This window comes from Notolepis coatsorum (assembly GCF_963971535.1).
Source record: "Notolepis coatsorum genome assembly, chromosome: 16".
Lineage (NCBI taxonomy): Eukaryota > Metazoa > Chordata > Actinopteri > Aulopiformes > Paralepididae > Notolepis > Notolepis coatsorum.
Genome location: NC_140180.1, coordinates 106,733,274 through 106,841,763, shown reverse-complemented (window position 1 = coordinate 106,841,763; position 108,490 = coordinate 106,733,274). Strand labels below are relative to the sequence as shown.

General features: G+C 44.1%; 3 protein-coding genes across 3 annotated transcripts; 2 read left to right on the top strand and 1 right to left on the bottom strand.

The window, feature by feature from the left end:
* Positions 1–17,678: 17,678 nt before the first annotated feature.
* Positions 17,679–19,355, top strand: LOC311243280 (tripartite motif-containing protein 16-like; the record flags this gene model as incomplete). The annotated part of the gene is made up of 1 exon (XM_084332441.1): positions 17,679–19,355. One exon carries the CDS (start codon positions 17,679–17,681, stop codon positions 19,353–19,355), a length of 1,677 nt encoding a protein of 558 aa, XP_084188567.1.
* A 15,737-nt stretch (positions 19,356–35,092) lies between these two features.
* bend4 (BEN domain containing 4) lies at positions 35,093–86,188 on the bottom strand (the record flags this gene model as incomplete). The annotated part of the gene is made up of 7 exons (XM_084331735.1): positions 35,093–35,325; positions 45,154–45,394; positions 50,690–50,716; positions 64,894–64,985; positions 68,479–68,715; positions 68,872–69,192; positions 85,624–86,188. The coding sequence occupies 7 exons, from the start codon at positions 86,186–86,188 to the stop codon at positions 35,093–35,095; spliced, it is 1,716 nt and encodes a 571-aa protein (XP_084187861.1).
* A 9,630-nt stretch (positions 86,189–95,818) lies between these two features.
* Positions 95,819–105,191, top strand: shisa3 (shisa family member 3). The gene is made up of 2 exons (XM_084331883.1): positions 95,819–96,654; positions 102,754–105,191. Exons 1-2 carry the CDS (start codon positions 96,384–96,386, stop codon positions 103,353–103,355), a joined length of 873 nt encoding a protein of 290 aa, XP_084188009.1. The 5' UTR covers positions 95,819–96,383; the 3' UTR covers positions 103,356–105,191.
* Positions 105,192–108,490: the final 3,299 nt, after the last annotated feature.

Here is a 108,490-nt window from a genome sequence, read left to right as displayed (position 1 = left end):
AATAGGCTGTCTATTGCCATTCTCTTTGACAAACTCTAACCTTAACCAGCTCCTTAACAACGCCTAAACTTAACCGTTCTAACCTTAACCAACTCCGAAACAATGCCTAACCTTAACCTTAACCTTAACCATGCCTAACCTTAACCATAGAAATTATATTGCCATTCTCTTTGACAAACTCTAACCTTAACCAGCTCCTTAACAGCGCCTAAACTTAACCGTTCTAACCTTAACCAACTCCGAAACAATGCCTAACCTTAACCTTAACCTTAACCATGCCTAACCTTGGTGGCGGAGCTGAGCGATCATGGAGTAGACGTGTTTTCACATGAGCTCCCTTCTACCGTGCTGAATATACGTTTCTCCCCATTAGTCTTTATTTTATTTTTATTTGTTTTTTATCTGTTTGCTAGGTCGTCGTGTTTAGTATACATTCATCAACTTTTTTCGACTTTCTACGATGGCGGGGGTGGAAACCAGAGCCATGAAAGAGTTAGGCACGACACCGACACCGCCGAGCATGGCCGTACCGTCTCCCGCTGTCGGGGAGTTAAGCGAAGCTGTGCTCTTGGTCATGACCAAGCTACACGCAGACTCTGAGACACGCATCGCTGAAGCACAGAAGAAAGTACACGCAGAATCTGAGGCACGCATCGCTGAAGCACAGAAGCAAGTGCTGGCGGATTTCTGTATCAGCCTCCGTCGTGAGATATCAGAAGAAATACGGCTGGCGGTAGTCCCGCTGACAGACAAGATGGAGACGATTCACGCTGCCTCATCGGCTAATGCTAACGAACTAGCCATGCTAACGACGGAGGTATCATCACAATGTGAGAAGATGGCGGGTCTTGAATCCGCCCTGCTGGCTAGGCAGGCTGAAGTCAACAAACTACAGTCGGCGATGGAGGAGATGCAGTCCCGGGATAGACGCCACAACGTCAGGATTGTTGGAGTACCGGAGACCAGCGGTGAAGGCCGTCTCTCTGAGACCATGCCCGAACTGCTGCAGAAGATACTAGGGACGGACGTCCTCCCCTCGCCTCCTATCTGTGAGTCGGCTTACAGAGCGGGCAGGTTTTCTCCCGGCGTGAACAAAGAACCGAGGCCCATCATAGTCAAGCTGAACAGACTCCAACAGAGAGAAATCATCATGCGGTCGGCTCGTACCAGAAGGGGTACTCTGAGGTTTGGCGATCACAAAGTGGCCATTTTCGAGGACTTTACACCGGAGGTTCAAGCTCAGAGAGCCGAGTACAAGGTGGTCCTGACTAAGCTATGGAGACTAGGCCTGAGGCCCACGTTATTCGCTCCCGCGAAACTATCTGTGTTGGAGAAGGTCGGTGGTCAGCGTTTGTTTTGGTCGTTGGCTAAAGCGAAGGAATATCTCGCGAAGACACCCGAGTCTGTTGCTTGATATCTATGGAGGGTGAGTGACTTGGCGGTTTGGGCCTATATACATTGATTAGGTCGACTATTCACAAACACTTGCTGTCATGCCCAGACATGCTAACTGTCCTCTGCCCATCCAACTAGCGGGGCTTCCCAATGACTTCTGTTACTTGCTAAAGCTGACCTCATGGTCGTACTTGTGTATCGCCTCTTTGGAAGCTAACGAGCTAGCTGAACAATGTACATAGTAGGCTAACGTGCGATCCGGATTCGTCACTAGCTTACGCGCTAGCCTCGGGCTAGCCAGCGGGCTTCGACTATGGTCTGCGCTGAGACATTCGTTAATGGTTACGTATTTTGGTTGCTGTTGCTGTTCAAAGGGACATTGGTTTGCACAGTTCAAGAGTGACCGAGTCCCTAACTAACTTCTGGTATGCTTTTTATTTTTATATCCAGGTTGTTTTGAGCTTTGGTGATCCAAAGTAGATGCCAAGGTCGGTTGAATATGCATAAACAATATTTGATAACAGGTTGGGTCGGGTATGGCTTGCACTTAATGGCTATATGGTTATATGGCTTGCACTCTAGCCATTACCCCCTCTTCCTTTCTTTTTTCTTTCCTACTGTCGCTGTTTTTATGTCATCTATATGCGCGATTTAAATGTGATCCGGTTCTACCTTGGACTAACTACTGACAAGCCTTAATTTTGTTTTGAATTTTCCGTGAGGCACTTATGCTATAACGTTGATACATTAACACTTTGACTGCCGGAAAACGCTTTACAGCGTCATTCCCGGCCATGCTCAAGTTGCCGGAGGACGCTTTACAGCGTCCTTATATCAATATTTCAAAAATCTGCGATCGGATTCATATTTCCCCTCCGCTGGCCTGAGATCCACCAGGAGGACCCACTGAGCTATCTGGCGGTTCAGGAGCGCCATCTGGTGGCCGATCGGCGCAATCGCAAAAACAGTAAGTGCTATGGAGGTTGTGCTGGTCGGCCATATTACTTCCGGGCACTCTGTTTGGCTACCGGGACTCGATCTCGACACAATACATAGCGATCGATTGCCAATAACTCGATAAACAACATGATTTGGACATATATACTATTATACAAGCTGGAAATGGACCCGATATTTCTACATACCATAATAGGTAAATGACTGTTCCACGCTCATCGCCCAACGGCGCGAGGAGGATACGGTAAGATTCAGCGTTATTTTTGATCATATTCCATATAAACTGTTATGATGAACATATCACCCACACTAGATGAATGATATAACGCTGCCCACGGAATTATAAACGATCCCCCGCCCATCCGGTCATCATCAGATCATACGTAGATCATTCTAGAAGTACGTCCAATTGAAATTTTTTATATCGCCCCGATTGCCATCAAACTGTATTTCATCATCAATATAATGCATTTGGGGCTATATATCACGTTCTGGAGAAAGCTGCAGAAAGAGATGAAAACATACTTATACATTAGACCATACTTTACTATGAATATGTGAATGAAAAAGTTTAACGTTGCTACACAATGAACAATACATATAGGACTTTGAATGGGCCCTAATAATGGCAATGTAGCAATAGAATTTAAAAAGTTATAGCCCTGCAAAGAAGGGGAATTTCTCCATAGACAAATAGCGCTGGCAATCCACAGTCATTTTCCTGATTTCTGGCCGGCACCCATAGTGTTAATATGCAGACTCCAGGGTAGATGGTTACAGGTTGATGCTGAGTAATTATATAATAATTAGTGTCGCTGTTTTAAGGGCAATTGAATGAGCAATTAACCTGTGACCCGAACCTGCCTTGGACTATCGGCTGGGATGCTTTAATTTAATTTTGTATTGAATTTTCCTATATGTTTTAATGGCATTTGAATGAGCAATTTAAATGTGATTCGATCCTACCTTGGACTAACTGCTCCGACCGATATCTTTATTGAAACAATGTATGATGACAGGTGGTGTCAGGTGTTGCCTATTACCATCCCCGGATTGATTAATGAATGATTGTGTTTAATTCTAATCTTACATAGGTTGGGTCATTTCAGCCGTTGTGCCTGATCAGAGGGACGGCTAAAGGGGTGCACTTTGACCATAACCTTTTTTTTCCCTTCCTCCTTTTTTTTGTCATTGTTTAATTGACACTGTTCACACAATTTTGCACAATTAACCTGTGACCCGAACCTGCCTTAGACTATCGGCTGGGATGCTTTAATTTAATTTTGTATTGAATTTTCCTATACCTTTTTGGGCTATAACAATGTGATGTTGAAGCGCAGATTCCGAAATAGAGGGCTGCAGGTTGATGCGGAGTTATTATTTAATAATGGCTGTTTTTACCATTATGGTTTTCTCATGTTGGGGCCAGGGCTCAGGTGGTTTTCGACCGATATCTTTATTGAATTTTATTTTATTATTATTTGTGTTTATTGGACTAATGGGGGTTTACTCAGGGGTTTATCTAGAGGGGGGTGGGAGTGGGAAGCGTCTTATTGATCCATGTCTCTAGTGGGAAGTGATAGGAAGATGACCATCCTCAGTGGGTGGGGCATAGGGTGGGGATTGGAGAGTGGGTATAGAGGAACTTATAGTAGGACGGGTGGGTTAGGGTTTAGAGTAGAAGGAGGGGGGGTTGTAGCTGGGGTGGTATTTTTATGTGTTCTATGTACTGTTGTCTTATATATGTGTAAGTGTTCCTCCTCTGAACTCCTGGGATTGACCGTCCGGGCCCGCCGGGATCGGCACCTCTGTACTCAGCCTGGCTGCACGGGTATGTTCTCTACGCACTTATACAAGCTCGACCATGGCTAAATTGAATATTTTAATTTGGAACGCAGGAGGGCTTAACGCCCCACACAAGCGTGCCAGTGTCCTTTGGCTATTGAAGAGGAGAAATATTGACCTTGCTCTCCTTAGTGAGACGCATTTAATGGTAGGTGACGTGTCAAGACTGGCAAATCGGCAATATCACGTTATCTCCGCATCCTCAGCCGATGATAAGACGAAAGGAGTAGTCATAGTTACAAGACGTAACCTTGATATCAAAATCTTGGATGTATGGTCGGACACGGAGGGAAGGATTACTATAGCAAAAGTTGAATTCTTGCATAGGAAGATGGCTATAATAGCATTGTATGCTCCTAACACATTTGATTCAGCGTTCTATAATACAATCACGAAGAATATGTTGGAACTTAATGGATACGCTCTCATTGTGGGTGGCGATTTTAATGCGTGCTGGGATGCGGAGATGGATAGGTCTGGGCCCTCTGAAACGAGCGACCAGAAACGGGCCTCTAAGGCCCTCAGGATGTGGGCCAAAGACACGGGGCTCTCAGACCTCTGGCGCTTATGCAACCCCACCCTCAGAGATTACTCTCACCTGTCAGCCAGACACAAAAGCTTCTCTCGAATTGACTATGCATTCGCGTCCCCTAATATGTTTGATAGTTTCGATGTCTCATTGGTTCCCTTGGCTCTCTCAGACCACAAGGGGATTTTCCTTACGGCAACCTTTGGCAGGCTCTCCGCAAGAGCTCCCAGATGGCGTTTTAATTCGACCTTGCTAAAGAACGATGACTTCTGTTCTGAGTTCAGGAGTAAACTAGCTGAATTTTTGCAGATCAACGTTGGCACAGTAGAAGACCCTAGGGTCCTGTGGAACGCATTGAAAGGATTCATCAGGGGTCATGTCACACTATTTGCCTCCAATTTGCGAAAATCCCGGTCAAAAAAGCTAGAAGGACTGGAATCATTATATGCGGACCTATACGCATCCTTGCAAACTGACTATAATGAACGACTAAACACACAACGTAAGATAGTCAAAAAAGAAATAAACTCCATACTTAAACAACAGTCTGAGTTTTTGATACACAGGACAAGACAAAATTACTATTTTCACGGCTCCAGACCTAGCCATCTATTGGCAATGAAAATACGATCAAATGATCATTTCTCAGATATCCCCTCGATTAGGACGAGCCAGGGTGCAGTCACTACTGATTCGAAAAAGATCAATGACACTTTTAAAGAGTTTTACTCACAGTTATATAGCTCAGAGGGTAATCTGGATGACTCTAGATTTGAATCGTTCATTGGCGGGCTTGAGATACCCCACATTTCTGAGGAAGAGGCCAAGGAACTGGGGAGACCGATTACTCTCGTAGAATTGAGGGAGACTATTGTTGAAATGCAGAGGGGTAAGGCGCCAGGCTGGGATGGTATTCCACCCGAAGTGTATTTAGCTTTCTGGGACCAACTGGGTCCATTGATGCTCGATATGATCAATTACGCTATCGAACAAGGGGAGTTCTCAAGAGATGTCAATATGGCGTTGATTTCTTTACTTCTCAAAAAGGACAAAGATCCCAATGATTGTGGTAGCTATAGACCCTTGAGTCTTCTCGGGGCCGATTTAAAGGTGTTTGCCAAGGTGCTGGCCCGTCGCCTGCAGAGATTTATGTCTGTATTGGTACACTGCGATCAAACTGGTTTTATCCCGGGGCGTCTGGCTGCAGATAATCTTAGGAGGCTGTTGCATGTAATCGATAACAGTAAAGACAATACAACTCCATCCACAGTTCTGTCTTTGGATGCCATGAAGGCGTTTGACAGACTTGAGTGGTCATATCTGTGGAAGGTACTTGAGGTCATGGGTCTTGGAAAGAGTTTTATTCATATGATTAAAGTCCTGTATGCCTCGCCGTCTGCGATGATACTGACAGGCAAAAACTGTTCCACACTCTTTCCAGTCTCCAGATCTTCTAGACAGGGTTGCCCTCTGAGCCCGGGACTGTTCGCGCTTTCCCTCGAACCTTTGGCCCAATTTATTAGGCAATCGGAGGACATCGTCCCCATAATGGTCAACAATACTCCACACAAAATTGCTCTCTATGCGGATGACCTGCTGATTTTCATGGACGACCCCTCCCGGTCGGCCACAAAATTATTGAGGATAATCGACGACTTTGGTAAATTGTCAGGTTTTAAGATTAACTGGAACAAATCAGCCTGCCTACCTCTTAATGAACTGGCCAAGGCGGTACGACTACCAGCTGATATCCCCATAGTAGAACATTTCAAATACCTGGGCATAGAGATATTCCCCACGCTGAACCAAACTACTAAGTACAACTTCACGGGTACTTATGATAAAATACGCCAGGATCTAGACAGGTGGTCGTCCCTTCCTAACTCCTTACAAGCCCGGGCTTCCATAATCAAAATGAACATCCTGCCTAGGATAAATTTTATTAGCTCAATGCTCCCCCTGCCCCCTCCAATAGACCACTGGCGCAAGGTACAATCGATGGTATCTAAGTTTGTCTGGAATAACAAACGCCCGAGAATCAAAAGGGCTACTACTCAACGTAGGAAACAAGATGGGGGCCTCGCAATCCCTGATTTTAAACTGTATTTCTGGTCCTTTTCACTGAGACCTTTGATGTGCTGGCTAGACCCTGTAGAGGCTGTATCGTGGCGCTCCTTAGAAGCGGCGGCGGTGTCTCCGCTAAGATTACAGGATGTAGTGTACTCCACTGTCTCTATTGCGAAATGCCGGCTGAGGTATGGACCGATCATAACTCACGTGATCCAAACGTGGCGTAATGTACAGAGGTCGTGTGGGGTTAAATGCCCTTGGCACCTGGACTCTCCAATTTTTAATAACCAGCAATTACTTGTTGGACACAAGCCGGTTAATATTCCTCAATGGCAAAGGAGGGGAGTGCATACTCTGGAGGATATTTATGATAAGAACGGCCTCCGTGCGTTTCAGGACTTAAGAGAATTTTATGATCTACCCGGCGAGTCCTTCTTTCTTTACCTTCAACTAAGGTCAGCACTGAGGGCGCATGGCGTACCGTGGGCTCAAGCCTTGCACCCACACCCCTTCCTCAGGCTCATAGTGGACAGGACGACATCCAGAGGGTTTGTCTCCGACTTTTATACGCTCTTAATTCAATCCACGTATAAAAATGTATCATTGGATACAATCTGGCGTGTGGATATACCGGAGTTGGACCCCGAGTTTGACTGGGATGATGTTTGGGCAAATGTGGCATTATCTTCCCGCAACCCCAATCACCAGCAAATTAATTTTAATTATATTCATAGGACCTATCTTACACCTAGGAAGCTATTTGCTATGGGACTGATAACCGACTCTCGGTGCACTTTGTGCTCTCAAAAGGCCACTGGCACTTATATGCATATGTATTGGGATTGCCCACCAGTGGCCCGCTTCTGGAGGTCAATAACGGACAAACTTTCAGATCTGTGTGGCTTAACTATCCCATTCACAGCTGTTACGCTACTCCTGAACGATATAACGACACTACCCGCGTCCGTACAACTGAAAAGGGTTGTCCTAGCGGGCGTCACAGCAGCGAAGAAGCTAATAGCAATGAGATGGAAGGAGCCTGAGAAGCTTACAATGATTAACTGGTCCCTAACTCTATTGGATGTGATTTATCTTGAGATATCCACGGCCCGGGTGATCGGGGTAGGGCAGGCTGGAATTGACCTGTGGTTCGCAGCAGCTGAGAAGGTAAAGACCGCAGTGTGCGGCTGAGCGGGGTTGGGGCGCTTGATCGGGGGGGTCCGGCGGTCTCTGGGGAGGGGGAGGAGGAAATGTCTTGTCTGTCTTGGTTTTTGTCTTGTCCTTCTTAACTTTGACTGGGGGGATTTTAGGGGGGGTTGGTATTTAGCTATTCTGCGCTATATGTCAACTCACATGCCATCTCCCCAAGAGACTAATATTGACAGACTGATTGACCTGTCAACCAACTTGGAGGAAGAATTTCTTTCTTCTTACACTTTACCTTCTGCAAGTTTGGCAGTCTTGAACATGTGTAAGGGACCTAGGCTATCTACAGTAAATCTGCGGCAACACTCCCATAAACAATCTTTTAAGTCACTCCACTTTGTAAAGGTGGGGAAAGGTTGCCATGTTTTGAAGACCCTTTTTGTTATTGAAGTAGCCATCTATATTTGATAGGTTGGACGCTGTTTCTTTTTCTTTTTGTCTTTATAATTTATTATTCTGTATTATTATTGTTTGTTATTCTCCTGTGAAAGTTATGTTTTTTGTTACTGTGGTTATTGTGTTGTCCTGTTTCATGTAATTAATAATAAAAAAAATTTGATCAAAAAAAAAAAACCATGCCTAACCTTAACCGGCGAAAGAATACACGTTAAAAAAAAATCACGTTAAAAAATATTTTCGATGGGATTCGAACTCGCCAGCAAACAAGCCATAGGATCCACAGCCATGTGTCCTTGCCAATTGAGCTATTGCTAGATACTGAATAAGGGGCGGTGACTTATATATATTGAGCTCCGCTCGTGTCGAACCAAGTGCGCATGTGCGGGCACCTCGCGCGAGCACGCCGGCGCACGCACGCACCTGAGCGAGCACGCCGCCGCCGGTGCACGCACGGTAGCATTTGTCTGAAAAGAAGGGCGCTTTACCGCACTAGCGTGCGGTGACGAATGCGGAAGCATTTTTGCACTGCTTGCTTGGCATTAACGTACAGGCGTCCCCTCCGGTACATGAGGAGGCAGCCTGTCTCATCTTTTCGCCGCAGCAGCTCGAGCTCTCAGTGGCGAGGAGTAACGCGTGGGAGGCTCACGCTGCCCCCGTCACTTCCTGCTTCCATCGCACCGGCATCACCAAACCGACCTGTAGGAGTCGCTGTCCACAACGTCAAATCTCCACCCACCGGCTTTCCCACCCTCTAACACTTGCCAATTGTGTTAGTATGAACGACCGGCCAGCCGGTAGCAACGCCGAGAGCTGGGCTCGAACCCAGCGTCTCCTGCGTTAGAGGCGAGCGCCTTGCCCACTGCGCCAATCAGCCGCCCGCTAAAAACACACTTGAGTAAAAGTCAAAAAGTTTCTACTTTTAAATGTCCTTAAGTACTAAAAAGTTTAAACTTTTTTTTATTCCGGGCCAATGAAATGTTCCGTTTCGTCCTCTTCATCACTCGTACTATCGTTTGTGGCCATCTTCTGTAGCTTGTCACTCTGACTGTCTATTCTTCTGATAGCAGGTGTTTAATCAAAGAGCCCTGCTTTCTAGTCTTGCACAAGGACCAATCAGCATGGGTATGGGTGGGTTCATTTTCCATTGATGGGGATTTGATTGGTTGTTGTGGCTACAGGATTAATAACGTTGGCATTAGTTTGGCCAGAGAAACAAATATACTAATTAAAATGGTTGGACCTGCAAGATTTGTACTTTATACTTTGTAGGTCTGCATTTTAAATCACATTTTAAATGTAAGGAGTAAAACGTTTATTTTTTTCTCTGAAATTTAATTGAGTAAAAGTACAAGTATACAAACCTAATAATACTCTAGTAGAGTAAAAATCCCCCAAAACAGTACTTAAGTATTGTAACAAAGTACAATTACTCAAGTACTTTACACCCCTGATAGCTACTGTATACAAGTTCAAGTTTGTTTTTATTTGTCAGAACAAAATACAGTATACTTTATAATGAAATGCTTGTTTCCCTGAGAGTGTGCTACATACAGTAAAGAGAGTAAGAAAAAAATTAAGTAAAAAGTAGGTAAAGTCAATATACATAATATACAATACAGAGTCAAATGAGTAACAGTGAGGTAGAGTGCAGAGGTACAAAACTTGGGGTAAGGTGCAAATGAGGTATGAATGTGGTGCAAATCTCTTTAATAATAGATAAATATAAAGTGTCTAAAGTGAGTGTTTGTTTAAAGTGAGTGTGTACATGTGGATGTGTGTGTAGATGATGGATTGTTACATAGTGTCATTGTCATTGTGCATCTTGATGGCCTGGGGATAGAAGCTATACTGATGGTAATGACCGACTTTGATTCTAATGAGGACTCTTGACTAATGAGGGTTTGCCGCGATGGCACGACCGAAGTCAGTCGCCGCCTGGTTAGCTCTGCAGAGATTGTGTGACCAGGTTCAGCTCCAACTACTGTACATAGTGAAGTTTGCGGACGACACGTGGTGGTGGTGCCTGATCTCCAACGACGACGACAAGGTTGACATCCTGGCCCTCTGGTGCCGGGATAACAGCCTACTCATGAACATGAAAAAACTGACACAGCAGGGGACACACACGCCACTGTGGATAAATGGGACTATCGTGGACAGACAGGGTGAGCAGTTTCAAGTACCTGGGTGTCCACATCACAGAGGACAGTTCTTCCGGGACTTTTACTTTTAAAACAACATTGTTCAATATTACACTTATAGATTTCCGTATATTTTATATTAGAATATATATACATAACATACACAGTACATTTCACAGAGTAAATTTTACTCAAACTGAGTAAAATGTACTCATTTTGAGTAAAATGTACTCAGTTTGAGTAAAATTTACTGTGCGAAATTTACTGTGTAGGAAATGTAAATCCCGGACCGTATTTTATTATTAGGCTTATTTTTATTCTTATTCGTGACTAATTGTTTTGTCTACCTAAATGTTTACTGTGAGCGATTTGTAGTGCCACATTTCCCTCGGGATGATTAAAGTATTTCTATTCTATTCTACCTGACATGGACATCACACACAGCCACTCTGATCAAAAAAAAACGCAACGCAGCGCCTCTACCACCTGAGACAACTCGGGAAATTCAGAGTATCAGGGAAGATACTCCAGTCCTTCTACTCTGGGGCTGTGGAGAGCATCCTGACTGGGAACATCACTGCCTGGTTGGGCAACTGCACTGCCCAGGACAGGAAGGCTCTACAGCGAGTGGTGCGCTCAGCTCATGTTCATCCTCTGCATATAATCAGTGGTGGAAGAAGTACGCTGTTCCTTTTCTTAAGTAAAAGTAGAAATACTCAAGATAAATGAGTACTCTGGTAAAAGTAAAAGTCCTCCATTCAAATTCTACTTAAGTAAAAGTAAAGAAGTATTTGCTATTGAATGTACTTGAGTATCTAAAGTAAAAGTACACATTCTACATGACGTTTGTGTATCCATTGACCTCTATAGGTTGTGTTAAAGTGGTGTGTGGTCCAGACCAGGCTGCAGAAACAAATTAGTGGGGGGGCATAAAATTTTCTCGGGTGGGCACAACACAGGCGCTGTGGCTTGCTTGGCGCTGCCCACGGTGCTGAACTAAACAGCAGAGAGGCATTTGAAAAATCTAATTTCTCTCTATCTTAAGAACTTTCACTTATACAAAAACAGACTGAACGGATATATATAACAGACCTGCTGGGGCAGCGGACTGAGAGCAGGGGACACAAACAGGCTGGATAAGCTGGTCAAGAAGGCCAGTAGCGTGGTTGGGATGGAGCTGGACTCTAGCGAGGGTGGCGGAGAGGAGGAACCTTGCTAAGCTCCAGGCCATCAGGGAAAACCCCTCCCACCCACTATACACAGACTTGGCTGACAGGAGGAGCATGTTATAGGCTCACACTACCTAAATGCAGAACTGAACGGCACAGGAAGTCCTTCATTCCGACAGCCATCAGACTATACAATGCATCACTGTGCCTCACTGCATCACTGAGCACAGAGTGACAATTACCATCTTCCTGGACTCTTACTTTTTAAACAGCACTGTGCATTATTACACCTACTGTAGACTTCAGTATATTTTTACTCTATTTATTTACTGTATCTTTTATTCTATTTTTAATCTATTTCATTTTATTCTATTCTTAGGCCATTTGTTTTGTTATTCTTATTTGTAACTTGTTCTGTCTAAATGTTTAATGTTGAGTGATTTGCAGTGTCAAATTTCCCTCAGGATAATACATTTCTATTCTATTCTATATCTTTGAAAAGTCTCCATTTATTCAACACTTCTGAATTCACTGACAAACTGAACTGAACTGACAAAAATAAGGTGCATAAAAAAGCAAACAAAATTCCTCCACAGGCTACTCACCATCATAAGTAGAGAGGCAAGCGGTGTTTGGGGACAGAGTGAAATCTTCTTAAAACACTGCCCCTCCACTCATTCCTGAACTTTTTTGTTAAGTCCTTCTCAAATGCCAACTGAATTAAATTGGCCTTAGTTGCGTCGATGAAGCATACTAAGGCGATGTTCTGTAAAGACGTTCTTGAGGGTAGAAAACAAATTATCACAGAGTGCCGTGCTAGCTTCAGTAGTGTTGTTGTTGACATCAGTGCCCACTAGGGCTGTCCCCGACTAAGGATTTGGATAGTTGACTTTGATTGAAAAAAAAGAAACATAATTTCTTTTTTTTACCAGGGTGGGCACAGCTGACTCAGTGGGCGGGCCCGGCCCCCTAATGCCCGCCCATGGCGCCGGGACTGGACATACATGAGATACAGATAGACAGTACTGCTACATCTATACATTTATGACATACCAGATTTGCAAATACAGTACTGTTTGTGATACAAAAAGAGTCAAGAAAAGCGTAAAAACTGTACATTGGAGGAGGTTGGGTGGGGTTGTGTGGGGGGGGTTGGGTATATTGGGATATTGACAACCATACTGGGTAATTTACATTGGAGGGGGTTGGGGGGGCGGACACACTGTACAAACAAGCAAAACTGTACATTGGGGGGGGGGGGGAGACACTGTACAAACAAGCAAAACTGTACATTGGAATATTGACAACCATACTAGGTAAATTACTGTACATTGGAGGGGGTTGGGTTAGGACATTTACAGGGGACACCTATTACCTTGGATGCCATTTTGTCACAGGAAAGATTTGCCTCTAGGATGGAACCTAGGTACAGTATGTAATTTCATCTTTCCTTGTGACAATATTGTCACCCACTGTAACTGAGAAGCTGTCGGTCTTGCTGAGTTTGTTATTTGATCCGAAGAGAATGGACTCTGTTTGTGTAATGATAGTTTGTTATCAGCGAGCCAGGTGCAGATTTTGCCGAGTTCCGAGCTGAGGGTTTTTTCAACCTGTAACTTGTTCTTGTCAGAGACCAGCAGTGCTGAGTCGTCCGCGAACAAGAACAAGTTGCAGTCACAAGCTGACGACATGTCATTTGCATACATTTGGAACAGTAGCGGTCCTTGGTCCTTGGGGAGAAAACAGAAAAATCTGAGAAAGAGATACAAAAAATAATAATAATAATAATAGAACATTCTAGAACATTTGTGATGTCACAGTATGATGTCATAATAAAACATTCTAGAACATTTGTGATGTCACAGTATGCTGTCATAATCAAACATTCTAGATCATTTGTGTTCTATATATATTCAACAATTCTCTCAGAGGAGACGATGTTTGTATTGTGATTGTATGACAAGAGGAGCAGAGAAGAAGGAGACAGAGATGATAGAAATGTGTTTTGAAGATGAGAAGAAGAAGAGGAGTGTAAACTTTCTCAAGTGTGGGCGAAGCAAGAATTGTGGAGGGCAGTAATACGCCACGATGCGTCTACACTGCCGGAAATTCAAATAAGAAGAAGAAGAAGAAGATCTCATTGTGCATATTTGAACAGTACTGAACAGATAGACTAAACAACATAGATTGAAGCCTGCATTTCTCAACCAAGGTGCCTTGCCTACCGTTTTGCTGTGGAAAGGTGAGTGTCCACAACGGCTAGCTAGCTGTTCTACTTGAATACTGAATGTTAATATTGAATCAGACAATATTGAATACTGAATGTTAATATCAGACCATATTGAATACTGAATGTTAATATCAGACCATATTGAATACTGAATGTTAATTCAGGTTGACAGTTGACATCATTTGACAGTTGACAGGGGGCTGGAAAGTTGATCTATAGGGGACATGCATTATAAATGCCTTTTTTCTGTGTTTCACAAATTCAGCCTGAGATGTTCAGAGTCACTCCGGCCCGCGCGCACACACGCACACACACTATTGTCACCTGGGTATCTGTAGTAGAGCGCTGTGTAGGCTACATCATCTGGATGGACTGTTTCTGTGCGAGCAAGCATGCATACTATGGAATTTAATCCTGCCGGCGCCACTGCCGGCCCACACACCGGCCCACACACCAGCCCACATACTGGGCCACATACCGGCCCACATTAGTGGCCCACACACCGACTCACACACTGGCCCACACACCGGCCCAATAGAGACCGTATTAGATCCCCAATTATCGTATCATGGGGTATCATTGGAAAGCCACACTCATTGGCTACAACCCTGTGCAAAGATTCTCGAGATTGCCAAATGATTGACGGAGCTAGTGCCCCGGGAGTCAGGGGGTGGTAATGTGTACTTTTGCGTACTTTGGGGCACGCCTCACATATCGGCATGTAACTCGAGAACCGCTGAACGGATTTTGTCACCTGAAAGGGCAATCGACAGGCAACAAATAGGGATTTAATTCTACCTATATATTGTATTCAAAGAAATGCACACCCGAGCCACTAGAGGTCGGCAAAGAATCGTCCACATGAGGGCCCTTGGATGTTAACACTTTGAGAGCCCCTCACGAGATTTCTCGGAATTATTATTATTTTTTTTTTTTAGCAATCTGAAATCATATTGCATCACGCGAGCCTACCCTAGCCTACCCAAGGGCCGCCGGCGATCAGATGTGAAAAAAGCGCCCCCTATCGTCTCCCAGATGGTAAATCACCCTTTTGGAATGGACTCAATGAAAATGGATGGGGGAAAAAAAATTCCAGTCCACATTTCACTTCTCACCCAGGTTAATGTTTAAAAAAATGAATTTGTAGCCAAGAGTAAAGACCTAACCCTATCAAAAACAGTAGTCAAAGTGTATATTTAGATTTTTACCGATGTTTTATACGATTTATCGGAAATACGAATTTATCGAAAAATGCTAATTATCGTAAAAGACGCAAGGAAATTAGTAAATCCAGATTCAACCCTGCCATTGGAAAGAGGAGCATTTTCCCTATCCATAGATGTATGATTTGGCCATAATAAGGTCAAGGTCAAGTTCAAGGTCAAATATGAATTTATAATTAAAATCGATTATCATTAATTACTGTATCTACAAATCCTTCTGTTTAATCATCTTCCCTTTATTCATTTGCTTAGATTTTTTTGTACACGATCTCAATAAGGTGGTGAATGAGCTCAGTGAGCATTTTCTCATACCCGATTTAATTTTCTCGTCAAAGATGCAAAAATCATAAATCATAATTTATATTCTCCTTTTCTTCATTACAATTTACTCAGCCTAGTAACAGACACAATATTTCTGACACTGGAAATACATACCCCCAGGTCCCTAGATGTTCCTAGATACCAAGAACATGCAAATTGACCTTGTAGAAGTAAAGCAATCGTCCATATACTTAGGCATGTACCTTTAGGCGAAATATACAGCTTAACGGGTTAATTAAAGAGAAACACAGACTGTAGGCTAGTGTCTGAGCTCAGTTCACTATAGTTGATCATATTAACTAGTCAAAGCTGTACAGAGATTTAACACAGATGGACATAGATAACCTTTCCGTCACATTGTACCTATTTACTAATCTAAATTTGGTAACATCAAGTTATTCAACTATTATTTACTGTAACTATTAACAACTGTAATCTTTTTTTTTAATAATCTTTAAAAAAAAATTGTTATTTTTTTTTTTATGTATGTGGGGACGAGTAGGGGTGGATATTGGATGTATACTATGGATGTATAAATGTAATCATGGGTTTCATATGTTTTCATTACATTATCATTTCATATATATATATAACTTTGCTCATGAAATGAGAATTACTGCAGATGTACTTTGACACTAATGCCCAGCAATGAAGTCAGGGTCTTTCACCAGCCTTCAAACAAATCAGTCAATCAAATCAGTGAAAGATGAGAGAGAGCAAGAGAGGAGAAAGAGGGAGTGTGAGAGAAAGAGAAAGCAAGAGAGGAGAGAATGAGAGTAATGAGAGAGAAAGTGTGTGTGTGTGTGTGTGTGTGTGTGTGTGTGTGTGTGTGTGTGTGTGTGTGTGTGTGTGTGTGTGTGTGTGTGTGTGTGTGTGTGTGTGTGTGTGTGTGTGTGTGTGTGTGTGTGTGTGTGTGTGTGTGTGTGTGTGTGTGTGTGTGTGTGTGTGTGTGTGTGTGTGTGTGTGTGTGTGTGTGTGTGTGTGTGTGTGTGTGTGTGTCTCTGTCAACATTGAAGAAATGTAGAGTACCATATGCTGTTAAAGTGGATCCTAATTTCACATTTTGTATTTGTCTTATTTTATTATATTTTGTATGTATTTATTTACTTTTGTACTGTCTTTTTTATTTTTCTGGGTGGGGCGGGAGGGAGGGATATTCAGTAAGGAAAAAACAAAGGACACATGACATCTGTATGCAAGATATGAATGTAAATGTAATCTTTGAATAAAAAACTTTGTTTATAAAAAAAAAAATATGAAAACAAAAGAATTTATATTCTCCTTTGGTTCATTACAATTTACTCAAGCCTAGTAACAGACACAATATTTCTGACACTGGGAATTAGTGATCGACCGATGTGAAAATTGTGGCCGATACCGATAACAATATTGCTGTTCTGGCCGATACCGATATTTACCGATGTCGATATCTCTGCATAGAAAACACTTTTTTATGATAATCAAATAAAGAGCTATATTCAAAACAAAAAAACATTGAAGAAATGTGTGTGAGAGAGAGAGAGAAATAAAGTGTTTTATTCAGTATGTTTACCATTTTCTCTATGTCTCTCTTTGTGCTTATGGGTTTTAGTGGGGTTTCCTTGACAAAGTAAGCTAATTAGAGGTAGTTGATGATGATAGAAAGTCCTGAACTAAGTAAAAAAAAACATCTTCTATCTATGAATCACAGTAAACTAGACACTGTCTCCTCCCACCCAGAGGCATTATTTTTTTTCGTAGCCGCAGTTTGCGGAGACGCTCTGATTGGCCACTGACGTTTCTGGTCATGTGACATGTGCGCCCAATCGTGTGACGCCTGTTTCTTTCACCGGTTAAGCTTAGGCACTCTTTCGAAGTTGGTTAAGGTTAGAGTTTGTCTTAGAGCAGGGCGATAGAACACCAGCCCTGATTCCAAACTCTAACCTTAACCAACTTTGAAAGAGTCGCCTAAGCTTAACCAGTGATAAACTAGGCGTTAGGTAGTTTGCAGGCTGTTAGAGGCGGAAATGGGCAAAGACACAGCTCGTCACGCGATTGGGAAACGTCATTGGCCAATCAGAGAGCGTCTCCGCAAACTGCGGCTACGAAAAAAAAATAACGCCACCCAGAGCCATGCTCCCACCAAACACACGATAAGAGTTTACTCTTCCTGAGAAAACAAAACTAAGAGTGTCTTTGTCTTTGTAGAATAAAATGGCGCAGCAAGGAGTTGATCTGTCCCGGGACCAGTTCTGCTGTTCTCTCTGTCTGGATCTACTGAAGGATCCGGTAACTATTCCCTGTGGACACAGCTACTGTATGGGCTGTATTACAGACTGCTGGGATCACGATGATCAGAAGGGGATCTACACATGTCCCCAGTGCAGGGAGACTTTTAATCCGAGGCCTGTTCTGAAGAAAAACTATATAATGGCTGAAATGATAGAACAACTAATGAATACAGGACTCCAAGCTGCTCCTCCTGATAACTGTTATGCTGGACCTGGAGATGTGGCCTGTGATGTCTGCACTGGGAGAAAGCAGAAAGCCCTCAAGTCCTGCCTGGTATGTCTGGCTTCTTACTGTGAAACTCACCTCCAGCCTCACTATCAATCTGATACCTTTAAGAAACACAAGCTGGTCAAAGCCTCCACACGGCTTCAGGAGAACATCTGCTCTCGTCATGACAAGATTCTGGATGTTTTCTGTCGTACTGATCAGCAGTGCATCTGTTATTTGTGTTCCATGGATGAACATAAAGGCCATGATACAGTCTCAGCTGCAGCAGAAAGGACGGAGAGACAGAAAGAGCTTGGCATGAGTCCGCAGAAAATCCACCAGAGAGTCCAGAGAGAGAAGCAACTCAAAGAGACCCAACAGGCTGTTGATTCTCTCAATCGCTCTGCTGATAAAGCAGTGGAGGATGGTGAGAGAATCTTTACTGAGCTGATACGCTCCTTGGAGACGAGGCGCTCTGAGCTGAAGAAGGTCATCAGAGCCCAACAGAGGACCACAGTGACTCAGGCTGAAGAAGTGCAGAAGAGACTGGAGCAGGAGATAGCGGACCTGAGGAGGAGAGACACTGAGCTGGAGCAGCTCTCACACACAGAGGACCACATCCACTTTCTACAGAGTTACCCCTCCCTCTCCCGTCCCAGTGAGTCTACAGACTCACCCAGCATCAGTGTCCTTCCTCTCCTGTGCTTTGCAGATGTGACCGAGGTCGTGTCTGAGCTGAGAGACAAACTAGAGGACGTTCTGAAAGAGCAGTGGCCCAGAATCTCAACAACAGTGAATACTGTTAATCTTTTACTGCCACCACCAGAGCCCAAGACCAGAGCTGACTTCTTACAATATTCCTCTCAGATCACACTGGACCCAAACACAACAAACACACGTCTGTCTTTGTCTAAGGGGAACAGAAAAGCAACACGGATGCATCAAGCGCAGTCATATCCTAATCACCCAGAAAGATTTATTGGAGATTATCAGGTTCTGGGTAGAGAAGGTCTGACTGGACGCTGTTACTGGGAGGTGGAGTGGAGTGGTGGAGGGGTTTCTGTAGCAGCCTCCTACAAAGACATTAGTAGAACAGGCATTAAGGAGAACTGTGGATTTGGATGCAATTCCAAATCCTGGGCTTTAAGTGATTACGTCACAAAATACACATTCAGACACAATAACAAGAGCATAACAGTACCAGGCCCCCGGTCCTCCAGAATAGGAGTGTACCTGGATCACAGGGCAGGTACTCTGTCCTTCTACAGTGTCTCTGACACAATGACCCTCCTGCACAGAGTCAACACCACATTCACTCAGCCTCTCTATCCTGGACTTCGGATATATGACTTCTATCCATCCCCTGCGGCTGAGTTTTGTGAGCTGAAGTAGAGATCAGTGACATTCACAGCTCCTCTACCCAGGGTTTGGGGTTTAAATTGATCTTGAAGATGCTGAGTTGTGAGAGATGAGGTAATTAGGACTCACATTCACTCAGTCACTCTATCATTGTTCTGAGGGACACATACATACATACACACACACACACACACACACACACACACTCTATCATTGTTCTGAGGGACACACACATACACTATGTTTTTCTTTGTTTCTAGTTTCTTGCCTACCGGGGTAAAGTTTGTTTGATTAGATCTTTGCATATTCACATATTTGATTCCTATCTTCAATACCTCTGTCCCTTTGCATGCAGGGGAGTCAAAATCTTTATTTTCATACTCCGGGTAGGCTGGACAACAATATGCAACCATTGTGTATTAGTATTTTATCACCTTTGGTCATTTTGAATTACTGTGGGATTTGGGTCTGTCCCTTCTCTCTCTGTTCCAGGGGGGGTTGGTAACAATGTGGGGGCCGGACCTCCATGGGGAGGTGGATTCAGCCTATAACCTTCTCCCTCACCTCTTTTCTCTGGGCAGCCGGGACACTTCATACAGGACAGTCTTCTATCTTCAAGGCCTTCGGTTGAACCCACAGCCAGGATGTGTGGGGCATGGGTCAGTCGTAAATGCAACTATTTAGTTTTAGAACAGAACAGACCCATCTGCGTTATCAAAAGAGCTCAAGGAGAGAGAGAGAGAGTTGTTCTTCTGGTGGCAGACTTTGAGGGAGACAGACCTAGATAGGAGCTGGTTTAGGAAGAATGACCATTCATTGAATATTGTGCATTTTGTCTTTTGTTCTTTTATATAAATAAACGTGGACATCTAAACCCAGAAGGAGCCGTGTGGATATTTGCTTGAAACTTGCCGTTTCACCGACTGAACCTCAATATAGAACTTTGAACAAAACGCAAAAGAATTTACTTTAACTCACTATTTCCATGTGCTACACGAGAAATTCAGTCGAAATCTAACATTACCATTGAAATTCAATAGTGTTAAAATGAAACGAGTTAGAGTTCATAGAAACATAAGTATACTCTACACTCTACAGTATCAATTATACAAATATGTGTGTATGTACAGCCCACCCTGTTATAAATATACAAATAACTGCTAAGTCTACTCCCGGTACAAATATAACTAACTCTGTTTAAGACCAGGCTGCAGAAACAAATTAGTGGGGGGGCATTGTGAAGGGTAATTTCACATCCCCTCCTCCTCCACCTTCCCTCCTCCACCTCCTCCTCCTCCTTCCCTCCTCCTCCACCTTATCCTCCTCCTCCTTCCCTCCTCATCTCCCACCTCCTCCTTCACCTCCTCCTCCTCCTTCCCTCCTCCCACAGGGTTGATCGTGAAGTCATGTTATCCTTCTCTCAAAAACTGTTAAAACACTATATCCATTCTATTATTCAGAGCAGGCCAGATAACGCTTGCATCCAAGGCCGCAGCGAGCCCATTCCATTTGACTCCCTAAATGACCATATAAAGCCAACCCAATCAGAGACGAGCAAGGCGTCTCTATTCCACTGTGTTAAAACACACTTTGCTTTGTATTCACTTTCACTCTGACAGACCTGTGAATATGCACTCTGACAGACTGAAAGTCCGTCCGTATGGGCGTACTGTATATATTTTCTTTTCCAATAAACCTGTATTGTATTCATTTAACGTGAGTCTCTTTCTGCTCCTGTTTTATTATTTCAGAATATCTAATTCGCAGTGTGACACTGTTTTAGGCTGCTGGATGTCCGTGGAGAACCTGGTGGTTTGCACTCTGATTTAAGGCCAATCTCTTGTCTCTGTATTTCATTTAACCATCCCTAGAGACGTCAAAATCCACCACATTCTTGGTGTCTGAAGCGGGGATGCCAACCGATCCTGCCGGTGCAGACAGGCTCTTCATCGCTCTACAACACAGCCACGTCTGGGACAGTGAGGAATTGTCTGTCTGCATCGGCTGGTCGGGACGGCATTCCACGGGCATTACATGCAGCGTCGCGGCGAGTTAGGTAAGCAGGAGTGGGGGGGGGGCGTCTGAATATTGTAATCTATCTGTGTTATTGCTACATACGTGACACTGCGAGAAGCTCAACTTTGATGTGGGCTTTGGTCACTATCTGTGTTAAGATAAGCTACATACGTGACACTGCGAGAAGCTCAACTTTGATGTGGGCTTTGGTCACTATCTGTGTTAAGATAAGCTACATACGTGACACTGCGAGAAGCTCAACTTTGATGTGGGCTTTGGTCACTATCTGTGTTAAGATAAGATAAGCTACATACGTGACACTTCGAGAAGCTCAACTTTGATGTGGGCTTTGGTCACTATCTGTGTTAAGATAAGATAAGCTACATACGTGACACTGCGAGAAGCTCAACTTTGATGTGGGCTTTGGTCACTATCTGTGTTAAGATAAGCTACATACGTGACACTGCGAGAAGCTCAACTTTGATGTGGGCTTTGGTCACTATCTGATTATGTATGTGACAATGCGAGAAGTCAACCCTGGTTAGGCTTTGGTCACTATATGTATGTGACAATGCGAGAAGTCAACCCTGGTTAGGCTTTGGTCACTATCTGTATGTATGTGACAATGCGAGAAGTCAACCCTGGTTAGGCTTTGGTCACTATGTATGTGACACTGCGAGAAGTCAACCCTGGTTAGGCTTTGGTCACTATCTGTGTTATTGATTATGTATGTGACAATGCGATAAGTTCAAGGCTTTGGTCACTATCTGTGTTTATCTCTATCATGCTTTTCCAATGTTATACCTGCTCTGCCACTGCACAGCAGTTAGACATTTTTTTATTTATTTTTTGGCCTCTATTCCAAGCACTTTTGAATATAAGTGCTATTCAAATGTTCTAAATTCCATAGACACTGTCTTATACAGCTTATTGAGGCACTTGTCTTTCCGCCATCACAGCGTTTGTAATACCAGCGTCCTAAAGTTGGATTTGTCATTCCTTTTGATATTTGATTGCATGTTACAACTTGTAACCCCTGGTGGTCACTATTTCCACATGTTTCAACTTGGGCGACAGCTAACTGTAAACAGTTTTTTTTTCTCTTTGTTTCCAGCCAGTACAACTATGAGGGAGTCCCTACCTCCCTGTTGTATATCCAGACATGTAACACACTGACCATGTTTGAAATAGTTGTTGTTGTTTTTTGTTTTTTTATTTCTTTTCCTTTGGCCGGCGCAATCTCATTAACGCGACGCATGACATCCAAGATGCAGTACTAGTCAATGCTGTGGAACTCAGATCTATGGAATGTGAGGGGGAGGATGGTGCGTTTCTCTCAGCGCAGGAGAAAGAAGATAACGAATATGCACCAGGGCCGTACTTCCCACTGCAGGGCCACGCTGTCCCTGGGCAACCACACCACCTAGGGGCCCCATCTCCACCGGCACACCAGCCACCATACCCATATGAACCCGCGGAGGACGACGACAACCTAATCAGGTTCAGTCCCAAGTCCAACAGGAACCGCCTGCTCAACATCTCGCATGATATGGCAACACCACAGCAGGGCCGGTGCTACGGAAGCGGGGCCCGGGGATCAGTGGAGGCCCTGGGAGGGCAACTGGGACAGGAACTCCAGCTAAGCTCCCTGTGCGATAGCCTCGCCCTGCCACGAAGATAAGAACGCACCGCTGCTGGAATCCACAGGAACCCCTACCACGCACCCCAGTCGGCAATACAAGCCCTTTTGCACCTGGTATGCTGCTGTATTCAACTATGGGGAGATGACTGCTACTCTACTCAACGGCATCCAGCCTCCTTGCAACAGATATATATCGTTCTGTGTGTGAAGGAGTGGGAAGACACCTGACTGCTACTGTACTCAACGGCATCCAGCCTCCTTGCAACAGATATATATCGTTCTGTGTGTGAAGGAGTGGGAAGACACCTGACTGCTACTGAGGACGACAACAAGGGAAGCCAGTGTGCATATTAAAAAGTCAAATTTCTGATTTAGATATGGGTACATATTCAGAGTTTGAAAATACTACTTATATTAAGACTGCCATTTTATTTTCTTTGTTCTTTGTTTCCTATTAACTGCTGTCGGCGCTTCGGGTCACTGAGAAGCGCTTTATAAGGCGCCAGCGACCAATCTGTCCCCGGCCTGGGACTCCTCCCCTTTTCAATTTGCACCTGAACTTTTTTCCCCCTCTTCTTTCTTTCTCAAGAGTTATTGTTCTACCTTATTATGTTTTTAAAAAAAAATGTATTGTACCTAAGGATGCAACATTTTGCAATTACCTGCTTGGAATTATCGTCCTACTTAGCCAAGTATGACATTATGATGTATTAATGTTGATTGATTTGATGTTCTGTATGGTGTCTTGAGACTGTGGTTTAGTGATATTGATGGTTGAAATTACCAGGATGTGCCAAAAATGGCACAAAGTGGGGAATGTGAAGGGTAATTTCACATCCCCTCCTCCTCCACCTTCCCTCCTCCTTCCCTCCTCCTCCACCTTATCCTCCTCCTCCTTCCCTCCTCATCTCCCACCTCCTCCTTCACCTCCTCCTCCTCCTTCCCTCCTCCCACAGGGTTGATCGTGAAGTCATGTTATCCTTCTCTCAAAAACTGTTAAAACACTATATCCATTCTATTATTCAGAGCAGGCCAGATAACGCTTGCATCCAAGGCCGCAGCGAGCCCATTCCATTTGACTCCCTAAATGACCATATAAAGCCAACCCAATCAGAGACGAGCAAGGCGTCTCTATTCCACTGTGTTAAAACACATGACACTTTGCTTTGTATTCACTTTCACTCTGACAGACCTGTGAATATGCACTCTGACAGACTGAAAGTCCGTCCGTATGGGCGTACTGTATATATTTTCTTTTCCAATAAACCTGTATTGTATTCATTTAACGTGAGTCTCTTTCTGCTCCTGTTTTATTATTTCAGAATATCTAATTCGCAGTGTGACACTGTTTTAGGCTGCTGGATGTCCGTGGAGAACCTGGTGGTTTGCACTCTGATTTAAGGCCAATCTCTTGTCTCTGTATTTCATTTAACCATCCCTAGAGACGTCAAAATCCACCACAGCATAAAATGTTCTCGGGGGGGCACAATGGTTTTTCAACACAGGTTCCATTTTATACGTTTCAGCTGGGACAACGGCACTGTGGCTTGCTTGGCACTGCCCACAGTGCTGAACTAAACAGCAGAGAGGCAATTGAAAAATCTAATTTCTCTCTATCTTAAGAACTTTCACTTATACAAAAACAGACTGAACGGATATATATAACAGACCTGCTGGGGCAGCGGACTGAGAGCAGGGGACACAAACAGGCTGGATAAGATGGTCAGGAAGGCCAGTAGCGTGGTTGGGGTGGAGCTGGACTCTAGCGAGGGTGGCGGAGAGGAGGAGCCTTGCTAAGCTCCAGGCCATCAGGGAAAACCCCTCCCACCCACTATACACAGACTTGGCTGACAGGAGGAGCATGTTATAGGCTCACACTACCTAAATGCAGCACTGAACGGCTCAGGAAGTCCTTCATTCCGACAGCCATCAGACTATACAATGCATCACTGTGCCTCACTGCATCACTGAGCACAGAGTGACAGTTACCATCTTCCCGGACTCTTACTTTTTAAACAACACTGTGCAATATTACACCTACTGTAGACTTCAGTATATTTTTACTGTATTTATTTACTGTATCTTTTATTCTATTTTTATTCTATTTCATTTTATTCTATTCTTAGGCCATTTGTTTTGTTATTCTTATTCGTGACTTGTTCTGTCTAAATGTTTAATGTTGAGTGATTTGCAGTGTCAAATTTCCATCAGGATAATACATTTCTATTCTATTCTATTCTATATCTTTGAAAAGTCTCCATTTATTCAACACTTCTGAATTCACTGACAAACTGAACTGAACTGACAAAAATAAGGTGCATAAAAAAGCAAACAAAATTCCTCCACAGGCTACTCATTAGTATAGAGGCAAGCGGTGTTTGGGGACAGAGTGAAATCTTCTTAACTCTTTCAGTGCCACTCACGAGATTTCTCAGGGTTTTTTATAGGTGGTTGCGTGCCACTCACAAGATTTCTCGGAATTATTATTATTATTATTTTTTTGCGATCTGAAAAATTATTGCATCACCCGAGCCTACCCGAGTATAGCCGAGCTGCGCCGGTGATCACTGTGGAAAAAAGCGCCCCCTGTCGTCTCCCAGATGACATAAGTGATTTTGGAATGGACTCAATGAAAATGAATGGGGAAAAAAATCCGGTACTCCACATTTTCCAGTTCACTGATCCAGCCGGGGTTACCACAGTTCATTCTGGAGCCTCAGATCCCCGCGGATCATGGAGATCTACAGTGTCGCGTTGGATCCATACACGTATCGATTTTTTCGAATGGTGATCAGGAATTGGAATATACCAGTTGGATACCATCTGATGTCAGGTAAGGACTCTATGTTATCAGTGGTAGGATAATCGGAGTAAGTTTGATGAAGTTATAGGCTGTTTTGTGAAATGTCTTCTTTCGGTTTCACTGTAAAAGTCTGTGAGGAAATCAACGGAGCGATTATCAGTGCGCGGCCGTAATGTGCTTGCGTGCACGTATAATATTGATCATCTAGCGTTTATTTGAAAACGATTCATAAAAAGGCCGATGAATATCAACGTTGTGGAATATTCCACTAAAAGACGATTTTCATAGAATGCTCCAGAATGAGCTGTTTTTTATATCAAAACCGGGGCTTTTCTAACTGCTCTGAAACGGAAACGACGCCATAAAAAAACAATCTGCCTTCACAGCACTGACTGGAAAATAGTCTTTGATAATGCGATGGGCAGATTAGACACATAGCCATAATTTAAAACATAGATTAGGCGATATTAACGTTAACATTGGCGCCGATGGTGGCATTCAAGCGGTAAAACGGAAAACCAGGCGTGGCACTGAAAGAGTTAAAACACTGCCCCTCCACTCATTCCTGAACTTTTTTGTTAAGTCCTTCTCAAATGCCAACTGAATTAAATTGGCCTTAGTTGCGTCGATGAAGCACTCTTGCAGGTCTTGGGATATTTCATATGTTTTGGCTAATTTTGATTTAAATTGTATAATTCCCATTTTAAAATGTTTTACCATGGTATGTTTGGTATCTTTTTTTTCAGCACAGCCTCACATATATGACCTGACAGTTAGTTTTCATATTGTATAATACTGTATATACTGTATACTGCATAATGTACAACACAAAACACAAAATCAGATTGAGAAAATGTGTTATTTTTAGTATGAACCAATGCAAACATATCAAATCAAGGATATAAAACAGTGGAAATGCACCCTCAGGTAGCATATTTACATAAACAAAAGAGAACAGATCAGAATTCAATTTACAAAGCATTATTTTCTCCATACACAGGTAATAAACACAGACGTAAAAAAGTTAAAAAAAAATTTACAGTAAAAAAGTAAAAAATAACTAAATAATTAAATTGTGGGATATTCAATATACATATATACAGTACACATGACTAGAGTGCAGTCATATAGAGTGCAGGATGCCTGAGGCGTATCCAAAAAAAATATTGCACCTGTCAAACTGTAACGCCTTTTGACAGGTGTTACCTGTGTATACGTGGCATGGGGGTCTAGCTGCGGTCCTGGGGGTCTGCACGGCATGAACCGGAGGGGCTGAGGGGCTGGATCAGGATCACTGTCGGTCTTCCAGGGCGTCTGATCTCCTGCCTGATCTCCTGCCTGGGCTGGACGTCTTGGCCTGGCCTGGGCTGGACGTCTTGGCCTGGCCTGGGTTGTCCTGCGTCGGACTGGAGCAGGCTGCTCATCATGTCTGCACATAAATGGCACACACATTGTACATATAAAACACTGCTCATACAACACACACACACTGTATATACACTCAATATTCCATTCTGTATATATTGCGTACAAAGTCTGCAAACCTAGTAATAAGGGTTAGGGTTGGCTTGGGCACGCCCTGCCCCCCTAGATGTCCCAGGCAAATCATTGCTGTAGACAATGACATGTAAAAATACATTATTTTCAACTTTTATGAACAGAGTAATAACTAAAACAAAAGCACTAATAATAATAATAATAATAATAATAATAATAATAATAATAATAATAATAATAATAATAATAATAATAATAATAATAATAATAATAATAATAATAATAATAATAATAATAATAATAATAATAATAATAATAATAATAATAATAATAATAATAATAATAATAATAATAATAATAATAATAATAATAATAATAATAACAATAATAATAAGTCTCTCACCTGTCTTGGTTAGCCCTCCTTCCATGTCTCACTGAACTGGTTGAAGGCAGGGCTTCTGCTCCTTCTGCTCCTTGCTCCTCCTCACTGGATCGTCAACGTTAGCACAGGATAGCTCAAACTATTACTACTAAAACGTCTACTAATACTACTACTACTGCTGCTACTACAACTACTACTACTGCTACTACTACTACTACCACTACTATTACTGCTACTACTACTGCTACTACTGCTACTACTACTGTTATAAAAGTCGAACTACTAACTACTAACTGTCCGACAGAAATTATCTAGTGGACGAATTGTGCAGGCTTCTTCTACACTTCTTTTCTGGCAGTAAACTTCGCCTCCTTCGTCACTTCCTCCCAATCTTTTCCGTTTCATTCTAGCTAAAAAAATGGCCAAGATATTGATAAAAATGTAACGCATGTAAAATTATATCTGGCACATTTTACGCGTGCGTAAAAGTTTATTTAGCATCGAATTGAAATTATCCTGGTTCAGTCATTTATTGGTTTATCAAGACAAAATAAAAAGTAGCGTGTAGTTTCAAGGCCACGTCATAATGCCACGCCGAAAAAAACCCGGAAATGGACTACGTTTTCGGTACAGAGCGTCACAAACTGATGACGTCACTTCATCACGGCGCCGTGAGCCGCGACCGGGAACCGCTAAGGCGATGTTCTGTAAAGACGTTCTTGAGGGTAGAAAACTAATTCTCACAGAGTGCCGTGCTAGCTTCAGTAGTGTTGTTGTTGACATCAGTGCCCACTAGGGCTGTCCCCGACTAAGGATTTGGATAGTCGACTTTGATTGAAAAAAAAAAAACATAATTTCTTTTTTTTTTACCAGGGTGGGCACAGCTGACTCAGTGGGCGGGCCCGGCCCCCTAATGCCCGCCCATGGCGCCGGGTCTGTGGTCCAGTTATGCTGCTCTGATTTAAAGGTTGTGTTAAAGTGGTATGTGTTCCTATAACCTCCTTGGATTCAGCCCGTCTGTTCCTATAACCTTGGATTCAGCCGTCTGTTCCTATAACCTTGGATTCAGCCGTCTGTTCCTATAACCTTGGATTCAGCCGTCTGTTCCTATAACCTTGGATTCAGCCGTCTGTTCCTATAACCTTGGATTCAGCTGTCTGTTCCTATAACCTTGGATTCAGCCGTCTGTTCCTATAACCTTGGATTCAGCCCATCTGTTCCTATAACCTTGGATTCAGCCTGTCTGTTCCTATAACCTTGGATTCAGCCGTCTGTTCCTATAACCTTGGATTCAGCCGTCTGTTCCTATAACCTTGGATTCAGCCGTCTGTTCCTATAACCTTGGATTCAGCTGTCTGTTCCTATAACCTTGGATTCAGCCGTCTGTTCCTATAACCTTGGATTCAGCCGTCTGTTCCTATAACCTTGGATTCAGCCGTCTGTTCCTATAACCTTGGATTCAGCCTGTCTGTTCCTATAACCTTGGATTCAGCCATCTGTTCCTATAACCTTGGATTCAGCTGTCTGTTCCTATAACCTCCAGCAATAGAAGCTTCTCTTTTGGTCACGGGGGACTGAAATTAATTTGATATGAATTTCCCCCCGCTGCTCTTAAATATTTGACATGGTCTCCTGTCAGTCTCAGAACAGAGGGGCTTGTACTGTGTTGAGTCCACGCTCCTACCAGATATCAGGAGTTTACTGACATTTATTTTTCATCTTATAATGCCTGTATAAGCATAGAGTTAACACCCTTAATGGGTCAATTTGCATCAACAAAGGTGTTGATGATGATGTACTGTACTGTATATTGATGGCTGGCCGGGGTGCGTTAGGTTCTTAGGTTATTTGTGTTGGTGGCTGGCCGAGGTGCGTTAGGTTCTTAGGTTATTTGTGTTGGTGGCTGGCCGGGGTGCGTTAGGTTTTTAGGTTATTTGTGTTGGTGGCTGGCCGGGGGGCGTTAGGTTCTTAGGTTATTTGTGTTGGTGGCTGGCCGGGGTGCGTTAGGTTCTTAGGTTATTTGTGTTGGTGGCTGGCCGGGGGGGGGGCGTTAGATTCACAGCCAAATTACCTCCCGTTTTGCCATAGAAACTGCCATCTTTACCTGTGACAAAATCCAAACCTACTTTTTGGTGATGTACCCAAAAAAAACGTAATGTTATTTTATTATGTTATGAAATGTTTTATTACAATAAATTTGTAGTGGCGCTTTATATTTGTGGAACAAATATCAAGGTGCTACAGTGTAGAAGAACATAAAAACTAGTAAGAGAGTAAAAAATTACGTAAAATAAGTAGGACTAAAACTAGTAAAGAAGTAAAAAGAACGTAAAATAAGTAGGACTAAAACTAGTAAAGAAGTAAAAGGAACATCAAATGTGAAGGGCTAAAACTAGTAAAAGAACATAAAATAAGAAGGGCTAAAAAAAAGAGTAAAAATAACGTGAAATGTGAAGGGCTAACACTAGTAAAAGAACATAAAATAAGAAGGGCTAAAACTAGTAAAAGAGTAAAAAGAACGTGAAATGTGAAGGGCTAACACTAGTAAAAGAACATAAAATAAGAAGGGCTAAAACTAGTAAAAGCATAAAAAGAACCTGAAATGTGAAGGGCTAACACTAGTAAAAGAACATAAAATAAGAAGGGCTAAAACTAGTAAAAGAACATAAAATAAAGGGCTAAAACTAGTAAAAGAACATAAAATAAGAAGATAAAATCAACAAAAGATGCGTTTTGAGGCCCTTTATAAAAGCTTCCATTATGTGCCTTTATTTCCTACTGAACTGCCCGTTCTCCTGTCTGTTACGTCTGAAACGATGACATCCACCTGCTTTCAGTGGCTTTTCTATTACTAAGCGTATATACGCTAATGGCTGACGTGGCATTGCAACACACAATAAAGTCATACCTCCAAACCTCCAGTTTGACAGAAAACAAGAATGTTTATTTATTTAAGAGCTATAGAATGTTTCTTTATTTTATTCAGAATAAATAAAAACCCGACGACAGAAACTATTTCATTTTTGTTTTGTAAAAAGCCGCTCGACATTTCACAGTGTTGACAGAGTCACTTTGAGAATAAAGGAGTATGTCATCTGAAGAACCACAGGTAAAACATTCAGAACAGCACGGCACGACAGAACCTCCTCTGTGGCTCTTTCTACTTGGCTTCGTAAGAGAGGAGCAGGACTCCCAGACAGACCGACCTCACTCAGAATATGTACATAAAGTACTAATCGACCACAGGAAAAAAGGTACATAATGTACATTGTTATAGCTATAAGTAATATATGTATGTGTTATATCAAAAATGTAACATGTGTACGTATTACAAATAAGTACATATATTACATATGAACAATTTCAGAAAACGTCTAAGTTCCTTGCTGGGGATCAAACCCTAACCCTAACTTTATGTCTTAACCATAACCGTTAAGCTAACTAACCTTAACTCTTAAAGGATAACTCCACTATTTTGGGAAATTAGCTTATTTAACATCTTCCCTGGAGTTAGACAAGAAGATGCATACCTTTTTTGTCTCTGTGCGTGCATTTTAGCTTTGGGAATAGATGCTCCGTTAGCATAGCTTAGCTTCATCACTGGAAGTGAGGCAGGACAGTAGCCTTACAGTGCCTTACAGTGTATTGCAAGGTCTGACATTGACCAAACTTGATATGCATGACCTTGGTGGGCTCTAGGTCAACTCCTGAAAAGGGGGTCAATGTCAGACCTTGCAATCAAAAGTTAGGGGCGCACTAAAATTATGGCAAGGGTTATTAGCCCCCTAACTTTTGATTGCAAAGTCTGACATTGACCCCCTTTTCAGGAGTTGACCTAGAGCCCACCAAGGTCATGCATATCAAGTTTGGTCAATGTCAGACCTTGCAATACACTGTAAGGCACTGTAAGGCTACTGTCCTGCCTCACTTCCAGTGATGAAGCTAAGCTATGCTAACGGAGCATCTATTCCCAAAGCTAAAATGCACGCACAGAGACAAAAAAGGTATGCATCTTCTTGTCTAACTCCAGGGAAGATGTTAAATAAGCTAATTTCCCAAAATAGTGGAGTTATCCTTTAACTATAATCATAGTTAGTGGTGAGAGCACTCGCCCGCGATTAAATTGTGTGTATTGAGATGTACTGTATTGTACCCATTCTGCAATCTGTTAATAAAGTTTTCAATCAATCAATCAATCTGCAATGATGACTGTTAAACTCCTAGGGTTGCAGCGTTTGTTTTGGACTTTTGCCGATACAATATGTAAATATATTACTTATGGCTATAACATAACATACATTATCTACCTTTTCCCCTGTGGTCGACTAGTACTTTATTTCCGTTTTCTGATGAGACCGCGTTGTTCAAGAACATCCCACACACTTAAAAAAAATAAAAGTAAAAAAAATAAAAGGAAGAATAATAGGAACAATATTGTACTTTATATTACACATTTACACAGTGCCATGTTTTTCTTATTTTTCATCATAACTTAGCAAACATGTAGTCATCTAATAAATCGGATACATTCAAACGTATAAAAAAAAAGTTTCATAAACTTAAGTTATAAGGTGCTACATAAAGAGATACAAAAGTAATGACATATGGTTATTCATTTAACCGATTCTAGAAACGATTTGTTTTAAGAGTTGAAATATTGTCGCTCGTCGTGAGGGAGGACGCAGCTCAGAAGCGGACGGAAACAACCGTAGGTCTTGAACCCTTTCACTACCACACTACAGACGGAACCATCTGTAGTGTGGTAGTGAAATGGTTAACCCTTTGTCGTGTGGCAGTGAAAGGGTTAGCCTTCTGTATTGTCGTAGTGAAAGGGTTAAGGCATTCTAGATACACCATAGGCCTGTTATCATAAGCCAGCAAACATATTAATTTATACCCAGTCAAAAGGTCCCATAGGAATACCTATCTGTCTGTCTGTCTGTCTGTCTGTCTGTCTGTCTGTCTGTCTGTCTGTCTGTCTATTGGTTCCAACATTTTATAGTCTGGGATCAGATCCCACCAGACCCTTCTATCCTGTGTCTCCCTGCTGGCCTGGGGTCAGATCCCACCAGACCCTTCTCTCCTGTGTCTCCCTGCTGGCCTGGGATCAGATCCCACCAGACCCTTCTCTCCTGTGTCTCCCTGCTGGCCTGGGATCAGATCCCACCAGACCCTTCTCTCCTGTGTCTCCCTGCTGGCCTGGGATCAGATCCCACCAGACCCTTCTCTCCTGTGTCTACCTGCTGGCCTGGGATCAGATCCCACCAGACCCTTCTCTCCTGTGTCTCCTCTACTCCGTCTCCCTCTCAGCCTTCTTACTGTCTCAACCTTTAAGCGCACAAAGAAACGGTCTATTCAGGCCTTGTCCAGACTAAAACGATTTTGATCTCTTTCGTTTTCATTTCATTTTCATTTAAAAAAAGGTTTCCGTAAAAACGAAAACGTCTCGAGATAATAAGTGCGTGCCACAAATTGACAAAATAAATGTCTTTCCTGTTTTAGACGTCGCTCTTTTATTTTGACAACCCCCGACCGGAAGTGTTGTCGTTTTGTTTTCGATAACTAAAACGAAATCGGTTTAGTCTGGACATTACTATTTACATCTATCTGATAGTAAAGGGTGAACCTTCTGTAGTGCGGCAGCGAAAGGGTTAAGGACCCCCACATTGGGCCGTGGACCCCCCATTCTATAAGACCTTGTCTCAGGGAGCCCCATCTGAGGAGATTTGTGTTGTTGTTATAATTAAAGGGCCACTTCACCAAAAATGCTCAACATGAGGTCCTATAGGGTCCTTGAAGAAGTTTACTTTCACTATTTCATCCATTAGAAGTTACTGTAGGCCAGTGGGAGAATATGCTGTATATATATATATATATATATATATATATATATATATATATATATATATATATATATATATATATATATATATATAGCTATTGAATCATTGAGGGTTAGAGGTCAGGGTGTTACATGAGAGGGTTAGAGGTCAGGATGTTACATGAGAGGGTTAGAGGTCAGGGTGTTACATGAGGGTTAGAGGTCAGGATGTTACATGAGAGGGGGGTCAGGGTGTTACATGAGAGGGTTAGAGGTCAGGGTGTTACATGAGAGGGTTAGAGGTCAGGGTGTTACATGAGAGGGTTAGAGGTCAGGATGTTACATGAGAGGGTTAGAGGTCAGGGTGTTACATGAGAGGGGGGTCAGGATGTTACATGAGAGGGTTAGAGGTCAGGATGTTACATGAGAGGGTTAGAGGTCAGGGTGTTACATGAGAGGGGGGTCAGGATGTTACATGAGAGGGGGGTCAGGATGTTACATGAGAGGGTTAGAGGTCAGGGTGTTACATGAGAGGGGGGTCAGGATGTTACATGAGAGGGTTAGAGGTCAGGGTGTTACATGAGAGGGGGGTCAGGATGTTACATGAGAGGGTTAGAGGTCAGGATGTTACATGAGAGGGTCAGAGGTCAGGGTGTTACATGAGAGGGGAGGGTCAGAGGTGTTGGGGCAGGGAGAGGGGAGGGTGGGGTTTGGTAGGGGTAGGAAGAACGTCTTATATATATACTGTATATATTAAAAAAGAAAGAAAAAAAAGTTTGATTACCCTTTGACCTCTAGAGACCCCCTAAGTGAGGAGGGCACGGTTGTACTTGAAGGTGAGCATGTTCGGAGCAGGTCATCTAAAGGTCAACGAGGGGAAGATCTGAGGCTAATGTCTCCGAGCGTTGGAAGAATAAATACTGTCTAAATATATTCAGCAGCTAGCTCAGAGTGACTCCAGGTACTGCACTGCCAGTCCCAAGGAGCACGTAGCCTAACCCCCTTGATAACAGTACAGGTACAAACACCCTTTCTTTTACAGCGAAGGGAAATGTGTTTCGTGAAACTATCTGGAATGTTCTATATCAAGCCCAAAGTGGCGGTCTGTGCCGCGTTTGATCATCTTGTGAGAGAAACACAAAACAGTCTTCCCACCTACCGGTGTTGCATAATTCATCTCCCTTATGAAGAGAGAGCTACTGGGTCATGGTGATACCACAGCACCTCACTAGGAGAGCTTCAACTGGGCCATGGTGATACAGCACCTCACTACCGCACCAGACAACAGAACACATTTGCAGATGGAAGACACCCCCCCCTCTCTCTTTTCTCAAGTGTCCTAAAGTGAGTCTTCATTTTTGTAAACCCCAAAAAATCAAACGTGTAAAAATGGCAAGAAAATAAGGCTACAAAACTCTATGAAAAGAGGACTAGTTCAAAGATTTCGTTTTAACAGTTCTGCTGCCTAACTACCTATAGGTCTACCTACCTCCTCTGGAATGTTTCATGTCCCCGCGCAGGGGGACAAGGTTAAAGGTCAGTGTTGTTGTGTCTCCTCCTACTACAGGTCAGCCATATTGTCTTTCCCCCCCTCGCTCCCTCTCTGCGCTCAGTCCGCCTGGCCGTTCGGACAGCCCTTCAGGTACAGTTCGTCCTGGGACAGATGCCCGTCGTAGGCCTCCATGTAGAGGCTGCTGGTGCTGCTGCCGCTGCTGCCCAGGAAGGTGCCCACCGCCCGGCCCTGGCGCGCGTGCCCCACCGCGTCACTGAACACCTTGTTGATCTGCTCCTCCGACGGCATCCACCAGTCCGGGTTGGAAGCACAGTGCATCCGGATAAACTCTGAAGAAAGAAAAAGTTGTTTGCATGGACATTATTATTATTATCATCATCATCATCATCATCATCATCATCATCATCAGTAGTAGTAGTAGTAGTAGTAGTAGTAGTAGTAGTAGTAGTAGTAGTAGTAGTAGTAGTAGTAGTAGTAGTAGTAGTAGTAGTAGTAGTAGTAGTGGTAGTAATAGCAGTAGTAGCAGTAGTAGTATGGCAAGCCGTTTTAACATTTATTCCCGTTTTCTAGCTAGCTGGGTACCTAGCTAGCTCATTCACAAGGACAATTTTGTGAATGTGCTAGTTGGTTAACCAGCTTGATTGATTGATTGAAAACTTTATTAACAGATTGCAGAATGGGTACAGTACAGTACAGCTCAATACATACAATTGTTAAGGGGATGCAGACCAGAGAAAGGCTTTCGTCTTGTTTACATCAGGGTCCCCCATTTTCAATTCATCATAACATATATGACACACACGACATACAGATAGACAGTACTGCTACATCTATACATTTATGACATACCAGATTTGCCTAAATACAGTACTGTTTGTGATCCAAAAAGAGTCCAGAAAAGAGAGTATATACATTTGACGTAGAAACTGTACATTGGAGGAGGTTGGGTGGGTGGAAGGGGGGGTTGGGTAGGGGGTGGGTGGGGGACACTGTACACTGTACATTGGAATATTGACAAAGCCATACTTGGTCATTTACTGTACATTGGAGGGGGTTGGGTTAGGACATTTGCAGGGGCCAGTTTCGAATTGCAGTCTCCCGTAGGTGTTCTTTGAGAGTGTTTTTGAAAGTGAATCCACAAAGGAGGGACTACACATTTTTCTCCAACCCACATTCGATGTACTCAAGGATTGATTACTTCTTTGCTTTTGGTAAAGACTTACACATGATGGGTGGCTGTGAAATAGGCACTATGGACCTTTCAGACCACAGCACTGTTTATTTAAAAATGAATCTAGTACAGGATCAGAGAAATACTCTGTGGAGATTAAATATCCTCGTCCTGAATCATATGAAGGATCAAATTGAGGTGGATATTAGAGAGTACTTGGAACAGAATGACAATGGAGAGGTTTCCCCTCCGATACTTTGGGATGCATGTAAAGCAGTTCTGCGGGGTAAAATAATTGGATACAGTGCTCATTTAAAGAGGTCTTGGCAAAAAAAATTAGACAACTTACAATCAGAATTGAAACAATTGGAACGAAACCATAAAGACACAGTAGACCGGATAATTAGAGAACAAATAATTAAGAAAAATAATGAAATAAATGAGATATATACAGAAGATATTCAAAGAAAGTTGATATTTACAAAACAGAAATACTATGAAGGGGGAGAAAAATCAAGTAAACTGTTGGCGTATAAATTGAGAAAACAACAGGCGGAGAATTCAATTCATAAAATTAAAGACCCTCTGACTAACCTTATGCAACACAAACTAAGTGATATACAAAACTGTTTCGAAACATTTTATAAGAATTTATATTCCCAACCCCAATTTGACAAAACAAAGATGGAGGAGTTCTTTAAGACAATTCATCTTCCTAAAATAACCAGTGAGCAGAGTAATCAGCTCGCAACTGAAATATCGGAGGAAGAAATTAGTTCAGCCATAGCTCATCTCAAATCAAGTAAAGCCCCGGGACCTGACGGATTTCCTTCAGAGTGGTATAGATTAATGAAAGATTCGCTGATCCCAGTGCTGAAATCCACTTTTAATTGGGTCCTTAAGGAGAGTAAGATACCCCCCTCCTGGAGGGAAGTGGTAATCTCACTGATTCCAAAAGAGGGAAAGGATAAATCTGAATGTGGCTCATTTAGGCCGGTAAGTGTTCTCAACCAAGATTATAAGCTCTTTACGCATATACTGGCAAAGCGAATAGAGGGACTTTTACCACAAATCATCAGCCTAGATCAGACAGGTTTTGTTGGCGAAAGACAAACGCAAGACAACATCAGACGGACCTTACATGTAATTAATCATATAAAAGAGCATAATCTAGAGGCAGTGTTGGTGGGGCTGGATGCCGAAAAAGCCATTGACTGTGTGAATTGGTCATTTTTATACAGGGTTTTGGATACATTTGGCTTTCATAGCAGTTTTATTAAAACAATACAGGCTCTTTATGATAAACCAAAGGCAAGACTTAAGATAAATGGGACAGTGTCTAGTTCCTTCGGACTAGAACGCGGGACTAGGCAGGGTTGTCCAATTAGTCCCTTATTGTTCGCAATTTTTATTGAACCCCTGAGTCAGTGGATTATACAGAATACAAATATTAAAGGGATAGATATGAAGGGGGGAGAACAAAAAATGTCCTTATTCGCGGACGATGTATTAGTGTATTTATCAAGCCCAGAACATTCACTTAAACAGTTATTTTTGCTTTTAGAACAATATGGGTCATTCTCAGGGTATAAATTGAATGTAACGAAAACGCAAATTCTTAGTTTTAAATATAGCCCTTCAAGAAATATAAAGACGAAATTTAAATTACAATGGGAAGCAGAATCCATGAGATATCTGGGAGTAAATATACCAAAAGATTTGTCAAAATTGTTCGCCATTAACTTCCTCCCCTTGAATCAAAAGATTAAAGAAGACATAAGGAGATGGGATGCAATACCTCTTCTGAATTTTGGATCGCGAATTGAATCGGTAAAAATGAATATTTTGCCGAGATTACTCTATCTGTTCCAGGCCCTCCCTCTAGACCTACCTGACCAAACATTTCAGGAATGGGACAAACTTATTTCAAGGTACATCTGGCAAGGGCGGAGACCTAGAATTAGATACAAGAGTCAACAACTAGCAAAGAGCAGGGGAGGGGTTGCACTTCCATGCTTGAAGGACTATTATATTGCAGCTCAATTAAGACCAATGACGTGTTGGTGTAATCCAGAATATTTTGCCAGGTGGAAAGAGATCGAGATGGCGGTAACAGAAGAGTATCCAATTCAAGCGGCAATTGGGGATAAGGCTTTGCTGAATGATTTAAGGGAGTTGGGAAATCCATGGATTAGTCTACCACTTAAATTGTGGAGTAAGGTAACAGCCCCAATTTTTTTTAAAGAAGCCATAAAGGTTTTGAGATGGTGTGCGTATGACCCAGAGTTCATACCCAAAAGAATGGACGTACGGTTTAAAGGGTGGGAGACTCTAGGCCTAACAGCATATTGTACCTTTTTACATCAGGGGTCAATGAAGAGCTTTCAAGATCTGAAGTTGCAGCATGGTTTGAAAAAGGAAGATTTTATAGAGCAACTACTGAAGCAAAGTAAACAAACACTTTTTGAAAATATTTTATTAAAAGTCTTCAGAGAGGCTTATGTCTCGAACTCAAACCAAAAAGCCATCTCAAGACTCTATAAGGGATTACAACAGACAAAAGGTAATTCATTGTATGTAAAACAGAAATGGGAAAGGGAGGGAAACCTAAATATAACAGAAGAGGAATGGGAGGATCTATGTGAAATACAATGGAAAACATCAAGTTCACCAGTATGGAGAGAATTTTGTTGGAAATCCCTGATTAGGTTCTTCAGTGCTCCAGCTCAAGGGAGCCACCGTACCAAATCTTCCAACTGCTGGAGACAGTGTGGCCTCTCAGAGGCAGATCATTACCACATATTCTGGTCTTGTCCCTCGCTGATGCCTTTCTGAAGGGAGGTCCATACAATTTTTGGAAAAGTATTCCAGGGGGACATCCCACCCATTTAAGTTGGAAAGTCTATATTTGGGCGCCAGGCCATCAGAAAATGGGGATAGATATATATTTCAGATATTAAGTGCGGCTAGCAGGAAAGCCATTACTAGAAAGTGGTTAAGAACAGAAATTCCTACAGTGGATGATTGGATTGATATTATTTATGATATTTTTAAGATGGAAATAATTACTTTTTCTTTTAGGTTGCAACAGGATACGTTTCGGAAGAAATGGGAAAGATGGATAATGTACATTACACCGTTACGATCTTCATTTGTTTAAAAATGACCATTCGGGATAATTGTTAAGTGAACCTTGTGTAAAGGGAGTCAGGGGTGTCAAACTCATTTTCACATCAGCATTATGGTTGCCCTCAAAGGGCCAAATACCGTATAAATGTTAATGTAATGTAAAATAAATGTAGCTACTAATTTACATATTGTTAAACATGTTGTTTCTGTATTTATTACTTATTCAAGTTATACATATTGCATATGCATTTGCATAGATAAAATATATGTTAGCTTATGTTATTTTAACAAATAATTTTAGTTTATCAGAACCCCATATTACTCCATCAATCAATGATCAAACCATTCAAGTAAATAACAAAGAAGAATATCATCAAATACAAGCTATGACATTAAGTTTGTTCAAAACCTTTTTGTCACAGTCAAGAGGGGCAGAACTAACACCTGTGAGCTGCAAAGAACACGTGGGACAGATGTAGCAGATGTTACAAAAACAAATGGCTGCACACAACCTTGCAGAGGCCATACATCCAACTAATGGAAGATAGTTTAATTAACTTTAATTAACAGATTGCAGAATGGGTACAGTACAGTACAGCTCAATACACACAATTGTTAAGGGGATGCAGACCAGAGAAAGACTTTCGACTTGTTTACATCAGGGTCCCCCATTTTCAATTCGTAATGAAATTGCTATTATGTGTCTGCATGAACACACAACTGTAACTGTACTCAAAAATAACAAAATAAGGGTTGTCTCAGTTCACAACTATATTGGTCAAGTTTTGGGTGGGACTTGTTTGCGTCCCTACAGCTTCTTATTCAATTGAGCGAGATGCTCAGTTATGTCACACAGCCAACTTGCATCTGACAGTTCAGACAATATTTCTTCAACCCTTTGTTACCTATTCCGCCTGGATCTTTTTTGTATTTTGGGCTGTAAAATTGTCAAAGAATGTCTGAGGAGTAAGTGCTTTTGCCTTTTTTCCTTTGTTACTTCATCAACACCTCAGATATTCAACACACATGTATGTGTAAGAATGTGTAATAACTAAGGCTGTCAAAGCTTTATTAACGCATTAACCCACAATTATTTTAACACCGCTATTTTTTAACCCAAGATTAATGTTAAAAAAAAAGATTTTTTTTTTTTTAACCAGAGCTCTTGGGGGGCCACATCAAATGACGTGGCGGGCCGCATTTGGCCCGCGGGCCGTGAGTTTGACACCTATGGAGTAGAGTATCAGGAAGATGCACCCCAACATATTATTTTGTTATTTGTTTGCTTTATGGTAGATGCAGATGTATTGGAGATGTACCATAACATATTATTTTGTTATCTAATATTTTTTGTTATTGTTTTTGTTTGTCTAGAAAAAAAAATAAGTATAGGATGTTATTGACTGTATGGGTCCTCATGTATGTACTGGTACTTCTGCACCGCAACTCTTAAGTTAAGTAAGAATTATTAACAATTGATGCAATTTGTACTGCAGAAGGCGGAGACAAATGAAGGCGAAGTCAAGATATTGTTTGTATGGACCATGGTGAAAATCAATAAAAATATAATTTCAAAAAAAATGAAAGTGGGTAGTGATTAGCTGCATGCTGTTTTACGTAGCATATCCGTGTTCCAGTCCCCAATACGAATTTTTTCTACGCCCTCCACCCCGGCTAAACACCCATCAAGTGTGTCATAGAAGCCACTGTGTTCTGGCGGTCTATAGATTGTGCCTACTAGTACTGATTTCGCCCTTTCAAATAAGATTTCAATCCAAACAGTTTCAATCTCATCATGGTTAAGGTCAGTACGGTTGATGAATTTGGTATCTTTGTGAATATACACAGACGCCACCTCCATACTGGTTTCTATCCCTCCTGACTATTGAATAGTTCTCGATTTCAATCTCTGGATCCTGTACAGATGAGTCTAGTTTTGTTTCTGTGAAACACAATATGTTAGCCTTACCGTTTAAAAACAATTGTCTGATTTCAGCCAGTTTAGGTCTCAGGCTGTTAGTGTTAAGGTGGAATATGTGGAGTCCATTTGTGTTCGTTATTTGGTTTATGTCGTTGAGTTCAAGGTGTTGATTGTCTGTGGTGTCTGGTTGACCGGGTGGCGGTAGGTGGGGAGGGGGGGATGGGGTCCTATGTCCATTGTTGTTAGCCACGTTAGCCCCGTTAGCTTTCTGGGTCCTTTGTCCATTGATGTTAGCCACGTTAGCTCGCCGGCTAGCTCGCCGGCCATCGGGCGATGCCTCGCTGTTTTGGTCCTGCGACGTGCTGGGGGTGCCTCGATTGTGAACCCCGGTTAATTCCTTCTCGCTGTGGCCTCTCGTGGGTTCTTTTGTAGAGGTGGTAGTGGAGGAATGTTGCCGTTGATCGTGTCGCCAGCCACCGCCGCCATCTGTGTAGGTAGCAGTTGTCTTGTTGTGCCAGCGATGCTAGCGGTGCTAGCCGCCGCTTCCTGGGTCAGCAGACCTAACTGTCGTCTCTGGTTCCGTGTCATTACGGGTCCAGGGTTCTGGTGTATGTCACCTGACATGAGCAAATATAATAGAAACATTGATTTCCTATCAAACTTGCCAGTCGGGGGTAATTTCTTGCGTTCCGGATTCGCAGTAAGTACTGTGTGGATAGCCGTGGCTCCGAAGGCTGGATTCTTCCTCTCCATGCCCGTTAACAAATAGAAGTCGCAATGGGACTGCTGTTTTACGTTTTCGCTACCCTCCACTTCTGTCTGGAGTTGTTGTTTGAGTGGTGAATTCAGGTACAAGTCCATAATCCACAGGAGGGAAAGTAGAAAATGCGCAAAATACTTTGTTGTTGTTCTGTTGCGTTGGTTAAGCCGGGAGCTGGGTAAAATGCGACCACCCATGTCGAAGCCGGAAGAGTAGAGAGTAGAGCTAGCTGATGGTGTTTGGGGGCGGAGGGTGTTTGGGGGCGGAGGGTGTTTGGGGGTGGAACAGAGGGTAGTAGTAGTAGCAGTAGCAGTAGCAGTAGCAGTAGTAGTAGTAGTAGTAGTAGTAGTAGTAGTAGTAGTGGTAGTGGTAGTGGTAGTGGTAGTGGTAGTAGTAGTAGTAGTAGTAGTAGTAGTAGTAGTAGTAGTAGTAGTAGTAGTAGTAGTTGTAACAGTAGTAGTAGTAGTAGTAGTAGTAGTAGTAGTAGTAGTAGTAGTAGTAGTAGTAGTAGTAGTAGTAGTAGTAGTAGTAGTAGTAGTAGTAGTAGTAGTAGTAGTAGTAGTAATAATAATAATAATAATAATGGGGGCGACAGTGGCTCGGGAGACAGAGCAGTCGTCTGATAATCCGGAGGTTCCCGGTTTGACTCCCACTCCTCCCGGGCAACATGTCGAAGTGTCCTTGAGCAAGACACTTAACCCCTAATTGGCACCTTGCATGGTCGCCTCCCCCGTCAGTGTGTGAATGTGTGAGTGAATGGGTAAAATGTGAGGAACAAATTGTAAAGCACTTTGGATAAAAGCTGTTATATAAATTCCCCATTTAATAATAATAATACTCTTTATTTCAAAACAATTACAAATGATTATGACAGTCAATAGATGTACAGTAGAAAACCTCTACATGGTTCCCACACTTTTCCAAAGTCAAATTCAAGTACTTTTTAAGCACCCCCAGGATGCATTTCAAAATCCTCAAGCACCCTATGGGTCCGGCAAATTAAATTTTAATACACATACTCAAAATGTGTATATCAATCACGTGTGTATATATATGTGTATGTACATGTCAAAATTATGATTTTAATTCATCATCATATTAAAATCGAACTAGTAATTTTAGTTTTTATTATTGTTGTTGTTGTTGTTTCTGTTATATAATAGATCATTTCTCTGTGGTAAAAGTGTAGATAGGGTCATGGTACAAAACCATTTTAAAGCGGTCCACAGGGGGCACAATAGTACCAGAAAACCACCTTCTTATGTATGAAAATGTACAAAACTTTGGACATAGGTAGATCCAGTCCCATGCTAAACAAAACAAAAACTAAAATATGGGGACAATAGTCCTGATGGTGGCACTATAGCAACATTCAGATTTTCTTTACTGAGGTTGTCCGCCAAAATGAGATGGAACCTTCATACACTGGTACCTATGCTCAATTATGCTCAATATTAACAGGTTCAGCGCCAGAGGTCGCTGTGGGCGTATGGCCGTGTGTGCCAGTGCTTTGTTCAATGGGGATAAATGCCGGTGTTTGCAGTGCTAAAACTATATTAAATATTATAGCTATGGATCTAATAACATAGTCGATTGTCATTGAGTTTCTTCTGGTCAAGATGCAAAAAACAGATAATTTTTTCATCCATACATTTCCGTTTTATACCGTGGTGAATATGAGTATAGTTTTAGAGTGATTCTGTGTAATCCCAGGAAACGCTGCCAAACAGCGTTTTACTGTATTTCATTATAAATCGTGCCATTCCTCGCCTGGATCAATAATCAATTTGAAATCAACGCTAGATTATCGGTATTATGTTTCATCATGCATGCATGAAAGGGTTGGGGGGAGGTTGTTTTTCTATGCTTCGATCGCCACCAACGGAATACGCTACACAGTACATTACAGACACGCGCTCTGATCGCGGGGAAAGAATTATCGGATCAACGCAAGATTGATAAGATAAGAGATATTCCTTTATTGATCCCCTTGGGGAAATTCCAGTGACACACACATACCATATAGTCCTACCTTGTCTATGATGTACTGCAAAAAGAATAATCCAATTATCTGATCGCCATTCCAAATACTGATCACGATCGTATTTCCAACGTAATCCAGCATTGAACATGAACCGGGGGGGGGTGACCCTCGTCAATGCCGGAGTATTTAGACCCCGCCTGCACGCCTCAGCTCGGCCCACACACCAAGCCACATCATTTCAAATGGAGTGCAATAGCAGCCGCAAGGCGTTAGGCGGCGGTATTGTACGTTTGCGAGTTCAGACCCATTCCCAATGATAACATCAGGCTGGATGGATGAATTATGAAGGGAAATATCTATTAAAAGAAATAACGATGAAAACCCGACTTTTCTCGGGTTTGGCGCCCAATGTTCGGTCAGTTAACCCGAAATATGTCGGGTCTGGCGTCCAATGTGTTAAGACCATTCATTGTTTACAAAACAAAAAATTACAAAAAATGTACAAAACAAACTGTACAGATTTTGTCCAACTAATACAAAAATCACGTCATGTTAAACAGCTGACCAGTATCATCTGTATACTATATATATATATATATCCGCGATATCCTAATAAAACAAGCCATTAGAACAATAGAAGCCTACTGTAACAATTCATTACGCACGTATACAGTACGTGTGTGCTTTATGCATCCTCACCAAGCCGTTTCTCCGCTGGCTCTTAGAGCACTAAGCAATGTAAAGAGATAAATAAAACCAACAATAAATAATATCATAGAGAACAAGACGGTATATTGGAATATAAAAAAAGACAGAGAAAAGAATGCGTCCCGTCCGCGTGAATACTTTCGACAACAAATGTTTGTTTCCGCGTTCGAGTTTTGCGCTCTGATTGGCCAGGTCATGTGACATGTGCGCCAATCGTGGGACAGCAAGTTCTGCGCCTATTTACGGGTCTAACAGCCTGCAAACTACCTGGCGTTCTATCGCCATGCTCTAAGACAAACTCTAACCTTAACCAACTTCGAAAGAGCGCCTAAGCTTAACCAGTGTAGAAACTTGCGGTCCCACGATTGGCGCACATGTCACATGACCAGAAACGCGCGGGCCAATCAGAGACGCGGAAACAAACATTTGTTGTCGAAAGTATTCAGGCGTCCCGTCCAGCCACGCCGCGCGCAGCGCCGCATACCTCTGAGGCAGCTGACCTTGACCGGGTTGAGGGGCCTCCTCTCCAGGCCGGGCTCCCCCGAGTGCACCGAGCGCTTCCTCTTGCCCAGGCCACAGGAGTACTTCAGCTCGTCCGTGGTGAAGACGAAGCGGATCAGGTAGCGCAGCAGCCGGCGGCCGTCCTTCTTGGAGGAGTTCACGGCCTCGTCCCACTGCTTGTTGCTGATGAAGAGCGGGTAGTTCCCCAGGAGCTGCTTGCTGCCCTGAGGGGAGGAGGAGGAAGACGAGGGAGGGTGTTGAGGAGACGGAGAGGAACCCGCTGAGCTCAGTTGTATTATGCGTGGACAACATGCCACAGTTATCAATGGATTGATTGATAATTAATGCTAATATTAATGGAAAAGATCCACCGTAATAAATCATTCACATACTGTATGTGATTGATTGATTGGTTGATTGGTTACAAAAAACACATCATGGTAGTTTGAGGGTAATTTCAGTTTTGCAGTTATATATATATATTTACCATGGTATTTCCAAAAGTCATGTACCAATATTTCAGTTAAATAATACCATGGTATGATCTAATTTAACACTTTGACCGCCAGGATGGCCCAAGGCACCGCTTGCATATTTGTAATTTAAATAAAAGCTGTGATGTTTCCAGACCATGACTTTTCCTAAAATGTCTGTATTACAAATAAGTACAGAGTTTTGTTTTTCAGTTTCGTTTTTTTTGCTGCCTACAATATGCAGCCTCTCTCTCTCTCTCTCTCTCTCTCTCTCTGCGTCTCTAAAGTCAAAAGCACACGGCGGGATCAGCTGTCGCTCAACTACAATCGCTTAGCACCCCCACACCACACACAACCGTTCAGGTAATAGTAAGCTATACGTTCACTACCACTGATTGGCCTGAAGATGTCCTCAGAGATCTACGATGACCACTGCTATGACAGCAGCATTAATAACTCATTGACTGTCAATAACGAGTATATTCGTGCCAACTGTTTGTGAGAGAGGTGGCAATATTGATCCAGGAGGTGCGTTTTCACCAGACTACGTTGGGAGTCCGCATTTCTGGTAAATCAGAAAAATACTAAAGCCAAACCGGCGAGGATGTAATGTTACCGGGACATCAGGGGGGGAGACATCCCTTCTCCAACTAACGTTATTTATAAAAATAATTCCTGTTAATTAATAATTAACATAAGTAGCATGGTAATAATACGTAGGTTATTGATCAATGAATGTATTGATAAATTAATTTATATTACAAATGATACACCAGTAGAAGTCATGTTATTTCCTCCTTATCCTTGCTGTGTCGCCTGTTTGTCTAAAAAGAAATAGGATAGAGGGGATATTTAGCCAGGCGACAGAAGTTGCTGCGCGATCGTCGCTCGAAAATCTTCTGCTGTGTGGGTTCTCTCATTCATAACAATGGAAGAGATCAAATTCTGTTGGTCGCATGGCTTAAAAAAAACGGTTGCCGTGTGCATTGGACTTAAGTGTCTCTCTCTATAACACTGTCTCCCTCCTTTTTCTACACTCGTGCATGTGTGTGTATGTGTATGTTTGTGTATGTATGTGTATGTGTGTATGTGTGTGTATGTGTGTGTAATTGTGTATATATGTGTGTGTATGTGTGTGTGTGTGTATGTGTGTGTATGTATGTGTGTGTGTGTGTGTGTGTGTGTGTGTGTGTGTGTGTGTGTGTGTGTGTATGTGTGTAGGTGTGTATGTGTATGTGTGTAGGTGTGTATGTGTGTGTGTGTGTGTGTGTGTGTGTGTGTGTGTGTGTGTATGTGTGTGTGTGTGTGTGTGTGTGCGTGCGTGCGTGCGTGCGCGCGTGCGTGCGTGCGTGCGTGCGTGCGTGCGTGCGTGCGTGCGTGCGTGCGTGTGTGCGTGCGTGCGTGCGTGCGTGCGTGTGTGTGTGTGCGTGCGTGCGTGCGTGTGTGCGTGCGTGCGTGCGTGTGTGTGTGTGTGCGTGCGTGCGTGCGTGCGTGTGTGTGTGCGTGCGTGCGTGCGTGCGTGCGTGTGTGTGTGTGTGCGTGCGTGCGTGTGTGTGTGTGCGAAGCCGCCTAAAACATATAAAACAACAAATAAAACTCTTGACTTGAACATTCTCACAATTCTCACAGACAGCAGCTCCTACTCATCATCAATAGGTTTCTTGTTCTCATGTAACTTGAAATGTTGTTGACAGAACAGGGAATATGCTCGTAATATTCCTGGATATGAAACACTTTTTCTGTGCAGTCGTCAGATGACTGCATGCGCAAATTATTGGATCTCTTCGTGCGAAAATCCTCAGAAATCAACAAATTTAAGAATTGAAAGGCATAAGTCTATCACCATCTATCACAGGCTAACTTCAACCAATCAGATCAACGGAACATATGACGTAGTAGGAGAGCACAGAAGAGGAAGCTAGCTGTGTAGTTAGCATGTCGGTACACATTTCTTGCCATCTTTGTATGGAATACGAATACAAAAGAAAATATTTTATTCAAAGAAGGTAGCAAACGTCACACCTGAACCATGCCTAGGCTGTAGCCACCAGTAGTTCCTCACAGGATGCTGATTGGTCTAGACGGTGGGTGACCAGGTGTCCCCCTTTTGGTTGTACTGTCCCACCATTTGAGACCGCGTCCCACATATTGAGAGGATGTCCCTCTTTTTGAAGCAAAAAAAAATAATCAAACACAAGACATTCCTGTCAAGTGATAAAGTTTGTATATTTAAAACAGATGTTAGGTGGTAACAAGCCGGGTGCCAGTGCCAAGATGAATGTGGAGAGATATAATTCTGTATTTAATTTGTATTTATTTAGATTTAACCTTTATCTATTCGGTGAAGACGAGTTATTATAATAAAAAAAATTACATTATCTATCTGTCCCACTTTGTCCCACTTTGTCCCACCAAAATCTTACTGTTGTCCTGCTTTTGGACTTTTTGTATCTGGTCACCCTATCTAGACCACGCCTGTAGCTGATTGGTCTAAACCACTCCTGTAGCCGCCAGTAGTTCCTCACAGGATGCTGATTGGTCTAAACCACGCCTGTAGCTGATTGGTCTAAACCACGCCTGTAGCTGCCATTAGTTCCTCACAGGAAGCTGATTGGTCTAAACCACGCCTGTAGCTGATTGGTCTGAGTATTTTCATTTGAAGGAACTTTGTACTCAAGATATTGCATAGAAAACATTGCAAAAATGTATGAAGATGATGTACTTTTAGATTTGAAGCCTGCTAACTTCAAGAGGGCATAATCAGAGCAGCATAACTAGACCACGTACCATTTTAACAGAACCTTTAATCAGAGCAGCATAACTGGACCACATACCACTTTAACATAACCTTTAGAGGTAGATCGAGGATTGAACACTCCCTCCTGGAATACACAAACAAAAATGTAGAATGCATACTTTTAACTTTTGATACCTAAGTACATTCAACATCAAATACTTATTTTACTTAAGTAAAATGTTTAATGAAGACCTTTTACCTTTACCAGAGTACTATTCTATCTGGGTATTTCTACTTTTACTTGAGTAAAGGAACTGTGTACTTCTTCCGCCACTGCCAAAGAGTATCACTATCTCATAGATGAGTTGAGTGTGACATTTGCAACTTTGAATGAATGGGTGAGTGAATGACTGTGTTTATATAGTGCCTTTCTAGTCAAAGAACACAAAGCGCTTTACAATTAACTTGTTTCTGTTTTGGAGTCTTAATTTGTTAAGAATATAGGACAGGCATGTATAAGCATTATGCTTCAGCCTGTACCTTTTCAGTCACTGCCAAATCAAAGATCGTTGAATGATTGTGCATATTGTATCCTACCCATATAGCCATGCTGCCTACAGCTCTACATGTAACCATGCTATCTACAGCTCTACATGTAGCCATGCTATCTACAGCTCTACACATGTAGCCATGCTATCTACAGCTCTACACATGTAGCCATGCTATCTATAGCTCTACATGTAGCCATGCTATCTACAGCTCTACATGTAGCCATGCTATCTACAGCTCTACATGTAGCCATGCTATCTACAGCTCTACACATGTAGCCATGCTATCTACAGCTCTACATGTAGCCATGCTATCTACAGCTCTACATGTAGCCATGCTATCTACAGCTCTACACATGTAGCCATGCTATATACAGCTCTACATGTAGCCATGCTATCTACAGCTCTACACATGTAGCCATGCTATCTACAGCTCTACATGTAGCCATGCTATCTACAGCTCTACATGTAGCCATGTTATCTACAGCTCTACATGTAGCCATGCTATCTACAGCTCTACATGTAGCCATGCTATCTACAGCTCTACATGTAGCCATGCTATCTACAGCTCTACATGTAGCCATGTTATCTACAGCTCTACATGTAGCCATGCTATCTACAGCTCTACATGTAGCCATGCTATCTACAGCTCTACATGTAGCCATACTGCCTACAGCTCTACATGTAGCCATGCTGCATACAGCTCTACATGTAGCCATGCTATCTACAGCTCTACATGTAGCCATGCTATCTACAGCTCTACATGTAGCCATGCTGCCTGCAGCTCTACATGTAGCCATGCTATCTACAGCTCTACATGTAGCCATGCTATCTACAGCTCTACATGTAGCCATGCTATCTACAGCTCTACATGTAGCCATGCTATCTACAGCTCTACATGTAGCCATGCTATCTACAGCTCTACATGTAGCCATGCTATCTACAGCTCTACATGTAGCCATGCTGCCTACAGCTCTACATGTAGCCATGCTGCATACAGCTCTACATGTAGCCATGCTGCCTACAGCTCTACATGTAGCCATGCTATCTACAGCTCTACATGTAGCCATGCTATCTACAGCTCTACATGTAGCCATGCTGCCTACAGCTCTACATGTAGCCATGCTATCTACAGCTCTACATGTAGCCATGCTATCTACAGCTCTACATGTAGCCATGCTGCCTACAGCTCTACATGTAGCCATGCTATCTACAGCTCTACATGTAGCCATGCTGCCTACAGCTCTACATGTAGCCATGCTATCTACAGCTCTACATGTAGCCATGCTATCTACAGCTCTACATGTAGCCATGCTATCTACAGCTCTACATGTAGCCATGCTGCCTACAGCTCTACATGTAGCCATGCTATCTACAGCTCTACATGTAGCCATGCTATCTACAGCTCTACATGTAGCCATGCTGCCTACAGCTCTACATGTAGCCATGCTGCATACAGCTCTACATGTAGCCATGCTGCATACAGCTCTACATGTAGCCATGCTATCTACAGCTCTACATGTAGCCATGCTATCTACAGCTCTACATGTAGCCATGCTGCCTTCAGCTCTACACAGACTGCCCTGAATAAGAAGGTTTTTCCTGCTTAGATTTCCGTCTGACTTTAACAGGAGAAGCAGCTGGAAGTATTGAGTGATTTTGAGTGAATAGGGTCTTCTACCTAAAAATACACAGCCAGACTAGTCATATATGGGTCAGGCCATAACGGGCTTAAAATTAAACACTTTGAAAACCACAAACCTCAAAGACCGTTTGCCGCTCTTCTTCCTGCAGGGACAGAAGCATGTTTTAGTTCTGCATGTTTGGATTCTAGGAGATAGCAATATACATTTCAGTACCACTTTACTTAAAGCCTATATATAATAAATGTGATGGATTATAATGTGTTAAAACAGCCGTTAAAACAGGCTTATTAAAACATGTTACCATATTAACTGGTAATGACTGCATTTATTCTGAATTTTCTGCATTTGAGTCTGCCGATCACTCAAAGCGAAACTTTTTCCTCACATTCACCCATTCACTCACACACTCACACAGGTGAAGGCAGCCATGCAAGGCGCCAACCAGCTTGTCAGGAGCAGTTAGGGGTTCAGTCTCTTGCTCAAGGGCACTTCAACATGAAGTCGGGAGGAGCCGGGATCTAACCAGGAACCTTCCGATTACCAGACGTCCGCTCTACCTCCTGAGCCACTGTCCCCCTATCTATCAGCATTATGTGCTAATATGTGTTAATAACAACATTTATAATGAATTATGGTTAATTGAGTACCTCAGACAAATAACCATATACAGACAGTAGAGGTTGAGTACTTTATTATCTAAAGATGGTAAGTTAGAGTGTTGTGTTCATTCATAGTTAAAGACAGTAGAGGTTGAGTACTTTATTATCTAAAGATGGTAAGTTAGAGTGTTGTGTTCATTCATAGTTAAAGACCGTAGAGGTTGAGTACTTTATTATCTAAAGATGGTAAGTTAGAGTGTTGTTTACATTCATAGTTAAAGACAGTAGAGGTTGAGTACTTTATTATCTAAAGATAGTAAGTTAGAGTGTTGTTTACATTCATAGTTAAAGACAGTAGAGGTTGAGTACTTTATTATCTAAAGATGGTAAGTTAGAGTGTTGTGTTCACTCATAGTTAAAGACAGTAGAGGTTGAGTACTTTATTATCTAAAGATGGTAAGTTAGAGTGTTGTGTTCATTCATAGTTAAAGACAGTAGAGGTTGAGTACTTTATTATCTAAAGATGGTAAGTTAGAGTGTTGTGTTCATTCATAGTTAAAGACAGTAGAGGTTGAGTACTTTATTATCTAAAGATGGTTAGTTAGAGTGTTGTGTTCATTCATAGTTAAAGACAGTAGAGGTTGAGTACTTTATTATCTAAAGATGGTAAGTTAGAGTGTTGTGTTAATTCATAGTTAAAGACAGTAGAGGTTGAGTACTTTATTATCTAAAGATGGTAAGTTAGAGTGTTGTGTTCATTCATAGTTAAAAAGACAGTAGAGGTTGAGTACTTTATTATCTAAAGATGGTAAGTTAGAGTTTTGTGTTCATTCATAGTTAAAGACAGTAGAGGTTGAGTACTTTATTATCTAAAGATGGTAAGTTAGAGTGTTGTGTTCATTCATAGTTAAAGACAGTAGAGGTTGAGTACTTTATTATCTAAAGATGGTAAGTTAGAGTGTTGTGTTCATTCATAGTTAAAGACAGTAGAGGTTGAGTACTTTATTATCTAAAGATGGTAAGTTAGAGTGTTGTGTTCATTCATAGTTAAAGACAGTAGAGGTTGAGTACTTTATTATCTAAAGATGGTAAGTTAGAGTGTTGTGTTCATTCATAGTTAAAGACAGTAGAGGTTGAGTACTTTATTATCTAAAGATGGTAAGTTAGAGTGTTGTGTTCATTCATAGTTAAAGACAGTAGAGGTTGAGTACTTTATTATCTAAAGATGGTAAGTTAGAGTGTTGTGTTCATTCATAGTTAAAGACAGTAGAGGTTGAGTACTTTATTATCTAAAGATGGTAAGTTAGAGTGTTGTGTTCATTCATAGTTAAAGACAGTAGAGGTTGAGTACTTTATTATCTAAAGATGGTAAGTTAGAGTGTTGTGTTCATTCATAGTTAAAGACAGTAGAGGTTGAGTACTTTATTATCTAAAGATGGTAAGTTAGAGTGTTGTGTTCATTCATAGTTAAAGACAGTAGAGGTTGAGTACTTTATTATCTAAAGATGGTAAGTTAGAGTGATGTGTTCATTCATAGTTAAAGACAGTAGAGGTTGAGTACTTTATTATCTAAAGATGGTAAGTTAGAGTGTTGTGTTCATTCATAGTTAAAGACAGTAGAGGTTGAGTACTTTATTATCTAAAGATGGTAAGTTAGAGTGTTGTGTTAATTCATAGTTAAAGACAGTAGAGGTTGAGTACTTTATTATCTAAAGATGGTAAGTTAGAGTGTTGTGTTCATTCATAGTTAAAGACAGTAGAGGCTGAGTACTTTAGTATCTAAAGATGGTTAGTTAGAGTGTTGTGTTCATTCATAGTTAAAGACAGTAGAGGTTGAGTACTTTAGTATCTAAAGATGGTAAGTTAGAGTGTTGTGTTCATTCATAGTTAAAGACAGTAGAGGTTGAGTACTTTATTATCTAAAGATGGTAAGTTAGAGTGTTGTGTTCATTCATAGTTAAAGACAGTAGAGGTTGAGTACTTTATTATCTAAAGATGGTAAGTTAGAGTGTTGTGTTCATTCATAGTTAAAGACAGTAGAGGTTGAGTACTTTATTATCTAAAGATGGTAAGTTAGAGTGTTGTGTTCATTCATAGTTAAAGACAGTAGAGGTTGAGTACTTTATTATCTAAAGATGGTAAGTTAGAGTGTTGTGTTCATTCATAGTTAAAGACAGTAGAGGTTGAGTACTTTATTATCTAAAGATGGTAAGTTAGAGTGTTGTGTTCATTCATAGTTAAAGACAGTAGAGGTTGAGTACTTTATTATCTAAAGATGGTAAGTTAGAGTGTTGTGTTCATTCATAGTTAAAGACAGTAGAGGTTGAGTACTTTATTATCTAAAGATGGTAAGTTAGAGTGTTGTGTTCATTCATAGTTAAAGACAGTAGAGGTTGAGTACTTTATTATCTAAAGATGGTGAGTTAGAGTGATGTGTTCATTCATAGTTAAAGACAGTAGAGGTTGAGTACTTTATTATCTAAAGATGGTAAGTTAGAGTGTTGTTTACATTCATAGTTAAGACAGTAGAGGTTGAGTACTTTATTATCTAAAGATGGTAAGTTAGAGTGTTGTGTTCATTCATAGTTAAAGACAGTAGAGGTTGAGTACTTTATTATCTAAAGATGGTAAGTTAGTGTTGTGTTCATTCATACTTAAAGACAGTAGAGGTTGAGTACTTTATTATCTAAAGATGGTAAGTTAGTGTTGTGTTCATTCATAGTTAAAGACAGTAGAGGTTGAGTACTTTATTATCTAAAGATGGTAAGTTAGAGTGTTGTGTTCATTCATAGTTAAAGACAGTAGAGGTTGAGTACTTTATTATCTAAAGATGGTAAGTTAGAGTGTTGTGTTCATTCATAGTTAAAGACAGTAGAGGTTGAGTACTTTAGTATCTAAAGATGGTAAGTTAGAGTGTTGTGTTCATTCATAGTTAAAGACAGTAGAGGTTGAATACTTTATTATCTAAAGATGGTAAGTTAGAGTGATGTGTTCATTCATAGTTAAAGACAGTAGAGGTTGAGTACTTTATTATCTAAAGATGGTAAGTTAGAGTGTTGTGTTCATTCATAGTTAAAGACAGTAGAGGTTGAGTACTTTATTATCTAAAGATGGTAAGTTAGAGTGTTGTGTTAATTCATAGTTAAAGACAGTAGAGGTTGAGTACTTTATTATCTAAAGATGGTAAGTTAGAGTGTTGTGTTCATTCATAGTTAAAGACAGTAGAGGTTGAGTACTTTATTATCTAAAGATGGTAAGTTAGAGTGTTGTGTTCATTCATAGTTAAAGACAGTAGAGGTTGAGTACTTTATTATCTAAAGATGGTAAGTTAGAGTGTTGTGTTCATTCATAGTTAAAGACAGTAGAGGTTGAGTACTTTATTATCTAAAGATGGTAAGTTAGGGTGTTGTGTTCATTCATAGTTAAAGACAGTAGAGGTTGAGTACTTTATTATCTACAGATGGTAAGTTAGAGTGTTGTGTTCATTCATAGTTAAAGACAGTAGAGGTTGAGTACTTTATTATCTAAAGATGGTAAGTTAGAGTGTTGTGTTCATTCATAGTTAAAGACAGTAGAGGTTGAGTACTTTATTATTTAAAGATGATAAGTTAGAGTGTTGTTTACATTCATAGTTAAAGACAGTAGAGGTTGAGTACTTTATTATCTAAAGATGGTAAGTTAGAGTGTTGTGTTCATTCATAGTTAAAGACAGTAGAGGTTGAATACTTTATTATCTAAATATGATAAGTTAGAGTGTTGTTTACATTCATAGTTAAAGACAGTAGAGGTTGAGTACTTTATTATCTAAAGATGGTAAGTTAGAGTGTTGTGTTCATTCATAGTTAAAGACAGTAGAGGTTGAGTACTTTATTATCTAAAGATGGTAAGTTAGAGTGTTGTTTACATTCATAGTTAAAGACAGTAGAGGTTGAGTACTTTAGTATCTAAAGATGGTAAGTTAGAGTGTTGTGTTCATTCATAGTTAAAGACAGTAGAGGTTGAATACTTTATTATCTAAAGATGGTAAGTTAGAGTGATGTGTTCATTCATAGTTAAAGACAGTAGAGGTTGAGTACTTTATTATCTAAAGATGGTAAGTTAGAGTGTTGTGTTCATTCATAGTTAAAGACAGTAGAGGTTGAGTACTTTATTATCTAAAGATGGTAAGTTAGAGTGTTGTGTTCATTCATAGTTAAAGACAGTAGAGGTTGAGTACTTTATTATCTAAAGATGGTAAGTTAGAGTGTTGTGTTCATTCATAGTTAAAGACAGTAGAGGTTGAGTACTTTATTATCTAAAGATAGTAAGTTAGAGTGTTGTTTACATTCATAGTTAAAGACAGTAGAGGTTGAGTACTTTCTGGTGATATATCACATGGGCATTTCAAAAAGATTCAAAGAAATTTCAAAAGAGAGTTATATGGTTCTTCGTCTCAAGGGTTCAATTATGAACATCATTATAATATTTGAAATATACTGTGTGTGCATGTGACTGACTATAGTTTTCTGGAGTTGTCTAGAACAGTGCATTTAAAATATTTACTTGATAATTAAAAAACCTTACAGTCAGACTGCTGTATAATATCACAGTGGAGATTGTCTGCTATACTGATGATCAGCCTCTGCCTGTGGCCTCATTCGCACTACAACCTGTTATGGTTTGACACCGACCCCAAACGCAAACGGCACAGAGAGAGTAGTTTCAGAGTTAGCCAAAATCTAGGGCTTGTTTATTTTACAGAGTAACAGAATGAACTTGGTTGAGAACAGAAACAAACTGGGAAACAAGCATGTGAGGAATGTTGCTGCTCTGCAGCTTCTCCCGGGGGGGTTACGTTTGAGGAATCTGTCCGTGACGTCAGAGCCGCTCTGCAGAATCCTCCCGGCAGTACTCCGAGGTGGTAGCGGAACAGGGAGAGAGAGAGAGCGGGTTAGCTCAGTTGGGAACTGACAGGTGACAGGTGAAGTGACTTGTCCCAAACAGATAATCCAAGTGACAGAATCTTCGGTGTGAAACACACAGTGAGCAATGTCCAAACAATAAATCCAAGTGACAGAATCTTCGGTGTGAGACACACAGTGAGCAATGTCCAAACAAATATGAATCCCAATGAATATCCAAAACAGGCAAAAAGGGTGAGAGACAGTCTGAACGAAAAACAGGATCTCTTCAGTGTTTACACACACGAAAAATGATTGAGTCCAAAGACTGTCTTGCAAAAACTCACCAGAGCGCAGTGCGTGAAGCGAGCAGATCAAACAGGGCGAGCGCTTCGTAACGGGGAACGGGTTGTCCAAACGGAATACTCCTCGAGAGTCCTGGGAGGCAAAGCACAGGGAAAAGCAGGCGACGGAAGGAACGGCAAATGCAGAGAATATATCAGAACGATCCAACAACACTAAATGGGGAAATCAGGGTATATAAAGCAAAAGGGATGCTTAATGACAAGCAGTGACAGCTGCGGGATGAGATTGACAAGCGTGTGGTTGGGGGAGCACCAATCAAACGGCATCTACAGGAAGAAGCGTGTGGAGAGAAGAATGCAATTAATTAACCGAAAATCTTAAAGGAACAGAGCGAGTGGGTGAGCAGCGGGCAAAACCTCACAGTACCCCCCCCTCCACGGGAGCCACCCAGCGACCAGGCCGACCCGGCTCGCCCGGATGGGCACGATGGAAGTCCGTGATCAGGCCGGGATCCACGATGAGCTGTCGGGAGACCCAGCTCCGTTCCTCCGGGCCGTAACCCTCCCAGTCCACCAGGTACTGGAACCCCCGACCCCGCCGTCGAACGCCCATCAACCGGCGGACCTGCCACTGGGGGTGACCGTCCACCATCTCGGGAGGTGGAGGATCAGGAGCTGGAGGCATCAGGGGACTGAGGGAGACAGGCTTAACCCGGGACACGTGGAAAACGGGGTGAATGTGCATGGACGCAGGAAGTTTTAGACGCAGAGCCGCCGGACTGAGTACCTTCAGAACCTCGAAAGGTCCGACGAACCGGGGGTTAAGTTTCTTGGCCGAGGACCGAAGCGGGAGGTCCCTCGCGGAAAGCCACACCCTCTGCCCAGGGTGGTACGTCGGCGCAGGAACCCGGCGCCGGTCAGCCCCACGACAGGCGCGCTCAGATGTCCGGAGCAGCGCGGTCCTGGTGATCTCCCAGACCCGTCGGCAGCGGTCGAGGTGGTCCTGCACGGAGGGAACTGCCACCTCCGTCTCCTGTGCGGGGAAAAGAGGGGGTTGGTAGCCCAGGGACACCTCAAAAGGTGAGAGGCCGGTGGCGGAACTGACCATGGAGTTGATGGAGTACTCGACCCAGGGAAGGAAACGGCTCCAAGAAGCCGGTCTCTCGGCTGCCACACACCGAAGAGCAGACTCCACGCTCTGGTTCATCCTCTCCGTTTGTCCGTTAGTCTGGGGATGATAACCAGAGGAAAGACTGACCGTCGCCCCCAATCCCTTGCAAAAAGCCCGCCATACCTGGGAGGTGAACTGGGGCCCCCGGTCCGAGACGATGTCCTGGGGAAAACCATGAAGGCGGAACACGTGGTGAGTAAGGAGGTCCGCCGTCTCGGCCGCTGAGGGAAGCTTGGAAAGGGCCACGAGGTGAACCCCCTTGCTGAACCGATCCACCACGGTCAGAAGGCAAGTGTTCCCCTGGGAGGAGGGAAGACCTGTGACGAAGTCTAGCGCCACATGTGACCAAGGACGGCTCGGAACGGGAAGTGGCTGTAACAGCCCGGAGGGTGCCTGGTGGGAGGCCTTGCTGCGGGCGCAGACTGCGCAGGCCAATACGAACTCCTTGACGTCGTTCCTCATGGTGGGCCACCAGAATCGATGAGCCAGGAAGGAGAACGTGCGATGAACGCCCGGGTGGCAGGCGAACCGGCTGGTATGGCCCCACTGCAGGACCCGGGACCGGACAGAGTCGGGGACGAAGAGACGATGAATCGGTACGTTGCTTGGAGCGCGATGGAAGCGTAGGGCACGCCTTACCACCCCCTCGATGCCCAAGGTGACGGCTCCTACCACCCTGGCCTCCGGGAGGATGGGAGTCGGGTCCTCAGTGGGTGGAGCCCCCTTGGAGTGTAACCGGGACAGGGAGTCGGCCTTCGTGTTGCGGGAACCAGGACGAAAAGTCAGCGAGAAGTCGAACCGACTGAGGAAGCTGGCCCATCTCGCCTGCCGACCGTTGAGGCGCTTGGAAGCGCGGATGTACGTCAGGTTCTTGTGGTCCGTCCAGATGGTAAATGGCTCCTCGGCCCCCTCAAGCCAATGACGCCACTCCTCCAAAGCAGCCACGACCGCCAGCAGCTCCCGATTGCCGATGTCGTAGTTCCTCTCGGCAGGGAGGAACCGACGCGAGTAGAAGGCGCACGGATGTACCTTCTGGTCCGTTGCCGAACGCTGGGATAAGACAGCCCCCAGTCCAGTATCCGAGGCGTCCACCTCAACGATGAACTGTCTCTTGGGGTCAGGGTGGAGCAAGATCGGGGCGGAAGTGAACCTCTTCTTGAGGGAGCGGAACGCAGCACACGCCGCTGGGGACCAGTCGAACGGCAGGGCGGGAGAGGTCAGTCTGGTAAGTGGTTCCGCCACTTGACTGTAGTTCCGGATGAACCTTCGGTAGAAGTTGGCGAACCCGAGGAAACTCTGTAACTCCTTCCGAGAGGTGGGTTCAGGCCATTCCTCCACTGCTTGGATCTTGCGAGGATCCGCTCGGGTCAAGCCCTTCTCCACGATGAAGCCCAGGTAGTCGACGGAGTCGGAGTGGAAACGGCACTTCTCCGCCTTGACGAAGAGCCGATTGTGGAGGAGGCGCTCCAGCACACGGCGGACATGCTGGATGTGCTCCTCGAGGGTCTTGGAGAAGATGAGGATGTCGTCCAGGTACACCACCACAAACTCCTCCAGCATGTCACGAAGGACGTCGTTCATGAGCGCCTGGAATACCGCCGGGGCGTTGGTGAGGCCGAACGGCATCACCAGGTACTCGTAGTGGCCCCTGGGGGTCTTGAAGGCGGTCTTCCATTCATCGCCCTCACGGATACGGACTAGATGGTAGGCACTCCGGAGGTCCAGCTTGGTAAAGACGGTAGCCTGGGTGAGAGGCTCGAAGGTGGAGTTCATGAGAGGAAGAGGGTACTTGTTCTTGATGGTGATCTCGTTGAGATGGCGATAGTCGATGCAGGGTCGAAGGTCCCCGTCCTTCTTCCCAACAAAGAAGAAACCGGCCGCCACCGGGGAGGAGGAAGGCCGAATGAGTCCTGCTTCCAAGGACTCAGAGATGTATTGATCCATCGCCGCTTTCTCCGGAACGGTCAGACTGTAGAGGCGGCTGCCGGGAAGGGGAGCCCCTTGGCGGAGGTCGATGGCACAGTCGTAAGGACGGTGGGGTGGAAGGGCCTGAGCCCTGGACTTACTGAAAACCTCCATGAGGTCGTGGTACTGGGGGGGTATGGTCGAAAAGTCTGGAGGCGGCTCACCAACGGACCTCCGGGGCGGGGGACAGGACGCCGCCTGTAGACACTGGGCGTGACAGGAGGAGCTCCAGCCCTTGATGGTACCGGAGGACCAGGCGATGTGGGGCTCGTGCAGCGCGAGCCAGGGCCGACCCAGGACTACCGGGACAAGAGGGGATCTGGTGATAAGGAACTGGATTCTCTCAACGTGGTTTCCAGCGATGGTCAGCATGACAGGGCAGGTGCGTTGAGAGATGTCGGCCAGGCGGTGTTGGTCCAATGCGAATATCTCCAAAGGCCTCACTAGGTCCTCAAGTGGAATGTTGGCCCGGGTAGCAAACTCGAAGTCGAGGAAACTCTCGTCTGCCCCCGAGTCAATGAGTGCCTCCACCGTGGCCCGTTGGTCCGCCCAGGCCAGGGTGACGCTCATCAGATGGCCAGGTGGTGCACGGCTCTGGGAATGAGAAAAACGGCTCACCAGGATCTCCCGGGGTCTCGGCGAGCCTGGTCTTTTGGCCGGGTGGGGCAGTTGGCGATTCGGTGTCCCTCCCGACCGCAGTAGAGGCAGAGACCGGACCTGAACCTCGCCTCACGTTCAGCTTGGCTCAGATGAGAGCGTCCCAGCTGCATGGGTTCCTCCTCGGGAACGGAATGGGAGGGGAAGCTACCACCAGTCGTGTTGGGGGCAGGGCGACCAGCAGTAACGTCACGAGTACGGGGGGTCCGGAGTCCCTCAGGAGGTCCCTGTCGGGCTCTCTCACGTCTTCTCTCCTGGAGGCGTCCGTCGATGCGAATGGCGAGGCTGAACAGGTCCTCGAGGGAATCAGGTTCCTCCCGGGTCGCGAGCTGGTCCCTGACTGCGTCACTGAGCCCCCTCACGAAGGTAAGACGAAGTGCTTGGTCGTTCCAACCGCTCTCCACCGCCGCCAGTCTGAACTCCAGCACGTAGTCGGTAACCCCGCCGCTGCCCTGCCGGAAGGTACCCAACCGGGCTCCAGGGTCCAGACCACGGGCTGGATGGTGGAACACCCTGCGGAGCTCAGCCACGAAGTCTGGATAGGAGAAACAGAAGTCTGCCTCCATTGCCCAGGAGGAAGTGACCCACTGGGCTCCCCGGCCTGAGAGCAAGTTAGTCATATAGGCCACTTGGGCTCCTCTTGAAGTGAAACGACTGGGTTGATGACGAAAAACCAACTCACATTGCATGATGAATGTGGCACAATCCTCGGGGTTGCCGTCGAACAGCCGTGGTTCGGAGAGACGGGGTTCCCGAGGTGCGGGATCGGGAAGCGCGGGGCCTGCCAGGGCTGCAGGGGATGCTCCTGCCAATGTTCCTGAAGGAAGTGGGGATACAAGCAAGGCGTTAACGGTGTCGTTCAGCGTGTGTAGATGGAGGAGAATACTTGATTGTTGTCCTGCCAGAGCGGCCAGGGACCCTTGAATAGGCTGGACCTGCTCCCTGAGTTCCTGTACAGCAGCCGCAGCCCTCTCTAGTTGGTGACTGTGATCCTTGGTTAACTCGATCTGGCCAGCTAGTGCTGTTCTGACTCTCTCTGTGTCGGCTGGGGTTGTCATATTGGTTGGATCGTAATGTTATGGTTTGACACCGACCCCAAACGCAAACGGCACAGAGAGAGTAGTTTCAGAGTTAGCCAAAATCTAGGGCTTGTTTATTTTACAGAGTAACAGAATGAACTTGGTTGAGAACAGAAACAAACTGGGAAACAAGCATGTGAGGAATGTTGCTGCTCTGCAGCTTCTCCCGGGGGGGTTACGTTTGAGGAATCTGTCCGTGACGTCAGAGCCGCTCTGCAGAATCCTCCCGGCAGTACTCCGAGGTGGTAGCGGAACAGGGAGAGAGAGAGAGCGGGTTAGCTCAGTGAACAGTTGGGAACTGACAGGTGACAGGTGAAGTGACTTGTCCCAAACAGATAATCCAAGTGACAGAATCTTCGGTGTGAAACACACAGTGAGCAATGTCCAAACAATAAATCCAAGTGACAGAATCTTCGGTGTGAGACACACAGTGAGCAATGTCCAAACAAATATGAATCCCAATGAATATCCAAAACAGGCAAAAAGGGTGAGAGACAGTCTGAACGAAAAACAGGATCTCTTCAGTGTTTACACACACGAAAAATGATTGAGTCCAAAGACTGTCTTGCAAAAACTCACCAGAGCGCTGTGCGTGAAGCGAGCAGATCAAACAGGGCAAGCGCTTCGTAACGGGGAACGGGTTGTCCAAACGGAATACTCCTCGAGAGTCCTGGGAGGCAAAGCACAGGGAAAAGCAGGCGACGGAAGGAACGGCAAATGCAGAGAATATATCAGAACGATCCAACAACACTAAATGGGGAAATCAGGGTATATAAAGCAAAAGGGATGCTTAATGACAAGCAGTGACAGCTGCGGGATGAGATTGACAAGCGTGTGGTTGGGGGAGCACCAATCAAACGGCATCTACAGGAAGAAGCGTGTGGAGAGAAGAATGCAATTAATTAACCGAAAATCTTAAAGGAACAGAGCGAGTGGGTGAGCAGCGGGCAAAACCTCACACAACCAAGCTGGAATATAGTACAACATAGTCCCTCGTGTGTGATATTGCTTAAATGAAAATACAGTATATATGTCTTAAAGCGGAACACCACCCAAATGAAGAATTCGAATATGTTATTTCCAAAGACAGTAGAGGTTGAGTACTTTAGTATCTAAAGATGGTAAGTTAGAGTGTTGTGTTCATTCATAGTTAAAGACAGTAGAGGTTGAGTACTTTATTATCTAAAGATGGTAAGTTAGAGTATTGTGTTAATTCATAGTTAAAGACAGTAGGGGTTGAGTACTTTAGTATCTAAAGATGGTAAGTTAGAGTGTTGTGTTCATTCATAGTTAAAGACAGTAGAGGTTGAGTACTTTATTATCTAAAGATGGTAAGTTAGAGTGTTGTGTTCATTCATAGTTAAAGACAGTAGAGGTTGAGTACTTTATTATCTAAAGATAGTAAGTTAGAGTGTTGTTTACATTCATAGTTAAAGACAGTAGAGGTTGAGTACTTTCTGGTGATATATCACATGGGCATTTCAAAAAGATTCAAAACATTTCAAAAGAGAGTTATATGGTTCTTCGTCTCAAGGGTTCAATTATGAACATCATTATAATATTTGAAATATACTGTGTGTGCATGTGACTGACTAGTTTTCTGGAGTTGTCTAGAACAGTGCATTTAAAATATTTACTTGATAATTAAAAAACCTTACAGTCAGACTGCTGTATAATATCACAATCAATCAATCAAATTTATTTATAAAGCACATTTCACATGACGCGTGTCAACCAAAGTGCTGTACAGAGGGTAAATACACAAGATACATATAGACAACAATCACACTCCGTTTTATGGGAGGGCACACAGGCAAACACATAGAAAAAAAACAGGGCATGAGTCAATGAACGGGAAAGGCTAGTAGGTAGAAGTGGGTTTTGAGCCTCGATTTGAAGGCATCTATCGAGGGGGCGAGCCTAATGGAGGTGGGGATGCTGTTCCACAGTTCAGGGGCTGCGATAGCAAAGGCACAACAGTGGAGATTGTCTGCTATACTGATGATCAGCCTCTGCCTGTGGCCTCATTCGCACTACAACCGAGCTGGAATATAGTACAACATAGTCCCTCGTGTGTGATATTGCTTAAATGAAAATACAGTATATATGTCTTAAAGCGGAACACCACCCAAATGAAGAATTCGAATATGTTATTTCCAAAGGCCTAGGAAGGTTCAACCAATATGTGTGAACTGTGAACATGAGCTACTTTCTCCCAAAGCCAGAAACCAGAGAAGTAAGACTCAAACGTGTGACGTCATCGGGTATAAAGTCTGGAGCTGCTCCAGAGACAATGAATAGGTGACTGATTTTGTGGACCAGCAAAATGTTTGTTTTTGTTTTTATATGCAACTGAGCTTTATTCTATAGTAGTGTTCTCAGTTCTGAAACATAACATGTACCTATGCACTCAGAACATTCTCCTGGGTATCTCTCAGTGTCATCTATAACATCATATACTCAGAACATTCTCCTGGGTGTCTCTCAGTGTCATCTATAACATATACTCAGAACATTCTCCTGGGTGTCTCTCAGTGTCATCTATAACATATACTCAGAACATTCTCCTGGGTGTCTCTCAGTGTCATCTATACCATCATTATACTCAGAACATTCTCCTGGGTCATATTTACCATCTTCCCCCAATTCATTGTCTATGGAGCAGCTTCAGATTGTATACATGATGACATCACAAGTTTGAGTTTTAGTTGTTTGTGTTCACTAATATTTTGGACTGCCTTAGAACATAGGCCTATATGGAACAACATACTGTATATGAATAGGAATAACATATATGAATTCTTAAATTTCAGAAGATGTTTGTTTGAGCATAGCCTATGTTGTCTACCTACAATCTTTTGACGAAATGATGAATTGCAAAGAAGATCCATATTCCACTGCAAGCATGGTTTTACTAGGAAACGACAATACAACACAGCAATACAATACTATAGCCTAGCTTAGCACAAATAAATGGAAGCGGATACGGACCACTAGCCTAGCTTAAAACTCTGGAGAAGATGATAAGTGCATTTCCCATAATGTTGACATGTTCCTTTTACAGGAGAGCATCAATTCATCTAACTCCAACAGAACATACATCAAGTATCACTGATATTTATAATGTATTATTACATGGCGTTTTAACAATCGCCGAAATGCTTGATTGTGATTGGTCAATAGCGCTCGTCAGAGGTCCGTTATTACTCGATAACGTCCCTCTGCCGAGCAATAATGACCGCTGTGCGCAGCTGTTCGCAATCAAGCCCACTGACATCAGTGCAATCAGACACTGCCGGCTGCCGGGGAAGCTGCCGGCGATGACAGGGCGGAGCGACAGAACAGAACTGCGTCTGCATTTGATCTCGTCTTGTCGATGGTGTAAAATGAAGTATATTGTTAGTAAGTTAGCCATGTAATAAGCGGGATAATGTATAGCTATACTCGGTCATTGTCGCAAAATAATTGACCTTCACTACGTTTAAAGAACGGCGAGGCGAGGCGCCTCGGTATTCTAAACTCAGTGTCGGTCAATTATTTTGCGACAATGACCTCGTAGCTATAGATTATCCCTTACATAATATGCAATATATGTTAACTATGATATTGACGACGCATGCGTTGACTGGAGAGATAGCGGCGTGTCCCGACCAGGCTCCTCACCTCTGTGAGCTGCTCTTCAGGGACGGGCTGGACCAGCTGGTTGTGGAACTGGAGGACGGTCTTGAAGAAGTCCAGCACGTTCTGACAAGGAACTGTCACCAAAGATACATGTTAATATACAAGTCAAAGAACAAGAGCCCGTGTTTCTGCTGCCTAGCCATCTGGCTGACCAGTATTTTACCTAATTATCACCCTATGATCATAGTTAATTCATATTTATAATATTAATATTAAACATATCTGCCAAAACCTAAAGGTCCAACCATTACAAAATATCAAACCACAAACATAGATAAACTAAATCTGCTATAGCCTAACATACTTTCTCATCACTATTGGGCAAAACTATAAACAGGCTAAGCAATTGAGAGCCATATTGACGAAACAATAGCAAGTCTACAGCCAAACGAAGCAGAGAAGGATGGTTGGATCCCTCCTGTCAGGCACTTCCAGTGTGAAGTTACTGAGCCCGACGGTCCCAGCATTTCTATAGCGCTAGCTGTTGCTTTAATGAATAAGCGAATGTAAATGGTTCTATTTACAGTAGATCAAATGCTTATACATTATGTAAACATTGTTTTTTAAATGTTACATAAGTATTCAATATTGCTTTACTGTCCTGCTAAATTGACATGCTGTCCTACATTTAGATCATAATGGAATTGGTCACCCTGTGTGTAGCTGGTATAATGGAGTGAGGTCATAGTAGCACCTCTACCTGAGATGTTCTCCAGCCTTCACTCCTCTACCTGAGATGTTCTCCAGCCTTCACTCCTCTACCTGAGATGTTCTCCAGCCTTCACTCCTCTACCTGAGATGTTCTCCAGCCTTCACTCCTCTACCTGAGATGTTCTCCAGCCTTCACTCCTCTACCTGAGATGTTCTCCAGCCTTCACTCCTCTACCTGAGATGTTCTCCAGCCTTCACTCCTCTACCTGAGATGTTCTCCAGCCTTCACTCCTCTACCTGAGATGTTCTCCAGCCTTCACTCCTCTACCTGATATGTTCTCCAGCCTTCACTCCTCTACCTGGGACGTTCTCCAGCCTTCACTCCTCTACCTGAGACGTTCTCCAGCCTTCACTCCTCTACCTGGGACGTTCTCCAGCCTTCACTCCTCTACCTGGTACGTTCTCCAGCCTTCACTCCTCTACCTGAGATGTTCTCCAGCCTTCACTCCTCTACTTGGGACGTTCTCCAGCCTTCACTCCTCTACCTGAGATGTTCTCCAGCCTTCACTCCTCTACCTGGTACGTTCTCCAGCCTTCACTCCTCTACCTGGGACGTTCTCCAGCCTTCACTCCTCTACCTGGGACGTTCTCCAGCCTTCACTCCTCTACCTAAGATGTTCTCCAGCCTTCACTCCTCTACCTGAGATGTTCTCCAGCCTTCACTCCTCTACCTGAGATGTTCTCCAGCCTTCACTCCTCTACCTGATGTTCTCCAGCCTTCACTCCTCTACCTGGTACCTTCTCCAGCCTTCACTCCTCTACCTGGTACCTTCTCCAGCCTTCACTCCTCTACCTGGGATGTTCTCCAGCCTTCACTCCTCTACCTGACGTTCTCCAGCCTTCACTCCTCTACCTGAGATGTTCTCCAGCCTTCACTCCTCTACCTGAGATGTTCTCCAGCCTTCACTCCTCTACCTGAGATGTTCTCCAGCCTTCACTCCTCTACCTGGGACGTTCTCCAGCCTTCACTCCTCTACCTGAGATGTTCTCCAGCCTTCACTCCTCTACCTGAGACGTTCTCCAGCCTTCACTCCTCTACCTGAGATGTTCTCCAGCCTTCACTCCTCTACCTGGGATGTTCTCCAGCCTTCACTCCTCTACCTGAGATGTTCTCCAGCCTTCACTCCTCTACCTGGGATGTTCTCCAGCCTTCACTCCTCTACCTGAGATGTTCTCCAGCCTTCACTCCTCTACCTGAGACGTTCTCCAGCCTTCACTCCTCTACCTGAGATGTTCTCCAGCCTTCACTCCTCTACCTGGGATGTTCTCCAGCCTTCACTCCTCTACCTGAGACGTTCTCCAGCCTTCACTCCTCTACCTGGGACGTTCTCCAGCCTTCACTCCTCTACCTGAGACGTTCTCCAGCCTTCACTCCTCTACCTGGGACGTTCTCCAGCCTTCACTCCTCTACCTGGGACGTTCTCCAGCCTTCACTCCTCTACCTGAGATGTTCTCCAGCCTTCACTCCTCTACCTGGGATGTTCTCCAGCCTTCACTCCTCTACCTGAGACGTTCTCCAGCCTTCACTCCTCTACCTGGGACGTTCTCCAGCCTTCACTCCTCTACCTGAGATGTTCTCCAGCCTTCACTCCTCTACCTGGGACGTTCTCCAGCCTTCACTCCTCTACCTGAGATGTTCTCCAGCCTTCACTCCTCTACCTGGGACGTTCTCCAGCCTTCACTCCTCTACCTGAGACGTTCTCCAGCCTTCACTCCTCTACCTGACGTTCTCCAGCCTTCACTCCTCTACCTGAGATGTTCTCCAGCCTTCACTCCTCTACCTGACGTTCTCCAGCCTTCACTCCTCTACCTGAGATGTTCTCCAGCCTTCACTCCTCTACCTGGGACGTTCTCCAGCCTTCACTCCTCTACCTGACGTTCTTCAGCCTTCACTCCTCTACCTGAGATGTTCTCCAGCCTTCACTCCTCTACCTGAGATGTTCTCCAGCCTTCACTCCTCTACCTGAGACGTTCTGCAGCCTTCACTCCTCTACCTGAGATGTTCTCCAGCCTTCACTCCTCTACCTGAGACGTTCTCCAGCCTTCACTCCTCTACCTGAGACGTTCTCCAGCCTTCACTCCTCTACCTGAGACGTTCTCCAGCCTTCACTCCTCTACCTGGGACGTTCTCCAGCCTTCACTCCTCTACCTGAGACGTTCTCCAGCCTTCACTCCTCTACCTGGGACGTTCTCCAGCCTTCACTCCTCTACCTGGGACGTTCTCCAGCCTTCACTCCTCTACCTGAGATGTTCTCCAGCCTTCACTCCTCTACCTGGGATGTTCTCCAGCCTTCACTCCTCTACCTGGGACGTTCTCCAGCCTTCACTCCTCTACCTGAGATGTTCTCCAGCCTTCACTCCTCTACCTGGGACGTTCTCCAGCCTTCACTCCTCTACCTGACGTTCTCCAGCCTTCACTCCTCTACCTGGGACGTTCTCCAGCCTTCACTCCTCTACCTGACGTTCTCCAGCCTTCACTCCTCTACCTGAGATGTTCTCCAGCCTTCACTCCTCTACCTGGGACGTTCTCCAGCCTTCACTCCTCTACCTGACGTTCTTCAGCCTTCACTCCTCTACCTGAGATGTTCTCCAGCCTTCACTCCTCTACCTGAGATGTTCTCCAGCCTTCACTCCTCTACCTGGGACATTCTCCAGCCTTCACTCCTCTACCTGGGATGTTCTCCAGCCTTCACTCCTCTACCTGAGATGTTCTCCAGCCTTCACTCCTCTACCTGAGACGTTCTCCAGCCTTCACTCCTCTACCTGAGATGTTCTCCAGCCTTCACTCCTCTACCTGAGATGTTCTCCAGCCTTCACTCCTCTACCTGGGATGTTCTCCAGCCTTCACTCCTCTACCTGGGACGTTCTCCAGCTTGTTGCGCAGCTCCTCGTTCTCCTGCTGCAGAGACAGCACCTCCTGCTCCAGCTCCAGGCAGCGCGGGCAGCAGCTCTCCTCCTCCTCGTCCTCCTCCTCTGGCAGCGTGGAGGAGGGGTGGCCGTAAGACTCCGATGGCGTCGGGGAGCTCCAGCCTACCAGGTGAGGAGGAACCCCAGACCCTGGCTCCGCCGGTGGGCATCGCTCCTCCTCCTGTCCTGGGGCCAGGTGGGTCTGCTGCTGCTGCTGCTGCGTTTGTTGCTGTTGTGGTTGTTGTGGTTGTGGTGGTGGTGGTGGTGGTGGTTGTTGTTGTTGTTGTTGTTGTTGCTGCTGCTGTTGTTGTTGCTGTTGTTGTTGTTGTTGTTGTTGTTGCTGCTGCTGCTGCTGCTGGGGTCCGGTCAGAAGGTAGTTCTGGAGGGAGTCTGTGAAGATGCGGAGGAAGGCAGAGGTTTGCTGTTGGTTCCAATGGCTCTGTTGGGCCTCCTCGTCCGGGCCCTCAGTAGTGGTGGAGGAGCTCTCCTCGGGTCGCGGCTTACCCGAGGAGGGGTGGTGGCCCCCCGGAGCCTCTCCCTGCCCCTCCTCCTGCTTGATGCCGGGCGCGAGGGAGGAGGGGCCGTCCAGCAGCCGGCCGTTGTTGAGGAGGCTGAGGACGCGGCTGCACTGCTGGGCGAAGGCATCCAGGATCAGACGGTTCTCTGCGACAGAGAGAGGGAGGACAAGCAGGAGGTCAGGGGCGACGCTAATTCACTGTGTGTCCAGAGACGATGTGGTGGTTAAGCCCCCCCCCCCTGCCTCCAGAATAGGGCTGAACAATATAGAGTTGCTATTGATATGGTGTAGTTCCTTTAATGCTTAGTGTAATGCTAAGCATTAAAGGAACACACCAACGTTATGTGAAATGCACTTCCCGTCTTCTCCAGAGTCAGACAAGAAGATAGATACCCATTTTTTCTTTGTGCATTCAGTAGAAAACTATCCGGCTGCAAGTTAGCCTAGCTTAGCACACATTAATGGAAACGAATAGGGACCACTAGCCTAGCTTAAAACTCTTGGAGAGGGGAGCTAACAACTAAGCTAGCTGGTCTGTTCATTTGTGTTAAGGTAGGTTACCTCGTAGCCGGATAGCTTTCTACTGAACGCACAGAGAGGAAATTGGTATCTATCTTCTTGTCTGACTCTGGAGAAGATCCTTTAACGTTGAGACCGCTAGAGCCTCCAAAAGACCATAATGGTAATTATACGATAATTATACAATAATAAGATGGTCATTGTTTCACATTCTTTCAGACGGTTTTCTACGGTTAAACTTTGGAGTGAAATGTCTCCCCTCCCTCAGTAGGCAAGCAAGGAATGGCTGGAATCTACAGATTCCTCAAGGTCTCTAGTTTTCTACTGTCTTTACTGTAGCCTTCATTTGAGACTAGAGCCACTGAAAGACAATGTTGTCAAAAGGTTTGTTTCCCTCCCCATCCATTTTATTTGGCCTGGCAGCTGGTGCCCTCTAGTGGATGAGGCCCTAGGCAACGCCCTATTTCAAACCTTTATTTAAACCCGAAAGGCAACTGAGGTTTCACTCAATACAGTCACGTCGAGGGTGAGGTAGTAATAGGTAGCGGGGCTCTATTACTCTCTATGCTCTATGTGCTTAAACCCAGTGTTCTCGACAACGGAGTATGTGATGCAAGGCTTGCATCACAAGTGTGCATCACAGTCACGAAAGGGGCTAGCCGGCACGTAGCTTTAGTGCGATCCACCTGTCTTTGTCCATTACTGTGGTTAACTGGGAATCCGAAATTATCCCAAACGGGAGACTTGAATGTTGTGGGAACATCTTCTAGCTCTGGCTGGTCAGTTAGTATTGCACTCGTCATACTAAGGCTAATATGCTATGCTGAATTACAGCTCTCGTTCAGTGTAGCTGCGTGGCTGCGTGGGATGAACAAACAACATCCGGTTAGTTGTGCACGTTATATTATGGCCGGGGGGATTTAAGTTCAGCAAAAAAAGGTTCCGTACCGTTGCAATCGTTCGGTGCACAGCGCGTACTGTACCGGAGGACCACATTGAGGCGGTACAGTACGTATTCACGTACCGTTACACCCCTAGTAGTTAGCGTTAGCAGGTTAGCTTAATTAGAGTTAGCAGATAACATTACAGTAGTTAAGGTTTTTAGCACAACGTGGGTATACAGGAATGGCGAGGATGCAAACCGTTGCTTGCAGAGTTTTCGTTGCACATAGAAACAGCGTGACTCGCAAGATGAGTTGTTATAGAGCTGGTCCGCGCTGCTCTGTGTAATATTATCAATTGACAATTGCGCAATGACACACCCACTACGCAAAGTGATTACTTGCACACTGTGCTCCTAAATGATTTTTACGGTTCGCACAAATCTATTTTTAGGGGCAAATGCAAGTGACATGCTGGCACTGTGACATCTTGCACACTATCTACTAGGGATGCCCCGATCACGTTTTTTGCCACCGATACCGATCACAGATCGTCGTGAGCCATATCGGCCGATACCGATCCGATACCGATCGTTTTTGATTAAAAAGAAATTAAAAATTATTTTATATAATTTTTTTTTTTTTTTTTTATAAAATATATATATTATATAATTAGACTTGTACTTGTATTATCTGCGAGACATCGCCACCACGCAACAAGCTCCACTGTCTGTGTGTACTCTAGTAGCCTCCAGCTACGGCCAGGATTCTCCGGAGCTGCACCTGGACCTATACTCAAGTAGCCTCGAGCAGAGCTACGGCCAGGATTCTCCGGCGCTGCACCTGGACCCTATTGGCATAACGTTACTTAACTGTGCTCAGCAAGCCCTCAGCTCGAATACGCATCGAATCAGTGTTATAAGACATTGATATCAGGAGCTATCTGTAGCTACTGCTAGCCGGATATATAACGTTAATACAACGCCTCAGTGAATTATTTAGTTCAATGGGACATTTCGTTTTGAACGTGAGCTAACAGGTAGCATACACGTCTCTACTAGACTTTGTGGAGCGTTTGTTGATGTCAGGAGCTATCGGTAGCTGGCCGACTAGATGTTATAAGACATTGATATAAGACATTGATATCAGGAGCTATCTGTAGCTACTGCTAGCCGGCTAGATGACGTTAAGACAACTATTTAGTTCAATCGGACATTTCGTTTTGAACGGTGAACTAACGTCAGCTAACGCAAGCTAACGGAGATATCAACATGGACCACTAGACTTCTGGGGCATTTGTTGATATCCGGAGCTATCAGTAGCTAGCCGGCTAAATACCGTTAGACAATGCCTACTAAAAGTGAATAGTTGACTGGGTAATTTTGTTTAAACAGTAACGATAGCTAGGTAGCTAACGTTAGCTCAGGTCGAATGCACTATCTAGACTCAGCAGAGGAGGTCCGCCTCCTCTGTGTTTACAAACTCTACACGGGTACGGGCGGGGCTAGGGAGGAGGAGCAGTTTGCAGGTCCTGTGCGTCTGAGACAAGCGAGTGAGATATCCACTTGATCAGTTTCCGCGATCGGCGAATATGACTAATTATCGGAATTCCCCGATCGCATATTTATACTGATTATCGGCCGATAACGATCGGTGGCCGATCGATCGGGGCATCCCTACTATCTACAAGTGTTGCACATTATCATCAGGTGTTGCACATTATCTACAGGTGTTGCACTCTGTGTGTGTCTCTCTTTGTCTCTCCCACCTCTTCTCTCCCTCTGCGTGTCTCTCTTTGTCTCTCCCACCTCTTCTCTCCCTCTGCGTGTCTCTCTTTTTCTCTCTCCCTTCTCTCCCTCTGCATGTCTCTCTTTTTCTCTCTCTCCCTTCTCTCCCTCTGTGTGTCTCTATTTGTCTCTCTCTCCCTTTCTCTCCTCCTGTGTGTGTCTCTCTCTCCCCTCTGTCACTCTTGTTGAGAACTGTGTGTGTGTGTGTGTGTGTGTGTGTGTGTGTGTGTGTGTGTGTGTGTGTGTGTGTGTGCGTGCGTGCGTGCGTGCGTGCGTGCGTGTGTGTGTGTGTGCCTCCCATCTCCCTTCCCCCCTGTTCTCTCACCTGGGAGTTGTTTTGACTTTACTATATGTACTTTTATTATTTAGTATGATTATCAAAGCGGGCATGACCACCCGTATTTCACTGTATGCCCTGGTATGTATGTGACAAATAAACCTCTTGAATCTTGAATCTTGTACTTTGTGCTGATGGTTGTCTATAGGCTACTACAGTTGTTTTGACTTTACTATATAAATGGACTCTGTGCTGATTGGTTGTCTATAGGCTACATGGACACTTGAGCCACTTGAATTGAAAGAGGAAACCATTAATGACAATAATACAGTGCTTGTGATATTGCCATGTGTATTAATAGCTAAGGTTGCCATGGTAAAGGAGCGGCTGGGTAGCGCAGTGGACTAAGCACTCGCCTGCCACCGCAGAGACTCTGGGATCTAATCCAGCTGTCAGCGGTACCTCCGGCTTGGTCAGTCGTCCCTACTAACACAATTGGCAGTGTTAGCGGGTGGGAAGCCGGTGGGGTGTGTGTCCTGGTCGTTGTAAACTGCGACTCCTACTGGTCGGTTGGGGCGCCTGTTCAGCAGGGAGGGGATCTGGGGGAAATATTGTGAACCTCCGTGTGCGTTACATTCCCCCAGTGAGACTCTTCGCTGTCAGGTGAAAAGAAGCGGCTGGCGACTCCACATGTATCGGAGGAGGCGTGTGGTAGTTCTACACCCTCCCCAGGCCGACAGTGGGGCAATGCGCGCAACGACCAGGAAGGGAATTGGCATAACGACTAAATTGGGATGGGTGAAAAATACAGAAAAGCACAAAAATAAATACAATTAAAAAGACATTAAGGTTTCCATGGTAATGTTAGTAATACATCTCAGTAGCCTAATGGTACAGCACGCAGTAGCACATCACCTACATCACCAACACAAACCTGGTGTTGGTTTGGTTGAGGAACATGGTGTTTTTGTAATGTGGCTCTTTCAGAAATATGTTTCGTCAATGTGGCTCCTGAGTAGTTGGCCAAGTCTGATACCACTGGCCTGGAGTCTCATTCATTATGCTTATAAGTGGTGTATTAAGAGCTGTGTGTTAGTATGATACAAGTTCAAGTTTCAAGTTTCTTTAATAGTTGTCATACAGAAGTACAGAATACTTTCATACAAAATGCTTCTTACTGTTACGCTCCAGAGACTGTGCTAGACAAGATAGTATCAAATAACATAGTATAGCATGTAATTTAGAAGAAGAAAATGAGGTCACAGTGTTCGGTATAGACATATGTACAATGTTCTGAGTTACCATATAATATACAATACTATGCAGTGTACTAATGTACAGTACTATATAGTGCAAAGCAGAAATGGGATGAGGTACAATTTAGGTACAATTTACAGTAAGGTGTACGAGTTGTAGTGCAATCCTTCATCAATAAATATAAAGTGTGGGGAGTGGGTGCTACAGTGTGTTTGTTTAAAGTGGGTGTGTGCTATAAAGTGTGTGGAGTGGGTGCTACAGTGTGTTTGTTTAAAGTGAGTGTGTGCGTGTGGATGTGTGTGCTATGTGCGTTTGGTGGTTGTTGTTGTGTAGTGTTCATTGTTCGATGAGCAGCCTGATGGCCTGGGGATAGAAGCTTCTTCTGAGTCTTTCTGTGCTCGCCTTGAGACTCCGGTATCGCTTGCCTGACCGCAGCAGTTCAAAGAGGCAGTTGTTCGGGTGACTGGAGTCTTTAATGATTCTCTTAGCCTTGCCCTTGCAACGCTTGTTGTAAATGTTCTGGAGGGTGGGGAGCCCCCCTCCAATTGTGCGTTCGGCTGAACGTGTCACTCTTTGTAGTCTGCTTCGGTCTTGTGCAGTGCTATTCCCAAACCAGGAGGTGATGTTGCCGGTCAAGATGCTCTCTATTGTACATGAGTAGAAGTTCTTAAGGATCTTCTGACTGACTTGGAACTTCCTTAGGCGCCTGAGGAAGTAGAGGCGTTGTCGTGCCTTCTTCACAACACTGTCAATGTGTGTGGTCCATGTCAAGTCCTCGGATATGTAGGCTCCGAGGTACTTAAAGCTGTTGACTCTCTCAACCGGTGCCCCGTCGATGCTGGAGTGATACCACTGGAGTCTCATTCATTATGCTTATAAGTGGTGTATTAAGGGCTGTGTGTTAGTATGATACCACTGGCCTGGAGTATCATTCATTATGCTTATAAGTGGTTGTGTATTAAGGGCTGTGTGTTAGTATGTGCTTGGAAGGGGCTGGGGGTTGTGGTGGTCTGGGTCAAAGTCCAGGGACATGTTTTAGTCCCAGTCCGTCCCTTTGTCAGCAGTCTTCTGTCTGCTTCCTGTGGGGGAGGGGGGGGGTATTAATATATAGTATTACCAAATTAATATATATTAATATATATATTGATCCATTGTGGTTTGTGTCTCATGACGCTGGCTTCCTCCCCTCGATCACCTGACTCACCTCTTTTCAGCCGTGACCGTCAGCAGTAGCTGATAAGCTGGGAGCGGCTTTATTCATAAATGCTACGTATCTATTTTGGGACACATCTGTTACCTGACATTCATGGCTCAGTATGTTAAAAAAAATAACCCATAATCCCTCCACTAATATAGATTAGTATTTGGTAGGCAGAGGTCTTTAAAGATCGTCTTGTTTAGGAAACTAGAGGGTGCTAGAGGGGGGTCCTGGGAGGTCCCGCTGGTTCCTGAGTCAACATCACATCAGATGGTTTGATTGATTTTATTTGACATAATAAAATACAATACACAGGTGCATACAGTATAAAAATACGTCAGGATAGCGCAAGAAAGTCCTTAGAGCAAAAAGAGGGACATGCACAGTATGCTACTCCTCCTACTTGACAACCCGGAGTCAATCACACACCTACTCAATTAACCGTAACAATTACAATAATAATATAAAAAGTACATAAAAAAACACATCATCTTAAAATCAGACTCAAAGCTACAGGCTACGCTACCCTAAGTTTCTCAGCAACCATTTCTTCAGTTGGTTTTTGAACCCAATCAAGGACTGGGCAGATCAGATGGTTCCCAAGTCAACATCACATCAGATGGTTCCCAAGTCAACATCACATCAGATGGTTCCCAAGTCAACATCACATCAGATGGTTCCCAAGTCAACATCACATCAGATGGTCCCTGAGTCAACATCACATCAGATGGTCCCTGAATGAGTCAACATCACATCAGATGGTCCCTGAGTCAACATCACATCAGATGGTCCCTGAGTCAACATCACATCAGATGGTCCCTGAGTCAACATCACATCAGCTGGTCACAGAGTCAACATCACATCAGATGGTTCCTGAGTCAACATCACATCAGATGGTCCCTGAGTCAACATCACATCAGATGGTTCCTGAGTCAACATCACATCAGATGGTTCCTGAGTCAACATCACATCAGCTGGTCACAGAGTCAACATCACATCAGATGGTCCCTGAGTCAACATCACATCAGATGGTCCCTGAGTCAACATCACATCAGATGGTCCCTGAGTCAACATCACATCAGATGAGTCAACATCACATCAGATGGTTCCTGCGTCAACATCACATCAGATGAGTCAACATCACATCAGATGGTTCCTGCGTCAACATCACATCAGATGGTCCCTGAGTCAACATCACATCAGATGGTTCCTGAGTCAACATCACATCAGATGGTCCCCTGAGTCAACATCACATCAGATGAGTCAACATCACATCAGATGGTTCCTGAGTCAACATCACATCAGATGGTTCCTGAGTCAACATCACATCAGATGGTTCCTGAGTCAACATCACATCAGATGGTCCCTGAGTCAACATCACATCAGATGGTCCCTGAGTCAACATCACATCAGATGGTCCCTGAGTCAACATCACATCAGATGGTTCCTGAGTCAACATCACATCAGATGGTCCCTGAGTTAACATCACATCAGATGGTTCCTGACGAGTCAACATCACATCAGATGAGTCAACATCACATCAGATGGTTCCTGACGAGTCAACATCACATCAGATGGTTCCTGAGTCAACATCACATCAGATGGTTCTAGGGCTGTCTTAAATGCTTCGAAGCTTCGAACGTTCGATTCGATGGCACAAGCTTCGAACATTAAAAAAAAATCGAAGTTTAAAAAAAAAAAAAAAAAAAAAAAAAATCATATTTTTCTTTTTACTTCGATTTGTGTGTGTAGGTGTGTGTGTGTGTGTGTGTGTGTGTGTGTGTGTGTGTGTGTGTGTGTGTGTGTGTGTGTGTGTGTGTGTGTGTGTGTGTGTGTGTGTGTGTGTGTGTGTGTGTGTGTGTGTGTGTGTGTGTGTGTGTGAACTACCCATCCCAGTTAGGACAGCCGAATCCCGTCCAATCTTTCGCCGTCGACTAAAGACTCACTTCTTCAACCATTATCTGAAATGATAAAAAAAAAAAAAAAAAAATCTAACCGTGACTAACCTTACTGTCATGCACTTGTCCTAATAAACTAACCTACACTGTAACACGCAACACTTTGATGAACATTGTTACTCAACTGATAGAGTTGTACCCTTCTTGCTGTCTTGTCGTACAGAACTTGTAAGTCGCTTTGGATAAAAGCGTCAGCTAAATGACTAAATGTAAGTGTGTGTGTGTGTGTGTGTGTGTGTGTGTGTGTGTGTGTGTGTGTGTGTGTGTGTGTGTGTGTGTGTGTGTGTGTGTGTGTGTGTGTGTGTGTGTGTGTGTGTGTGTGTGTGTGTGTGTGTGTGTGTGTGTGTGTGTGTGTGTGTGTGTGTGTGTGTGTGTGTGTGTAGGTGTGTGTGTAGGTGTGTGTGTGTGTGTGTGTGTGTGTGTGCGCGCACCTTGTAGAATTCCACACATAAGAAAGAAAGATACTGGGATGAATAAACAAAATAGGAAATAAAATGTAGAAATGCATGCAATACATAAATAAATATGAATCTCCATATATGAAATATAACATTTAGATAAGGTGCTACTGAGATGTTTTGGTGAGTTCTTTGTTTTTTTGTGGAAGTTGCCCTTCTTAAAAATGCATGAACATTCACTGATAATTGGTCTGTAGTGGAGTCTACAAGGTCTACATTTCCGGACCATGTAGAATCCGGACCTTGTAGACTGACATAATTCTGTGCATAGTTTAGTCTACACAGGCCATATTTCAAATAATCAAAATCTTACTTCATTCATCTTAAACATTCTTGATTTGGGGGATAGGTAGTTCCCATGAAATCTGAAGTTGTTCAAACGACAACAGCGATCCACCTTGAATTAAATCACACAGCCGAGTGAAACCTTGTTGGATGAGTCAGTCACGAAAGGGGCTACTTAATTAATTAATCCAACCCACTTTATTTATAGAGCACATTTAAAAACAACAACGTTTACGAAAGTGCTGTACAAGTCCCACAACATGAGATAAAAAAAAATATATATATATATATTAAAAAAAGAAAAAAAATTCGAAGCTCGGCCCCGAAGCTTCGATTGCCAAAAAAAGCTTCGAAGGTCAGCCCTAGATGGTTCCTGAGTCAACATCACATCAGATGGTCCCTGAGTCAACATCACATCAGATGGTTCCTGACGAGTCAACATCACATCAGATGGTTCCTGAGTCAACATCACATCAGATGGTTCCTGAGTCAACATCACATCAGATGGTTCCTGAGTCAACATCACATCAGATGGTTCCTGAGTCAACATCACATCAGAAGTGTGACAACCCCATCCCTCTCCTACAGGTTGACTAAGGGATATACCTGTGTATGTGCTAAACCTGTCTGTCATTCACAGCCTGGCAATCACAGACACACCTATGCAGGTGTGTCCGGAGGAGGAGGAGGAGGAGGAGTCACACCTGAGCTCAAAGGCTATAAGGACTGGCTTCTCCATATTGTCTCTCTCTCTCCTCCAAGCTGGCCATGATCTTTTGTTTGGTTTTGTTTGTTTGATTCTCACCTCATTACTTGCATACACCACACACTGACTCATCCATGCACTCACTACACCACTGATATTACTGATCCACTCATTCTTTAATAAATGTTTGTAAATAGTGTCATTGGTTAATTAAATTACTTGTACTTGTGTGGTCTCCGTTGTTTTGTCTGTACCCTGAGCATGGTTCATGACAGATGGTCCCCAGAGTCAACATCACATCAGATGGCGGTCCAAAGCTTAATTCACATCCGTTTGTGGTTCCTTGAGACTAAAAAGGATTGATAACCACTGGATAGGTTACCCTACATTTAAAGAAAGGGCAGTTTGGGTGAGCTGGTTTGCTCAGATGTCGATGAACTGAAAAGTCTCCGATCTCTACGTGTGACAAAGCTAAATGGATCAGCGCTGAAGTCTCCGGTCTCTACGTGTGACAAAGCTAAATGGATCAGCGCTGAAGTCTCCGGTCTCTACGTGTGACAAAGCTAAATAGGGGTGTAACGGTACACAAAATCCACGGTTCGGTACGTACCTCGGTTTTTAAGTCGCGGTTCGGTATTATTTTCGGTACAGTGTTAATTATCTAACTGTATTAAACAATATAAAACGAATTGGCCATAATTTACTGAGCAAACTAATGCTTACTGCTGTAACCTACTAATAACACTTAAAGTAAATCTGAAGATTATTATATAGCAGATGCCTTGGACAACTGTAGCGTGTGCTTGTTTATACAGAGCCCCTTTCATGAGCAAGCCCTGCTTGAATACAGGGGCAGGGCTTGCATCACAGTCACGAAAGGGGCTTGTTTATACAGAGCTGGTGGTATGACTTGCTGGCTGAAATACGGACGAGAGGGAACTTGGTAGCGGGGCTATATTACTCTCTATGCTCTATGTGCTTAAACCCTGTGTTCTCGACAACAGAGTATGGTCGCAGATTTGCTGCTATAAAAACACCTATGGCGTTTGTTATTGCTTTGGCCCGGTCTGAATTAATAGCGAGATGCTGCTTGAATGCCACGGGGAGCTGGGTTTGCTTCTTCCGTGTACCAGTGATATTCACATTCGGGTGATGCCGTTTCAAATGCGTGATAAAGTTTGCAATAAAGTTGAACAATGCCGGCACGTAGCCCCTTTCGTGACTGTGATGCAAGGCTTGCATCACAAGTGTGCATCACAGTCACGAAAGGGGCTAGCCGGCACTTAGCTTTAGTGCGATCCACCTGTCTTTGTCCATTACTGTGTTTAACTGGGAATCCGAAATGATCCCAAACGGGAGACTTGAATGTTGTGGGAGCATCTTCTAGCCCTGGCTTGTCAGTTAGTATTGCACTCGTCATACTAAGGCTAATATGCTATGCTGAATTACAGCTATCGCTCAGCGTGGCTGCGTTGGATGAACAAACAGCATCCGGTTAGTTGTGCACGTTATATTAGGGCCGGGGGGATTTAAGTTCCCCAAAAAAAGGTTCCGTACCGTTGCAATCGTTCGGTGCACAGCGCGTACTGTACCGGAGGACCACATTGAGGCGGTACAGTACGTATTCGCGTACCGTTACACCCCTAGCGCTGAAGTCTCCGGGTCTCTACGCGTGACAAAGCTAAATGGATCAGTGCTGAAGTCTCCGGTCTTTACGTGTGACAAAGCTAAATGGATCAGTGCTGAAGTCTCCGGTCTCTACGCATGACAAAGCTAAATGGATCAGTGCTGAAGTCTGTGGTCTCTACATGTGACAAAGCTAAATGGATCAGCGCTGAAGTCTGTGGTCTCTACATGTGACAAAGCTAAATGGATCAGTGCTGAAGTCTGTGGTCTCTACATGTGACAAAGCTAAATGGATCAGCGCTGAAGTCTCAGATCTCTACGTGTGACAAAGCTAAATGGATCAGCGCTGAAGTCTCTGGTCTCTACGTGTGACAAAGCTAAATGGATCAGCGCTGAAGTCTCTGGTCTCTACACGGATCAGCTACCGTCCAGAGAAACATTCCACTGTGGATATCATCATCACCCCTCGCAGTCTCAGCACGTCTCAATGAGATCATCTCACTCAGCCCGCCCAGTAATGATTAGGGTGCACTGGCCTCACACGTGCGCACACACACATACACGCAAGCACGCACACACGCTCACGCACATGCACACACACACACACACACACTGGGCGGCCCCCTGCTGTGCAGCCAGTGAGCCGGGTGTATCGGCCTGGTGCAGATGTGTCGCATTTATTAATATGCGCTCCCTTCTCTGTTTACTCGTCGAGATGTATCTGATATCACACCCCCACCGACCCTCCCCCCTCCACCCCCCACACCCATCTCCTCTCGCCGGCGCAGGGAGTCCACAGCCTCATAAAATTTCATTAAAAAACAACATGCTCGGCAGAGGCAAATTTATGAGGCCCCATTTATTTTAATCACAACTCTTTGGGAAAGGCTTTTAAATGCAATTTGCGTTATTGCAGCGCTAAACTCGCGGCTAGAGTCCTCCGTAATGTGTGGTGCTGGAAGCCAGAGAGAGAGACATTAAGTGGTTTGCCACATGCAAGGAGAGGGCAGTGATGTGTCATTATCACAATACGCATGTGGGGAGGGGGGGGGAACCCAATTGTACATTTTGTACAAAATGGTGGGGAAGGGGGGGCTTGTGTGATTACTATGTCAACAACACTGGCATGGTCGCTGCGACCATCCACAGACCCAGAGAGAGAGAGAGAGAGAGAGAGAGGCCACAGACCCAGAGAGAGAGAGTGAGAGAGAGAGAGAGAGAGAGAGAGAGAGAGAGAGAGAGAGAGAGAGAGAGAGAGAGAGAGAGAGAGAGAGAGAGGCCACAGACCCAGAGAGAGAGAGAGAGAGAGAGAGAGAGAGAGAGAGAGAGAGAGAGAGAGAGAGAGAGAGAGAGAGGCCACAGACCCAGAGAGAGAGAGAGAGAGAGAGAGAGAGAGAGAGGCCACAGACCCAGAGAGAGAGAGTGAGAGAGAGAGAGAGAGAGAGAGAGAGAGAGAGAGAGAGAGAGAGAGAGAGAGGCCACAGTGTGAGGGCTGCGTGTGTGGGTCACGAGGAGATAATAGGGACTCTTTAAGTTATCCGTGTAATGAATAACCACTAAACGGGCGCGCCGGTCAAAATCACATTGCATGCGTGCACGACAAAGGATAATAGTGATGATCTAGCGTTGATTTCAGGAAGATCCGATAATCAGGCGAAAAATGACAACATGTTTATTGAATTACACAAAAACGCTGTTTTCGTGTCTTTTCCCTGGAATTGCTCAGAAGCGGCCGGACTATGTTCATATGTTCACGTTGACCAGAAGCAGCTCAATGAGACTCGGCGGCGTTATTAGACCCATTGCTATACTATAAAATATAGGTTTAGGTCTACAAAGTACAACTACGTTTACATGGGGTTAATGGACGACACGGAAGTGGTCACTTCCCGGAAGGGGCGTGGCACTTAATGTGTTAAGGAGAAGGGGAACAATAAACAACCAAAAACAACCTTTACAGGTGGAAGCCTCAAAGTGAGTATTTAAGAAAATAAGTCAAGTCCAGAAAACAGGACGACACTCAAAAAAGAGGTATTGTAGAAAAAGAAATAAGCCACAAAGGCAACTCCTAAAAACAGAGTTTATATTGAAAACATAAAACAATAAACCTCCACCAAGGGATATGTGCCGTAGTGGGCAAAAGACAGTTCCCAAAGAAACACAAGAAAACTACCATAAAAGGCTCAGCCTCTATAAAACAAAGTGTAAAATAAAGCCAGTAGACCAAAACAAGAACGGCTACAAAGAAAGGCTAAATGCTGAATAGGGCAGAGATCAGCACTACACTTCAATATAACAAGCCTCGGAAGGTGGCTGGGTGGCGTAGCGGAGATTGCGCTCTCACCAATGCAAGAGACTCCGGTCTTGACTCCCAGAGTCAGCATTGCCTGCGGCTTGGGCCAGTCGTCATACTATCTCAATTGGCAGAGGTAGCGGGTGGAAAGTCGATGGGTGGGGATTGGACGTTGTGGACAGCGACTCCTACAGGTCGGTTGGGTGACGCCTGTACAGCAGAGACAGGAAGTATCGGGGGCAGCATGAGCCTCCCACACATTACTCCTCGCCACTGAGAGTCCGTGCTGTCTGGTGAAAAGATGCGACAGGCTGCCTCCTCGTGTACCCCCCCTTTTCAATCAATCAATCAATCAATCAATCAATCAATCAATCAATCAATCAATCAATCAACTAGGCTACACTGGCACACCTACTTCCAGTGAATGACGCTAAGCTAGGCTAGCGGTGTGGCTGTTCCCTAAGCCTAATGCATGCACAGAGAAGAAAAGGGTATCTGCTTGTCTAACTCCAGAGTAGATGGCAAATAAGCGAATTTCCCAAAATGTTGGCGTATTCCTTTAAGGATTATTTAACGCTGGGGTTTAAAGTGGCACTTGCATCGTTTCAGCGAATTATGCTGACTAGATGAAAATACAATTCCTTATTGATTTTGTACTGATTAAATCCATGTAGGGGGGATGCAGACAGTGAGGAGTCAGGACTAGAAGTGAAAGATAGATGTTGGAGCCTTGAGACATGGATTGTGAAAAAGGAGGTGTAACCACAATACTAGGACTATGTTCCTCATGTTTTGTACACAGATTGTAGATGGAATCAGTGGGGATAGTGGCAGCTAGGGAGGTGGCTGTTTTGTATTGACAGAAAATAATACTTAGGCTGATTGATTGGTATATATTCTAATTATTAAAATAACGACGTCAACATTATGGGTCTTCTCCAGAGTCAGACAAGAAGATAGATACCAGTTTCCTCTCTGTGCGTTCAGTAGAATGCTGTCCGGCTGCAAGCTAGCCTAGCTTAGCACAAATGAATGGAAGCGGATACGGACCACTAGCCTATAGCTTAAAACTCCGGGAGAGGTGTTTTTGGCCAACCGCTAGGCTAGCTCGACTCTACCGAAATCTACGCCACAGTGCACACAAAGTACATCTCAGTTGTTATCCGAAGCTAGTATGAGGAACAGCTGAACATGTGCTGAGAAAGGCACACAATGGACACATCAACAACATCAACAACATCAATGAGTAAGAAACAGGGATCCAAAATGGCAACCCCTTTAAAGAGATTACAGTACAGCAATGGAACGGAGAATCTATGCTTCCTGGCCACAGCGTGATTAGAACAATTTATACCCGACTATATATGTAGCCTGAAGAATAGCTTCTTGGTTTTGGGAGAGACTGAATAGATGATTACATGTAAAGAGACGAGAGCCAGAGGAATAATCACGTCTCCCGTTGCCACGGATAAGGAGATTAATATCCGAGGGGAGGAAATGTGATGTTTAATGTTTAATTTAGTAACTGCGGGGGATTAGCTTGGCGGCTTTCATCTTAAAGCAGGTTCCAACCGACCCGTCGCTGTTGTGAAGGATCCATTCCTTCTGAGCACGCAGCCTCTAATGAACGACGTGGAGAAAAGACACACACACAGACAGACACACACACACACACACACACACACACACACACACACACACACACACACAGACAGACACAGCGTCTCTAATAAACGATGTGGAGAAAAGACACACACACAGACAGACACACACACACACACACACACACACACACACAGACACACACACACACAGACAGACAGACAGACACAGCCTCTCTAATAAACGATTTGGAGAAAAGACACACACACACACACACACAGACACACACAGACACACACACACACACACACACACACACACACACACACAGACACAGACACACACACACCCAGACACACACACACACAGACCGACACGGCCTCTCTAATGAACGATGTGGAGAAAAGACATAAGCGAGTGTGAATGTGTGGGTATAAACACAGTAACACACACACACACACACACACACACACATATAAAGAGAAGACACACACAGACAGACATATATACAGACAAGACATACACAGACACACACAGAGACTCTCATCTCTCACACTCATTATCTCTCTCTTTCTCTCTCTCACACACACAGACTCCATCTCTCACTCATTCATTCACTCTCTCTCTTTTTTATGATGAATTGAAAATGGGGGACCCTGATGTAAACAAGACAAAAGTCTTTCTCTGGTCTGCATCCCCTTAACAATTGTGTGTATTGAGCCGTACTGTATTGTACCCATTCTGCAATCTGTTAATAAAATAAAATCAATCAACCAATCAATCAAAACTCTCTCTCTCTCACACACACACACACACACACACACACACACACACACACACACACACACACACACACACACTCCATCTCTCACTCATTCATTCACTCACTCTCTCTATCTCTCTCACACACAGACACACACTCCATCTCTCACTCATTCATTCACTCACTCTCTCACTATATCTCTCTCACACACACACACACACAGACTCCATCTCTCACTCATTCATTCACTCTCTCTATCTCTCTCACACACAGACAGACTCCATGTCTCACACTCATTCACTCACTCTCTCTCTCTCTCTCTCACTCTCTCCATCTCTCTCTCACACAGACACAGACTCCATGTCTCACACTCATTCACTTGCACACACACACACACATATACACACACACCGTTGCACAATCTAATTACTGATTTTTTTAGCGCACATAAACACGCTTGAATTTCAATCCTGACTGCTCCCCCTCATTACAGCATCAAATCAATCACTGCAAAAAGCGAGGGAGAGAGAGGGAGAGAGAGGGAGAGGGAGGGAGAGGGGGGGAGAGAGGGGGAGATGTAGAGAGGGAGAGAGAGAATAATGAGAAGGAAAGGGAACTGAGAGACTGAGCCAGGTAATGGAACAAACAAAGGAAATAGTCGGTTCAATAATGAGATGTTTTTTCCGTCACTCTGCAGGCACTGACTGTAGAATACAGAGTGATGATCATAAGAACATGTTGGGATATAGCTCACCTGTGATGTGACATGGTGTAGGTTCAACTGCTCGAGACAAAACACAACACATCTGAACAAGCCTGGCACATCCAAAACCATGTCGGACACGATATTAATGAACCTATATTACGCACAGAGATGGCACACAGGCCAGCGGTGCAGGCCCACCATACGCACGGGTCCCCTCTCTCACAGACTCCCACTCTCTCCTTAAGTTTGATTGAAACCTACCCGAGCTGATACCGTAGGTGCAGTCTGGGGAGTCGTGGTTCAGTGCGCCCCGTCCGGGGGGCGAGTATCTGGGGTCGTGGTGCGCCGCTGTGCCGCCGTTGGCTCGCCGCCGCTGCTGCTGGTCGAGGGGTGCTGAGGCTGAGGAGGTGGAGGATGTCGCGACTCTGCTGCTGGGCCTGCTGTTGGCACAGGAGGGGAAGCGGTGCTGCTGCGGTGCTGGTGGTGGTGGTGGAGGAGGAGGAGGAGGAGTGGGGTGGTGCTGCTGGCCGCCGCCGCTGCTGCTGCTGATGGTGGCGGTGGTGGTGGTGCTCTGGTGGAGGAGCCGCTGTTGCTGGTGATGCGGCTGGAACTGGTGAGGCTGACCGGGGTGATAAGTGAAGTGATGTCCGCCGAAATCGCCGACCAGAGGGACCTCGATCATGGTGGATCTGTCAAAGAAGCGCGACTTGCCCGCCGACCGTTTGCTCTGGAAGGGCTTGAGGGCGCTGTAGGGACCCCGCTGCTGGCGGCACATCTTCGGGGCGCAGGGGCCTCCCTCGTCCGCCGGTTGCATCGCTCCCTCCATCGCGGCCAGGTGTCACGGCGAGGCGGGTCAGACTCGTCGCGTCCCTGTGTGACAGGCGGGTGATGACTGGCTGGGTATCTATTTTCGTCGCCCTGGCTGTCTGGCTGTGCGGTGCTCCCCTCACACACACTGGAGTCGGAGGGTGGGCTAATTTACTGACAAGCCACCGCTCCAATCGCCTGGCGGGAGCGCCGCTATTAACGACTGTGCCAACCGGGAGACACAGGCGGGACCTGCGCGCTCCGCGGGCTACATTCACACAAAACAACGGGACTCAGTATGAATATGAAAAGCCGCAGTACGAAATACTACGACTGGAAACAGAGGCCATTTTGCTACAAGCCAGAGGCGCACAGCCCTTAGTCATAATAACGATCTGATCTACAGAGCACATCACAGAATGGGTCAGACTGCCTTGGCATGATGCATGATGCCCGGTCAGACCTGCCAACCCAAGAGCTTACAGATAAACACCATTTTAAATTAAATTAAAAAAAAATGTTTACTAAGGAAACACAATTTACAGAATTTAATAGGTAGAAATCCACTGTTTGAAAAATAAACGTGATAAACGTTGAGGAGGTAATTTATTCAGTTGTCAATTAATTAGATTTATTATAATAACGAATTAATGAAATAGACAAAACAAACTAACAAAAAGGTTGTTATGCCGTTACTGGCTATTATGAGGCGCGGCGTAATAATAGTATTATAATAATAAAGCAACACATAACCGCCTATGAACCCGTGTTATTACCGGCGCGCTTTGTGAAGAGGGGCAGGTGTTACGCGTCATAACACCGCTTGGGGGCGACACATCAATACGTAATAAATGCGTGGGTTCCAGACCAGTGAATCAATGGGGTGAATGTGGAGCCCTGTCTGTCTCTGTATGTGTTTTCTTTCTCTTTCTCATTAGTAGGACACTCACATGGATATAATATAATATAACACATACGTGTAACAAGCAGGTCCCTGTAGCCTAATATATAATAATAATAATAATAATAATAATAATAATAATAATAATAATAATAATAATAATAATAATAATAATAATAATAATAATAATAATAATAATAATAATAATAATAATAATAATAATAATAATAATAATAATAATATTATAGCGGTAGCTATAGTAGCATATATAGGGGTATAATTTAAATGGTAAATGGTGGATGCATTATATAGCAGCTTTTATCCAAAGCGCTTTACTATTTGTTCCTCACATTTTACCCATTCACTCACACATTATTTCACACACAGACAGCGGAGGCGACCATGCAAAGTGCCAACCTGCTCATCGGGAGCAATTAGGGGTTAAGTGTCTTTAAATTAGCAAGATAAGCTTATTTATTCTGCACTTAGTTAAATATGTTTGCATGTTTTATTATTGTATTTGACACAAGTGCCTATGGCCGTAGTGTTCTATAGGCTATACAGCTTAAATTGCGAGTAGATTCTGTCTAAATGCTATTGTAAAGGAACTGAAAGAAAGATAAGTGACTTCATGATGTCATGCAGGCCTGCTTGCCTCAATAGGGTCCAGCTGCAGCGCCGGAGAATCCTCACTGGGCAAGCCTGTGGCAGCCACTTTCTATAGGGAGGTGTAGTCTGACGTCACTGGTTGTTCCACCCGTATAGGGGTTTAGCATTGGGAAAATGGATTATCGGCTATTGTAACAATTCTGCAGCATGAACATTGGCAAGCTTTCCATTTTTGCACAAAATGAGTTCCCTTCTACCACTAACATTATTCTTTAAGCATTTTTGGTTGAAATAAAGGTACCGGTAGTTATAAGGTTTTTAATTTGTCGTAAAAAAAGAACTACAATTACCAGTAGGCAGCCTGTTGTTCAGTAGCCAGTAGGCAGCCTGTTAGGCTGTCGCCAAACAACGTCACAGCAAGCTGATATCAAGCTAGCTAGCTAACGTTAAGATTACCTAGCTAAACGTACTAGACATTAGCAATGTCTACTGTCGTGAACCATTTTAAATTGGGGCATGTAGAGGAGTTTCGGGAACGAGTAAAATGTGCAGGTCCTCTTCTCAGACCTGTGGGGCAAGCACTGCACACGCAAGCAGCACTGCACACGCATCATACCGGCTAGCAAGCTAGCTAGCTACACTGCCCATTGATACCACGATAGCTAACTAACGTTACAAGCTCAAAAACCTTATAACTAATACTACTGTCGTGTCCATAAGTTCCCTGGCAGAATACTTTGTTTGTGAGGACAAAGGTATACAAAGAGGAGAGAACCATTTTAAATCGGGGCATGTTAGGAGTTTCGGGAATGCCGGCTAGCAAGCTAGCTAGCTACTAACGTCATGTAAAAAAAAATATAAACTATACACAATATGTACAATGAAACAATGATTTACATTAGTATACAGTGATTTAATATGCAGCGAAATAACGTTATACGATTAAAATTATAAATACAAATGTGGTTGTGGCTTTTACAAATAGTGGTTAGCTTTAGAGATAAATGGCTATGATCACCGGAGCACTAGTTGTTTGCAAGTGTAGTTGTACAATGAGCTGTAGACCAGCCTGTAACACTAGTGTTGGGTGAAACAGATACTAGCCACAGATTCAGGGTCAGTTATTTTCCCATTGTACGAATTGTTAAGCTTATGGAATGTAAGGGAAATCTGATCCTAGGTCTGTGACTGACTACAGGCAGGAGGCAGGCTACGCTGTGGTGATGTCAGTCAGCAGCGCCAAATAGCAGTGTAGTTTCCCAGTGAACGAAAACATAAACGTTGTTATTTTGCTACCTTTACGATTAATTGCGAATATTTTCATGTTGAGCTATAGATTGTGGATAAATACGCACATAAAAGGTACACCATGCCAACGTTAATGCTTTATTTATCTAAAACGAGCCAATTTAGAAATGGTCAATGGGGAAATACATTAAGGGGGGGGAAATAATAAAGGATGAAATCATTAGCAAACATCTTAATTGTTTAGAATAGTCAAAAAAAGAAAAAAAAGGTATTACAAATTTTTTTGGTCGCATAATTTTATTACCCAAAAAGGGGCGTGGTCTATTCAAAATGTTACCCCAAACAAAATTTAGAAAAAATGTATGATATATAGACATTTTCATCGTTTTTCATGTTACTACATTAAATACCGAACTTTTTGCTAGAGGATTTTTTGATATGCCACCCGAACAGGAATTTATGACCTTTTATGACCCCCTAGTCATAAAAAAATGAATTTTTTGTATAATCTTTTTGTATAAAATGTTCTAAAAATCTGGATGAGTGATATATAAAAAAAAATCCTCTAGCAAAAAGTTGTGGTATATGGATAGGAGGAAACGTGGCCAGTTTGGTGTGTGGAGGTAAATTGAGATTTTTTGTTTTATGTGTAATACAAACTCATAAAATCTCGTTTTGAGAAAAACACCTTTAAAGTTTTGTATTGTCTGTAAATCAGGCTATGTATGACATATCAACAAACCCTTTGGCACAAAGAAGCAGGATATAGATATGAATAAATGTGAAAAGTTTGGTGTGTGTAGATGCTAGGGAATTGGTACATGTCTACCCTTTGGGAAAACGCCTTCAAAGTTCTGTATTGTAAAATGCCATCGATATTTTTTTGAAACCGCTATTTACAAACACAACACACAATCAAACCATTAGTAATAGACAACCTAAACACATGCCTGATAACTGAATAACATAATAATAATGATGTAGTAGTAGTAACAGTGTAGTAACAAACAACACAATCGATTACTGTACCCCCTAATAGGCAAAACAAATATTTGAATAGATATCACTATGAAACTTATGTACATATAAACTAAGAAAAAATATATTGCAAGTTTTCTGAATTTTATATTTATATATGCAAATGAGGCACTTCCCCATTCAATATGTGCACATTTATGGATGTAATCATGCATAATGAAGCAAAATAAGCAACTGAATGTGTTTTTTTGAAGTTTTCTTGTCACTAGTTTGAAAGAAGACATGTAAAGGGGCAACATTATACAAAAATCTCAAAATTGCCCCCAAGATCAGGAAAATGGTATTTTAGGTGGGCGGTCTCCCCTTAATGGAACAGAGAGTGGAACAGGAAAAAACGAAAATTACGTAACCACTACACCTTCCTATAGAAGCAGCTCGGAGGTGCGCTGTTTTAAGTGAGTGTGTGTTATTGGATTGATTGATTGATTGATTGAACATTTTATTAATGTCCGCCTTGTTTCGAACTGGTTATGCTTAGGCCCCCTTTCGAAGTCACCCTCTTTCGAAGTCGGTTATGCTCTTTTTTTTATCCTCTCTTTCTCCGATATTTCTCTGTTTTTCTCCCCGTCCCAATTTAGTCGTTGTGCCAATTCCCCCCCTCCCCTGCCTGGTTGTTGTGCGCATGTTCTCCTACTGGTCGGTATAAGGGAACCCTGAAGTCATCCGCACGCTTCCTCCGACACGTGCGGCGACAGCCAGTGACTCTTTTTTCACCTGGCAGCGAGGACTCTCATTGGTGAAGCGTAACGCGTGGGAGGTCACACTGCCTTCATCAAGTCCTGCCTCCGCTGAGCAAGCGCCCAGACCTGACCTGTAGGCGTCGCTGTCCACAACGCCAGATTCCCACCCATGACTTCCCTCCCCCTAACTCAGCCAAACGAGTTAGTATGACGATCAGCCCAAGCCAAGGCAATGCTGACTCCGGGAGTCGAGACCGCAGCCTCTTGAATTGGTGATGAGCGCAATCTCCGCTACGCCACCTGACCGCCCTAAAGATAAACTCTAAGCATAACCGACTTCGAAAGAGGGCCTAAGCATAACCAGTTCGAAACAAGGCGGACATTAATAAAATGTTCAATCAATCAATCAATCAATCCAATAACACATGCTCACCAGTGGCGGCCGGCCGATAGGGGGCGCTGGGCGCCGCCCCCCCTGGTTGAGAGAGAGGGAGAAGAAGGACTTGTGTTTTTTATTTTAGATATTTTGAAGCCCTAAAAATAAACTAAACATGTTTAAAATGAATAATAATTACTATTAAAATGCACAATAACGTTAATATAGCATATGTAGCCGGTGTGATCTCGCTCTGCATTGTGTTTCGATTCGACCCCTGTTAACACTATGGCGTCCGTCCACGTATATATACGTGTTTCGAAAAAGAGCGTTGTGGACCAGAGCCACGAGTATATACGTGACGAGTTGTTATTGTTTTATTCCATATTTATAACGCTTCTTAGGTACCCGATCCACTAGCAGGATATTTTCACATATTTGATTTTCTAAACATGCAGTACCGGCCAGACCCGCTTAGGGGCGCCATCGCTCCACTGCAGTATAATTATGTGGATTTAAAAAAAAAATGCAAGTACAGTCATGTGGGCGGATCATAGATCCTTGATTCCAAACGAAGCCACTCCATCTTGGATCAGCTTGCCGAGCATTTTTTTCAGCTCGGAATAATGGGATTTATGATTAGCCAATGTGCATATCGATCTACCAGAATCCGATGACTGGTGAGGAAATGCTGCCGGCGATCACATGGCCTGACGGTAGGATAATATTACCCCAAATTACAGCTGGATTGGACATTGTTTTATAACGTAACGTGATCTATCAATGAAAATGCTATATTGAACGCACTAATTGATTGATTACTAATCAATAATAGTAATCGGCGTTCCCCGCCGCCCCCATTTCATCCATAAATGCTCTGTAATAGTCCGGATGCTACGCAGTTTGTTTTATTTCATTCGTATATATACAGCAGAAATGGCGTTTGATATAACGGCGCCAACGTTTAGCCTATTTTGCAGCCTCCTGCAAAAAAGCCTAGACTAAAAGCGCGATATACCTTATATTCACGACGCTATAAAATGACAACCAACCGATGGATTTTTATTTTCTCTAAGCCATTATGAAGGCACGGTTTATGCACTCAAGTGACAATGAGAATGGACAGATAGCAATACTATAAATTATATATAAAGCTCTTAGAAAGTACATCGGTTTGTTTACAATCCGCTGTCCTCTGAGGCCTAAAACGCAGAGCCCCGCCGGTCGCCATAGTGTTAAGGGATCGCCCTGAGTGGGAGTTGAACCCCGGTCTCCCGTGCCGCGGGCGGAATCACAGACCACTGTACCAAGAGGTGAATTCACTTCTAAGTACTGGGTCTGGATGCCTCTGGGGAGTGAGTTTACTTGCAGTACCGCTTAACGTCCACAGCCACTTCACTATACAAGTCCCTCGTGACTGTGGATAGACATGCGGTACCTCCGTTACACATGTATGCAATATAGTTTGTTCATGCTATTCTCCCCTCTCGTTTGTGATTGACGTCACTCTCATAGAACTCTACCTACCTCCAAACCTGGGCGCTAGTCCTTAACGCACACTGACTCTGCGTCACTGCGCGCAAGCGGCCAATGTAAATTAATCAAGGGGGAAAAAATGGCCTATCAGCGGTCATAAATAGTATCTGTGGGGGCGCGGCTTTCTAGCGCTCCAAGCAAGCAGGGTCACTGGTGTGTTGTCACTCCCTCCACACAGAACGGAGAGTTTGCTAGCTTACTAGTAGCTACCATGGATCATGGAGGCAGAACATTCCAACCTCGAAAATGCAGGTAAATCCCTCAAAACAATACCTTTTGAGAGATGAACACAGGAGTGAAAGAGTTTCGACCTCATCAGCCTGATATCTCAATTCAGAAACAATCAACAGACAGAGGAAGACAATATACTCTGTCGTTTTCTAGCTGGTGGTAAGAAGTGTTGGCTACTTGGCTAACAAGAAGCTATATGCTAGCTGGATGTATACATGTAAATGCCGTATGTTGCTTTCCATTCCTGCTTTTTAAAACGACAGGGACAGATGCAACATGCCCATGGACTGTTACTGGAGTTTCTTTTTGAGTGGATTTTTTTTTAAAGTGGATTATGGCTTGTGGACAGCTGAATATCTCGCCACCTTCAACTCTTGTGATGGTAAGTCTATGTTTAATTTACGCAAGCTAGCCTTGGCTCTTTTAACAATATGCAAAATATGCTGTACTCATAGTGAAGTTATTCTTGGTATATACTGTATACTAGGTAATCCTTTGCAGTTCCTTCTAATTTGTGTAAGGTTAGTGCCTGGGATTCCACGTCATGCTGTGTGTGTGAGAGAGAGAGAGAGAGAAAGAGAGAGATAGAGAGATAGATAGAGGGGGATACTAATTAATTTCGCCGCGGGGGGCATAATCACCCGGGACAATATATTGGTAACTTGTTTCAAATTACAAGATATACCTCTGTGATTATTATTGTATGGATCTGAATACGGGCGTGCGCGTGGGAGCATGCACAAATATATTACAGTGATAATATGCTGCTCCCGAGTCCGAGAGAGAGAGAGAGCGAGAGTTTTGAGATCTGGGCGTGCGTGTTTGTGTAGGCGCTATTGGAAACGTGGCTGCATTGACTGTGATCATATATTGATTGATGGCAATGGTGATAGTTGTACTCTACCTACTTAAATATTCGTACCTTGTGGTTTCGCCGAAGCTCTGACGTGCACAGTAGGCTACTCAGTGTGTGGTTTCGCCAATGCGTGCACGCGTGTGTTTGTGTGTGTGTGTGTGACATTGTGATACCTCGGTACATGTTTGCAAAATGTTTGGTATAGCGCCCCCCCTGGAGAAGAATTCACCAGCCGCTCACTTAGGGCCCGTGTCGACCGGGGACGTTTTATGAGTTGTCAGCTCCTTTCTGTCATTAATTTCTATGCTACAGACGCGAAAGCGTTTTAGCGCTCTCGGCGGCCAGCGTTTTTGGGCGGAGCGCTCCCAGCGCATAAAGTTGAAACTAGTTCAACTTTTGGAGAGGAGCGCGCTCATCAAGGTAACTTTTTTCGACCGACCAATCAACATCGAGCAAGTTGTCGCGAGACTCAGGAAAACGCTCTTAGCTTTTATTTTTTGCTTTTCAAAGCGGTCCGTCTTGAAAAAAACGTCCCCGGTGGACATGGACACAAAGCCTTAAAGCCCAACTTGCAGGTTAAACCCTACTCTGCAATTATGGGTAGTTTACATCATTGGTATCTAATTTAATTTTTTATTTTTTTCCATTTGACGCCGGAAATTTCACTCAGAAATGGTTAAAAAGGTCCACGCACGAATAACATGCACGAGCAAATCTAAAAGCTTATCAGACGCTAGCACGGCCGTGACGTCACTTCAGGAAACGTATGCCTTATGCCCGTCCGGGTCATAGTACTACTCGATATATGGCGCTGGCTAACGTTAGCATTATGTCTACTGTCGTGAACCATTTGAGATCGGGGCATGTAGAGGAGTTTGGGGAACGAGTAAAATCATGTGCAGGTCCTCTTCTCAGACCTGTGTGGCAAAGCACTGCACACGCATCATGCAAGCTACACGTCGCTGCATGTTGATCAATGGTGGCCCACTCGGTGCATCACAGTGGGCTACTATTGTGCTAACAACGTGCCGCGGCGTCCGGCTTGTCGGCCGGCATGAGTGCTCGATTTGGGGTGGTTCTCTCCTCTTTGTGTGCCCCCGTTCTCGCGGGTGTCCTGCCGGGGAGCTTGTGGACGCGACAACAGCGGCGGCCGTAGGGTGTTTGAGCCTGTAGCGTTAGTTAGCTCATTGCTATCGTGTACCACTAGCGTTACGGGGGGCTCGAGCACCCTACGGCTGCCGCCGTTGTCGCGTCCATGGGCTCCCCGGCAGGGTACCCGTGGGGACGGGGGTGTACAGAGAGGAGAGAACCATTTTGTGTCGGGCGTTCATGCCGGCCAGCGAGCCGGACGTCGGGATATGTTGTTAGCACAATAGCTACCAAGCTAAGCTATGTTAGCTTCTAACGGTGTATACACAATATGTACAACGACACAATGATTTACATTATTACAAATATGGTAACGTGGTTGTGGCTTTTACAAATAGTGGTTAGCTTTAGAGATGGATGGCTATGATCACGGAGCAATAGTGTTGTTAGGTGAAACAGATACATTTTCATTCGGCTAGTAGTAGCAAGGCTCTCTGCCTGCAGTGCCTGCCACTAGCTGTGTGTGACTCTCAGAGCCCCCTGGTGAGCCCCCTGGTGCCCTGCACCTCTTGTGACGACATAATTTCGATTACACGTGCACGTTATGAACCATTGATTAAAATATCCACGTGCGTGGTGATTGTGTTGGGCAGACAAAATGTTTGATAAAAACGCTAAAACTGGATCAATTTCAATACATTTTTTTTCCTTCTTCATGAAAGTCACCGTTGGCCTAGTCCACATTGTTTATTGAACAAAAATACAACATGAAGGTTGGCCTTTAACCAGCGCACCTCCGAGCTGCTTCTATAGAAAGTAGGTTCGTGGCTGCCACAGGCTTGCCCCTTGAGAGGATTCTCCGGCGCTGCAGCTGGACCATACTCGCTAGTCGCTCGCCTGCTCCACAGGTTACATGAATGCGCCGGTGGGGGTGCGCGCGCGCCTGCGGAGTCGGTCACAAAAGCAGAAGATTTTAAACGAGCTGGACTGGTCGCCGCGCGAGCCTCCTGCACACAGAGCTGGACGCGTCACCGCGCGAGCCTCCGCAGTCCGCACACAGAGCTGGACAACAAGTCACCGCGCGAGCCTCACAGCAGTGCACACAGAGCTGGACTGGTCACCGCGCGAGCCTCTCCACAGTCCACACAGAGCTGGACTGGTCACCGCGCGAGCCTCTCCACACAGAGCTGGACTGGTCACCGCGCGAGCCTCCTGCACACAGAGCTGGACGCGTCACCGCGCGAGCCTCTCTCTCCCACACAGAGCTGGACAGGTCCACGGATTACAGCCTGCCACTCTTCCACCAGGGAAACAAGAGAGCGGACCGGTCTGTTGGTTTTGGGTGGATGTTGATTAATCGCGGTCTCTGAACTATTATTATTATTATTATTATTATTATTATTTTAATTTTAATTTTTTTTTTAATTATTATTCGGAGTTATTTATTTTGAAGCGCAATAATCATATAATGGTAACTTTGGGGGGATAAGTGACTGAAACCCTCAGTCATCTGGAGTCGAGGTTCTCTTTTAACTAACATGTCATTCCCCGTGTTTTGGACCCAACTGTGGATTTCTTTGCGACTAAACTCGTCGCCATGAAGAGTTACTGAGTTGTTCGGTCAGCAGGAGCTGCTGAATCGTCGCCGGGATGCCGCGCCTGCTCAGCTGCCTGCTGCTGGGGTATCTGACCTGCAACCTGCGGATCTCGGACGCGCAGGGGGAGTACTGCCACGGCTGGCTGGACGGTAATGGGAACTACCACGAGGGCTTCCAGTGTCCCGAGGACTTCGACACCGCGGACGCCACCGTGTGCTGCGGCTCGTGCTCCCTGCGCTACTGCTGCGCCGCCACGGACGCGCGTCTGGACCAGGGGAGCTGCACCAACGACCGGGAGGTGGAGGACACGGAGTTCGCAGCGCGTAAGTTCAGTCTCCTCTCTCTGTCTCCGGTGCAGCGCGTGAGTTTAGTCTCTCTCTCTCTCTCCGGTGCAGCGCGTGAGTTCAGTCTCCTCACTCTCTCTCCGGTGCAGCGCGTGAGTTCAGTCTCCTCACTCTCTCTCCGGTGCAGCGCGTGAGTTCAGTCTCCTCTCTCTCTCCGGTGCAGCGCGTGAGTTCAGTCTCTCTCTCTCTCTCTCTCTCTCTCTCTCTCTCTCTCTCTCTCTCTCTCTCTCTCTCTCTCTCTCTCTCTCTCTCTCTCTCTCTCTCTCTCTCTCTCTCTCTCTCTCTCTCTCCGGTGCAGCGCGTGAGTTCAGTCTCCTCTCTCTCTCTCCGGTGCAGCGCGTGAGTTCAGTCTCTTCTCTCTCTCCGGTGCAGCGCGTGAGTTCAGTCTCCTCTCTCTCTCCGGTGCAGCGCGTGAGTTCAGTCTCTCTCTCCGGTGCAGCGCGTGAGTTCAGTCTCCTCTCTCTCTCTCCGGTGCAGCGCGTGAGTTCAGTCTCCTCTCTCTCTCCGGTGCAGCGCGTGAGTTCAGTCTCCTCTCTCTCTCCGGTGCAGCGCGTGAGTTCAGTCTCCTCTCTCTCTCCGGTGCAGCGCGTGAGTTCAGTCTCCTCTCTCTCTCCGGTGCAGCGCGTGAGTTCAGTCTCCCCTCTCTCTCCGGTGCAGCGCGTGAGTTCAGTCTCCCCTCTCTCTCCGGTGCAGCGCGTGAGTTCAGTCTCCCCTCTCTCTCTCTCCGGTGCAGCGCCGGTGCAGCGCGTGGGAGGCACTACTGCTATAGGATGTCTAACCGAGCAAAGTCACAGAAACGACACGCAATTAATATACAGCCTGCATAACACTGCAACAAAACCTTGTAACTGTGTGTGGTTTTACAAAGTCTACACAATGGGAAAGCATTAAACCAATCATCTGTCTAAACCTCGTAACTCTATTCGCCCTCAAATCTGTGTTCGTTTTTTTCATCTGCTGAAAAGTTGGGTTTTTGGAGTTACAAGGTTTTGTTCCGCCAGCAGCGACAAGTCAAATCAACTTGAGTTTGGAAAAAATGGGGGACATATGGGCATAGACTCCTAAAACTGACCTAATACTCGCCCATCAATCTTGAATAAATACATGACCACCCCCTATTTATTAATGTATAGCCCGTCACGGCCACCTAATGGGATTTGAATCATGGACGTTTCAAAGTCTCCATTGTTTTATGAAGATATACACGCAACAACAGTATATCTGGATCACCATCTTCCATATCTTTAGAAGCTCTGGTTGTAATGTGTGTGAGACACCTGCTCCCTCTCTGCTTTAAGGCTGTATTTCACCGCAGAAGAGGGGGAGACGTCACTCCTCCGGTGCCACACCTGCAGCTTGTCACTCAACGTTACACCGCTGAAGCAAATGCAATTAAAAACCTCGAGTGAAACCGATATCCCACCAGATCCCCCGGTGAAAACAAGTGGGCTGACTTTACACACAGCAGCCAGCCAGCGCTGTCCCGGTTAACCCTTTCACTGCCACCCGACAGCCGGTTAACCCTTTCATTGTGACAATACAGAAGGTTAGCCCTTTACTATCACACAACCGACGGCGATGCTCCATCATTAGCATCATTAGCTCCGCGGATGCTAATGATGGAGCATCGCCGTCGGTTGTGTGATAGTAAAGGGTTAACCTTCTGTCGTGTGGCAGTGAAAGGGATGTACTGTGTATTCAACTGTTACGCACAAGTAGGCATATTGTGTATTTATTCCCTAATTTCACACACATTCATTTTGGATAGTCAGCTCTCAATTTAGCTAAATCAAGGTTAGGCCCTATATAACACAGGAGTGTATTTCCTTAAATTGCGACAAAGTTTAACTCACATCCATTTGTCTTACTTGTGTTTGTTATTCAAAGTTTATCCATTGGATTTTTTTTTGGGTCAAACTTCTAATTTCCCGAACGGATAAGGTCTAATATAGGCTATACCGACAGTAGGCCCATCGACACAATTTCCTCTTTTTTCTCTATGAAAATAAATATACTTTGAACTTAGGATTTCCTGCTTTGGCATAAATTAGTTTTCTAGGCGTAACCCGAGTTTAGAGTAGACAACAGAGTACAGCAACTTGCAATGGGCCTGGTCTACAAGATACACTATACGACTAAGGTACCCATGTACATGTCAAAATACTTCCCAAAGGTCAGTGAATACCACAACCACAACACCAGAGGAAGCTCAACAAATCATGTTAAACCCAGATTCGGCTCAAACAAGGGACTAAACACGTTCCTGCCATTTTGTCACAGGAAAGATTTGCCTCTAGGATGGAACCCAGGTAGGTAATTTCATCTTTCCTTGTGACAATATTGTCACCCACTGTAACTGAGAAGCCGTCGGTCTTGCTGAGTTTGTTATTTGAACCGAAGAGAATGGACTCTGTTTTGCCCATGTGTAATGATAGTTTGTTATCAGCGAGCCATATGCAGATTTTGCCTAGTTCCGAGCTGAGGGTTTTTTCAACCTGCAACTTGTTCTTGTCAGAGACCAGCAGGGCTGAGTCGTCCGCAAACAGGAACAAGTTGCAGTCACAAGCTGACGACATGACATTTACATAAATTAGGAACAGTAGCGGTCCTAGTATGCTTCCTTGTGGAACACCACAGTTCACTGTGAGGGGGGGGGGGGGATAGAGTACCGTTTACCTCCACCATCTGTTCTCTCCCCTCCAGGTAGGATTGCATCCAGCTCACTGATAAACTATCAAAACCAATTGCTTTTAGCTTGTCAATCAGTTTAACTCACATCCATTTGTTTTACTTGTGTTTGTTATTCAAAGTTTATCCATAGGATAAATTTTTTGGGTCAAACTTCTAATTTCCCGAATGGATAAGGTCTAATATAGGCTATACCGACAGTAGGCCCATCGACACAATTTCCTCTTTTCTCTCTATGAAAATAAATACACTTTGAAGGATTTCCTGCTTTGGCATAAATGAGTTTTCTATAGGCGTAACCCGAGCTTTCTGTCTGAATCGGGGCATTTTCTTTTTAGAAAGAGTTGCTTCTGTACTGAGTTTTATTACTTATTTATGATGGATTTTCAACTATGGTGACATTTTGAAGCGCTTGCAACCGACAGGCCTAGTAGTCTCGAGGAACAAATATACATTTAACCGAATATCACAGACGAAGTCACAATACCTAGTTTATAACTATAGATTAAGAACAGCATCGGTAATTTATAACTGCATATTAAGAACATAATGTGGTATTTAATCATTTGAATGCACAAAAGTGATGAGATAATTAGTATTTAGCTTTTAGAGTTCTCCACATTCTTATTCGTGAAATATGCCATTGTCTGAAGAACAATAAAAAAAAACTGAATATATTTTGTATTAGGCTTACAAACATATATACAGGGCTTAAAAAAAATTATTCTGTGATTTGGGCTTTAAAGGAATTTAAGAGTCAGCTGAATGTATCACTGGGAAGCGAAGTAGAAGCCATTCTGGAAGAATTTCCCTGCACTTTCAGAGTAACTCATGGTTAATTACAAATAGTTCCTCATTAGCTCCAGGTACTTAATCGTTATTGTGTTGAACAGATTTTATTCTCCAAATACAATCAAATGTACTCCGTCTCTTCATGTACCAGTGGTGCACAGATATACAAGTTTACAGTACAACAGACACACACACATTACAAATATAATATAAACAAGTTTACAGTTCCACAGTACAACAGACTGGTTACCTGTACACAAATTTAATAAAACCTATAGTATTCCTGTTTTTCTTTCTTCACAAGCACCAAATACTATAGTAATACCGGCGTAGTATGTATATGGTAAATGGTAATACCACACTAATATTATTTCTCGAAAATCCCACTATATTAATGCTATCGTGAATCACTACAGTATATCTGAGTAGTATATCTGTGATTAGTATATACTGTAGTGAGTAAGTATATCTCAGTAGTATATATCTCAGCAGTATATATCTCAGTAGTATATATCTCAGTAGTATATATCTCAGTAGTATATACCTCAGTAGTATATATCTCAGTAGTATATATCTCAGTAGTATATATCTCAGCAGTATATATCTCAGCAGTATATATCTCAGTAGTATATATCTCAGCAGTATATATCTCAGCAGTATATCTCAGTAGTATATACCTCAGTAGTATATATCTCAGTAGTATATATCTCAGTAGTATATCTCTCAGTAGTATATATCTCAGTAGTATATATCTCAGCAGTATATCTCTCAGTAGTATATATCTCAGCAGTATATATCTCAGTAGTATATATCTCAGTAGTATATACCTCAGTAGTATATATCTCAGCAGTATATGGGGGCTTTCTCACTAACCATTCGGGGTCGAATCACAGCCCGATCACACCCAAAAAGGGTGTGTCCGTCCTACTGAGAATGCGTCCCTGGGGACGCTGATTCGCTCCAAACCTGGACCGCTGAAATAGGTGGTTCCGGGTGCGCGCCAGTGGGAGCGGGGGGCGTGGTGTGCGAGCTTGTACCAAAACACGGGAGAGGCTTGCTGTATCAACTTGCTGACACACACAACGACATTACTGTAATGCTTTCATGCTTGCTTGAATTTTGGGCAGATAAAAACATACAGCAACAACTGGATAATACCCATGGCAATTTGGCGAGTTCAGACCTCAACCAAACAAGCATGTTGAGCCTCACGGCTGAAAACATGAAGCCACGTTACAAGCACAAGACTTCCCTGGCTCGCATTAGGCCTGGCCATTTTTTGCCATTGCTATGTCTACTATACATTGGTTTCTTGTTCGAATGCATTTATTTCTATTAGACCAGTGGTGCCCAACCAGTCGGCCGTGATCGACCGGTAGATCAATGACATTCAATATAATTGCCGCAAGCGATGGGCTAATGTTAGCTGCTAACTAGTAATAAATAGGCTAAGCTAACTAGCGTTAGCTTAGAGTTAACCCTGGAAAATGCTCAAAGCGGACTCCACGACACCAGTTCCATTCGTGAGAAAAGGGGGGTGGGTTATATTGACAAGGCTTGACAACAGAGGTTCAAATATAACTTCATATTTATTTATATATTTATTTGTTTCTTTATATCAGCATCCAGTTTCCACCACCGTATGTTAAACTCTTCCTGTGTTGACGTTAGAGCGTGACATCATCGCTACGGCAGCTTACACGCTCAAAACGCAAACCGTAAACAAAACCCAGAGCGCACCAAGACTGCAGTGTGTACGCAAACTAGATGGGGGAGAGGGAGGGGGGAAGTTCGCACCCAAGGACGGAACGAGGACGGAGCGGAGCTGATTCGACCCCGAATGGCAGTGAGAAAGCCCCCTATATCTCAGTAGTATATATCTCAGCAGTATACCTCTACAGTGTGTTGTGTACTGCATGTAGAAAAGGCAGGCCCCAGTAACAGCTCTCTCTCTCTCTCCCCTGCAGAGCCCCAGTAACAGCTCTCTCTCTCTCTCCCCTGCAGAGCCCCAGTAACAGCTCTCTCTCTCTCCCCTGCAGAGCCCCAGTAACAGCTCTCTCTCCCCTGCAGAGCCCCAGTAACAGCTCTCTCTCTCTCCCCTGCAGAGCCCCAGTAACAGCTCTCTCTCCCCTGCAGAGCCCCAGTAACAGCTCTCTCTCTCCCCTGCAGAGCCCCAGTAACAGCTCTCTCTCTCCCCTGCAGAGCCCCAGTAACAGCTCTCTCTCTCCCCTGCAGAGCCCCAGTAACAGCTCTCTCTCTCCCCTGCAGAGCCCCAGTAACAGCTCTCTCTCTCCCCTGCAGAGCCCCAGTAACAGCTCTCTCTCCCCTGCAGAGCCCCAGTAACAGCTCTCTCTCTCCCCTGCAGAGCCCCAGTAACAGCTCTCTCTCTCCCCTGCAGAGCCCCAGTAACAGCTCTCTCTCTCCCCTGCAGAGCCCCAGTAACAGCTCTCTCTCTCCCCTGCAGAGCCCCAGTAACAGCTCTCTCTCTCTCCCCTGCAGAGCCCCAGTAACAGCTCTCTCTCCCCCCTGCAGAGCCCCAGTAACAGCTCTCTCTCCCCCCTGCAGAGCCCCAGTAACAGCTCTCTCTCTCCCCTGCAGAGCCCATCTATGTGCCCTTCCTGATGGTGGGCAGCATGTTCGTGGCCTTCGTGGTGGTGGGCTCCCTGGTGGCTGTGTACTGCTGCACCTGCCTGCGGCCCAAGCAGCCCACCCAGCAGCCCATCCGCTTCTCGCTGCGCAGCTGCCAGGGGGGCGAGACCATCCCCATGATCCTGACCACGGCGCCCCCCAGCCTGCGCACGCCGTCGCGCCAGTCCAGCACGGCCACCACCAGCTCCAGCTCGGCGGGCGGCAGCAGCTCCGTGCGCCGCTTCTCGCAGGGGGGTCAGGGCCAGGGGGGGGGCCAGCTCCACGGCTGCCTGGTGTCCTCCTCCTCCACGCCGCCCCCGCAGACGCTGCCGCCTCCCCCGTACATGTCCCCCGCAGGGGGGGTGCAGGGCGGCATCCCCCACCCCCACCCGTCCACCCACAGCCACAACCACAGCCACAACCATAACCACACGCAGCAGCTCCAGCTGCACCCTCCCCACCCCCACCCCTCGCAGGGCGCAGCGTTCCTCCTCCCCCAGCAGTACTTCTTCCCCCTGCAGCCGGAGAGCTTCTCGGGGGCCAAGGGCTTCGCCGACTTCAGCCAGAGCTGACTGGTCTCCCTGGACGGGAGGGGAAGCCAGAGGCTTACAGAGAGGCCAGTGTGGCACTGATCTGAGGTGGCGAGGCGGACACACACAGAGACACACACACAGATACACACACACAAACACACACACATAGAGATACACACACACACACACACAGATACACAGATACACACACACACACAGATACACACACACACACACAGATACACACACAGAGATACACTCACAGATACACACACAGAGATACACACACACACACACACATACACATAGATACACACACACACACACAGATGCACACACAGAGATACACTCACAGATACACACACAGAGATACACACACACACACACACAGAGATACACACACAGATAGATACACACAGAAACACACACTCACAGATATACACACAGAGAAATACACACACAGATACACACACAGAGATACACACACACAGAGACACACACACACACAGATACACACACACACAGAGAGATACACACTTATACACACACACACAGATACACACACCACTCACTCCAAAACAAGAGAAGCCAGAAGCCAGAGGCCAGGATGCCTCTGAGTGACGGCTGGATACTGAGTGAGTGAGTGGAGGACGCCCTGAGATAAAGGAGGTAAAGGTCAAAGGTCACCACCAGGACGGCGCGCTGGGCGTCAGGGTCTTTATCCCCCAGATATCAAGCCTTTTGTAACGACGAAGAGGACAAACAGGACCTATCACTGCCATGGTGTTTTAATGACGAACAGGACCTATCACTGGTGGTGTTGTAATGATGAACAGGACCTATCACTGCCCGTGGTGTTTTAATGATGAACAGGACCTATCACTGCCCGTGGTGTTTTAATGATGAACAGGACCTATCACTGGCCATGGTGTTTTAATGACGAACAGGACCTATCACTGCCATGGTGTTTTAATGATGAAGAGGACCTATCACTGGCCATGGTGTTTTAATGACGAACAGGACCTATCACTGCCATGGTGTTTTAATGACGAACAGGACCTATCACTGCCATGGTGTTGTTTTAATGATGAACAGGACCTATCACTGGCCATGGTGTTTTAATGATGAAGAGGACCTATCACTGGCCATGGTGTTTTAATGATGAAGAGGACCTATCACTGCCATGGTGTTTTAATGATGAAGAGGACCTATCACTGCCATGGTGTTGTTGTAATGACGAACAGGACCTATCACTGCCATGGTGTTTTAATGATGAACAGGACCTATCACTGCCATGGTGTTTTAATGACGAACAGGACCTATCACTGCCTGTGGTGTTTTTTTTAATCGTATGCACTTTTTTAAATATTCATTCATATTGTAAACAATGTTGTCTGTCTTCCCTTCATTTTTGTTCCATCATGTTGTTTTGTTCTTCGACGGCTGTTCACCATCCTGGCTACTTGGTGACGATGTTATCGATGAAAAAAACAAACTGTGGTGGAATTCTCTCCAGAAAAGAACAACTCAACATGGACTGTTTGAATTGTAAACAAATGTACAGGACAGACGTTGGAAACCAGGGGATTAACATGTCGATTTATGACAATCTGAGGACCTCTGAAAGAGGCAGGAACTGCTATAGAGAAGTATTGTATATGTTGAGGTTAAATGAGTACTTGTGCAGGACATTTTCTACAGGTTAAATGAGTACTTGTGCAGGATATTTCTACAGGATAAATGAGTACTTGTGCAGGATATTTCTACAGGATAAATGAGTACTTGTGCAGGACATTTCTACAGGATAAATTAGTACTTGTCCAGGATATTTCTACAGGATAAATTAGTATTTCTACAGGATAAACGAGGCACTATTTGTCAGAGTGGACATATCTGAATTATTCCCTATAAAAGTTACAAAAATAAACTCAAAAACTGTATCTTCCAAATACTCTCTGTGTTCAATGCTCTCTGTGTTCAATACTCGGATGATTGGGTGAATATCATTTGTCATTCAACTAAATCAAATGAAGGGGGTTTCACTTCAAAGCTACAGTATCTGTGTTTGAAAAGGTTTAGGCTTTTAGGCCTAATTTTCCTTGCTCCATATTTAAAAAATACAAAACTATTTTATTGACATGTCTAATAAACATAGCAACATAGCTAATAACCTCAATACCCCATCAAGCAAACAATCATTTTATCAGAATACAGTACAGTAGATTACAGTAGAAGGCATTTTGTCCAAATGTTGTATACCTGTTTTATTTCTTTATTTTTTTTTTAAAAGAAACTAGAAAATATTAAATGTAGAAGTGTTTCTGAGAATGGAATGGAAGGCTCCGCCCCCATTGCTCTAAAACCAATAGGAAGCCAGAGTGGCTGGAGACACACACACACACACAACAGCTTCCCCTACCTGTCACTCAACCCCACGGCAGACTTCACGGCAGGAATGCGAGGCTGAGACCCGTCATTGTCGGTGCTCAGAGAGCATGGCGCGCTCAGTGTTAAAAACAACTGGTCCCAGAAATACAAGCGTTTTGTGTCGCAGCAACAGGTACGGCCAAAAAGACCCCAACAAAGGCTGCAACTGTTCCCCGGGTTATGCAAGTGTGAAATAAGACTTTTCCCCTTCAATGCTACTGGTCACATGCCAAATTATGTCTCGATTCTCTTACATTCACATTTGAAGGATGTTATTTTAGTCCATGTGTAGTTGAGAGTAGACACCTTTAGTTATGTTGAAAGTTGTGAATGTTTTTCGGGGGGTATCTCCAGAGACACCCACCACTCCCCCCTCAGATACTCTAAAGATAGACACAGAACACTGGAATAATCAGTTAAAGGGACACTTCACCAGAAAACAATGCTGATCTATTTTGCACATAATCTCACACACATCCAAAAACTATAAACAGTTGTGCATGCATTAATTTAGTTTGGGAGTTGAGAGTAAATGAGTTGGAATATGGCCACCAGTGATGTCATCAGTGTTGCGTTAATTACAGCTCAATGAAATGATAAAGTAGCAGTTCCTAGGTATTGCTATTTTTTCATTTACATCATTTCTTTGAGCTGAAATTATGTAGATGCAATCATAAAGCAGAATATATGTCTATTATACTCATCATGAAGCAGAATATAGGTCTATTTACTCATAAAGCAGAATATAGGTCTATTTACTCATAAAGCAGAATATAGGTCTATTTTACTCATAAAGCAGAATATAGGTCTATTGTACTCATCATGAAGCAGAATATAGGTCTATTTACTCATAAAGCAGAATATAGGTATATTTACTCATAAAGCAGAATATATGTCTATCTTACTCAAAGCAGAATATAGGTCTGTTTTACTCATAAAGCAGAATGTAGGGCTATCTTACTCATAAAGCAGAATATAGGTCTATTATACTCATCATGATGCAGAATATAGGTCTATTTACTCATAAAGCAGAATATAGGTCTATTGTACTCATAAAGCAGAATATAGGTCTATTTGACTCATCATAAAGCAGAATATAGATCTATTGTACTCATAAAGCAGAATATAGGTCTATTTGACTCAAAGCAGAATATAGGTCTATTTTATTCATCATAAAGCAGAATATAGGTCTATTTTATTCATCATGATGCAGAATATAGGTCTATTTGACTCATAAAGCAGAATATAGGTCTAATTGACTCATCATAAACATTTATATTTACATAGTCATTTAGCTGACACTTTTATCCAAAACATACAAGTTATGTACAACAAATCAGCAGGAAGGGTACAACTCTGTCAGCTAATAATAACATATCTATCTTCTAAGGTCATCATTACCAACGTAAACAAACCTTTTACAGCCATAGAATATAAACACAATTAAAAACTAATATTTACCTGCCGTCTAGTGACCCTTGTATCAAGAGCTCAGCCAGTCAACTAGAATTAAAAGGGCTGTCGCACGTCGCAGCACGTTTGCCCTCGTCTGTCACGCTGTGTTATTGTCTATGAACCAACACGTCGGTTGAAAGCTAAAATGGCCATTGTTTGATTGACACCCTACTTGACCCATTACGTGCTTCCAATTTCGGGTTATAAGACCAAACGGCCAACGAGCGTCAGTTTCGAAAAAGTAACCACCTCCTGGTCACCTCTGGTGGTGAAAATAATTTACAGCTTTTGTAGCTAATGAAATTCTGGAAATGACGATAATACGATATATGACGTGAGGGATATTTCCGAAGATATACGTGTTTTTTTCTCTGGCGAAAGAAGAAGACTCCTGCGACCCTGCAAGTGCGAATGCATTGGTGCCGACGGCCATTTTGGATAAACAAACCTATACATACCATTAGAAAAACATGTGTAAAACACTCATTTTCTGTGGTATTGTTATCAACTTTGGACCTGTACTGTAGATAAGACTTCAGGCTATGGACCCATTTTGTTTTCCAGCTAATACCTCTCAGCTGGAACTCTAATAATTTCCAGGCGTAATAATTCAGACGTAAGTAAAAAAAGAAAAACCTTTATGTCAGTGTGTTCAAACCTCTGTAACCACAGTAGCACTCAAGAGTGATTATTCCTGTTGTGGAAGACAATTCTGAATGTTTCCTTTCAAAAGAGGCCAGACGCATGTGCTATAAATGGTTCAAGAATAGCTTTCAAATGACTTTGGGTATGCAATCGACAGGCGTTTTATGCTAAATGTGCAGGACTGTTAATTAAAGACAGTAGAGGAGGAATACTTTAACCCTTTCACTACCACACTACAGAAGGTTAACCTTTCACTACTTCAACTTCAAACTACTTTATTTTCCTTTCGGAACTTCATTTGTGCAGTTGTTAAAAGACAAACATACAGTCACAATACATAAGACACTCACCACTATAAAAAACACCAACTACATTAAAACTACAGTACTTAAAAAGCATGAAATATTAAAATCCATATGAAGCAATTCTATATGTATATAAATAATAATAATACTAATAATAATAATAATACGTATACCAGGTGGAAGGGGAGTCTATTGTATAGTCCAACATCCTTGGGGGGGGGCAGTCCGACCTCCACCAGACCTAAGCGATCAGCAGTCTGATGGAGGTTGGCACGAAGCTACCTAAGCCCCTTTTATTCAGTGTTGAAGCTCTGTATCGATGGCCTGAGGGCATTAGTTTGT

Excerpts from the sequence above, each read along its gene's own strand:
- shisa3 (XM_084331883.1), top strand. The coding sequence starts at position 96,384 with ATGCCGCGCCTGCTCAGCTGCCTGCTGCTGGGGTATCTGACCTGCAAC. Across the intron at positions 96,655-102,753 it reads GGACACGGAGTTCGCAGCGC|AGCCCATCTATGTGCCCTTC; the intron begins GTAAGTTCAGTC and ends TCTCCCCTGCAG.